Below are 115908 nucleotides of genomic sequence, written 5' to 3'. Positions count from 1 at the left end.
CAAAATGGGACTACATCAAACTATAAAGTATGTGCACAGCAAAGTGAACCATTAACGAAATGAAAAGACAACATTGGGAGAACATATTCACCAATGATACTTCCAGTAAAGGGTTAATACCCATAAAAAAGAATGAAATCCCCTCAGTTTCAGTTTGTCCCCAGCCCTGGTTGGCTGATGCTGGAGGCAACCAGTCGATGTGGCTCTATCACATCGATGTTTCTCTCTGACTTTCTCTCTCCCTCCCTCTTACTCTATCTGGTAAGTAGAAAAATATCCTCAGGTGAGGAATAAAAAAAATTTTAAGAAGAATAAAATCTTACCATTTGGAACAGCACTGATGGAGGATGTTATGCTAAGTGAAATAAGCCAGTCAGAGAAAGACAAATGCCAGGTATTTCACGTACATGTGGAATCTAAAGAACAAAATAAACTAACAAACACAATGGAAACACTCACAGACACAGAGAAAAAACTGATGGGTGCGGGGCACTGAATGAAAAAGGTGAAGGGACCAAGAAGTACAGATGGGTAGTTACAAAACAGTCCTGGGGATGTAAAGTACAGCATAAGGAATATAGTAAAGAATATTGTAATAACTGTGTAAGGTACCAGATAGGCACCGAAAATAATGGAGGGAACGCTTTGTAAAGTTTATGATCGTCTAACCACTATGCCGTACACCTGAAACGAACACAAAATAATAGTGGGTATCAACTGTAATTGAAAAATAAAAACTTTTTAAAGTCTCTGGATTGTGGGATTATAGATATGTTTATCTTGCTTTCAACTTATATTTTTAAATTTTTCTAGGGTGAGCACACTAAAAATATAGTAAAGTAAGTTGTATTTTAAAACCAAGCATACAAATGGTATTAACAAGGAGGTGGTACTGCTGTGTCGGTCTTTTTAAATTTCTGTAGTCATGTCCTAGCGTAGTTCAGGAGCCAAAGTCGCTCTGGGTTTTCTGGGGCAGCCTGGCAGTCCTTTGCAGTGCTTGTGTTTGCCACCAGAGCTGGCATAGCTGGGGTGGACACAGTCCCCACTTATCTCAAGCGGAACACTCTGAGCCAGGCTGGGAACAGCCCAGTGTGCCCACCTCTTGTAACAATGTGTATGTTACCAGGCCCTGCTACTCCTGTGAGAATTCTAACCTGGAAGCTGGAATTCTCCTTTCTGCTGCTTTTATCTATTTCCCAGGCTTCAAGTTTTACCTTCCCCTCTGTGAGTGGGGCAGGGCTGCTCAGCCATGTGACGCCTAGGCCCCTCTGAGGGGCCTTCTGCATCTCCTGGTCCCAGTCCGCTCTCCCTCTGCACTGCCCCACACCGAGTGCCGTGGCTAAACAGATGGAGGCTTGGTCCTGTCCTGGCCCCAGTCTGGTGGAAGAGCCAGTCTTCCAACCTCAAGAAGACTCCAGACTATTCCCTGATTTAGGAATATCCCAATCAGATGGAAAAGGCTATTTTTCAGGGCTCCTAGTGTGATGGGGAGACAATTGGGGGTCTGAAGCTGATTAGTACAAGAAGAAATCAGTCTCAGCCTACCCTGACTCCTGAACCTTCTGCCCCAGGACCCCCACACCTCTCCACCTACTCCTCCAGGTGGGACAGTCCCCATCATGGCCTCCCCTGGCTTCCAGGGCCCTCTGCTCCCTCCCCTCTCTCCCCTCTCCAAGCACAAGAAGGTTTCTGGTGCCCTGTGCATCCTCTGGCAAGTCACCACCTCCTCCCACCACCACACCCAACCCACTCCTCAGTTTCTTTCTGGAGAAAGTGAGGGAGCCAGGGAATCTTGAAGGTCCTCCAACCTGGGGGGACATTTTGTGGCGTGTTAGCTCCTTCCCAGCCCCTCCCCTTCCCTCTCCTTTGCCAGCATCTTCACCGATCTGCTCCCTCTCCTCCTCCTTCCAGGTACACCCTCTCCTTGCCAAGCCCTCAGAATCTCCAGGCAGAGGTCCACTTTGGCTCCTGCAGCGGCCAAGCTGCTGCAGTAAGGGATGCAGTGGGGTAGAGTAGACGTGGCTGGGGAGGGAGGAGGGAGGAGGGCCCAAGCCAAGGCAGAGGTCGAGGAGGCTGGGCAGGGCATGCAGCCAGCCCTAGCAGCTCAGGCCAAAGCTACCTCAGCAGCTTCTGCTAAACTCTAGCAAGGCATCTACACTTGGGTGGCAGCTCAAGAGTGGAGAGGCTTGAGGGGGAGGGGCTGAGGTCAGAGATCTCTCCAGAGATCACAGAGTTCCAGCCCAAACCCTGGACTCAGGAATAAGGGGACACCTGCTGGATATAGGAATCTCTTCCTTCCCCATGAGCTGTACAGCCCCTGCTCACAAGCCTTCTGGGCAGGAAGCTCACTCCTTCTATGGCAGCCCACTCCAATGACTGTTTCTTTATACGTCAATTATCAACTGTCACCAATGCCTCCACTGTGCCAGGACCTGTGCTGGGCTCTGGGGGTGCAGAGATGCATGTGGTCCCTGCCCTCAGGAGCTCACCATCTAAGGGGTGAGGCAGATACTGCCCACACACTGTGATAGGGAAGCTGTGGGAGCCCAGAGGCAGCCATGGGCCAGCCTTCAGGCAAGGTAGGAACTGCTTCACATGGGGACCCTGAACAAGCAAGCAGCTTCAGTCACCACTTAAATGCTGGTAACTCCCAACTTTGCACCTCTAGCCCTGACACCGCCTGAACTCCAGACTTAAATACCCAACTGCCCATTCCATGTCTCCACTTGGATATCTCGCATCTCCAGCTTATCAGGACCATGGCCAAGTCCACCCTCTCTGTGCACCCTGCACCTGGTTTTCCTTCTGTCAGTGAATGATCTCAGCATCCTTAAGCCAGACACCCTGCAGCCATCCTCCACCTTGCCCCGTATCCAGCCTGTCACCAGGCCCCTAGTGACAGACCGTAGTTCTTCCCACCTCCACACCACCACCCAGCCCAAGCGCCACCGTCTCACACGTGTACTCCTCCGAGCGTCTCCTCATTTGCCTTCTTGCACTCAGCCTCCTTCAATCATGCAGTGACGGTAATCTTTCCAAAGTGCAAATAAAATTGTCACCTCTCCACTTAAAAGTCTTCAGTGGCTTCTCCTTGCTGTAGGATAAAGGTTAAAATCTTGAGTACAGCCTGCACGGCCCAGCATGGCCTGCCCAGTGGTATCTCAGCAGCGCTCCTCCATCTCGCGACCTCTGTCTCCGACCTACCTGGCTTGGACCCCATCTCAGAGACCTCTGTACATGTCAATCACACAGTCTCCCCCATATCACAAAGACTTGGGCTGCTCTCCTTTCCTCTTCCAAATGACTCCTGGGACATCTGTTCTTTATGTGTTGCCTGCTTCTGAACACCTGTCTCTGGCTCTTCTCACTTGAAGGAACAGCTGCGGGACACAGCCGGTGGTTATAAAGGACCCGGCACACTCAGAGCCACGGCCCCAGAACCTCCGCAGCATTCCCAGAGGCACGTCCCTGACTCTGGCTCCCAGGGGCTTCCAGAACCCCGCCCCCCTCCTGCTCTCTTCCTCCACTTCTGAGCTGGGGGCTGGGGGTGGAGAGTTGGCAAGCCTCCCCATCCCTGCAGCCTGGGCCCTTCCTGGGCCTCATAGTGGAGCCCAGAAGTGACGTGCGCAGGCTGGTACACCCCACCTGGACCCTCAGTCCATGTGTGCTCTGGGCTCCCGCACAAGCCAGCCATTCTCAGGCCTCAGGCCAGACGCTGCCTCCTCTGTGCAGTTTGCTGGGACCCCCTGAAGTGTGAGGCCATGGTTTTCCGTGGGCTCCCAGAGCACTCAGTGTGCCCAGCACCGTCAAGTTCACTGTTGTGTCTGCTTCTCTCCTGAGACCGCTCGGCTGTCACGGGCTGTGCTTTCATCTCTGCACCCTGACCCTGCTCAAGGGTGGTCCCAGAGGGGAGGCTCAGAAAAGCCTCGGCATTAGAATTTGGGACTAACATCACATAAATACGTGTGTTTGTTTTCTTTTTACATAAACTACTGTTCAGCCATGTCTCGTTCTTCCTGAACTTTTTTGAGAAGGTGCACTTGTGAGTCTGACCAGCCTCAGTTTTTATCTCAGCTTCACCTCTTACTAGCTGTGGCCTAGAGCAAATGCGGAGCTTCTTGGGGCCTCAGTTTTTTACCCTATGAAATGAGAGTAACATTCTCCTCTAAGGGTTTTCATTATTAAATGAGCTATCTTATGCAGAGTATGGCATACAGTCTATGATCAGTGATTCCTTCTCCTCTCCTCCACCCCAACCTTTGATCCCGATAAGAACTTGACATTTACCTCCATGAACTTGAGCCTATGGTTGTCACCTATAGGTCAAATCAATCTATGTCATTTTGAAACCCAGTCACTCTCCTGCCCACAGATTTTGATACATGTGTTTTATTTGGCCAAGTACTTCAGAAATACATCAGACCATGTAAGGCAGCACAGAGGACTGAGCCCCTAGCCTGCCCTCCAGGCTGCTATTGATCCACAAAGCAATTCTCCTCCCCTGGCCGTCCACGCAGCCAGGGACTCCCCTAGTGTAGCACGATTTGATCCTGCCCCCATCTCACCATAAAAAATACTTTGGGAGATAATCCAAATGCCTTTTCTTTCTTTTTTATCCCCACCCGAGGACATTTTTGCATTTATCTTCAGATAGAGCAGGAGGGAGAGGGGAAGGAAGAGAAAGAGAGAGAGAAACATCGATGTGAGAGAGACACGTCGACTGGTTGCCACCCACACAACCCGAACCGGGGCTGGGGACAAACTGCAACCAAGATATGTGCCCTTAGTGGGAACCGAACCCGGGACTCTCTGGTCCGTGGGCTGACGCTCCAACCCCTGAGCCAAACTGGCCAGGGCTCCAAATGCCTTTTCAAAGTCAAGATTCTCAGGACTCTGATACACCTCTGATCTATTACTCAGTTCTCCCAAAGCAGGAGAGGAGGGAGGGGAGCCTGACTTCCTTTACGTAAACCTATGCTGGGTCCTGGTGCCCACCACATTTTCTTCATTTTCTTAATCATAGAAATAAATCGTTTTTCTGCTGTCTTTGTTAGTGCTGTTAAATCTGAGATTTTTTTCAGTCCTCAGTAAAAGGATCTCACTTGGAAATGATCAAATTAACCCAGGCTACTTGCCCGGTTGTTGGTTGAAAACAGTTTAAAATATTTAAGTGAGAACCTCCCTCTACCACAGGAAATGTGCTTTTTGAATGAAGGAAGGTTCTCTATAGGAAGGTATATATCTGTCCTGCTTTTCTGATTCATCATCAACGTGGAATGGTGCAATTCAAATAACTGCTGTCTTCTTGTAATCTTGAGTCAACCATGTACTTGTTAAGAATATAACAACATTGTGTCTTAATAAAAGCTTAGCTGTATATTTTAAGACCGAGAAAATAAGCTCGGCTGACTATGATTTTCAAAGTTTTGTAAGATTACTGAGAACACAAAAAGCCAGTACAAGAGGGAGCATAATGAAATCCAGCAGGACTAATTTGTAATTAGAAAACCCCACGCAATTCTTCAGCCAAGGATAATGGCGATCCATCTTAAAAACTCATGTGTCCCATGCTGGGCACTGATGAGCCTAATCAGACACACTCCACTGACATTTTTCACAACACGAGGGGCCCCTAATTGCTGGTGGGTGCAGACAGGCAAGCTTCTTGCTGTTCCTCTCAGGAGATCATGATGATTAAGAGCAGGCCTGGACAACCAGCCAGGGTTGGAATCCCAGCCATCCTCCTACTCACTCTGTGCCTCAGTTTCCTCATGTTTAAAGCAAGAGCTGAGAATCACTTCTTTTCAGGGTGGAGGTTACGAAGACTGAACCAGCTGCTATGGGAAGTCTGCCTGATTCAAAATGTGTCTCTGCTACTCTCCGGTTGCTACTGGGGGGCTCACAGGCAAGGCAAAGAAGGGTCCCTTCCCCCTCCCCATCCTGCTGCCTCTCCTTCGGGACACTTGGCCCCTGTAGAAGTTCCAGCCTGCGTAGGGGGGCACTGTGCTCTGCCCTGAGGCCTGGTGTACTTGTTCTCTCCTCCTCAATGCCCCTCACCCCACCCTGGACCACGTTTGGCCCTGGCCCAGCTGAACTGCTGGGGATCTGCCCAGCCTGAGCAGGGGTGGCTTGGCTCCAGCAAGGGCTAAAGGTTCTTCATTTTGTTTTCTCTACAGCTTAACCATCTGGGGAGGGTGGAAGGGTAGGAGTGGCAAAGAGGGGAGAAGAAAAGCACTGTTCCCACACTCCTTCCTCCCCCGTCTCCCCCATGGCCAGGCACAGGTTGCATTCATTCCACATTGTCCTCAGCCCCAGGAAAGCTCCCCCCAGGGCCCCCCCACATAGTGTCTCAGAGGATCTGCCCCTCTGTAGCACCTCCAGCATCCCTCCCTCTGCCCCCCTTTTTCATGTCCTTCCCTGGTTCAGCCTGTCCTGCCTGTGCTGTTCAACAGCTTCTCTCAGCACTTGCCACGTGCCTGTCCCTCCCCGGGACTGAGCACTGGGGGAAGAGAGATGCCACAGGCCAGGGCTCTGCCCTCCAAGCACTCATTTTATAGCAACAAGAGCACAGGCTGCAGAGCACACAGCCCGAGCTGGACTCTCCCCTCGGCCCCTTTTAAGCTGTGTGATCTTGAGTCAACTGCTTAACCTAAGTGTCCATGTCTTTATTTTAAAATGAGGACCAAAGTACTTCCATTTCAGGGCCCCTGTGAGAAATAAATACAATAACGTATGTAAAATGAGCTCAGTGCACTGTATACAGCAGGTGCTCAGTCAAGTCTGCCTGCCTTCCCTCCATCCCTCTGACCAGCTGCCCCTTTCAGAGGAGAGGGTCATGATGGGGTCCATGGGAGGTAGAGCCCTCCCCCAGCAGGGGGACCTAGGAGCCAGGGCCAGTTGGCCTGTGCGGGGCCAAGCCCCACGCTGGGTGGTGTTGGGGTGCAGACCAGCATGGCTCTCTGCCTGACAGGTGCTTTCTCTCAGAAGTAGACTCAGTCCTCTGGCCTCCTTTTCTTTCTCCCAGTGGCTAATTAGTGCTGATTGTGGGCTCCTTTTTAGCCTTTCCTTTTCTGAACTTCCAAATGGCTTCTTTTTTCCTTCCCAGGGCAGGGCTAAATTGAAACCCCAACCTCGGTCAGGCCCTGCACTACAGAGGGGGTGAGAGCTGTTTATACTGGGTGTGCCACAGGGGCTGCTGAGGCACAAGTTTGGGGTGGCCCCAAAGGAAACTGCTTCGTGACTGCTCGGATCCATCCATCCTGAGGTTCCTGTCCTAAGTCCAGGAATATGTGGGGCAGCCAATATTCAAACTTCTGGCCAGTCTTCAAGGTCTCCCTGCCCACTCAAGCCTTCCAGAGAGTGATGAGCTTAGAGATGCTCAGGGACATGATGCCTTTATTAGGGTGGGGGAAGCTACCCCAACTCTACCTGAGGCTGAATGCTTTCTTTACCATTCTGAAATACAGTTGGGAAAATCAAAAGACCTCGAACCTGACCCCCTGGGGAAAACCAGCGCGAGATCATCCTGGGAAATGACCAGCATGAAACTGGAAAGGGAGCCAGACTCTGGGGTGTCACAGAACCTCCAGTTCTTGAGGCCCAGGCTGGTGGAATAGATGGTCTGTCTGCAACGAGCAGGGCTCCAGCACTCCAGTGGTGGGAAATGAGTCAGTCATGAGTCCCAGGACCAAGGAGTAGCAGCAGAGGGGGCTGAGAGCCAGGGTAGGACCCAAACATCTCCTAAGAAAGGGCTGAAACTGCAGTCAAACCAAGCTGCTCCAGCTGGGCAGAGAGAAGGGCACAGTGGCTGGAGCCAGGCATGGCTGCCATGTACAAAAAAGCACAGATCAATGGTAAGGGTAGAGAGGTGAGAAAGATATACAGGAGCTCTGAGCAGAAGCAGAAAGAGACAAAGGCAAAGGAACAGAGGAATCATCAGGAAGTCTTCCTGGAAAAGGAGTGTCACTATGGAAGTCAGGAGAGCTGGTGTCAAAGATTCAGAAGGTGAACGGAAAGTGGGCTCACCAACCATCTTGAGCACCAGGGCCTGCATTCTAGTGGGTGCTGGGGAGTGATGCTGGAGCTACTCAGGCCAAGGTGTCCTCCATGCGCCAGCTCCAGCGGGCAGGAAGCTGCCACATGTTCTCATCACGCCTTCTCACCTGGAGCCAGAATCTGCTGGCTTCTCTGCTAATGGCTTCCAGGTGTGTCCTTGGGGGAGACATCCTGAAGGACATACTCCCTCCTACCCAAGTCCCACCCCGCTGGTCACCTTCAGCCGCAGAACCAGGGCTGGCCTGGTGCTCCCTTGCAAGACCAAGCATGTCTGTGCCTGAGAGTCTCCTTAAATGTGGGCCTGTTTCTTTCTGTGTATCTGTAACTCTTTCTGCATGTGTGTCTTTGCAACCATTTGTCTCTATTTCTGAGGCTATGTGTCCACGTGTTTCTCTGTGTACCTCACAGCAAAGCCTTTCTCGATTGTAACAACAAGTTCTATCAGTGTTTATTGTCCAATAAAAGGAAGTTCAATATCACCCTTCCTGCTTCACCTCCCTAAGGCCCTATGTTTTTATTCCAGAGTTATTTCCAGCCTAAATGGAGAGAATCTGATTTATGCTCTGCTGGGGGTGACTTGGACTCAAGACGATGAGAGGCTCATGGCTGACGAACGGCAAAGGAGCAGGGTGCCACAAATCACACCCCTTCTGGTACTCTCCTGACCCAGGCTGATGCTTGAGTAAGTCTGTGCTACTGGACCAGAGTTTATACTGACTACCAACTTCATCATAACCATCCTCACCATGACCTCCTTCTTCTTCATTATCACCATTGCCATTATCATCCCCTCTACCAACATCAACACCACCGCTATTCCCATTGCTGTCACTATGAACACCACAACTAGTATACCACAGTGACTGTCACCATCACCACCACTGACTGTCACCATCAACACCACTGCTCCACTACTAATGTCAGAGATTTCTAGTTACTTTTCAATAGATATGTGTTCTTCTTCCTCAGTAGTAAGGGCCACAACTTTTTGCTGGACACATTGACTCCCAGTTAATAGATATATTTCCCAGGCCCTTTGAAACTAGTTAGATGTGGTCATGTAAGTGAAAGTGTTGAATGAAATTATGGGAAATACCCATAAAGGGAAGGGGTCCCCTTATTTATCCTTTGCTTCCATCTGCTACCTGATGTGATGGTTGATGGTCTAGCAACCATTTTGCAACACCAGAATGAGGACTACATACTAGAGAAGGTAGAGTGGGAGGCTGGTAGGAGTATTGGTTTCTCAAGACTGTGGAAAAACTACTTAGACATCTAGATTTTTATGAGAAAAAAATGAACTTCTGTTTATATATCACTTAAGAGATTGTTGTTTTGGGTATTCTGATGCATATAGCTGAATGTAAACCTGATTAATATACATCACCGTGTATTAGTTTGCTTTTAACTGGTCCAAGCCAATTATCTCCATGAGATGGGGTGGGGGGAGATGGGATATGGAGAGAGAGAGAGAGAGAGAGAGAGAGAGAGAGAGAGAGAGAGAGAGATTGAATTCTAGGACATGAAAATGATTCTATGATTCCTACCCTCCTGGCCTCTGTCTCCCTTCTGAGGGAGACAGAGGCCAGGAGGATAAAGACGTTCAGCACCACGGACAGATCACAGAAGACAGTAGTGGGGGGGAGGGAAATGCGAAGAGTTTTGTGGTGGTGGTGGTTTTCCTCAAGATATGTTCATTAACCCCCACTCTGTGTCAGGCACTGTGCCAGGAACTGGGATAAATACCAAAACAAATTTCCACCAAGTCCACATTTAGCTCCCAGACCAGAGCAAACAGATCAACATGAGAAAGCTTCCTAAAGCAGGAGAAAGGATTGAGAAGCCAGCTGAGGGTTGGGACAAGACTGTGTGACAGAATAAACAGAACACTGAAGAATTAAGGAATCCTGGGGTGGGGCTCCAGGATGGAAGGGGGTGAGTGAGCTGACTGGTCTGTGAATTAAAGGAGTAGCAGTAGCTGGGAGTTAAAGTAAGAGTTCTCAGGCCCCTTCTATTCCTCAGACACTCCATCAAAAATTTCAGTTTCTCATCCCAGGAATCTATGATCCTGTGAATGTATGGAATCTGTAACTAAGATTCTACCATTCTAATTCCAAGGCTCTGAATCAGTTATCTACTGTGTTAACAACTTCCTCCCTCCTCCAACTTAATGGCTTAAAACAGCAACCATTTTATTTGTTCACAATTCTGAGTCAGCAATGTGGGTTTGTGTCCCCTGGGTAGCTTTCCTGGACTGCTGTGGGGCCACTCACACAGCTGGAGTCGGCTGGACGATCACCTGGGAGCTGGCTGGTCTAGAGGGCTTCAGCTGGGATGGCTCATTTCTGGTCTCTCCCTCTAAGAGGCCTGCTTGAGTTTCTACACATGGAGATCTCAGGAGAGCAAGAAGAGGGGAGTCCTAATGCACAAGCACTTTTAAATCCTCTGCTTGTTTCACATTGGCTGATGCCTCAATAGCCAAAGGAATTCACATGGCCAAACCCAGGTCAGTGTGGAAAGGGACAGCACGAGAGTGTGGAAACAGGCAGCATTCACTGGGGAACATTCTTACAACAACTTGCTGCAGCCTCTAAGTATTTCATTCACCACCATTCGTCTTGTCAGCACCATAAGAGTCTATGTTCTGATTCAAATAGACCATGGTTCTACAGCTCTGAGTCGGTGGTTCTTTGAATTCAATGTTTTGATTCCAAAATTCTGTAATTCTAGAAGTAGAAGGCTTGGTACAGCCGAGGAGGATCGTGAGGACCGAAGAGGATGCAAAGAAAGCCAAGCACACTAAGGTCACTCCCAGATCGAAGCGAGAACCCACCTGCCCCTCCCATTTCCATCCCTCAGCCCCCGACTCCCTGCCTGGAGAAGAGCAGCGGCATGAGCACCAAGTTGGGAATCAGAAAATGTACAGAATTAATCTGGAGTGACCCCAAGCATAGCTCTTAACCTCCAAGTGTTCTCATATAACCAACAGAGACAGCAACCCTGTCTTCCGAATGACGCAAAACAGTGGTGAAGCCAGGGACCTGGGCCCACTAACTCCCATTATCAGGAGCCTGACCCTGCTGCAGAGTAAGAAGAGGGTTTTGCCCCCACTTTCTCCAACTGCATCTACAGCTTCTGAGACTCTGAGTTTTAAGGAAATTAAGATTTAAATAGGTTATTGCCCTTGGTCTGTCCTGATCTCTACCTGAAAGAGAAAGGTAGGAGGGGAAGAGAGAGCAGAAGAGGTAAGAAAGAGTCCAACTCTGCTCCCCCCCCCCAGTCCTGCTCCTGACTCAGCTGAATTTACACCGGAATCCTGGGGCCAGCCCCTGCCCAACCTTGAGCTTCAGGCTTTTCTGCCCTTTAGCTTCCCCAAGAAGAGGAGTGTGGAGGCGAACAGTAGCTCCATGGGAAGAGATCTAGACCAGGGCAGCAATTCATGACATGTTACAGCTAGAGGGACCAGTGGCTACCCACCAGCTGAACCACCTTGAGACACCGATGAGGAAACAGAAGCCCAGAGTGGGACAGGGACCTGCTCACAGTTGCACAGCCAGCCAGCAACAGACCAAAAACAAAAGCCAGATGGGGTCAGTTCCCTTTTCCAAATTGCAGTTTCCAATTCTAAACCAGGGATAACAAATCCAGCCTGGGGCACCACTTAGAAACTGCAAAGCACTGTGAAGCGGTAGGAAGGAACACGGTTTTCCCCTGGCCGGGGCCTGGGGGCGGCGGTAAGGGTGGGTTGAGCCGGCGGCAGGAGCACCTATGCCTTTCAGAGGACTCACCAGCTCATTTACTCTAGCCTTTCTCCAGAGGCCCAGGCCACAGAGCAGAGGAGGAGGGTATAAAATATCAGAGTTATTTAATAGCCAGTTGTCCACTCCTCAGAAGCAGTGTGGCCTCTGCTGACTCAATGGAGAACATGAATCCTGAGCCTATGGATTTTCCCATGTCTCACATGGGGGAAGGAGTGAGAAATGGAACAGCAGAGCCAGCAGTGGAGTCTTCCCCTCCCACCAGTGCAGAAGCTACACAGAGGAGAGAGCCTGGGGCCTCCCCCACTGTGACCTAATGGCTGAGCTCCATCACGGCAGCCCTGCCGGCTGCTCCTCCACTTGCCTCGGTGGAAAGGGGGGCGGAGGGGGAGGGAGGCCACCAGGATAAAGGGACCCTGCAGGCTGCTACAGCATCAGAACCCCCAAACCATCCCACCACCACTTTCTAGTTGGGGTGGAAAGTTCAAGGTCACACACTGAGAAGGTGGGGGCACCAACTAGGGAAAATCATAGCATTACCTCCCCCTCCATGACCCCAATCTCTAAAAAGCCAAGGGGCACAGGACTCAAAAGCCTTCCAAGACCATCACACACACACACACACACACACACACACACCACACACACACACCTTCTTTGCAGACTGGGAAACTCAGATCTGGGAAGGTAAACTTGCCACAGACCCTCGAATTGACAAAACTGAGTGGGAGGTGGATGGGGAAGGGGCTACCTGTTGGGTGACCTCGGAAAGTTGCCAGATCTCCCTAGGCTTCCTACCAAGGACGTGGAGCTTACAGAGGACAGGGCCTTTGTGGGGCAAAAAAAGGACCCTAGTGGAGGAGCTGGACTAGGGGAGGGAGGGAAGCGTATCTTCAAAGGCTCAGAGAGGGGCCCTGAAACTTAATGAGATAATAAATTCAAGAATTGGGGTCCAGAGTGGCTGACAAGGGGGATTCTCAACCTAGCACAGGGCAGACTATCACTATGCTTGGGTGGGCCTGGGGTGACTATTGTTGAGTCCTAAGGAAACCCTCAGGGCCTGAACTCTTTGCCCACAGGCTCCCCTGGGATCTGACCCAGTCACACTCCCCAGGGGGAGAGAGCCTCGGATGAGAGAGCTGCAGCAAAGGAGAGGGGCAGGTAACCTGAGCTCCTGTCAGGCTCCCATCCGGTCAGCTGTGCAACCTTGGGGGAAAGCACTTAACCTTTCTGGGCAGGTGTCTCCTGGTGTGAAGTGTAGAGGGAGGATCCTCAGCTAGCCTGCCTCACAGGGATGGGATGATCAAGCCAGAGATTTTAAAATCATTATTTCATTCAATAATGTTCCCTAGTGCCCTTCTCCATGCTGAGCTCCAAGCTGTATGCTGACAAGACAGGAAATCAGACCAGTCCTGAGCCCCAGTTGCTGACAATCGGGGGGCGGGGGGTGCAGGGGAGCTCTAGCCCTCTGACCACTGAGTGAAATTCAAAGGAGAGATGGAAGCCATGAAGGCTTCCAGTGGGCTGGACTGGAGAAACAGAGTGAAGGGGAGAGGGCACCCAGGTGGGACAGTCTGAGCAAAGACTGCCACTGGATGCCTCAGGATAAACACACAGCCTCAAATGCAACTGGACACACTTTTGTTGAATAGCTACCACATGCTGAACACCGACAGCCCTAAGATGGCCTGGGCCATTCCTCCAGAGATCAGGCTTGGCTCCAAATGGCTCACAGACTGAGCTCCTGGGGGAACCTGGACAGAGAAGGGGACACCTGCACAAAGAAGGGAGGGCAGGGAGGAGGCCAGAGAGACAGCAAGTGGCAACTCACTCCTTTTACTGTCTACTATGAACCTGCTGTGTTGGGGAGGGAGGAAGATGGAACAAGGCAAAATGACGTGGGAGCTAATTAGTCACATAAAGGGGCAAGGCCTGGTCCAGAGCCACACGGTGCAAGCATGGCAGAGGGTGCTAGGCCCCCAGACCCTAGGGAATATGGCTTTTCTTGTTTCAAAGCACTTTCCATTCACTTTATCACAGCAGTTTTGAGAGGACAAGGAAGAAGAGGAATTCAGAAGCCCACCTACTTTCCAGAAGTAGAAGCTAACAGCCCAGAGGTAGAGAAAGGTCCAGGGTCACACCAGACCCACCCCAGCATCTGTTCCTGGCCTCAGCTCACTGGGGTCAGGAGGAGATGAGATTTCCCTGTGGCACTGGACCCTCTCAGATGCAGCCACTACCTTGGACAAAGCCCTGGACAAGGACCCTAGGGCCAGGTTTCCAGGCAAAGCCCTGACAACCACTGGCCTTGGGACAAGTCCCTGGCCCTCTGACCTGTTTCTCCATTTATAAAACACAATCATTGCCTTATGCTGTGGTACCTAATGGTTCTTGGTTCTCTTTGGGTCTCCTTTCCCCAACTGAGATGTTTAGCACCCCTAATCAAGGCTGCCTACTGCCCTGCAGCCCTTTCACAGGGGCCATCAGCCAACCAGGAACCAATCACCATGGGGACCTGGGGAGGGGGCTTTACCTCGGTAGTTCGACTGTGATTCCTCAGAGGCTGGAAGCAAAAGGGGCTCTATGCAGTGGGACAGGGAAGCAGAGACCTTTTCATTCAGTCATTCATTCACCTACAAACATTCACTTTACACTGTCTTGTGCTAGACCCTGGAGTAGAAACACGATAGTGAAGAAGAGCCAGTGCCTCCTCTGCGGGGATGACACAGTTGGGGCTTGGAGCTGATGTGGACCAGGGCTGGAGGGAGTACAAGAGCTGAGGGTCCAGCCCCAATGGCATCTGTCTGAGCATTTGTGTTTATATGAGAAAAGACACCACAGATGGTTACCACCACAAACCAATGGCATTGGTGGAGGGCAGGGGTGGGCTCAGAGTGTGTTGGCTAATCTCGGGATGCACATGCTTGCATGCATGGGTCTGTAAGCCTGCAGAACACACCCAGGAACCTGCATGGGCCCAGAATTATGAATGTTCGTGCACATGTATGGATGAGCCCGCATGTACTTGCATGAGATGAGGTACATCTGAGCCTGCCTGGAACTCTGCACAAGTTCATGCAAGCCTTTCTATGCATGTGCTTGCACACCCAAATGAGCATGAGTCTGTGTGTATTCACATGTGGACAATCTCACATGTACGTATGTACAGACATGTCCAATCATGCATGTGCAAATTGCAGTTCTCATCTGCCAATACCTGGAAGAGAGGGAAGGGGGAAGGAAGGGCCAGCTCCCCCTCTCCCCAGCATCAATGGCTCTAGTCCTTAACAGTGGTCCTTGCCGGAGACCCAAGCCACCGCAGGGTCTGCTTCTTCTCCTTGAGTGGTATTGATCTGTTAAATATAACCTTGGGGGAGGAGTCAACCCAACAACCATCCTTAATTCAGGAGAAAGAGACTGACTGATCTTAGGTGGGGGGAGCCTCTATCCCAACCAGCTCTGCTGATACCAGAATGGCCTGCAGGATCAAGTGTCAGCCTCTCCAGCCTGAATAATTCATACCAAGACCAGGAGTGCTCCCTTCTCAGGAGCCTGTTTCTTCAAATCAGGTCTGGAGCCTCCCAGTTCTAAAAAAAAAAAAGTCCAAAACAAACCCATAACCAGCTCAACCCCGGCCCCCTCTGAGACCATCCCTTAATTCCATGCTGCAAAATCTGCTCCTATTCTCCCAACCACTGGAACCCCAAACCTCCCACCCACTTATCATTTACAGGTGGGGTATCCTGGTGGGAAGGAGGGGCAGTTGACAACATCCAACAAGCCCAGAGTCCTGACACCCAATAGAGCAGTCTAGTGGGGTTCCTGCCTGGATGCTGGAGCAGGGAGGGGACTGCAAAGAGCTGAATCACCACACCCACTGATCCCAAGGCCTGGGAGAATCCTCGGAGGAGGAGTCCAGCCTGGTGGAGGAAACCAGATGAAAGAACTCCAGGCATAGCAGCCAGTGAGTTGAGGGGCTGACTCTAGGAAGTAGAGTGGAATGGGGGTCGAGAAAACACTAGTCCCATGGGACTTGCTGTGGTAGTAACCCAGCCAGGCCTAGAGTAACCAGGGTCGCTGGGGAGGGGGCCGGAGGCTGGGGATTTTCCAGTCTCTCCTGACACAGCCCTCTCCTAGATCACAGAGATTAGGAAGTGGCTGAAAAATCACTAATTTTCTCAGCCCACCCCTCATCCCTTCCTGCTCTTGTAGGGGAGACGTAGTAAAGACCTGCCCCAAATTCTCACTCGGTGATGCTGACCCACCTGCCTGCTCTCCTTGGTCCGGCCCAGACCCACAGTGCCAGAGAGGGTAGGGGAAGAAACCAGCTTAAACACGGGAAGTAGGGGAGATGAGGCTGCAAGTGAGAACCTGGGAGAGCCAAACTTCTCAGCAGACCCGGAGCTGGAGAGGGGGAAGAGAAGGCACAGCAACCAAAAGCTCAGATTCTCAGGAGCCTCCTACCCCGCCTCTCTGCGAGGAGGGCGCGGAGACTCCGCTAGGGGCGGAGGAGGTGGCCAGGAGGCGGGGAGGGGGGAGGCAAACCCTGCCCACTCGGCTCGGAGCCCGGAACGGCCGCGGAAGCCGGAGGCCAGCGCGCAGGGCGAATAGGGCACAGGGGGCGGGGGGCTCTGCTCCCTGCCTGACCCCTCTTGCCCCAGCCAGGAAAGTGAAGGCTCCTCGGATTTTAGAGCCGACGGACGGACCGACTGCGACTGCCAGCCTCTCCAGGTCAAGGACTTGCCCCACCCGCCCCCTCCCCGCCCCCAAGGCGCTCCGAACTCACTGGTGAGCGCGGCGGCCCAGGCGCTGGATGCGGGCGCAGCCACGATGGCCCCGCGCGCGGGACAGCCGGAGCCAAGGGGGCCTCTGCTACAGGGGCTGCTGCTCGTGGCGGCGGCGCTGAGCCAGCCCGCCGCGCCCTGTCCCTTCCAGTGCTACTGCTTTGGCGGCCCCAAGCTGCTGTTGCGCTGCGCGTCGGGCGCAGAGCTCCGGCAGCCGCCGCGGGACGTGCCACCCGACGCGCGTAACCTCACCATCGTGGGCGCCAACCTGACGGTGCTGCGCGCGGCCGCCTTCGCCGGCGGGGACGCGGATGGGGAGGAGGAGGCGGCGGCGGAGGGCGGCGTGCGCCTGCCGTTACTGACCGCGCTGCGCCTCACGCACAACAACATCGAGGTGGTGGAGGACGGTGCCTTCGACGGGCTGCCCAGCCTGGCGGCGCTCGACCTGAGCCACAACCCGCTGCGCGCCCTGGGCGTCGGCGCTTTCCGCGGGCTGCCGACGCTGCGCTCGCTGCAGCTCAACCACGCGCTGGCGCGGGGCGGCCCCGCGCTGCTGGCCGCGCTAAACGCCGCGCTTGTCCCGCTAGAGGAGCTGCGCCTCCTGGGCCTGGCGGGTAACGCGCTGAGCCACCTGCCGCCCAACGCGCTGCTCCGGCCGCGCCTCGAGCAGCTGGACGCGCGCCTCAACGCGCTGGCCGGTCTGGGCCCCGACGACCTGCGCGCGCTTGAACGCGATGGCGGACTGCCCGCGCCGCGCCTGCTGCTTGCCGACAACCCCTTGCGCTGCGGCTGCGCCGCGCGCCCCCTGCTGGCCTGGCTGCGCAACGCCACGGAGCGCGTCCCCGACGCGCGGCGACTGCGATGCGCCCACCCCCCGCAACTGCACAACCGGCCTTTCCTGGACCTGGACGAGGCGTGGCTGCACTGCGCTGACAGCAACGCCAAAGGTCCCGGGGATGTAGAACTCACCGGCCCGGAGCTGGAAGCCTCCTATGTGTTCTTCGGGCTGGTGCTGGCGCTCATCGGCCTCATCTTCTTAATGGTGCTCTACCTAAACCGCCGCGGTATCCAGCGCTGGATGCGCAACTTGCGCGAGGCTTGCCGGGACCAGATGGAGGGCTACCACTACCGCTACGAACAGGACGCCGACCCGCGCCGCGCGCCCGCTCCGGCCGCCCCTGCCAGCTCCCGCGCCACTTCCCCAAGCTCGGGCCTCTGAGCTTCGCCTGTTGGAGGTTGGGGATGCCCCTGCCAGCTGGTGACTTTATTAGGGCTACCCGGCCTGAAAAAGTGGATATGAGACACTCTCGAACTTGAGGCTTTTGAGACTTGCCCCTGATCCGCCTGAGACCTTTGGATTGTGGCATCACCACCCCCCTACACACACACACACACACACACACACACACACAGGGTCCCCAAGCTGTACCCCCTTCTTCCCAGCCTCTGAGAGCTCTCACCATCAAAGTCCCAGAGACACCCCTTCTGATTTCAGAAGCCCTACTCACCCATTCCAGGCTAGGGACCCATCAGCCACCCCTCTCCTCTTTTAAGACACCTTGTCCTAAAACCCTAAAGCCCAGAGATTGCCTCCCTTACCCTGTTCTTTGAGCCCTGGCTTCTCAGTGGGGAACATCACCCTAGATTTCATGGACAGCCATCTCCAGCTTGGAGCCCTCAGTTCCCTTCCCAGAGCTTGGGTCCTCACATCCCATTCTGGTCTCAGAAACAGAGCACTCCCATGAAAAGGTTTTGTGGACTTTGAGCCTTTTTTCTCATACCTGATCTCTGAGCCCTTCATCCTGCATAGAGACTCACATCCTGGGGCTCTAAAGGTTGGGCACCCTCCCCCATCAGAGGATGTATTTCATACCACTCACCACCCCAGCTCTGGCTCAGGCCCCTCCCTTCCTTGGCCCAGGTTTGGGGCTCAGCTCCCTTGGTCTCTCCCATTCTAGGGACAGGCACACCCTGTTATAGCCTTAGTGTGGAGCTGGTCCTCAGCCTTTCCCACCAAGGCTCTGATCCCCCAGAATTCAGTGGTTACCCCAATCTCAGACTCTCAGCTCTTTGCCCCAATCTGAGTTTCATCCCCCTGCCCAAGTCTTAGGCTCTTGATTCCACCTACATCCATAGCTTTCACTCAGTACTGACCTCTGCCACTCATTAGACCGGGATACAGTGAGGAATCCATCCCTGGGATGTGCCCACCCCCTTTACCTGCTAAAATGAGCTCTCCAGCACTGCGAGACAGGTGCAAGTGCCACACCCCCAACCATACTGGCATATCCTCACAGAGAAAGGAGAGTCCTGGAGGTGTGAAGTCCGGCCTCAGAACCAGGGTCGCCCACCCATCATGGCCTCAGAGGGGGGTAAGAAGGGGACTCTGAAGGGCTGGAAACTGCTGCCCACATGCTCTTTTCCACCCATGTGACTCCTCCCCTAAGGATTTCTTGCAGGGGGTCTTACCTCCTGTCTTAGGTACAGGCCCTTCTGTTCAGGGTCAGAGCCTCAGCGCCCTGCCTTCTGCATGATCCCAAAGCACAATTGGTGAGTGGGGAGGGGGCTGCCTCTCCCTGACTCCCACCCTCTTGGTCAGGCAGAATGGCTGGCCTGTGCTGCTTCCGCACACAGGAAGTCACCCTCCTTCAACATACTGGCTTGAGGCCTGCCTTCCCACCCCTACCCAAGAAATCTGGATGTCCCTTGGGCAGTTTTCTATAAAGTCTGCAATAATCTCTGATACTCTGCTCTTGTAAGTGGTGCCATGTCATTTCTGCTGACCGTGGGGCGTTGAGGGGAGTTGGAGGGGGCACTTGGGAGGGCATTTTAGACCTGCCCAAGGTGCAGTGTTCCTTGGTGTCTTCTCCTGGACTATGGGAAAAGAAATGGGCTGTGGCTGCACATAGCAGGATTGAGACTAGGCACATAGACTTCCCATGGAATGGCATTGCTCTCCAAACCAGTCTGCTTTTTATCCTCAGATGGGGTTATACACAGCCAGAGTGGGAGCCTACATCCTCTTACCCCTCCATCCTCATCACAGCAGTGGGGGTGGGGGTTGTGGGGGAGATGTGGTTGGACTGACTAATGCTAGCCTCAGATGAGGCTACCAGGGAGAAAATCCAGCCACAGAGAACTGAGGCCGTTATTTCAGACAAGAGGATAGATCATTATATCCTGCTTTGGCATCATCACCTCTTGACGAATCACCTGATACTCTCTTGTATGCTTTGTCATGTCCCAGTGTCCTGGCTAGAGGGGTAAGAATTGCCCCTTGGGTATGTGAGAGGCTGAAAGGAGGAGCAGCCCAGAGGTGGGGATGGATAAAGTGACCCCTTAAGATATGTGGAGCAAGGAGGCAGGTGGGTTCTGGGTCAGTAGGGCTAGGCTAAGAGGTTTATCTCCTGCCTCAAGTCTCCAGGCTGGGTTATTTCACATTTAGGATCTCAAAGCCCTAGAACCACATGGTGGAAGTCCAGAACTCTAGCATGTCAAAATTTTAGGTCTGCATCATCCTATAAATGGTGCCTTATAAACATTGAAAAGTACCTCAGGGGTAATGTGGGAACCATCTCCTAAGCTATCTCAACAAAGAACACCCTCTCTCCATAAAGTGCTCACTCCCTTTCTTCCTAGGAGCATCCCTTCTATCGCCAGAGAATCTGACTTCCTGACCAGTCAGTCCCAGCTTTGCCTTGGGGCCAGGAGCACAGCTCACCTCAGGATAGCTCTTTACATTCTTTACACTCAGAGCTGGAGACAGTGCATGAGTCCTTATCTTCTCCCAGCAAAATCCTCATGAGAAGGGTTTAAATTCTCTTGAAGCATTCCCATCTGTCAATGACCTTCAAAGGATGCGCTGCCAATTCTCTAGAACAAAGTAGTGTTAGTGTCTCTAACATGGTTAGAGAACTGTCTTTAACAAGTCACCCCTCCAGTTCCAAAGGCATGTCCTCTGAGAATGTAGCCAGAGAGTCCTGGCAAATAAAACATGCTATTAGCTGTGGGTTCATTGTCAGCAAAAATCTTTGAGAGTTTTATATGAGAGCTGCTGCTAAGCTAAGTATCAAATCAATAGTTGTCAAAAATCAATTGATTGAGTGCCTAATGTATGCCAGTTGATATTTAACCTTGGTGCTCATTAAATGTTGTCTCTGGGCTGCTATCCTCTTGCAGCCTGTTAGTGGCCTTTGGTCTTATGGGGCTATCAACAGGTCCCCAGGGGCCACAGCTTTGCCTCCTCTGCAGATCCAGCCATTCACTCAGCCTTTACTTACTAAATACAACTTTGCCATCCCAGAGAAGCTCATGATCCTGGGGAGGAGTCATATTTAATCAAGGTTTAGAGAAAAGAAGTCCCAGGAAACTGAAAGCTCAGGGTAAGGACCCCTGACCCAACCTAAGGAGATTTTTCAGAGGAAGTCACATCTGAGTGGGGTGTTAAAGGATGAGTAGGAGTTTGCAGAACAGAGAAATACCAGAAGTTGTCTGCTTGTGCAGAGGCCTGCAGGCAGAAAGATCTTGTTAGTCTGAGAATTGGAGAAGACCATTCATGGCGGAAAGGGTGTATGTGGGTAAGATGGATCTGCGTGCCCACGTTCTCCACTGGGCGGCAGTAGAGGGACCTCCGTCTTCGGAGAAGTCAGGGAAGTGGAGGGGTGTGATATGTGGGACAGGGGAGCTGCATGGTGCCTCTCACTTGTTCCTTCCTTCTGCCCATCCTTTCTGTGTCAGGTCTCACGCTGGGGACTGGAAACAGAGAGGAATCAGAACTAAGCCGTGCCTACCGGAGGCCAGGTGGGCAAGGGGATAAGGGAAGTGGCCTCCAGAGAAGCCCGAAGATATAGTATAGGAAAAGGTGAGATGGAGGGATCTGGCTGGCCCTGCCCTGACACCCTGATGCCACCCACCCGCCCCAGACCCCTCAGCAGTGGCAGGGCCCCACCGAATGGCCAGCCTCCCCTCTAAGCATGTGCTGGGAATGCTGCTGGAAGTCTGTGGTGGGCATGAGACCGCAGGGCACTGCAGGGGCCAAGTGCCAGGGGGGAAATTCTGTCCAGGATGTCCCCTTGGAGAACAGTATGATAGAGAGCAGGAGAGGGAGAGAACAGGGGTGTAACTGTCGGAGACGCGATAGACATGACACCAGCTATTCACTAAGAGAAACATGTCAGACTCCTCAGAGTTCTGTGACCCTGTAAGGATTGTGAAACTTCCTCTCAAAAGCACAGGGAGCCATCTCCTTGAGAAGGTGATTTCTGTGACCCCTTTCCTCCCCATGCCCCTTGGTCTGGGGTGGGAACCAGTGAGGGCCCAGCTGGAGTCCAGGTTTCCGTCTGAAAGCTGTCATTTGGTCCTTAGAAGTACCGGTTGGGATCTTACCCTGCTGGGTGCTGGGGATTCAGCAGTGAACAAAGCAGAGCTGGCTTCTGCCATCCTGGCCCAGTCCGACCCTGACCTTGGACACCCCTGCCTGTCTCTGGCTCCAGGTTCCTTCTGTCCAGGCCGGGGCTGGACTTGCGGCCTCCAAAGGCATTGCCTGCTCTCACTGGAGTCCATCTCCTTCTGCATTAAGACTCTGCCTGGCAGACTCACAGCCCTAATTTATGGGCATTGCCTTTCCCGAACTGAGAGAAGTGATGGGGGCAGTTTATATCCCTGGGGAAATGAACGTGGCTCCTCACAGTCCCCCCCTCCCCCCATCCCCCCTCCCTCACTGCCCCCTCTCTTCCCTCAATGCTGCCTCGAGGCAATTTACCCAGGGCTGGCCAGTCCCATGCAGGTCACCTTAACTAACCCGTCACTGTACTGGTGGGGAAATGGAGGCCCAGAAAGCCCAGCAGCCCTCTTCCAAGTCATAAATGGCATCAGGTACAGAGCAAATCCAGAGCCCGGGATGCTCCCTGGGGCCATCCCTGCCCTGCTCTGGGTCTGACTGTCTGACCCAGGGCTGCCTCATCTCCTACGTCGGTATCTCCACCCCTGTGGTCATTGCCTCCTGCAGCCAGACCCAAGCCTGTGGTGGCCTCTCAGAGAACAGCAAACAAGGAACGGGTGGGGAGGACTCGTCAGCCTCCATTGGCAGCTACCAGCAGGCCTCAGAAACCCAGCCTCCTGCAGGCAGACACCCTGCTGGGGGATCCTTCTGGATGGAAAGGGCATCTCTACCTCTCCCCGAGAGGAAAAAGAGTTTTGTTCTGGACCCCCAATCTCTGAGGTCCCAAGCATATAACTCATTCTTTCTGAGCCTCTTGTCTCTGCTGAGCAGCTGCTGAGATGGACCGGAGCCTGCTCCTGCCCTCAGTAAAGATGGGGTCACTGTGATAATGGAAGTACATCGAGGGCCCCTAAGTAATGTGACCATCCATACTAGGAAATTTTGGAGACTGAAAGAGGCCACTATTAATAATTACATGGGGACAAGAATAAGCAAGGATTATACCAGGCTGGTGGGCCCTGGACTCCAGTGACTTTTGAAAAGACCTGGAGGGGAAAAGAAAAAGTGCTAGACTGCTGGACTTTGCCAGCACTAGAGAAACTAATTCACTCCCTGCCCTTGACCCTGTCTTCCAGCCACACTAAACAGCGTCCTGAACACTGCTCTCCAACCACATCAAACTGCTCAGATTTCAGTAACTGAGCCAGGGTATTCCATCCCCATACTTTCATTCACACAGTGCACTCTGCCTGGGATGCCTCCCCCACATCGAGAGCATCAGGACAGCCCAAGAGTCCCCTATGCGCTCCTTACCTCGCCCTCTTGCTTCTGTCACTGTACACCCCCCCACACCCCAGACCTTTATTTGTACTGATTGGTTTTCTGGCCCACTCTTGGCACCAGACCAGAATCTTCTCTCGAGGGCCCAGTTCCCTTTCATGTCACCAGTCCTAGTGCACAGACAAGATTTGTGAGTGCTGTCCCTGCCCCCACAAAAGTCCACAGCACAGGGAGAGAAGCATCAAGCAGAGCTGGTGGCTTCTGCTGCGTGTCAGATGCCCACTCCCTTGGACTCCCATAATCTCCCACCTCACTGAACTGAGGTTTCTGTTACTTGAGATGCCTGCACGGCCAGCTCCTTGTTGCTGCTGCTGAATCAAGGCAGAAAAGAGCAAGAAAATGCAGCTTTAGAATATGTAATCATACAAAGCATAATTTATCCTTAGTTTCTTGACTTTGACTTTTTAATACAATTATAGCTTTCTGGCTCCTCCACTTGGAATACTCATCCAGAGTCCTGTCTGATCAACTTGAGTCACTGGCTCAGCCTAGGTTCCTTGCCGCCAGGGCGCTGCAGCGACATCTGTTGGCTGAGTTGTGTAGAAGTGGAAGCAGTTTTAACTTTTCTTTGCATACATGCGTCATCTGCTGGTGAAGGTGGAGAAGTTCTTTCTTTACTTTAGTCACAATTCATTCAACAAGTATTTTAAGTGCCTATGTACTAAGTAAGCACTGTGCTAGGAAGAAGCTGAGGATACAGTACTGAAGAAAAATGGCAAGGTATATGCCCTTGTAAGATAATAATAGTAATAAATAACACATATATGCTAAATTTGTGCTAGGATTGTTCTAGGCATTTAATACATATGAATCTATTTTAGCCTGATGACAATTCTATGAAGTAGGTATTATTATTCCTACTGTACAAATGAAAAAACTAAGGTACATGAAGATGAATAATTTGTCAAGGTCCATTAATAAGGGGGCAAGTCAGGCTTAGAACCGAGAGTCAGGTGTTTAGACTGTAAACAAGTAAATAAACAAGCAATATACTTCTTTTTTTTTTATCCTCACCCGAGTACATTTTTTGCATTTATCTTCAGATAGAGCAGGAGGGAGAGAGGGGTAAAGAAAGAGAGAGAGCCCTGGCCGGTTTGGCTCAGCGGTTAGAGCGTCGGCCGGCGGTCCGGAGAGACCCGGGTTCGGTTCCCGCTAAGGGCACGTACCTCGGTTGCAGTTTGTCCCCGGCTCTGGTTGGTCGTGCAGGTGGCAGCCACTCGATGTGTCCCTTCACGTCGATGTTTCTCTCTCTCTCTCCCTTCCTCTCTCCCTCCCTCCCACTGTATATGTACAAAAAGTGGAAAAATATCCTCGGGTGAGGATAAAAAAAAAAAAAGAAAGAGAGAGAAACATCGATGTGAGAGAGCATTGACCGGTTCCCACCCACACCAACCGGGGCTGGGGACAAACTGTAACCGAGGTACGTGCCTTTAGAGGGAACCAAACCCGGGACTTTCTGGTCCATGGGCCAACACTCTAACCGCTGAGCCAAACCGGCTAGGGCACAATATACTTCTTAAAAGGGAAATAAACAGAGTGAAGAGTGATGGGAAGGGTGTCCTTTAAATGGGGTAGTTAGGCAGAACACCCCTCCCCCTGCAAGGTGGCTTACTTTAAAGAATGGGAATGAATGCGCTTTGTGAAGAGCCCAGGAGAGATCAATCCAGGCAGAAGAAACAGCAAGTGCAGTTTCTTTGAGAACGAATGTTCAAATATGGAATGGGAGGCAAGTCCTGGCCATTCTGCCCCTAAATACCTCTCCAGCCATCCTTCTGCTTCCCCCTGATCCCATGTTCTACATCTCTCAGCTGGATCCCTGCCCCAGTTCCTCTCTGGTCCCCCTGCCTCTAGCCTCCCGCTCTGGTCCATCCTCCACAATGCAGCAGAGTGACCCTAAAAATGCATGAACCCGATCCCTTTTACTGCTCTGCTTAAAACCTGGCCCACTGTCTTCTGGATAAAAACCAAGCTCTTTGGATTGGTTATCTGTAACACCCTCTCCATAGCCATGGTCTGGTCCTATCTCCTGCTGGCTCCTCTGGTCCCCTTTATCCTAGCTACACCAAAGTCCTAACAATTCCCTGAGGGCCCAGGTTGTCTCACCCCCTGAGGCTTCCCATGTGCTTTCCCTTCTACCTGGAATGTTCGTAGCCTCTCCTCTACCTAACTCCTTTTCATCCTTCAAAACTCCGTTGAAGCAATTCCTCCTTTAGGAAGCCTGTCTTCTTACCCATCCCACCCACCCCAGCTGAACGTGATGGCCCCTCCTCACTGCTCTCAGGCAAGCCCCGTCTCCAATATCCAACAGCAACTCTAAACCTTTGTTGTCCTGCCTTATCCTCCTATGAATCTGTGAGCGCCTTGAAGGAAGGGATTGTCCTATTTATCTGTGTCTTCAAGACCCAGCATAAGCCCCACCAAATGGTACATCCAAGTAAATACTGTTTGCAGTTCATGAGCTATAAATTGTTTAGTTTCTTTCTGCACCCTGACCCCTTTGGTGTTTTATTTATGTAGAGTAAAATCTACTCTTTGGGGCATACAGTTGATTTAGACAATCAAGATATCGCACAGTTCCTGCCAAACAGCCAGGTGGCTCAGTTGTTTGGAGCGTTATCCTGTACACCAAAAGGTTATGGGTTCGATTCCCAGTCAGGGCATATACCTAGGTTGCAAGTTCAATCACTGGTTGGGGCGCGTACAGGAGGCAATCAATCAGTGTTTCTCTCTCACATCGATGTTTCTCTCTCTCTTTCTCTCTAAAAGAATCAATTAAAAAAACAACAACAACATATCCTCAGGTAAGGATTTAAAAAAAAGATGTGGAACAGTTCCATTACCCACCCCCAAATCCCTACTTGCCCCTTTGTGACCACCTTCCTTCATCCCCAGCCAATGGCAACTAGTGTTCTGTTTTCTGTCCCCATAGTTTTGCCTTTTCCAGAATGTCATATAAATAGAATCATAAAATGTGTCCTTTTAAGTCTGGCTTCTTTTACTTAGTAGAATCTTCATATGACATTCACCCATATTTGTTCATTGTTACTGCTGAGCAGTATCCCACTGTATGGTGTACAATAGTTTATGCATTCACACTAGTTGAAGAACATTTGGGTTGCTTCTAGTTATTGACACTTATGAACATAGACATTATAAACATTCATGTGCTGGCTTTTGCACAGATGGCTTTTTTAAAATCCTCACCTGAGGACATGATTATTGATTTGAAAGAGAGAGAAACATCAATCTGTTGAATCCCCATATGCGCCCTGACCAGGGATCTAATCTGCAACCTAGGTTTGTGCCCTGACCAGAAATTGAACCCACCACCTTTCGGTGTACGGGACAACAGTCCAACCAACTGAGCCACACTGGCCAGGGTTGTACTGGCTCTTGTAGGAAAGTAACTTTTCATTTCTTTTGGGAATAGAACCACTAAATCTTACAGTATCTTTTTTTTTTTTTAATTTAAAAAAATTTTATCAAATTCATTGGGGTGACATTGGTTAACAAAATTATATAGGTTTCAGGTGTACTATCTTGTAATACAAATTTATAAGAAACTGCCAAACTGTTTTCCAAAGTGTCTGTACCACAGGATAGAGAATATAGTCAATAATATTGTGATAACTATGCATGGTGTCCGATGGGTGCTAGACTTATTGGGGTGATCACTTCATAAGGTATATAAATGTCTAATCACTGTGTTGTATACCTGAAGCTAATATAATCTTATACGTCAACTGTATTGAAAAATAAAATTTCTAAAAAGTGTCTTACCATTTTGCATTACCACCACTAGCATTCTAGTTCCTCCACATCCTCACCAGCACTACTCACCGAACAGACGACGATTGAATTGCCTTTGTACCTTTTTGGAAAATCAATTGACAGTATTTATGCAGGTCTACTTCTGGATTTTAGATTTAGTTTCATCAATGTATATGTCTATTCTTTCACAACCAACAGACTTTATTGATTACTGTAGCTTCATAGTAAGTCTTGAGATCAGGTAGTAGAGAACTCAAACTTTGTTCTTCTTTGCAAAAATTGCTTGGCTATTCTAATTTCTTAACTTTTTCTTATAAGATTTATATCTACAAAAAATGTCCTGCAAAGATCTTGATTTGAAGTGGTATGTTAACAATATTGAATCTTCCAATCCATGAACATAATACATGTCTCAATTTGTTTAGGCCATCTTTGATTTCCTCAACATTTCGTGTTTAGAGATGTGCAGAGAGATTATGCACATATTTTTATATTTATACCTAAATACTTCTATTTTGTTCATTTCCAGTTGTTTGATGTTACTATACAGAGAAGTACAGCTGATTTTTGCATATTGATCATGTATCCTGCAACCTATATAAACTCACTTATTAGTTCTAGTAGTTCTATGTAAATAATCACATTGTCTGTGAATAGAGACCATTTTATTTCTTCCTTTATAATCCGTAGGCCTTTTATATCTTTTTCTTGCCTCTTTGCACTGGCTAGGACCATCAGGAGGATGTCGAAAGGAGTGTACCATTAAGTACGGTGTTAGCTGTGCCCATTATCAAATTAAGAAAGTTTTGTTTTTTTAATGAATGGATATTAAATTTTGTCAAATGTCATTTCTGCATTTATTAAAATAATTTAGCTGCATCCCATACCTTTAGATATTTGTGGTTTTATTTTTATTTAATTCACAATATTTTCTAATTTTCCTTGTGATTTTCTCTTTGACCCATTTAGAAATATTTTGCTTAATTTCCCAGTATATGTGAATTTTCCAGGTACCTTTTTGTTATTTTGTTTCTAGTTTAATTGTTATTGTCAGAAAATATATTTTTTATGATTTAAATTTGTTAAGGTTTTTGTTTTGTTTTTTACCCAGAAAATGGTCTCTCTTGGTGAATGTTCCATGTGTACTTGAAAAGAAGGCACATTTTATTGTTTTGAGGTGAAACGCTCTATTAATGTCAACTAGGTCAATTTAATTGATAGTGTAGTTCATTCAGGTCTTCTACATCCTTACTAATTTTCTGTCTTCTTGCTCTGGAAGTGTTGTGGATTTGTATATTTCTCCTTTCAGTTCTGTCAGGTTTCACTTTAGGTATGCATATACATTTAGAATTGTTACATCTTCTTGGTAAGTTGACACTTTTGTTTTTTATATTATGTCCCACTTTATCCGTGGTAACATTCTTTGTTCTGAACTCTACTTTGAATGATATTAATATAACCACTTCAGCTTTCTTTTTTATTATTGTTTGTATGTTTATCTTTTCCATCTTTTTACTTTTAACTTATCTTTGTCTTTATATATAAAGAGGGTTTCTTGTAGACAGAATGTAGTTGGATCTTGTTTTTTATTTTATTTAGTCTGACAATCTCTGTCTTTTAATTATATTTAGACCATTTACTTTTTTAAAAAAATGTTTTTCTTTATTGATTTTCTTTATTGAGAGAGATAGAAACATCGATGAGCGAGAACGTCGATTAGCCGCCTCCTGAAGGCCCCCCACTGGGTATCGCGCCCACAACCTGGGCATGTGTCCTGACCGGGAATTGAACCAGAGACCTCTTGGTGCATGGGTCAATGCTCAACCCCTGAGCTACACCAGCTGGGCAAGACCATTTACTTTTAATATAGTTATTGATATGGTTCGATTTAGTTTATTACTTTTATTTTTTGTTTGTCCTCCCTGTTTTTTATTCTGATGCTCCAATTTTCCTGCCTTCTTTTGGAATATTTGAATATTTTTTAGTATGTCATTTTAATTTATCTATATTTTGGCTCTGTTTTAGTTGTTGCTCTAGGAATCACAATATACATAAATAACCTTTCACAGTATACTTAGGATTAATATTGGGTCACTTCAAGTTAATGCAAACAGTTCAGTTCTCTTTACAAACAAACAGTTCTCTTTATCTTCCCCCACTAACCTTTACATTATAGCTATCATATGTGTTCCATTTATAGACATTGATAACCCTATCAGACAATTTATATTTTCTTTCAACAATCATACATATTTTAAAGAACTTAAGATGACCAATGTAGCCTTTTATATTTACCCAAATAACCATTTCTGTTCCTCTTAATTCCTGAAGATATGGACATTTTCTTTCAACCCAAATAATTTATTTTAGCTTTTTTTTTTTTTTTTTAGTGCAGGTCTGCTAGTGATGAATTCTCTTCCATTCTCTTCATCTGAGAATCTCTTTATTTTACATCGTTCTTGAAGGATATTTTCCTTGGATACAGAATTCTGGGTTGACAATTCTTTTTACTTTAGCACTTTAAGGATGTTGTTCTGCTCTCTTCTGGCCCCCATGTTTTCTGTTGAGAGAGCTGCATCAAATCACCATTCTTTGTATGGAAGAACATACAAGAATGTGCCATTTTTCTTTCACTGCTTTCAAGATTTTAGAATTTATCTTTGAATTTCAGCAGTTTGTTTCTGTGTATCATGTGGTTTTCTTTGTGTTTATCCTGTTTGAATTTGTAAATTTATGCCTTTCAAGCAATTTTTTGTTTTCTACAGCAGTGTGTCTCCTCTCCTCTGGGAGTTCAGTGACATGAATTTTAGACTCTATGATATTATTCCCTAGGTCTCTGGTCATCTTTTTCAATCTTTTCCCCTCTGTTTCTTTCTTTCTTTTCTTTTTTTTATCCTCACTGAAGGACATTTTTTTTTTTTTTTTTTACATTTATCTTCAGATAGAGTGGGGATGGGGGCGGCAAGAGACAGCGAGAGACACACATCAACCGGTTGCCACCCACATGACCCCAACCAGGGCCAGGGACAAACTGCAACTGAGGTATGTGCCCTTAGGGGGAACTGAACCCGGATCTCTCTGGTCCATGGGCCGACGCTCTAACCGCTAAGCCAAACAGGCCAGGGCTCCCCTCTGTTTCTTAGTTTGAATAATTTATTCCCATCTATCTTCAAGTTTATTGACTCTTTCCTCTGTCACCTTCATTCTGCTATCAAGACTATCCAGTGAATTTTTAATTTCAGATATTTTATTTTTAGTCCTAAAAATTCCATTTGACTCATTTTCTAGTTTCTACATCTCTATTGAGAATAACTATCTTTCCATCACTTTCAAGTTATAATAGCTACTTCAAAATCTTTTCTAATAATTCCAGCATCTAAGTCATCTTAGAGTTGACATATGTTGATTGTGTTTCCACTTGAGAACTGGTCATATTTTTCTGGTTCTCTGTATGCCAAATAATTTAAGATTATATCCTAGACATTAGAAATGTTATATTGTGTAGACTCTGTCCAATTATAGTCCTTTATAGAATGTTGCTTTTGTTGTTGTTTTTAGAGGCAATCAACTAATTTAGGTTCAGATCCTAAGTTCTGTCTCACCTTCTATTGTTGGTGGTTCTAATTTCAGCACAAATCCACAAAAGAGGAAAGAAATTGAAATTTGCCCCACGCAAATTACTTCTCCAAATTTTGACTCCTCTGCACCATCTTCCTGCCTTTGTCTAATTTTCAGAGTCATAAGGTAGTTGTTTTGTATTTTTGTCCAGAGTTCTTATGCAATCAGTAGGAGAGATAAACTATAGTGGACTTACTCTGCTTAGTCTTGGCCAGAATTTGAATCTCTTACCCAGTTTATTTTGATTTGCTATGGTTTTTAAAGCTAGATAAATGAAGCCCCAAAGCACCATGAAGACAGTGACAGCAGGAAAAAAACTCCAAGCTAAGAGGCAATAGCAACTCTCTCTCCCGTATTTAGAGTCCTGGTTAGGTGTCAGGGCACTCCTTCTAAACTGTGATATAGGACCAATGCAATTGTTTCTGTTCTCTGGACGAGAAGACTAAGGAAGAGCTGGTGATTTTCTCATTTGGTCTCTGATTTAGTCCCCCGACCTTCTTCTGCTCTGTACTACAGGGCACCAACCATTACAAACTACATTTCCAAAGATTCTTTGAAAATTAGCTTTAATTAGATTCCACCAATAGGAGGCACACACATGAAATTGAAATTGGAGGGTGGGAGGAGAGGAGAAATCGGAGGGTGGGAGGAGAGGAGAAACCCGAGTTCTCTCTGCTTTGGGCAGCACCCCCAGCAATAGCTGTGTTCTTCTGTGGTCTAGATTCCTCAGATCCCTTCTCCCTCAGTGGCCCCTGCTGGGCCGCCCTGGCTCCTCAGCTCCCTTACACCACCTCCTTTCCCTCTTGTCCACCCTGCAGGCTGTTGTGGTTTCCTGTGGTACCTGATCTCTGGGTTGCCTCACATCTCATTTACCCTTTCAACTCTTGCAATATATATTTTTTAAATCCTCATCCAAGTATATTTTTTCATTGATTTTCAGATAGAGTGGGAGGGAGGGTGGGGGGAAGAGAGAGAAACATCAATGTGAGAGAGACACATCGATTGGTTGCCTCCTGCATGACCCCAACCAGGGCCGGGGATCGAACTGCAACTGAGACACGTGCCCTTGACCAGAATCAAACCCAACACTCTTTGGTCCGCCGGCTGACGCTCTAACTGCTGAGCCAAACCAGCCAGGGCAATTCTTGCAACATTTTAATAACCAGTTTCTTCAACTAAATTCTTGCTACTGAAATACTGACATAGGCTTTGTTTATCTGGACTCAGACTGATACAATCCATGTGGGAGGGCACAATGAAACTCTGGCTCAGGTCTCCTGATTCAGATGTCAGTATGTCCTGCTGCCCTTCTCTGGCGGAAAGGAAGCATTAGGAAACAGACCACCTTCTGGCCAACCAGGAGGGCACTGCTTTGATCTAAGTTGCACATGATTTTACAGGAATGTAAAACTGTTTTTCCATATATTAGCCATTCCCTAGGAAAGTCATCTTATATTCATCAGCATCTTCCTTTTGTGTTAATACAGTATGTTATCATTTAGAATTTTGAATCTTTCGCACCTATATCCTTACTCCTCCCATGTGGTTCTTTTGGAACCGGCAGAGGGTAAGTTGTAGAGAACTGAAGTGACTTCAGGAAGACCCGGCAGAGCAGGAGAGGACTGAGCAAGAATCAGGGCTGGGACTGGGGCAGGACTCCAGCTGAAGTGGTCGGTGGTGCCAAAGAGAAGTTGGGATGGCTTCACCCCAGAAGCAAACCAGGGGTCACGCGATCCAGTGCTGTCTGGTAGGGATCAGGGTTTTGGCAACTTCCCCAAGGCCTTAGGCTGGTAAACGGCGAAGGGGGAGGAGAAAGCTTCCTGGCAGTCTCCAAAAGGGGGTATAGGAACCAGGTTGGAGTTGGGACCACAGCCAGGGAAAGAAAACACCTGGCCCGGCCACAGGTCCTTTCCACCAGTCCCGGGCATCAGGGACAGCATTTGCTGGTCTATGTCCTGCCGGGGACTTATGAGACAAATAAAAGCACAGCCAGCACCTGTCACAAAAGACCTTTAATGGTCTCCTACTTATGGTTCTTTTGTTCACTGTCCTGTTAGAGTTGAATAAACTGTAATAACTTATCTGAGCTCATAAGGAATGCCACAGGTAACAACAAATAAACCTGGAATGAAGGTGTCACAAAATAATCACTTCACAGAAGGGTCACAGACCTGGAGACCTGTCCCAGTCACCTGTCACTCCCCACACCCAGGACCCACACATAGTCACTGCACCAGGCTGAGCACTGGCTCCCCTTGAGTAGGAAGAGCCCCTGCACCCCCAGTGCCTGTGGCTGGCCCTTAACACTGAGCAGAGAGCTTCCAGCAACCGTGCACCCTGCACTTGTTCTGATCGGCAGCGCAGGCCGTGACTGCAGCCCGAGCTTGTGACCCCCACTTCGCACGTGACTCCCACTTCGCACGTGACTCCACCTCTCGTGCCCACACCTCCAATGATCCTTGCAGCAATTCCTGTGAGGTGGGCAGAGCCTAGCCCTAGCCCCGCGTTACACGTGGAGAAATCGAGGTCAGTGGGTTCCAAGCGCACACTCGAACTGAACGTGGAGCAGTCAACACTTTTTCTCCCAGGTCACATGCTTGCAGTGCCCTCAGCCTCACATTTTCACCTAGAATGGCCTGGGCTGGGCAGAGGCGGGATTCTGGGCCAAGGGCTGTTCCAGGTCTCACCAAAGTGCCCACCCTCAGCCTGGGCAGAGGGGTAGGCTGGCAGGGAGAGAATTCGGAGACTGCAGGTGGGGACCAGCCTCTCTTCAGGCCCCCTCCTGTGGCCCACACACTTGATTGTCCTCAAATCTGGGAGTGGAATCTTATTAGAATTTCTCAAGGAAACTTGCTACCTAAAAAGTCTCTGGACAGCCCAGACAGTGTGGCTCAGCGGTTAAGCATCGACCCATGCACCAAGAGGTCACTAGTTTGATTCCCGGTCAGGGCACATGCCCAGGTTGTGGGCCAAACCCCCAGTGAGGGGTATGTGGAAGGCAGCCAATCTATGTTCTCTCTCACCACAGTTTCTCTCGCGCGCCCTCTCCCTTCCTCTCTAAAATCAATAAAAAAATTTGTTTTGAAGTTCTGGACAGATCCTGCACTCACAGGAGAGACTTTTGCTATCAAGTCCTGCCTCGGTGTTTCCTTTATGAGACCTGGACTTCCATCTGTCTGGCTCTATGTGCAGAGGGACCTGACTCATTTCTCCACCCATCACACTGTTCTTCTGTCATCCCATGTGCCTGGGCCAGGAGAGTGGGGTATCATACCGGGGCACAGACTAAGTCCTAGGGTGAGGGCTGGGCCTGCTTCTTTGCTGCACAGTCCTCTATGCTGCATGGGCCCATCTCAGGGTCAAGACCCATCCTCACTGAGCACCGGGCCCCGCCCAAATGAAACCTAGGGCCCAGCTTCAGGGTGGGGTCTACAAAACTGTCTAATGTGTGCGTGTGTGTGTGTGTGTGTATGTATGTGTGTGTATAAGCCAATGCTTAGGCCTGGGTCTGTGACCCAAGTTCCAATACAAAGTATCCATTCCAACATGAAAAGCAAGAATAGAACCTGTGCTTGCTGGTCTAAGATCAAACCTCAGAATGATGGTTTGAAGAATTTTTTCTTCAAAAGAAAGTTTGAAGGTGAAACCTCAATAGGCAAGACAGATAAAAGCAGAGTTGTTCTGGTGGAAGTGAGAATGGGGGAGGGCTGGAGACCTGTGCTATGTCTCCACCCCTCTTCCCACTTTAGCAGCCCCTGACAAAGCTCTGTGGAACACCAGGGGTTCCACAGCACCTGGTTTGAAAACCACTGTGTCAGCGTGTCTACAGATCATGGGTCCTGAGGACCTGTGCTTTGACCTCCCTTTCAAAGTGAAGAGTTGGGAGTGATGGGGGAGGGTGTTCCCCTTTCAATGGGCCTCTCTTTGAAGCCACTGGGCAGTGACCCAGCAGGGGAGCCTCAGAGGTGGAAATCCTGCCCCAACAGGTAGGCCACTTCAGTCCTGGAGGACGGACAAAGTGATGGAGCTGCCTGGGCCAAGATGCGGGCCCAGTGCAGGCTTATGCGTGAGGGTGGAGGGAGTCTGTTTTGGTCCTTGTTGACGTTAAAAATAAAAACATCAGAACAGGTATAGGCCTATGTCCATGAGACCCTATAAGAGTTCAAGATGGGGGCCTAATGCCTTCCTCTGGGATGGGTAGAGAGTGACCAGTCCTCAGTTGCTGGCAGGAGAGAAGCTGCCTTTGTGGGCTGCTGAAACCGCTGGGGGTCAGGGCAGCTGGAGTCAGCGCTCTGTGTAAGAAGCCTGGCTTTTCCTCGAGCCCAGATACCTCCCAAGCATCATCAAGAAGCATTGGCAGCTCCGGTTGACCCTGGAGGGGACCCTGTACTTTAAAGGGGGCGGGCCAGGTCATTGCTATTCCACCTCGCCCTTGGGTTCCTTGATGAAGTGCCAATTCAGGGTCTGCGGGCTGGGGGTTGTCAGTAACCTGGGACCAGAGCCAAGGCTCTCTGGCTCTGTGGGGTCTGAGAGATGGAAGATGTGGGTGGGACCAAGCCTGGGAGGGCCTAAGATGCTTCCAGCCCCAATCACTGACAATATCCAGGTCTTGCCTCTGTCCTGATTGCTGGGACCATTATCTGTAGGGATGGCATTCCTAAATAGTGCCTCAGTTCCCCGCTCAGCTGGGTCCCAAAGCCGACCTCACTACATGTCACTCTGGCTGACATCTGCCTAAGTGAGAAGGGGGCAAAAGGTGACCAGTGGAAGGAGGGCTCAGCCCACAGCAAACTTCCTGTGTGACCCTGGGCCACTCTCCTGCGGTGGCAGGACCATGGCCCATGCAGCTGTTTACAACGTACAAGGCTGACTTTCATCTCCACTCACTTCCATCCATCTGGGCCTCACAGTTCCTTGAGTCGAGCGGGGAAGGGGCTGCTATACCACCAGTGAAACCGAGCCCAAGAGGTAGAGTGACTTGCTCAAGCCTACTCAACTGGCTGATGGTGGCAGGAACCGAGGCCATGTGGACCGCCAGGCCAGCGTGCTTCTCGCTGCACCGTGGGAACCAGCTTGTCAGCGGCTCCCCCAGCTGACACCCCAAGGGAGCCCACTCTCGCCTGCCTGGGCCCTGAGGCTGAGGAGGCCCAGGAGTCCAGCCAAATAGCCCAGTCCTTAGTTTCACTGGGACTGACTCTTCTTACAGTGGGAATGCCCAGGAGTCCGGGGGGCCCTCTGCCTGGGGATGTGCACGCAGGGCCACGGTCTCCTTCCGGCCTAGACCTACATGCCGCCCTCGTGGCCCGCTGGAAAGTCCCAGTGTGACATGACATGGCCAGCACAGGCCCCAGATGTGTGCATGGAAAGAACTGACACTGTGGGCTGGGGCCTGGGGCCTAGTGGGGCCCCCCAAACCCCAGTTTCACTCCAAGATCTCACATGATTTAGATGGAGAGGGGCCTTGCAGAGAAGGATTCAGTCATGTTTGGAGGCTGCCGGGGGAGTAGAGCCGACCGAAGCCTGGAGAGATGACCTGGGCCTTTCTCTCCGGAAGAGGCCGGAGGAAACACTAGTCTGAGTGTCCTCTGAGCTGCAGCACATGGTACGCAGGAGGCTGCCAGCCCCGGGCAAGTAGGGCTCAACTCCAGCCTGTGCGCCATTCACAAAACCGTACATTCTACCGTGGGCGGAGTCCACCTGGAAGGGGCAGTTCCTAATTCACATCAAGGCACTATATGAACTAACAGCAGCCATGGAGCTCTGAATAAAATAACCCCGTTCCTCCCCCATTACTTTCCCTGGACCATGAGCTTCCTGAGGACAGGGGCTGGGACGGACCCATCTCTGGGTCTCCAGTGCTCAGCACTGAGCAGTAAGTTATCAGGCAAAGATGATTAAGCCAAATTCAAATGAGCTTGACCACTGCCCTTCTGCACTCCTGCACCCAAAAAGTAAAAGGCTGGATGGGGTTATGATGCTTCCTGTGCCTGGAGAAACTTCGGATAAACACTGGGATAAACCCAAAAGGGTGAGTGAGATGTTGGGGTGGAAGCTCAAGAAACCAGGGGCAAGTCTTTTGTGTGCACAGGGAGGGCTGGAGGAGGTGTGTGGGGGAGTGACTATCTCAAATCCTAGAGGGTCTCATGCCAGCCCAAAGGTTCCAGAGGAAGACGCTGGAGACCATATGCTTGTGGTGCGTTGGTCCAGCCCCTCATCAACTCTACAGCTCCGGTGCCCACTGCCCAGCCAGCTCTGGGAGGAGCTGGATGCCTGTAGCTGGGACCCCGGTCTGGCCATGTGACTGTCCTGAGCTGACTTGATTCTCATCTGGGCGGGGTCCCTGGGGTTGAGTCTTCATGAGATTCCAAAGGGAAGGGCTAGAGTGCAGTGCCAAGCCCAGGAACCGGGTAATCTCACCACGGAAAATGGTTGCCCAGCCCACCCCAGGAGGGACTGGACTGAAAAGGGTTGAGATTCAACTTGTATAATAAAATGTTGTTGTCTCCCCTCAGGCAAGTATGGGCTAGAGACAGAAGGAAGCAGAAAATGGGGAGAGAGCCTCTTGCTCCATAATCAATACACTTGTTTGGGTATAAGGTGAACCTCAGGTGTCTGTACCCACAGGGGGCTGGGTTACTGGAGGCCCTATCACTAGCACCCCTCCACCCCCTGAAACTCCTCTACCCCCCGGAGGCTCCGCAAATACATGCTCTGTCCTTTTGTAATACTCGGGACCGGGGGCAAGCAGCTCGTGCTAGGTATGGCTACACCTTGTTATCAGGCAACCCTCCAGAGGCCTAAGAAGGGTCCTTCCCAGGCCCCAGGTGGGGAAGTAGGAGCTCTCCATGGTCCTGCCACCTCCAGGGTCTAATGGGTCCCCTTTGCAGTCAGCCAGACCAGAGTCAGTGACTCGGCCTCCACCCACGAAACCAGAAACTTCAATGTTCACAGATTCTTGGAGACCAGAGCTGGAAGGGCCCTTTAGTTTTCCAGGTGATGAACTGAGGCCCAGAAAGGGAAAGGAACTTGCCCAAGGTCACACAGTAAGTGAGCAGCAAAGGCCAGACAACAGAGACCTTTGAACACTTTCTACCTCATCATCTGCCTGCCCTGTTCCCCTGGCAACACCCCAGGTCTCAATCACACAAACACCCGCCAAAGGGTACTGGGTCCCCATAACACTGGGAGCTACTGGTGAGGGGGTCATTAGCTCTCCAAGGTAACAGAAGTTCCTTGCTACTCAGCAGTCCCCTCCCTTTTAGTGAGGGCCTCCCGTTGGACCCTGCCACCTTCCGGGGAAGGACCCCTTTGCCTGTGGGCGTGGTGGCCTCAGGTGCTGCCTCTCAGCCTGCAGGGCCAGCCCAACCCAGCCTTGGAGAACAGCAAGGGGAGGCAGGAGGACTCCGATGTCCCCGGCTCCCTCTGGACTTCCAGCCCTGCTTCCCATGGGATCACCAATCACAAGTCCACAAAGAAAGGGAGCAGGGCGGATTCTCCCCTCCCAGCCCCCGCACCCATCTCTCAGAGCCACCCTGCAGGCCACCTGCTCCGGAGCTTCGGCTCACGCTGCCTGGAAGAGGGGGCAGGGGGGACTTCCTAAAGACCCTTTCTCTCTGTGTGTGCATGTTTATAGATAGACACACACATAAGACACAAGGTAGCTAGGAGGTTACATCCTGACAATACTGGGATAGACCTGGGCTAGTTCACACAGCTTGCCTTAGACTAGGTAACTGCTGGTAAGAAAGTCAGTCTAGTAGCTTTTCTCCACTCCTGGGGTCTACACCAATGTCACTGTCAGATGCAGAGGGACATGGGGCAGGGACAGGGGTAGAAAGGGAGAAGTGTTTAGCGGGTCAGGACTGCAAAAAGGCATTGAGAATCTATCCACAGTCCGCCATTCCAGCCAGAAGACAGTGGCCTTCAACGTGGTCATCTTTTAGCTGCCAGACTGTATTAGCCACCTGGGACTGTGGACATTCTCTCACATGTCTTGACCCCTCATCCCCACCCTCCCACGCCCTGTGCCCTACCCTGCCCCCTGCTCCCCATCTCGAGTCAAATCCCAAGGCCAGAGCCATGGCGGCCTTTCCGGGGGTCAGCAGGAAGAGGGAGGATGGAAAGGTGACTGCAATGACAGGGTTATGGTGGTGCATGTGGCCCCGTTGGCATGGTGATGTGGGGCCCAACCTGCGGCCAGAGGGTCACCACCACAACCTGGAAGACCACTGGGCCCCGGTAGAAACTGGAAGAACAAAGGGGACGGGGCACCAGAACAAGAAGACAAATGAGCAGCCTCGCGCAGGTGGGCGGACCTGGAGCTGCCCGGGAGGAGGGCTGGCCCGTCTATCTGTTGTTGAGCTGCGGAGAGCCAGTACCATCCTCCTCCTCCTCCTTGTCGTCCTTCATGCCTTTCAGTCTCTGACGGGCAAAGTCCTCAAACACGATGTCGTCATCGCTGGTGGGAAAGACAAGGAAGACAGGGAGGTGTTTGCAGGGCGGGGAGAGCAGGTACTCAGAGGGGCAGGGGGACGGCCTGCTGATGGGACTCAGACACAGGCCTCTGGGGCTGACCTTGGGCAGAATGGCCTGCCAGGCTGGCACCTCCGGACACCCACCAGTGACAGTGGGACTTGTCACATCTGGCCTCGTCAGTTGTGGAAATACCAGAGGAAGGCATACGCTTCTCTTTCATGCCCACTGACCCAGTTCTTGAGAGGCTGGGTGGGGCGGGTAGTGTATCTGGGCTGGGACCACAGGAAGACCGTATCCCCACTGAGAGGCCAGGCCAGCCGCGGTTTACAGCATATTCTGGATCCCCGGCACAGGAGTGCCTGAGTTTCGGGACTAAGGACTGCTTCCAAGAACAATGAGTTCCTGTCTACCATGACACATGTCACTAGGCCCACCCGAGTCCCCTGTGCCCAGAATTCAGTCAGCTGTGTGGAGTGTCCTCATGGGTTGACTTGGGACCCACATCCCAGATAGCTCCTGGGAGACCAGGGAAGAGTAGATTTGGAACTGGGGTGAGAAAGCGGCTTTGCCCTGGAGGTGGTTCGTGATGTCGGCCCAGGTCCTCCCCTTCGGGCCACTGTCCAGGGAGCTGATGACCTTTGGCCGCAGGGAAATCCATATCAGTCCTCTGGTTCAGAAACAACAAGATCCCCAGAACTTCCCCCACCCCACAGCCTGAACCCACTGGTTGGGTGCAGGCGGGCGGAGAGCCCCAGCCCAGTGCCACAAGCCAGCCCTGTGTGAGCGGAGCAGGTGCTGTGGATGGACTGACGGACATGCAAAGGATGAGGGAGGAAGACAGACGCCACCAAAGCTGGAGGAAGAGGACCTGGCACGGAGGGTCCTTCAAGCCACATGCAGGCAAGCACATTGCTGAAGAGGTGAGCAGAGGTGGCTCTCAGCAGGCAGGGTTAGCCCAGCTGCTCCTCAGGGGTTAATCAGCACATATGCAAATGATACTGTTCCCCACCCACTGCCCAAGCCCCACCCTTCACCCCCACCCCCAGAAGTCTGCAGGCAGGGTTTGGCTTACTTTGTGTCAAGTTCTATGAGATTGGTATCTACTGGCGCCTCGTTCTCTGGAACTAAACACAGGGTGGGCGGGCACCCATGGGTTAGTGGTGAGTGGGTATGGGGGCACAGGTCCCTGCCCCGAAACAACCGAGCTAAGATGAAGAAGGCAAAGGAAGAAGGGAGTGGGAAGGAAGCTGGTCCCTTGTCTTAGAAATACCCCAAATCATCCTAAAGGCAGGTTGGAGGGCGCGGGGAGGGTCCCCAGCCCACGGTAGCCCTAGGAGAACAGAAAGCCTCTGGACCCTGTTCCTTTTGGCATATTTCCAATGTGACTTAGATTCTTGCATGCGTAACTTTCACTGACTCTAAAACAACCATTTTTTCACCTTTTCAGATCTCTGAACTTGGGTGTTCTACAATCAACAGCATTGCATAGTTTAATTGTGGGAACATTTTCTTTCTTTGTGGTACATATTATAATGTCTCTTTTGACTGAAATAGTCTTAGACTTAATGAAGTATGATCCATCTGTTATCATTTGGAATAATTATGGAGATGGCGTGTCCAGGGGTCACCTTATCCATGTAGCCCTCTCTCCTATACCCGGATGCAAGATGAGGGTTCCAAGCATGGCCAGTGGGCCCCCCTCCACTCCCAGGCCCCCACCCTCACGCCCATAGAGAATAGAGCCAGACCTTTCTGTCTCCTGGGGAGTTAGATGTAAAGAGGAGTGTGGGCCTCACAAAAGATCTTGGGGAGCTGGGGAACAGGGGTGTCCTTGGGCTGAAGGCTGACCCAGAGCAGGGTGGGGTGATGTGAAAACACAGCAGCTGGTGGAGAAGGGGGCTGGCTATCTGGAAACCCCCACCCCAGTGACCCACGGATCCGGCTCACCTTCCCGATGTGGGGGTTCCTCTTTGGGCTTGGGGTGCATTAGGGTGAAGGGCAGTTCCACGGCGACGTCACTGAAACAGAGACCAGACCCAGTGAGCCCTGAGCCCGGTCTCTGGCTGTGTGAGGACTGGGGAGGGTTTATGGTAGAAGAGGTAGGGGTAGGAAATCTGGCCTCAGACCCTGGTTCTCTGAGCCTCAGTCTCTCCTGGAGTTGAACTAAGAGACCTGTTCTCCTGGCTCCAAAAAGAATGGAAGCCTCCCCTTTCCTGAGAAGGGTACCTGGACTCCCATCAGCTGGGAGAAGGAAGGCATAGGGGTGGGGAAGGGACTGCCCAGGACAGCGTGCGCATCTTGGTCACTGGTGGTTCCAGAGGCATCAAGGGGCCCTGCCAACCTCAAATCGCCACAGCCAGCCCAGCCTTCCCTGACACTGCCCCCTCGACTTCCTGGCTGGAACCCACCCTCACTCTGTCCGTCTCCCAACATCTCCAGGAGGCTCCTGTGAAAGGGTTCAGATGGCCCTGGTCCCCTACCACCTGGACAATGAACTGCTAAGGTCAGATTAATCCAATTCAAGTTGATGGGACCCAGGTCCTGGGGCGTCTACATTATGCATAGAGGCTTAGAGCTGCGTGGGGACGGAGGGTGGGGCAGGGGGAAACGGGAGGGGCTGCCACCAGCCAGTGCTTCTGACAAAAAGACAAGACCAGATAGCTACATGGTGCCAACTCCGTCGCAACATGTAGCCTAGAGCAACTCTAATCTTCACAGCCATGCCTTTATTGCACCCAATGTACAGATCGGGAAACTGAGGCACAAGGACTAAAAGTACCTCCCCCAAGGGCACACGGTTATTAACGGGAAGTGACAGACAGGATTCTGACTCCCTAATTCACACCCTTCACCACTGAGTGAACACAGCTCAGAACTGAAGTGATTCCCACCTACTGTCGGCTCTCCTCTTACAAAAGGAGCCCCGAAGGCTCCTCCTCCCAGCTTGAGGTGGTGTCAGCCTAGGAGGCCCTACCAACTGTGGGTGCTGCCAGGCACATCCTCACCTTACTGACCTCGCTGCCCGAGGCCCCGCTGGGTGAAAGGAAGGGACAGGAGAACGGAGGGGACAGGCAAACAGAAGGGTCTGTTCTGCCAGCCCCACCACTCACTTGGGGGCAGTTTACAGCTCAAGCCCCATGAGCTCATCTGGAGAATGAGGACAACACCTCCATTCCAGAGCCACTCGGCTTCCAGGAGCTGGTGCAGGTAAAAGGCTTGGCTGCATCATCACCTCCCCTCAGGAAGAACATGGAGATTGCATAAGTCTTTTTTTTCTTTTTGCTTCCCAGGGGGATTGCTTTTCCAGATTCACATGGAAAAGCGAGCTTTCTGAATGGAAACTGGTAGGAGATAGAGTGGTTAACCTTCACCAAAGCCATTCAGGATACAGATGGTAGAATCTGGACTTTCACTTTCCACCAGGCCTGATCGATCAAGGATGGGGTGTGCCTGACCCCTGTCTAGAACCTCAGCACCCAGAACAAGGCTGGGCACAAGGCTGGGTTCGCGAATTCTTTACTGAAATTCACTGAATTGAACTGAACTGAGTTGAATTTCACCTCTCCGAATGGTCTGATTTCTTCGGGTGAGTAGTACTGCCACCTTGTGGCAGAAGGAGGCAAAACCACTGCATTTGGGGCCAGTGCCGTTTTGGAATGTATGTGGATCCAGCTGGTAAAACGGGAATCCTGTCTACAAAAGCAGATCTCCACAGGACCTCGCCTTAGCAACACTCGGCCAGCAGTTCATTCTCATTCGTGTAGAAGTTTGAAAGCCATGAAGCTGGCATTTCTCCAAAACATTCTATAATTCAGACTAATTGGGGGCTACTCCCTAGATCAGTAAAGCCAGCTTTGTTGTCTGCAAAGGTCCTTGTCACTTGAGTGTAATTCAAGAGCAGGGTGAGATTTTCAAAGGAAACACACATCCCCCTCGTCCCTCGGGGGAGGGCTGAGCCTGGCAATCGAAAGTGACCCATAAGATTTCTTCCAGCCAGTGCCCTGCAGTTCTGGAAGGCAAGTCAATCAGGTTGAAGGGAGGGACTTTACCTGGACGCAAGATCTCCCAACAGGCTGGGTAGGTCAGAGGAGGCGGGAGAAGTGGTCAGGAGAGAGTTCAGAGGGGAAGAAAACAGAAAACATGTTCATTCACTACCTCTGCTGCCCTTTGGGTAGAGAAGACCCTGGGACACACTCCCACCCCCCTCATTCAGGGACACACACGTGGCATTCGCCTTTCCCCGGGGAATTAGATCCAGCTCTAGCTCAGCCAAACCCCCTCTAAGGCCTCTCTGAGCCCCAGGATTCACATCTGCAAAGGAGACACGAAAACTATACCCCCCCCCCGCCTCTTCCGGGAGGCCTTCCTAGTGCAGGAAGCACGTTAGGGTTCACGGAGGATTTCTCCAGAAGGCAGCCTGAGGCAGACTGGGTCCTGCAAGAGTCACAGGGTATGGGACTTGGGATCTGCCATTCTGAGATGTCCTATAATCTGCAGCCAGTGTTACATGCTGCCGCCTGCATGAGGCGTTGTTCTTGTAATAAAGGAGACTGAACAGCTAATGCTATTAGCTTTCCAATCTTTTTGTAGAAATGTATGAATTAGGAAAAAAAAATCCCTGTGACCAATTATAAATCCTAATCTAGGTTTATAACGGTATGTAGGTCCAATACAGGGGGAAAGCAGTTCTTTCTGAGCCTCCCTCCACCAGACTGTGCTCCAGGGCAGGGACGATGTCTGGTCCACGGCCGTGACCCCAGCGCCCAGCCTGGGACCTGAGATTAGGGGAGGAGACCGCAGGAAATGTTTGGGGAACTGTTGGGCCTGTTTCTCCACCTGTAAAATGGGAGAGTCAGAACACCCCCAATCCAGCTGTGGGATTCTCGGCCCCTCTAGCCATTTCCCCAGCAGATCAGCATGGGCATGAGTTGGGGTGGGTGCTGTACCCCGACGTGTGATGAGGGGCACAGAACCCCCTGGACACCCCAGAGCATAGACTCCGGGAAGCCTCCCTCTGCCCATGTGCCCAGAGTGGGACAGAGGAGAGGAGGGTGGAGGAGGAGGAGGGAAAGACAGAAGGGACAAGCGAGGGGAAGCAAGACAGGGTAAAGGGGCAGAGGAGGAGGGGAAGCAGGAAGGAAGAAGAGACAGAACAGGAAGCCCCGGAGCTTGGTTCACCCTCGAGGTGGGTGGCAGAACAGGGCAGCAGGCCGCAGGTGGTAGGGGCGCTGCGCTCTGCGCTGAGGGGTGCCGGGCTGGACTGCAGCACTCACCCGCCCCGAGACACCACCAGCTTCACTTTCACTTTGTAGGAAACGATAATGCCCAGGATCTCTCTGTTGGCTCCTTCCCTCAACCTGCAAGGCGACAGAGGGAAGCTGGTTCCTGGGAGCCCCCTCGGTGGGCGAGACATGGTAGCAGTGGTGTGCAGTGGGGGCAGAGGCCATCTGAGCCTCTCCTGGACCGCTCAGCCGCCATGAGCAAGCAGAGCAGTGTGTGAGCAAGGTAAGCTCTGCCTTGAGGGGGTGGAAGCTTGGAAAGGAACGACCACGTGGCCTTGGAATCCCTGCCTTTGAGGGGCACCCCCACATCTGCCCTCATCTCTCCAGCCTTCCCAACCCCCTCCTGATTCATCCTTTTTTCTGGGACTGATCCAGGAGCTACTCCCTACCTTCCAGCCTCACTATGCCTCAAGGACAAATCCCATCTGACTGAAAACATTAGGTTAGGATTTGCTGCCTCTTACAGGAAGCCTCTCCAGATTGCTCCCCCCAAAGCAAGCCAGCAGAGCCCAGCACTAACTAAGGGATCTGGATCTAGAAGTCCATCGTGCTCTCTGGGCTATTCCTGGATAGTGGTAGGAGCAAAGGGACAGCTTCCCTGGCAGCTTAGGCTCCTGAGGATGGGCCCTGGACAGTGCTTGGGAAGAGGTTAACCCATGCCTTGGGCTGGCACTGGTGGGACCAAGGCGGTGTGGACCCACTGGGGCAGGGTGAACACTCCATAGCTCGGGACTACAGAGGGTAAGTCCTCACAGGGTGCTGGAGGCCAGGTTCGTGTCTTCATGCTTGAGCTTCCCATCCAGGGCGAGGCCCCGCTTCTCTCGATTGTTGGCCAGGAAGGGGGTCAGCGTGTACACCTTGCAGAAGGTTGAGCTGGGTGCCACTGTGTCGCTGGGAAGAATAGAGGCAGGTATACAAATGTCCCCCCAGAGCCAACCCCAGCATGGCCAGGACATCTCAAAGACCACAAAGTAATATTTTTTAAATGTTTTAAGTTACAAAAATACTGATTGCTATTACATGTAAATAAACACACACATGCAGGAAATGTTAAATAAAATGCAACTGCTCAAAAAATTCTATGCAGAGTCTGGAGAAAAAACAAGTGTGTCTTCTAATAGCAGCATCTCCTTCCTTTAGGTGAGAAAAAAAAATGTTTCACTTAAGATGTCTCCTCTTTCCTTAGCTGCTAATAAGCTTGGAACAAAGTCCCATGCTCAGTCGTGGTAGCTCTTCTTAAACCTAGATTTTTTAAAAATAATTATTCTCTACCCTCCCACACAACTCCTTTTACCCAGTGAGCTGGATTATCCTTTATCAGACTAGAAAAGCTGCATACCAAGTGCCTTACCCTCTTTGCTTTGGCTGCCAGGAAGCTCAGAGCAAAGTATTGCCCTTCGATATAGGTTTCTGGCACAGTATAATTATGACCCCAGTTCCCTTGAATTCATTAGCTAGTATCTTGTCGTGCTAGTTTCAGTGGGTGTTTTCTTGGCTGTAGCATTTTCTTGGAGCTAAATCAAGAGCACATGTTTGAAAAGGCTGTTCAGGATCATCTACCATGAGCGGCAAGAATGTCTGAGGCCCAGCTTTCTGCCATGTGCGGAAGAGGCATCTGGGCCTGTAAATGGACCCAGGGTTTCTCTTTTCCCCACCCAATCCCACGCATCCAAGACTGGGCTTATGCCCACTTACTCGGCCTCTTCCATGGCCACAGGGCACTTGTACTGGGCTGTATTGAAAAGACAGATGTCTGCATACTGGCGCACTGCGGACAAAGAGGGAAAAGAGATGGTATGAGTCAGGGATGCAGCTCCCAGGCATTCGAGGCTCCCCTGAGTTGGGGATGTTTAGCCCCAGGCAATGGTCAGAGTCCACTGGGGGCTTCCACAGGAGACCATCCCCATGCTCCACCCAAAGGGCAGCCCAAACATACCCATTCAGGAAAGCTTTGCCCTGAACCCAGGGAACCTAAGAGGAGGCGGCTTAAACAGTAAACTCATTACCTGGCCAATAAGCAGCCTCAAAAGCCTTACCCTTTGGCTTAGAGCAGGCCCTGGGCTTCCCTGCAGCCAACAGTTATTTACAAGGCTGTTAGCAAGGGAGGAGACTTCAGCTACCCCCTATCATTGGGAGGATTCCCTCTTGCCCGTCCGCTGGGCTGGCCCTCTGCCTGGGGTACCCGAGATCTTGATCTTCTTCACTGTCTTGTTGGTGTTGTTGGTGACGTGAACATTGACGCTGATGGGTTCTCCGTGGTAATAGATCTGGGAGGTGTAAGAAGGGAGAAGGGTTGGATCGGAGGACACCAAAGCTCGAGAGAGGGGGAGGCAGAAGAGGCCTCACACATATCTCCTGGGGTCCCCCAGATCTTGGCCACTCTGACATTGGCCCTTAGTTCATCAGACACTTCCCGCTGATGCTAAGCCACCAGGCGTGTTAGACTTCAGTTCTTCTATGGGACCTTGAAAAATAATTGGGTCAGAAGGTGATATTCCTGGGCTCCAGTCTTGGCTTAGTAGCAGAATAATGATAACCATAATACGAACAGTGAGATGAGAGGGGTGGGGCCTTGGACAGGCTGCCTGAGCCTCAGCTCTCCCCTCTGTGCAGGAGGGGGGGTTGACTAGGTGATGCTGTATCAAGTCTCTGCCAGCTCTGGCTGCCTGGAATTTTAGACACAGGAGGGTCTAGAAGATACAGGAGAAAGGTGGGGGAAGGGTTGGGAACACTGAGGGAACCAGCTCTGAATCATCACTGAAGGACCTCAACTTGAATCTTGCCCAAGCACTTGCTGTTGTTCCCAGGAGGGAGAAGGGACGCTCACAGCTCGAGGGCGGATGGGGGTTCGGGGAGATGGCCAGGACCCAGGACCCTTCGAGAGGCACACTGATTTCTGAAGTCAGTTGCATCCTTCGAAGTCATGCCCCCTCCTGCCCCCACTTTAGGTCCTAAGAGGCTTCCGTGAATCTCCCAAGGGAAATCTTAGGTCCCCTGAGCCCTGTGGTCCTAGAGCTGAGGGGTGAAGCTCCTACTGAGGAGTCCCGAGGCCATGAAGGAGCTGGGATCCAAGGTCCCAGCCCTGGTAGAGCAGCTCCCACCCCCGCCAAGTCTGAGCCTCCTACCTCCTTATCCAGAGAGGCCTCGAGATGCAAGGGCTTGTCTGACATGAGGAACTGCCTGGTGGTCTCGGCTGTGGGCTGGGGACCAGGCCTCTCCGGGGCATACTGAACCTTCCTGATTACCAGGCGCACAGAATTCCTAATGGAGACAGACAGAGCGAAAGAGGACCAGTCACCCGCCCCCGTGCCTTTCCCTGCAATCCTCACATCCCTCTCCTGCTCAGGAGACTGCCATCACTTCCCATGGCCGCAGACTCCGGTCCAGACTGCAGAGACTAGCACAGGAGCCTTGTCACCATCTGGCCCTACTCCAGCCCCGCACCCCATTCTGTCCCCAGCCACCCCCACCGCCTCACTATCATCCTAGATGGTCTATCTAGTCCTTTCTCTGAAGCTTCACTTGCACTGGGTCCCTGCCTATAATTCCCTCTTCCCACCACTGCTGCCCCTTCCCGGAAAGCTTCCTGGATCTACCCCTTGGATCTCCTGGTCTGACCTCCCACGCACCAGAGCCGGACCACCCCACGGCAGCCCTTCTGTGGGTCTGGGTCTTGGTAGCCAGCAGGATGGTAAGAAAGAGGCTACATCTTCACTTCCTGTATCCCCTACATCATCTGATAGTGAAGGCTCTTTAAAGACAGAGATTTTGTCTACATTGTTCACTGCTGTGTCCTCAGCACCAGTGACAGTGTCTGCCATCTAACAAACACCTGCTATTAAATATAAATATGCAGGGGGGACATGGGCCCCATGAAGAAATGGGGCCTTAGAGAGGTGATGGGTTCAGGGACAGGGCACGGATTCAGTCAGGGAGGCAGCCAGGGAAGAGGGTAAAGATCAGTGAGAAGGTGGAGGCCCAGAGATTGGATGGGACTCAGTGAAGGTGACAGGGGCTCGGAGAGGAACAAGGACATGTAGGGGACGGGGACCCAGTGAGGCTGTCTCCATGATATGCTAGATATGCTGGTATCCTCAGATAACCACCTCCATTCCCTGGAACCAGACAGCCAGCATTAGAGTCCTAGCTCTCCCCTTGCTAACTATGACCTTGAGTAAACTAACGTCTGTAAAATAGTAACAGTAGCAGGACCAACCTCTTACAGCAGCCATGAGGATTACATTAGTTCATACATGCCCATCACTTTGAATACTATCCAGCACTTAATAAATCTCTGATAAATGATAGTTGCTATATCATTATTAGTAGTAACTCTGGTGAGGACTTAAAATGTCCCATTGGTGGTGAGGTGAGGGCAGTGGTTCTCAGTGGTGCTCCTCTTTCCTGCTCTGATCAGGTTCCACCTCCAAAATCCACAACCCCCCTCCTTTCCTGTGGTCTCAGACCTTAAGAAGCAACAGGTGAAAGAGAATCAAGGAATAAGGGCCCCATTCCCCACCCTCTCCAACACACACACACACTGCCCAGGCAGATGGAAATGCCTGCAATATGCCTATAGCCACCAGGTGGCACACTCAGCCCACTCCCTAAGAAACTGCAGTGTCCTCAGCCAGCCTCCTGCAAAAACTGCCCCAGGCAGGGTGCATCTGGCCTTTGGGGCTGAGGCAGCCCACCCCAGAAGTCAGGGCCAGTTGTTTCCAGCTGCCAGCCTGTCTTCCCAGAGCTGTACCTCTCCAGAACACTTCCCCCCTCTGAGATATGAGCGGACCTCCCCCTCTTTTCCCCCTAGGTGGGTTCACTTTCTCCACTTCCCTTGCTTAGAAGCCCCATGGACACCCTCCACCACCACCACCACCTGCTGCTGGCCTCCCAGGGGAACTGGGAAATGGGTTCTAGGACGGCCTGGGAAGAACTAGCTCACTGTTTAAAACCATCTGAATTTCGAGTTTTTACAAAATGAAATAAAAAGACATGCAGTCTGAAAGGGAGAACTAGAGGCAGGGAGATGGAGGAAGCAGGTACAATGGTGTAAAGGGAAAAAAGCTGAGGCCTGAGCCATGGCAACTGAGCCCCCTCCCCCAGGAAGCCCTCCAGGGCCTGCCAGCCTGCCAGAGTGTCCTCCTCAGTGTCCCAATGCTGGAATGTGTGGCCCCTCCTTGAACACTTCCAGGTATTGTTGCTTATCTCTTCTTCGGCCCTGGCCTGTCTCCCCCTCTCTGCCAGCAGGCAGCCCACACCCACGCCGGAAGCTGTGCGCGTCTCACCGCTTGTGGATCTTCTCCTCCAGGTTCTCAGCACAGAAGGCTTTGACTTCATAGTCCACACCACAGGCCTGTGGGGAAGGGGTCACTGACCACGGGGCCTTGGAGCGGGCAGCGGCCCCAGAGCCCGGCCAACCACCCTCTCATTTTACAAATGAGGATGTGGAATGGAACCCAAGCTCCCGCAGTCTGACTCAGGAGCCTCGCGCTCAGCTCCAGGGCTGTGCTGCTTCCCCCTGTGGCTGCCTCCCCTCCTGACCTTCCCACAGGGCTGCTCCCAGCTCCCACAACACAGGGCACCCCGAACTGGCTCTACTCTATGGACTCCTACCCCGTCGGGGTGGCCATCCTCACCACGGCGGCCACCCAGACATAACGGGAGCCCCGGCAGCGCTTTGGGAGCACCTCGTGGGCAGACGGGCGCCGGGTACGTTGCTTCGGTGTCTCACTCCACCCTCTCAACTACACGACAAGGCGCATCCTATCATCCCCATCTGGCAGATGAGGACACTGGGGCCTGAGACCCTAGTGCTCACTTCCCTCTGAGCCTGTTTCCCCACCTATGAAATGACTGCACCTCCATATGAGGTGAGGCCACGTGGTAGTCCCGTTCTAGCCAACACCAAGGTCAGTGAGAGTGACTCAGAAGAGCCTTTGGCCACATAACGGAATGTGGGGTAAGGACAATGCGGTGTCTGCCGCCCTCTCTGTAAAGAGTCAGAGTAGATTGGCCTGGACACAAGGAGGCTTCTACAGGGAGGGTTCTGGCACCTCCTGGAGAGAAAGCCAAGGACCTGGGGACACAAGTATCTTGTACTCAGAGAGGTGCTCCCTTTGGGGTGACCCACCTTCCCTGTGTCTTCAGGCCCTGGCTGCAACGTCACCGAGCACGGAAGGTTCGGGGGGATCTGTTAAGAGGACAGACAGAATGAGCCTCCTGTCACGTTCCCCATGTCCCCCACCCTCAAACACATTCAGCAAACCAGGGGCCCCTCAGGACAGGCATGTCTCTTCCATCAGACTAGGGGCTCCAGAGACAGACCTTGTCTCCCCCCATCAGACACCTTCAAGCCATACCCCACAGGCCCCTCCAGTAAAGCCAAGGACGTCAGTGTTTTGATTTTATGTTTGGGTTTTTTTTTTTATTCTCACCCAAGGACATTTTTGCATTTATCTTCAGGTAGAACAGGAGGGAGAAGGGGAGGAAGAGAGAGGGAAACATCGATGTGAGAGAGAAACATCAACTGGTTGCCACGCACACAACCCCAACTGGGGCCGGGGACAAACTGCAACCGAGGTACATGCCCCTAGCGGGAACCTAACCCTGGACTCTCTGGTCCACAGGCTGAGGCTCTAACTGCTGAGCCAAACTGGCCAGGGCTAGTGTTTTGTTTTTTAACCTAAAGGGTTTAGCCTAGCCCAGTCTTCACAAATAGTGGTTAAAACAAATCCTTCCATGATGTCTCCAGTAGTAGGCAGAATAATGGCCCCAAAGATGACCTCATCCTAATCCCCCAAATCTGTGACTATGTTACCTTAATGGCAAAAGGGACTTTACAGATGTGATTAAGTTAAGGATCTTGGGAATAAAGAGATTATCCTGGGTGATCCAGGAGGGCCAGATGCAATCACAAGGGCCTTCAACAGTGAAAGCAGGAAGCAGAAGAGTCAGTCAGCATCAGTGATGGGAGGAGAAAGACTGGGTGGGAGGGCGGGGGAGGCTACAAGCCAAGGAATGTGAGTGGCCTCTAGAAGCTGGAAAAGACAAGGAAACATTCTGCCTCAGAACCTCCAGAAAGAATGCAGCCCTGCCTTGGCCGGGCTCAGCAGTTAGAGCATCGGCCTGCGGACCAATGAGTCGCAGGTTCGATTCCGGTCGAGGGCACGTACTTTAGTTGCAGTTTGGCCCTGACCCAACCGTGTGGGAGGCAACCAGTCAATGTGGCTCTATCACATCTATGTTTCTCTCTGTCTGTCTCTCTCTCTCTCCCTCTGTTTGATGATAAATGGAAACATATCCTCAGGTGAGAAATAAAAAATAATAATAATAGAAGAATGCAGCCCTGCTGACACCTAGATTTTAGCCTGGGGAGGCCCATTTTTCACTTCTGACCTCCAGAACTTTAAGGCAGTAATTGGTGAGTTTAATTGCACCCGGTCTGCAGTGGTTTATTCCTGCAGCCGCAGGAAACCAATACCTCCACGAAGGAGAGGACGATCCATACCCTCTCCCCTCTCTAACCCTCCACAGAACAAGGAGATTTCACTTCGTCACAGAATCAGAGTCTGGGAAACAGGACATTAAAAACCCAGACTCTTGGAGTCTTGGAATGGGAAGATGGCAGACAGGGAAATCCACTACGTGCCATCCCTCATTGGTGAGCTGGGCTGAAGCTGGGCGAGTGGGCAGCCAGTCCGAGGGAGGAGACGGCCTTGTAGTGACCCAGGGCCAAGAAAGGGCTCCTTCTTTCTCTCCAGCCCCTACACCCACTTCCTCCCACCAGGGACCTGCAACCAGGAGGGTCTGAGGAGTGGCTCAGAGGTAGGGTGACACCCCTGGCAGAGGCCAGACAAGAGACACCAGGCAGTGAGACAGTGCCCCAGGTCCCAGTGTATACTGGGAAACTAGGTTACGTGGAGCTGCTGCCCCCACTGTCCCGCGGTGCCCGCCCAGGGGCTCCCTCTAGGTGGTGTTTCTGGATGGGGCCAGGGCTGGCAGTCCCTGACCTCAAAGGTGAACGGGTAGGCGTGCTCGCCCAGCTTCTTGATGAGACGCTCCTGCAGCCGCGTCAGGGGCTTCTTGTCCTCGGGGGCCGGGGGGAAGGACTGCACGTTGGCCACAAACAGGTCCTTGCGGAAGGTCAGGCCCAGGACATCCAGGTCCTCCCGGCCATAGCGGAAGGCGCAGGTCAGGGTCACATAGACTGTGGGAGCAGGGGGAACTGAAGAGGGGCCTGGGAGGGCAGCAAACAAGCCCCCCACAGCAGCAGCTGTAGCCCTGAGAATGACCCAACTGATAGTCACAGGTCTGTCCCAAAGTTCCCATGGGGAGGGCTGTCCCATTGGGACAGGGGATTGGGTACCTGGAAGAGCCACCCAGGGGCTGGCTCCTGGGAGATGGGGGGCTGACTGGGGATCGGCTGTGTCCTCCACCCCACCCTACCCCAGCCGGGCATGTGTGAAGGGACACGGTTGGGGAGAGCAGAGGGAGGGGAAAACAAGGCTGGGTGGGATCCAGAGGCATCAGGTCTTATCCCAATATGACCTCTGCCTCCTGTCTTCCTGCTAACCTTGGGCAAGCCCTTCACCTCCCCAACAATCAATTTTCTCTTTTGTAAAGTGACCCTAACATCTGCCCTGTTCGCAGCCCAGCCTCGGATCATCACGATATATTGATGCAAAAGTGCACAGGGCATTAGAATGGTTCTCCCAGCTGGGCATGGGCAGGGCTGCCCCGGGCCGGAGGAGGCCAGGGCACCTGCTCTGACGTGCTGTGGGTGCAGTGCGTGTTGGGGCTGTTGGGGGAAGGACAGTGGGAGTGGGAGGGAGAGGCAACAGAAATGGCTGCTGTCCTGTCTGGGAGTTAGGGAGGCCCTAGGTTGCAGGTGGGAAGGGGTGGGGGCCTCACCTCTCCTCTCCTTGAGGTACTCGGGATCCACCAGGACCACGCCATCTGGGGGAAGGACGGAGAGTTGAGCAGACCCTCCCAGCTTGACCTCTCAAACTCCTAAGCCCCAAACACCAAGCCAAACCCAAACCCACCATCTGTCTGTCAAAAGCACCATGAGAGAATGGGGAGGCGGGCACGATAGGATGGCACCACCACGCCCACCTCCCACCCCCAGGCTGGCCGTACAGACCCAGCTGGTGAATTTTGGCAGGTTACTGAACTTCTCTACTTCATCTGTGGCAACAATAATATGGGTCCAAAACCCCTTTGATTGGGTACAATTTGGAATTTAGAAGTTTTGAATTGTAGGAAGGCCAAAGGGCGTATCTTCCATGTATTCTGTAACACCCTCTGCAGGGTCTGGGCAGCACCCCATGATCAAACCCACTGCCACCCCCACTGGGAAGCGCGACTATTCTCACTGAGGCCAAATACCCGTCCAGGTCAGGTTTTGCTGTGAAATGACAGCAGCTGCTGAGTTCTGCTCCCATCTGGGCTCTGTTACCACGTGCTCCGCTGGCTCCTGCCCTCCTGCCCCAGGACAGCCCCCAGGGATGTGACAACGAGGCCTCGGTCTGAGTTTCCCCCCCAGGGAACGCATCCCCATTTCTTCACAGGGACTTGGTCTCAGGCAGCTGCCAGAGCCCACCCTCCCAACTTGCTACCTCCACTGGCCTCCCTTTGGTTTGTTCATCTCTCACTTTAAAAGTCACTTAACCTCTCTGGGCCCCACTGTCCCCATATGTACAACAGGGTGATTCTCCCTCCCTCCCTCCAACAGTTATGGGAAGAGGCAATGAGATTAAGCTCTTCTAACGACAGCTGCGGTCCTAGAATCCTAACCAGGGGTTAGGGGGACATTTAGCAATATCTAAAAACAAGTTTTGTCACACAGGGATGGAATACACCTGGGGTCTAATGGGTAGAGGCCAGGGATACTGCTAAATGTCCTACAATGAACAGGACAGTCCCAGCAACAAAGTATTGTCCAATCTGTGCCAAGAGTGCTGAAGTTGAGAGACCCCGAGCTGGAATAGGACTTTGGAAGGTGCCTCAGGCTCTGGGAGGACCCTCCTGTCAGCGAGAACCCCCCTTGCCATCAGGAGGCAGCAGAACAAAGGTTCTGTGGATCCAGGCTGCCTGGGTTTGAATCGGGATTCTTGACCTCGCTGGGCCTTGTTTCCACATCTGTAAAGCAGAATGATAACAGTAGCTACCCCCTAAAGCCTTACAATGGGGGTGGCTGCTGTCCCCTCATCCTCATCCTTTATTATCATCAGGAGGTGCCTTCCTTCCCTGCTTCTCACCTCAGTCCTTCTCACTTGACCCTCAGCTACGAGGAAAATAGCTGCTCAATAAACGGGAAGCAGGAAGCCTCTCATGCTCCATTCTCAGCACCAGAGGCCTGAGGACTACCCCTGGGCTGCTTCAGTGCACACTCCTCTGGAAGGGGACTCACCCACGGGGTCCACGAGGTCGATGTGGTCCACAAAGTCCCGCTTTCCCAGATAGACGGTGAGCTGGGAAGAGAGGCACAGGGTTACATTAGCAGCTGTGCGCCCAGAGAACACAGTCCTGAAAAGCCACTAGCCCATGCCCTGGAGAACCCTGGGAGCTGCCCTTGAAACTCCAAGACCCATCCCTGACCCTCAATAAAATCCTAACTGGCCTTGGACCTAAGCCCCAATACTAAGAATAACAAATCCTTGCACAAATTTGAAAACACATGTCCATCCTACATCCCTGTGAAGAGTTGCTATTGTTTCCGTTTTATAAAGGAGACCCTGAGCCCTGGAGAGATCTCGCCAAGCCCCGCTGAGGGCGGAGCCGCCGCAGCGGCAGAGGGGTCTGCTGAGCCGGAGTGCGGGCGCGTGGCCAAGAGGCCAGGGGAACCGCGAGCAGAGACACACGTGTGAAGCCGTGAACACTGAGTTCTGCACAGTCCGGCGGAAACCCACTCATGTGAGGGTTCCGAGCAGTGAGGAATCCAGCGCTGGTGCCCCCCTTGGTGGTCAGCCTTCAGGGAAGACCTGCAGCTAGAATCCAGGGGGTCATCCTAGACACGTCCTGCTCCTCCACAACCCCTAAATCCTGATGAGTCCTTCCATCATAGTTCTCGATCTACCCCCTGCTCTACGTCCCCACGGCCACTCCTGCCTGGACTGTGCACCAGCCCCTCCGTGGTCTGCTGCCTGCAGCCTCACACCCCCGTTGGCCAGCCTGGCCCTCCTAAAATGCTAATCTAATGATGCTATTTCAGTCTGAAAACCCTTTAATGGTTCCTCAGTGCCGAGAGGTAAGATGACAAATGGCTTTCATTCCAAAAGCCAACTCTGATCGATTGGTAGGAGTGCCTGGGGCCCCGAGCTGAGAAGGAATCTGGGATGGAATCCTGGCTCAGCAGGAAAGGTGGCTGGTTATGTCTACTGTGGGAGCACACGAGGTACCAGGACCCAGCCCTGCAGCCTCCCCACCTCAGCTCCTGCTCCCTCGGCCTCCCTTTGGGCGCTCAGATGCAACTGCTGTGATCCTCCCACAGTCCCCGTGATTTCTCTGCAAGCCCAGAATGCCCTTTTCACCCGGCCTTGCCTGGAAACACACACTGCCTAGGGGCAGCTGTCCCTGACAACCAGGCTGGGTCCTGCAGCCCCTGGGCAGCCCTTTATCTCACACCTGCCACTTTAAATTGAATGATCACTTTCCACGTCTGCCTACTCCATCTGGCTGTGGGTGGCACGGGCTGTACCTTCTGTGTCTTGGTACACCCCACCCCAGTCCCCATCCACGCGCTGGGACCTGACACGATTATGTCAGTAATATCTATTTGCTGAACGGAGAGGACAGCAGGGTGGAGCCTGGGGCCTGTGGGAAGAAAGGACGCAGGCCAGGCACTGGGAGCTGCCCGGGAGAAGGAGATGACACCAGGGTTCGGCAGAGAGGCTCCCGGGCCTCTCACAGCAAGGGAAGCAGTGCCCCCGAGGCCTTGGCACTCAAGTCTCTCTCTGTTAGGTCAGGTCTCCCCACACCAGAGCAGGGGCTCCCTAAAGTCCAGGAGAGCCGTACCACCCCACCCCCAGACACATAGCTTCCTGAGGAGGCCACTCCCACTGTGGCCGAGGGCTCCTAACAGCCTCAGGTGGGGGTGTGCGGGGTCCTGCAAGGTCAGTAGACATGCCCGAGAGAGGACAAGAGGTTGGGGTCAGGGAGGGGCTGAGGTGCAGCTGTTGCAGACTCACCTTCCCATTTGGGCTTGCCTTCTTGAACACCCTGTGCAGAGAAAGAGGGAAGGCCAGAGTTAGCATATTCCACACAGCAGGGGGCTCCTGCAGGACATCTGTCAGCCAGACGGAGGACACGAGGCCTGGAGAGATTTCCAGGCACTGTCTAAGCCTTGAGAGCCCAAACGGTGCTCAGCATAATCAGATCTCACCATCTCAGCCACTACCCCGCCCAAGCACCATTACTGCCATCATAGCTCTCCTGGGCTCTGGCCACAGCCCTCTCAGCCTCTTCTTCGACCAGCAGGTGGAGGGAGTCTTTCAAGATGTAAGTCAGACCATGCTGCTCACTTGCTCAAACTGGAGTTCATGCAGAGGACAAGCCTTGTCTGTGTGTCTGCCCTGACTCCCTTACCTCCCAGCATCACCTCCCAGTTTTCTCCCTCATCCCTCCGGCCACATGGCCGCCCTGCAGTTCCTCCAGCATGCCAGGGCGGTACCTGCCTCAGGGCCTTTGCTCTAGCAGTCCCTTCCCCTGGGACACTCTCCCCCCACAGATCTGCCTGCCCAGCCTTATGGATCTTCACTCAGTGCCTTGCCCCACACACCTGTTCCTTCCCTCCCTCTACTTTTCCTTTTTCCACAGCATTCACCACTTTCTAACCTGCTGCATAACTGCTGATTACACTTATGCCTGTCTACTCTGCTAATGTGTCAGCTCCATGAGGGCTGGCGTCTTTGTCTCTCTTCTTCACTGATGTGTCCCAAGTCCCTAGACCGGTGCACCTAGCTGGTGTTCAATAAATGGGTCAATGAATGGCAGGTAGCAAGGACTCAGTAAATATGAGTTGAGTGGGGAATGAATGAACTAGTGAAGAAATTAGCTAAGAAACTGAGACCCAAGAAAGGAAGGGATGTGCCCATGGCCTCACAGCAGGGCACTGGATGTAGAGTGGATGAGAGGCCGGGTCTCCGACTCCTGCCAAGTGCTCACTCTGCCTTCCGGAGCACACTGCAGTCGGCAGCAGCTCCCCTGCCCTCCCCCGCAGCTGGGTGGGAGTCTGAGACCCCTCACCTGTCTCCCATCACTGAGCCCCAGAAATACTCAGAGTCATGTTGGGAGGGAGAGAAGAAAAATGAAAGAGACAGAGACCCAGGGGTAAGAGAAGGTGCTGGAGGAGGGAGAGGGACGTGACCCAGGAGGTGTGAAACTAAAAGATGAAATTAGAGATGAAAAACAAACAAACAAAAAAACAAAAGGAGAGAAACAGTCACAAGCAGAGAGAGACAGAACAGACACAGGGCAATGGAGCAGGCCCACACGCAGCCGAGAGGGATCGCACAACCCAAACCCTTCCCAGGAGCAGGGGGTCCAGCAGCCATCCAAGGCAAGGCATGGTCAACAGGGTCACAGCAACAGTCGTTCCTCCAAGAAGGGGAGTGGGGGGTGGCTCTATGTTACCTCCATAGCCCCCTATTGTGGGGCCCAAGGGACCACTGATGAGTCTGAGCTTGGCTTGCAAGGAAGGACCTGGCACATTCCTCCCCCACCTCCCCTAGGAGTTCTGAGCTTTTCTCCTCCTCATAAATATTTATGTTTGGAGTGTGAAGATGCCACAGTCAGCTGGAGTGTAATAATTGCTAAAGTGAGAAAAAAAATACAGATCACATGGTTTGAATTAGCAGCTCCCGAGTTGGGCTGGCCAGAGAGCCCTGAGAGGAGGCCAGAGAGGCCTGAGAGGGACAGGCGGTCACCTGGGCACAGAAGGGGCTGGAGGCCAGGCTCAAAGGAATGAGAATCAAGAAGGGAGGAAGAGAGCTAGGAAGGAACTAGCATTTGTTAAGTGCCTAATTAATTATTTCTGCTAACAGCACTATAAAATGGGCATTATAACCCCTATTTTACAGATAATAAACTAGGGGTTCAGAGAGTTGTGTAACCTGCCCAGGAACACACAGCAAGCAAGGGGCTAAGTCAGGATTCAGACCCAATTCTGCCTGTCTGCCTGAGAAGCTGGGTGCTTTATATCCAACCCTGCTGCTTTCTAAAGCAGGTGTTTTTATCAAGATCAGGAACAGAAGAGAGAGGAAATGAGGGCAAGAGAGGGGAGGGGAAGAGGAAGAAATGAAAGGGCCAGTAAGGGGTGAGGAGATTAAGGGTGGGGAGAGGCAGGAAGCGTGGCCACTGGTAGGGAATGTTCTGTCACTAATTCAGTCAGGCCCTGGGGCCACCTCCTCAGGAAGGGGGGACACTCATGGCTTCCTCAAACAACAGCAGCTGCCCATGACTTGAGAGCACGTTATGCCTTAGTCATGTCTCGAAGTATTTTCCCCAAAACACTGCTGATCCTTCAACAATCCCATCTCAGAGATGAGAAAACCAAGGGTCAGACTGGCAAACTGTGGCTACCTTTCCACTCTGTCATACAGCGAAGCCCCTCCCTGAAGCAACTCCACCGGCTTCCAGACTCCAGGGCTGTGAGCAAAAAGGCCCCTGTGGGGGTGCTCCCAGGTCACCGGGACTCCCCACGGGTGCAGCACCACAGAGATGGCTTCTGCCCGTCCACTTTGAAGAGCAAGCACACACGCACAAGACTGTGGCCAAAGCCAAACTTCCAGACTGTGGGACAGGTTTACCCCCAGTTCCGTCTATGCCCCACGAGCCTGATTCTGAGTCAAAGCCAGGTCCCATAGGAAATACCAGTGGTGTTCTAGCTGATTAAGGCTCACTGGAGACAAGGACCAGAAACCCACCGAGGGTAGCTCAAGAAAAGGAGGACGGGGTATGATAAGGAGAGAGAAATCTCACGGGAAGAATTCGCAGGCAGGATGCACTGGAGCTGGAGCCAGGGACAGGGAAGCCATCAGCCTCTCAGATGGTTGCTCTGTCTCTCCACCTCTCCCTCTGGGGCTGCATGTTCTCCCGGAAGCACTGCTCTCTGCGCGGCTGCTCCATTGTCTCTGTGGACCACTGCTCTCTGCTTACTCAGGGCCTTTCTGCTCCTCCATCATTACGGCTTGCATCTGGCTCTCACTCTGACCCTCTTTCTACTCTGCCTCTCACTCAGCTTCCCTCTGTTAACTGCTGAATGGCCCAATTCCAATTCCCAGGAGGGGAATTTCATTGGTCAACTTTGGTCAGGTGTCCCACGTCTGGGCCAATCAGCTCTGCCTAGGATATGTCATGTGGTCCATGAGACATGGGCAGAAGAGAGTCCAGAGAGCAATGCTTTCAAACCAGGGACCACAACCCATTAGTTGATCATGAAATCAACTTAAAGAACTGCCACCAGCCCTGGCCGGTTTGGCCCAGTGGTTAGAGTGTCAGCCGCAGACCAGAGAGTTCCGGGTTCGGTTCCCAGTAAGGGCACGTACCTTGGTTGCAGTTCATCCCCAGCCCCAGTTGGGGTCGTATGGGTGGCAACCACTCTATGTGTCCCTCTCACATTGATGTTTCTCTCTCTCTCTTCCTCCCTGTCTCCTCCTGCTCTATCTGAAGATAAATGCAAAAAAAAAAGAACTGCTACCAGCATTTGTTGTTGTTGTGTTAATGGAATAGAAGATATAAGCATGAAGTGCAGATAACAAGGGTATAGTAGACATTACTGTATTTACCAGCACTCCATTCCCCACTAAGTCTGGGCAAATTTCTCCAGTCCTATGAAGTTAGGCATGCCATGTGGCTTGCTCTAACCAATGAAATAGGAGAAGTGTCACGTGGCATTTCTAGGCAGAGCATTTAAGGGCTGGTGCATGCCCATTGTATTAGTTCTCATTGGAGCCTTTAACAAACGACCACAAACTTAATGGCTTAAAACAACACAAACTTCTCTTACAGTTTTATAGTTCAGAAGTTCGAAATGTACCTCACAGCCCTGGCCGGGTGGCTCAGTTGGTTGGAGCATCGCCTTGTATGCCAAAAGGTTGTGGGTTCGATTCCTGGTCAGGGTACATACCTAGGTTGTGGGTTCAGTCCTTGGTCCGGGACTCTCACATTGGTGTTTCTCTCTCCCTCTCCCTTCCTCTCTCTCTCTCTCTAAAAATCAATTTAAAAATCTTAAAAAAAAAAAAAAAAAAAGATGTTGGCAGGGCAATGTTCCTTTCCAGAGGCTCTAGGGACAAATCTGTTTCCTCGCCCTTTCCAGCTTCTAGGCCACCCACAATCCTTATTCCATGGCCTCTTCAAAGCCAGCAGGTTGAGTTATCCCAGTGCAGTTGTACCCTGACCTCTTCTGCTTCCCTCTTCTACTTTTAAAGATCCTTATGAATATATTCAGTGCCCTACTACTGTAAGGTCAACTGATTAGCAACCTTGACTCCATCTGCAACTGGAATTCCCCATGGCCATGTAATATAACATATTCAAAGGTTCCAAGGATTAGGATGTAGACATCTTTGGGGGGTCCTTTCTTCCTCTGCCACAGAAAGCAGCAAAGGTCTGGATGAGGAAGCTTCCAGCAACCTAAATTCCAGGGCACTCCTGCTACATGATAGACTTGTGGATTGAGAGAAAAAGAAAGTTCTAGCACCACTAAGATTTAAGGGTTGTTTGTTACTGTAGCAGACTAGCTTCTCCTGGCTGATACAAAAAGTAAGTACGACTCAATGAAATGTTCATTTCAGGTGAATTGAGTGAGATACAACATTAAATGAATTTCATGCTGCAAAGTTTGCGGTGGTAGTGGGACCAAGTCTTTTTTCAATTAATTAATTTTTATTGTTGAGAGTATGTCCCCCGTGTTTCTTCCTTGGCCCCCGGCACCTGGCGCCTGCCCCACCGCAGGCCTTCACCTCACTGTTGTCTGTATTCATGGGCTATGGATACCTGCATAAAAGTTCTTTAGTTAATCTCTTCCCACCCCCTTAAAATCCACCATTCTGGAGAAACATGCCTAAAACAAACATGCTCTATCAGTGTCTACGAACCTATCGAATCCTGTCTTCTGATTCCACTTCATCAGGATGGTGCTGCCAGGAAGGCCGGCAGGTCAGCTCTCCATGAACCAGAATCTTGGCCTCTCCAGGGAGCCCCACACCCCACCTGCAGCATGGGGTACCTGTCGATAACTTAACACTAATATTCCACTGCTGTTCTGTGAACCCCAGTCTTCCCAGTGTCCATTTGTGCCTAAAGGAAGAGGCCGGCCCCACAAGGGACCCAGAACAAGTTCCTTCCATGATAGCTCACCCAAACTAAGAGTTTATAATCCTATGTGGTACTGCCAAGCAATGGAATATTACATAGCAGTGAAATTATGCTTGCACCTTTCAGAACATGGGAAAATGCCTGTGATAGAATACTAAGCAGAATATATCAGGATTCAAAATAATATATTTGGCATGAGCTCAAGTTGTAGTCAATAAATACCAAAAGAAAAATTATAAGATGGCAATATTCCTCAAATTGATCTACAGAGTCAATGCAATCCCTATCAAAATCCCAACTGGCTTGTCTGCAGAAGTTGAGAGACTGATCCTAAAATTCATGTGGAAATACAAAGAACCCAGACTAGCCAAAAAAATTTTTGAAAAAAAAAACAATAGAAAAAGTTGGAGGACTCACACTCCTGAATTCACAACTTACTACAGAGCTAAAATAATCAAGACTATGTGATACTTACATAAAGATAGACATATAGATCAATGGAACAGAATGGAGAGACCAGAAATAAACCCATATATTTAGGAGCAATTGATTTTTGACTAGGGAGCCAAGACAAGTCAATGGGGAACAAATGGTCTCTTCACCAAATGATGCTGGGACACTGTATATCCACAGGCAGAAGAATGAAATTAGACTCCCTACCTCATACTGTGTACAAAAATTAACTCAAAATAGACCAAAGACCCAATGTAAGAGCTATAACTATAAAACTCTTACAAGAAAACATGACCTTGAATTAGGAAAATGGTTTCTTCATATGACACCAAATTCACAGGTAACCAAAGAAATATATTTATATTAAATTGACTTCATCAAAATTAAAAACTTTTGAATTCCAAAGGTCACTATCATGAAAGTGAAAAGACAACACACAGAATGGAGAAAATGTTTTCAAATCATGTATCTGATAAAAGTCTACTATCTAGGATATACAAAGAGCTTATTTCAATTCAATAACCCAATTAGAAATGGACAATGGATTTGAATGAACAGCTCTCCAAAGAAGATATATAAGTAGCCAATAAGCACATGAAATGATGTTTAACATCATTCGTTATTGAGGAAAAGCAAATCAAAGCCACAGTGAGATACTTCATACCCACTAGAATAGCTCTATTGGAAAAAAAAAAAAAAAAAAAGGATGATAACAAGTGTTGTCAAGGATGTGGAGAAACTGGAGCCCTCATATACTGCTGGTGGGAAGGTAATGTCACTTTGGAAAACAGTTTGGCAGTTCCTCTCAAAGTTAAACATAGAGTTAACATATGACCCAGCAGTGCCATTCTTAAGTATATATGCAAGAGAACGGAAAACAGATGTTCACACAAAAATGTGTACATAAATATTCATAGCAGCATTATCCATAATAGTCATAAAAGACAAAACAAATACCAATTGATGAATGTATTTTTTTTTTGTTTTTTTTTGTTTTTTTATCCTCACCCGAGGATATTTTTCCATTTTTTGTACAGATAGAGTGGGAGGGAGAGAGGAAGGGAGAGAGAGAGAGAAACATCGACATGAAGGGACACATCGAGTGGCTGCCACCCGCACGACCAACCAGGGCCGGGGACAAACTGCAACCGAAGTACGTGCCCTTAGCGGGAACCGAACCCGGGTCTCTCCGGACCGCAGGCCTACGCTCTAACCGCTGAGCCAAACTGGCCAGGGCTGAATGTATTTTTAAATGTGATATATACATACAGTGGAATATTATTCAGCCACCATAAGAGATGAAGTACTGATTCGTGCTACAACATGGAAGAACCCTGAAAACATTAAGTGAAAGAAGCCAGCCACAAAAGACCATATGTTGTTTGACTCCATTTATATGATGTTCAGAATAGGAACATACATAAAGACAAAAGGTAGTGGTTGCCAGGGGCTGGTGTGAGGGGGAACCGAGGAGTGGTTGCTGATGGACAGGAGCTTCTATTTTGGGTGATAACTATGTTCTGGAATTAGATAGTGGTTATGGTTATACAACCTTGTGAACAAACTAAAACTGTGACTACTATGGTATGTAAATTATATCTCAATTTAAAAAACTAAAACAAACTCTTAAAAAATGAATGAAAGGAAAGGGGACGTGCCTCAATACTAACAGGGGTTGAAAGAGACTCCCCCCACCCCCCCACCCACTTCTTCATATCTCCTGTTTTTCCATTTTGTACAACATGCATAAATTACTTTATAAAGTTTCCAGGACTTCCCTAACAAAACATGTCTCAAGTCTTGGAGAAAGGAGAGTCTGGAAAAAATGTTGTAAGTAAAGTAGAGAAATACGGATTCTATGACGGAACTCTTCGAAGTTAAAATCTCCGGTTCTGCAATTTTACAATCTGGACTCCACACCTCTGATTCCTGATCCCTCCGCAGGCCTGCAGTGCCAGTTGCTAGAACTCCTGTGCTGTGTCTTCTGCTCAGCTATCTCTTTTTCCAGGCAGCCTTCCCTGGCTCCCCCAAGACTGGGTTAGATGCCTCCCAACTCCCCTACCCAGTGTATCCCCAGTCACAGCATTTCCCACACTCTCTAATGGTCTGTCTACTCACCCTCTGCTTCCTTACATCACTTCAATGAGAATAGAGGTTTTTTTGTTTTAGGTTTTTTTTTAATCCTCACCTGAGGACATCCTTCCACCTTTCTTCAAGTGGGGGAGAGAGAGAGAGAAACATCCAGGTGAAAGAGACATAATGATCAGCTGCCTCCCACATGACCCCAACCAGTGCTGGGGACCGAACCACAACTGAGGTACATGCCCTTGACCAGAATCGAACCCAAGACTCTTTGTTCCAGGGGCCAATGCTCTAACTGCTGAGCCAAATGGACCACAGTGAAAATAGAGGTTTTATTTGTGTTATTGACACTAGACCCCTGGGGCATAGCATGGTGACTGGGGCATAGTAGGTACTCAATAAATAAATGCAGGTAGAGCCTGGCCGGTGTGGCTCAGTGGTTTGAGCGTCACCCCATGGACTGAGAGGTCCCGGTTCAATTCCTGGTCAGGGCACATGCCCTGGTTGCAGGCTCAATCCCCAGTAGGGGGCGTGCAGGAGGCAACCAATGTTTCTCTCTCACATCGATGTTTCTATCTCTCTTTCCCTTCCTCTCTCTCTGAAAAAATCAATAAAAACATATTGAAAAATAATAAATAAATACAGGTTGAATGTTGTTGAGTGAATGTTCTAAGAGAGAATTAGTCAAAAGTGAGTATGGATGAAGTTTAAATAGATAGTGGTTGGTAATGATCCTTTTCTCTAGGTGAGTGGACTCCAGAGATCTCTTCTTCTGTCTAAAGTTCTCCTTGGCTGTCAGGATCAATGGTCATTGGGCTTAGAAAATGCTTCATAGGGCCCTGGCCGATTTGGCTCAGCGGTTAGAGCATCCACCTGCGGTCCGGAGAGACCCGGGTTCGGTTCCCGCTAAGGGCACATACCTCGGTTGCAGTTTGTCCCCGGCCCTGGTTGGTCGTGCGGATGGCAGCCACTCGATGTGTCCCTTTCACATTGATGTTTCCCTCTCTATCTCTTCCTCTCTCTCCCTCCCACTCTGTCTGTACAAAAAAATGGAAAAATGTCCTCGGGTGAGGATAAAAAAAAAAAAAAGAAAATGCTTCATAGGGGCAGGGTCCCAGTCACCAGCAGGCTGAGTCAGGAATATAACTGATACGCCCCAAACAGGTGTCTGCTCAGCTTTGACCAAAGGCTCTCCCAGTTATTATTTACTTGCCCACATTCACACAGCCCTTACCACTGCCAGGTTCTGGGGGCATTAAGATAAACAAGTCACGGTCTGCTGACAAAAGGCCAAGTTAGAGACACCCACCAAGTGCGATGTCCTCTGTGCATTAAGTTCTCCCTATGAGCGAGGTGCTGTGCTCACGGACGCCTTTCACATACGTTACAATATTGTTTATTCCACCTAAATATTCCCATTTTTTTCAGAGGAGAAACCTGAGACTAAATAACTTATCCAAAGTCATAAGGCCAGTATCAGGAGAGCAACCCCATGAATGGGTCACCTATGAGAAATCATGTAGACAAAACACGTCTTAACATCAGAAACCATCCTGGGGAGACCACCCATGAACGCGGGTTCACCATCACCAGCCGCTTGAGAGAGTGCTGGCAACAATCCATTCCTCTGTGAGCACCGGAAAATTCACGCTGGAGAAAAATGTTATATTTTTCAACAGTGAATGTGGGAAGACCTTCAAATATTAGCCAGTCTTCAGTCAACATCAGAAAACTTACCCAGGAGAGAAACCAAGTGCCGGTTCCTGTTCTAAGTGTGTCATAAATATGAACTTGTTTGTTCCTCCGACAACCTTATAAGTAGGTATTACTATCATCCTCATTTCACAGAGGAGGAAACTGAGGCAAGGAGCATCTAAGTAATATGCCCTAGGTCACACAGCTAGTGATGGGGAGAGCTGGATATCAGAGCCCAGGCAGCCTGGCTCCACAGATCACACCTTTTTGGTGGAATCTGTCTGGGGAGTCACGAAGGGCTAAAAGGGAGGATGTAGCCAAGAGGGAGGTCCTGAACCACACTCAGCGGTGAAGTGACAGCACCTCAGGCGGAGGCCTGAAGACAGCAACCGAGTCCCCTGGGTGCTTGGGAGACAGTGGGCAGACTGATGTGGCTAAAATGTGTCCTGAGTGCCTGAGAGGGGCACCAGGGAGGAGGATGGGCCAGAGAAGGGTCCACTCACTGCCAAATAGTCCTGGAGCACCTCCATGTACCCGGCCCTGGGCGAGGTGTGAAGGGTCTTGAATGCCAAGCTAAGGAACCTGGACCATATACAAGGCAATGAGAAGTCATGGGCATTTGGGGGAAGGACAAATGACTGGCCAGGACTGTGTTTTGGGCACAGAGATGCACCAGACCCCATAACTCACCCTCACTCACCGCCTCTGACAGCCATCATGGCTTCGCTGGGTAGTGTGGGGAGCACGCAGGGGGCATTAACTGTCAGGTGCAGCCGCCCTACATTCTGACCCACTTTCCTGGGTGTGGGAACAGCCACCAGGGAGCAGGAAGGCGTGAGGAGCAGGTGGCTGTGGCGGCAGAAAGGCTTCTAGGGCCCTTATCACACTCTCCCTGGCATCAGAGGTATTGTGTACAGGCCTGTCTGCTCTGCCAGCATCGAACCGCCCTCCCCGTCAGAACACCGCCTGCCTGTTTACCCGCCACCAGAGCACCTGCTTCTCAGGACAGCCCAGGAGGGGGAAGGAGGCAGGAGGACAGAAGTGCCACTCCATCTCACAGATGTGCCTAAGGGATCACAGTGCAGCCGGCTTCATTTCCCAGACCGAAAAATCAAAACCCGAGGGAGGGAAGAGTCTTATGCTGGGGCCAGGAAACAGGCTCTGAGACACACTGGTGACAAAGAGGAGAGCCCCAGACTTCTGCTGCTCCGGTCGTACCCTGGCTCAAAATCCCCCATGACCCTCTTGGGCCTCTGCAGGCTGGCAGGGCACATGGTGGTGTGTGGCAGGTCCGAGGGGCAGGGGTGGTGGATGCGGGGTCTGACCCAGTCAAGCTCCCAGCCTCTGGCTTCTAAGCAGACAGCACTTCCCCCAGCACCCTGCTGCCTTCACGGGTTCACGGTTCTGGCCATGATCCGTATTTGTGGAGATCTTCAGGGGGTGCAGAGTGAAGAAGAGGAGCCACCAGGTGGCCATGACAAAGGGCAGAGTTTCTTAAAGGAGCACAACCTGTTTTCTGGTAACCCAAGAAACTGGAGATCTGCAAGTCAAAGCCTAATGAAAATGTCACCCAGTGGGCTGGCGGCTGGATCCCAAAGAGCACACAGATGGCACCTGAACGCTCTCCAGCCTTCTCTAGGGTTGGAGGCAGGAAGGGAAGGCTGCTGGCAGGAAAAACAGCGTGGACACTGAAGTAAGCAGACCCTGCCTGAGTCCTGTGTGACCTCAGGTGAGTAGAGCATCCTCTCTGAGGAATACGTCCCCTCGTCTGAAAAGGGGGTGATATCTACCCCATAGTTGAAGGTATTTATAAAGACTTAGTACAAAAAAAAAAAAAATTCCCTAGTGGGGAATTGGTAAAGGGCAGCCGACATCAGTGGACTATAATTATTACTGTTATCGCCGACACTCTGTCCTCCCCTCCAGTGCCCAGGGAGAGCTCTTGCCAAACGTCCCTCTGGGATTAGAGGAGGTGGTGATGTTGCCCCTGCTGAAGACAGGGAAGTTTTTTTAGTTGTCTGTCTCCCGCGCATTCTCTCTTTCTGTACTAGCCTTTTCAACAGTTCTCCCTACTGCAATCCTCTCCATCCTTTTTTCCCAAGGTCACCTCCTCCAAGAAGCCCTCCCTGCCTGCTTCAGTGCCCTTGCCCTGACTCCTCTCATCTGGGGGACGAGGGGCTTTGCATGCTCCTCCCCCCTACCTCCTTCCCTTCTTTCCTATTTCCATTCATCTTTCCTACTTCCCTCCTTTCTTGTCTTCCCTTTATTTTTCCAATCTCTGGCCCTGGCACTGTTCTTACCAGCAGGAGACACAGCCCCGGTGCCCTGGGCTCTGAGGAGACACAGCCCCGGTGCCCTGCACTCTGAAGCAGGGAGAGATGCTCCGCAGATAAGCGAACCCTCCCTCAAAAGCAGAGTGGGAGGGTGAAATGAGATGATGTATAATGTGCTCAGCTCAGCCCTGGCCAGTTTGGCTCAGCGGTTAGAGCATCGGCCTGTGGTCCGGAGAGACCCGGGTTCGGTTCCTGCTAAGGGCACGTACCTCGGTTGCAGTTTGTCCCCGGCCTTGGTTGGTCGTGCGGGTGGCAGCCACTCGATGTGTCCCTTTCACGTCGATGTTTCTCTCTCTCTTTCCCTCCCACTCTATCTGTGCAAAAAATGGAAAAAAATGTCCTCGGGTGAGGATAAAAAATAAATAAATAAATAAATAAATAAATAAATAGATAAATAAATAAATAAATAAAAACAAAGGGAATACCTACTCAAAACCGATCACTAATTATTTTACTGAATTTTGCTATGATGATCTGGATCTGATATAATTCATGTCTACGAATCTATACGGTGGGAATGCTATATGACGGTGTCCTATTGTGTACCTCTTCCCAACTCCATGTTCAGTGACATGTGAGTACTGTGAAATCCATGGGGTGAGAATTCACACCACAGAAATTGGCAAATTTCTGCCCCTTTTTTTCTAGAAGGCCAATTGTTACCAGTACACCATTGGGCATAACCCTAAGTAGAGAAGAGAAATTCACAAACCTGGTGGATGCTTCTAAGGTCCAGCCCAGGCAGACAGCTCAGCACCAGCTGTTGTGTGCAGAGTGAACAAGGATCTGAACATGGCCACATGTACAAACTCTATACGTCTCATCCACATCCACACCATGCACACCATATCCACCCCACACCTACACCCACAGACACATGCACCCCACATATACCTACAGACACCATACCCACCACACATCTACACAACACACCACATACCGCACACATGACACCCAAACACATTGTACACACTTGCCAGTACACCTACACCACACACATACCATATATACCTCACACCTCACACTACATGTACACCATACACAGACTTTCACACATACCACATACACACCAGACAGATACAGACACCACACACACAAATTCTAAATACATCCCATATACATACCTGCACAACACACCCCACACACATCTCCCCTACAACCCCACATTCCTACACCATACACATACTACAAAAATACATGTGTGCTCCCACAGTAGCCCTCTAGCCAGCAGAGGACTAACTCAAATAATGAGAAAATAAAAGAATGCCAGTCTGGCTGACCACCTTCTTGGATGTCTGAGCAACTTGACCTTTACTACCTCCTCATCTATGCCCACCACTCCCCACACACCCCACACCCAGCCTGCTGAAGTGAAGGTCTCAGCATCCCCCAGGAGCACCACCCAGTGACCCCATCTCAGCACCCAGTCCTCTGGGCCCCTGGAGCCTTAGCTGAGGGGTCCCCTATCCTGCTCTGTACCCAGCTCTCCACAGGCTGCGGAGCTGAGCCCACTGGCTGTGGCCTCCAGGGCCTGGCCTCCACCCCTTCCATGACAAGCAAGTCCCTGAATGACTCCACCCACTCAGCCACGTTAGCTGCCACCAGATGCTGATCAGTCCACACCTCCATCTCCAGCCAGACCCTCTCTGACCCCACACCCACCAGCCTTGGGACATCTCAACTCAGATGTCCCCCGACTTCTCAGACAAGCCCCAAACAGACTTCCTTTGTGCCCACACCTGTTCCTACCCTCCGCTCTCTGCCCCCGCCCCTCCCAGAGGTCAGCACACAGGAAGTGCTCAGTGCACATCTCAGTCATGTAGATCTGACAAAGAGGAGAAAAACAAGCTTCCTCACGAGGCAGATAGGAAGTCTTACCCCATGTTACAGACGCCAGCCCTGTGTCTTCGCGAAGTGAAGGACCAACCCAGGAGTAGCAGCCCAGGCGGGAGGCTGCGAGGGATGGAGGGGGCCCTGCAAGAGCCAGAGCCAGGGCAGGCCCTGCAGGATCAGCTCTCCCCAGCCTCAAGTGAGGGGGTTGGTTACAAAGAAAAGGAAAAGGCGTTCCTGATACGCGTCCTGTTTCCTCTCCTCCTCTGGGCTTCTCAGGCCTTAGAGGGCGGATGTCTTTGGGCTGGCAGCACTCGGCCTGCATGTGCACCCTCCAGGGTGAGGGTCTCTGGGTTCTTTCCTCCCCAGCAGTCTGGCCTGCAGGGAGACAGGGGCTCCCTGGAGTAAACACGCATGTCTCCCTGCGCAGCCTAGGGCAGCCTCCACCCTTTAACCCCAGCGGATACCTGGTACAATTAGGCTACTCCTGCCCATCAGAGTATCCCATAAAGGCACTTCCACTGGGAATTTTCCATGACGACCTACTTGCTATAGGGGCTCCTCCACCGTCCCTCTTTTTCCCTTCTTCCCTGCCCCACAGCCGCCAAGCACATTACTCCACCCAGCTTTCTGTGGCTATTACCTACGGAGCTGGGCTCCCCAGGAGCAAAGTGGGGGGAGGGAGAGGTGGCAGGGAGGAGGAAGGCAAAGGTGGAAGCCATCAAATGGGGCTTCTTGAGTGAGAGCTGGTCAGATGAGTCTCCCCCATCAGAGGGGCCTTCGCAAGGACAGAGGTCAGATCTCTTCTATCAGATAAGGATTTCCCTGAGGGAGGTGGCCATGACTCCCCCATCAGATGGGAGGCCTCCGAGGATAGACATCACACCTCCTTCCTCAAATGAGGAGCTCCTAGAGGAAAAGAGGACTCTGTCCTGTCCTTATATAGGAAATCCCAGGGAACAGGAGCCATGTTCCCCCCATCAGACAGGAGTCTCTCTCCTGGAGGACAAAGCCATGCCTCCTCCATCAGATTAGGACCTCTCAGAGGGACAGTCCCCATCTGTTACCCCCACAACAGTTCCCGGAACAGAATGCTCAGTCTGAGACACAGAGAAGGGCTTCCCCCTGGGGCAGAACTGGAGGGAACCTTGCCCACCTCATCCCATGCCAACCTCCCATTCATGCCCTCAGCGAAACTGAAGCTTCCTTGCCATCCTTAAGACAGCCATGTGTCTGAGCACAGGCCAGCGGCTGTCTGCCCTGGCCAGGGCCATCAACTTCTTGAGAGACCATGAAGTGGGTCACTGGAAGATCCCCGACAACAGGATGCTCAGGACGGGCTGTGTATCTAGTTCTAGCCTGGATATGTCCAAATATGTGGGCTGAATGGGTCTCTGCTCCTGGCTCTGCCACTAATCGGGAAAAACTCTTCGCCTATGGCCACTAATCCCCCACTCCCCAATCTCCCAACTCTGTCAACACACACTCCTGGCTGACGTGGGGGAGGGAAAGCAAGGGCCTACCCAGGTCCCACCTTAAGGACACTCCTGGTCTTCCCCTTGGGGGCCGTCCCAGAGCCTGGTCTCAGTCGCCTCCACAATTGTCTTCCCATACAGACACGCCAGCTCCAGGGAGCTGCTATTAGTTAGCATCGATCCACAAAGTGCTTTGCCTACACATTTTATGAGCTCAATCTTGGAGGCTGGGAGCAAGAAGTGGAAATGAGTGAACCCAGGTCACTGGGCAGAGCAAGAGAGCAGCTGAGCCCCAAGTCTAAGGCCCAGACAAGCCCAGGGCCAGCACTCAGTAAATATTAGCTGAATGCACATTTGTTGAAAAGCAACCTGACTGGATTTGGTAACTTAATCTGGGTATATTTCTGATTAAGAAATAGTAATATTTATTATTATTATAACTGATGTTTATGAAGTGTTTAGTACACGCAGGGCACTATTTTAAACATTATATTAACTCATTTCTCACAAGAACCCTATTAGGTAGATACTCTTTTTACCTCTACCTTACATATGAGTAAACTTAGACACAGAGAGGTTCAGTAGCTTGCCCAAAGTCACAGAGCAGAAAATAAGAAATGTACCATCTGCTTGATAAATTAAAAAGGAAAAATAGAATAATGCTTCTGAATTTTAAAAGAATTAGATACTTTTGAAAGATACAATTTATCCTAAGTGTGTTCCAAACTAAATACATTCATTACTGGACGTGCTGTGGTATAGTTTAGGATGCAAGAGGTCCTCTAAAACAGTAACATTACAGTGTAAAACATGCTCATTAGGCATCTCAAAATCATAGTTATCCTTCTTTCGAAAGTTTTAACTGAGCAGCTTTATTAAAATTTAGGAAAACAGCCCTGGCCAGTTTGGCTCAGCGATAAGAGTGTTGGCCCGTGGTTCGGGGAGACCCGGGTTCGGTTCCCGCCAAGGGCATGTACCTCAATTGCAGTTTGTCCCTGGCCCTGGTTGGTCGTGCTGATGGCAGCCACTCGATGTGTCCCTTTCACGTCAATGTTTCTCTCTCTCTTTCTCTTCCTCTCTCTCCCTCCCACTCTATGGAAAAATGTCCTCAAGCGAGGATAAAAAATAATAATAATTTAGGAAAACAAAAACCAATTATTTTAAGATTTATCATTTATCTATCTATCATAGGCTTGGAACTTTATCTCCTGTTTAATGTGGAGGAACAGCACAAGGAGAAGAGGCGTTATTCCCTCCAGGGAGGCTTTATTGTGCCGCCAGGCTGAGGGTGCCTATCTCATGGACACCTCCTCGGGGTTTGCACTGCACCCCCAGGATGGAGCTGCTCCATCCTAGGCAGGGACTGTGCTTGGCACAGAGAAGGACCATCACAAAGGAGTTATGGGCTTGGGGCTGGGCAGGCCTATCACCATCAGCCTGCACTTCAGCTGTCCGGAGTGTTCCATGAGGCGTTGGCACACAGAGCTTGTAAGTGGTGAGATACTAACCACCACCACAATAAACAGACTGACTGGGTGGCCTTGGGCAGGTCCCTGCCAACCTGGCCCTAGCCGGCTCATGGGTTCTCAGTGGGGGTCATGTAACCTCACAGGGGCCTGGGCAGCTGAGAGGAGATAATGGATATGAGAAGTTCCTGGGAGGCCAGAGTGCTGGGCAGACAAAGGTCTGTTATTAGGACAAGGCTGAATTATCGAGCATTTTTAAGAAATGCATTTCCATTACTTCCAAGAACACACAGGCCTGCAGATGAGGTGGTCACAGTGAAGTCAGCCAAGAGCAGCTGAACGTGAGGCAGCGGGCAGGGAGGAACATTCTGGGGCACATCCAAACCTCTCCCCAAACCACATCTGGGACTTAGTAATAAACACCCCATACCCACTCCAAACCCTCCACCTGCCCCCCCCCCCCCACGGGTTCCCTTTCGTTTTCCTAGGAGATTGTAAAAAGCCTGCCAGGGGAAGTAGTGCTAGCTTCGTCCTTCTCCCCAACCTGTCTAGAGTGACAACTTCGGAGCCTGCTCCACCTGCCCCACCCTAGAGGCTCATGTTCCGCTGAGCCCCAGGGAGGCCACATAACTGGGGCAGACATGGAACAGCAGTTGGGAAGAGGGTCTGGATCACTACACTGGCACTTCATGGTTCCTTTTTTTTTTTCTTTCTTTATTGATATTAGAGAGAGAGAGGAAAGGAGAGGGAGAGAGAGAAACATCGACGAGCGAGAACATCAATTGGCCGCCTCCTGCATGCCCCCCACTGGGGATCAGGCCCACAACCTGGGCATGTGCCCTGACTGGGAATCGAACTGGCAACCTCTTGGTGCATGGGTCGATGCTCAACCACTGAGCCACACCAGCCAGGCCACTTAATTTTTTTTGTGTGGTTTTTTTTTTGTTTTTTTATCCTCACCCGAGGACATTTTTCGATATTTTGTTCAGATAGAGTGGGAGGGAGAGAGAGAGAGAAACATCAACGTGAAAGGGACACATCCAGTGGTTGCCACCCACATGACCCAACCAGGGCCAGGGACAAACTGCAACTGAGGTACGTGCCCTTAGTGGGAACTGAGCCCGGGTCTGTCTGGACCGCAGGCCGACGCTCTAACCACTGAGTCAAACCAGCCAGGGCCCACTTAATGGTTCTTTACCTCACCTGTCCTCACCTGGATAATGGGGTAACATCTACCTCCCATGTGTTGAGCGGAATGAACAAGTTGATATCTGCCTGTTCCTGGCACACAGTCCGAGTCTGATATCTGGGAGGATCAGTGCACTGAGAGGAAGCAACAGTGCCAGGGTGAACAAGGCTATCCAGGGCCCCGCCTTCATGTGGCTTAGGGTTTAGTGGGGGGAAAGACTTAAGGGATCACATGCCAGAACATACAGCCAGGGAGTGGAGGAGCCTTTGACTACCATGCCGCATCTCCAACACTGTTTGGCACTCTGTGTATTTAGTGGGCCGGAGGCGCTGGGGCGTGGGCCTCCTGGGAGAGCTTAGAGTGTGATGGGTGAAATTATGAAATGTGCTCCTTAAGGCCTGGACAACCCCTCCCTCAACACTCCCCTCGTCTCTTGGGCTCTTGGTTCAGGTTTCACCTCATCAGGAAACCTTATGATCAACATGCCCCCCTTGATGTCTTCTTGATCATCAGCAGGAGGCCCCTGGCACCGGCATGAGCACTCACCTCACAGAAAGGGAAGGGCCCTCGAACCTGGATGACTTGTCATCAGCTTGGAGAAGGGTCTCTTGTGAGTCTGACTGAGTCAATCATGGGGTATGCTCAATTCTAAGGGCTAAACTGCCATGTGGGGGCCTTGCCCAGGCCAGACCCCGGGAGGCCAGCTCCCCCATGGCTTCGCCATCCTGCCTCTGTCCTGCCACAACTACAGTCACCTTGAGAAACAGAGGGTCTGTGGTGAATGCCCTGCCCACATATGATGGGTGACGGATGTACACACCAACTGTCTTGCACAAGGTGCCACAAGGGGATGTAAAGAGGGTGACAGTAACTCCGGGGCGGGCCAGAGGCTCAGTGCCTTCCAGATGAACAGAGGCTGGCTGCTGAGGAAGTTGCAGAGAGCAGGGGACATCTGCGCTGGGACTTGAAGGAGGATTAGGAGTTGGCCAGGCCGTCAAGGTGCGGAAGAGAGGACATTAAGTCCCATGCATATACACGGAATTACGCATCCTCATACAGCAGAGTGTACGTTTCAAAATCGCTATCTCATTCGATTCTCTCAGATCCATAATGGTGTTATTACCACCTCTGCGCCCTTCACACACACACAAATAAGAAAAGTGAGGTGCAGTAAAGGCAGATGATGAGCCCAAGGGCAAATGGGGATTGACTTCTAAGCAGAGGGAAGGGGTGCGGATGGACACTGGCAGAGATGGCCCTCATCTCACAAAGGGCAGTGAGTATTTCTTTTTCTTTTGTTAATCCTCACCCAAGGATAGTTTTCCCAATGAATTTTAGAGAGAGTAGAAGGGAGAGTGGGGGGGGAGAGAGAGAAATATTGATGTGCCCTTAACCAGGAATCGAACCCCGTGCCTTCGGTGCATGGGCCGATGCTCTAATCACTGAGCAACACCAGCCAGGGCGGGCAGTGGGTATTTCTGACAGGCAGCAATCCCTCACTTCCAGTCCCTGCTGGCCCATCACACCCTTCTCCTATCCCCAACATGCATACACACTCCTCCGGGTCCCAGGGCCTCTTAGAAGGGGTGGCTGGCAGAGGGACAGGGCGGTGTGGCCAGGGCCAGGCCCAGGAAGGAGAGGAAAGGCTGGCCATTCTTAATGCCCAGCTTGCAGGCCTTGCCCCACCCTCTCCCACTCATCCTGAGCACTGATAACCTCAACCTCTCCCCCTATAAATCTCTTCTCCTGGCCTCTCCTCTTCCCTTCTCTCACTGAGGCTACTGCCAGCCTCTCCCTCTCCTCCCTCCACCCCTTGCCCTCCCCAGGGATCAGTGAGCTCAGCCTTTTCCCATCAGTCATCCCTGGGAATGATGGGAAGTGCTCGGCAGGCCAGGAACAGAGGAGGCCTGCCCCAGTGAGAGAGGGGGAGAGGGGGGCGCTATTTGAGGGCCTCTGGGGGTGTCCTAGGGGAAGGGCTCAGTGCTGCTGCTTCCTAGGAATGCCTGCTGGGCCAAGGGGGTCAGCCTGTCCACACTGCACACTGTCAATAAGGTAGATCCCACTGCTGAAGACGGATGAGGCCTCATTTAATGGATGGGGAGACGGGCCCAGAGAAAGGAGGGAAAGAAAGTGTCGTGAGGGACTGCGTGCCATGTCCCAGGCACTATTTGAGCCTTTCACACTTCTTGCCTCATTTAATCCTCACAACTACCTTGCAAGGCTGAATAATGGCCCCCAAAATACCTACGTCCTAATCCCCGGAACTGTGAATGCTACCTTACACAGTAAAAGGAACCGTGCAGATGTGCTTTTTTTTTTTTTTCCTTATTGACTTTAGAGAGGAAAGGAGAGGGAGAGAGAGATAGAAACATGAAGGAGAGAACATTCACTGGCTGCCTCCTGCATGCCCCCCACTGAGGATCAGGCCCACAACCTAGGCAGGTGTCCTGACCAGAAATCGAACTGGCGACCTCTTGGATGGACACTCAACCACTGAGCCACACCAGCAGGGCTGCAGACTGCTTAGTTGAGGATCTGGAACTGGGAAGATTCCTGCGATATCTGGGAGGGCCCGGGGTGATCACAATGGTCCTTATAAGAGGGAGGCAGGAGGGGCAGAGAGAAAAGGCAACTTGATGGCAGGACAGACGCACTGACAGAGAGACTACACTGCTGCTTTCAGATGGGGGATGGAGCCAGGAGCCAAGGAGTGCAGGCAGCTTCTGGAAGCTACGAAAGGCAAAGAAATGAGTCTCCCCTAGAGCCTGTGGAAGGAACACCGCCCTGCCGACCCGCTTTAGGAGCTCTGATCCACGTTGTTTTAGGCCACTAAGTTGGTGGTCATTTGTCATAGGACTGTAGGAGACTAATATGGTAGGTAGTCCCATTCTCATTTTGCAGATGAAAAAAGAAGGCACGTGACTACCTCAGGTCCTGCATGCTCCACTACACACCACACTGGCTTACTGGGAATCTCTGTGGGCTCTTTTTTTTTTTTATCCTCACCCGAGGACATTTTTCCATTTTTTTGTTCATATAGAGCGGGAGGGAGAGAGAGGAAGAGAGAGAGAGAGAAACATCAATGTGAAGGGACACATCGATTGGCTGCCACCCGCACAACCAACCAGGGCCGGGGACAAACTGCAACCGAGGTACGTGCCCCCAGCGGGAACCGAACCCGGGTCTCTCTGTACCGCAGGCCGACGCGCCAACCGCTGAGCCAAACCGGCCAGGGCTCTGTGGGCTCTTAAGGCCAGAGCCCCATCAGCCAGGGCTTCAGGCCTGAGGAGTCTGAGGAGGAGGCAGGGGTCAGCCAGTGCAGGGCTGAGGCTGAGGACAGGAAGGAGTCTGGGAAAGTAAAGGTCCGCCTGCAAGGGGTTATACTATGGCTGGGCCCTCTGGAACCAGTGACTGAGTTCCTGCCCTGCCCCAAAGGTGAAGCAGGGAGGCAGGTGGGAAGGGCCCAGGCTACACACGGGGGGCTGGGTAGGTCAGTGTTAGAAGGATTACTGGGGATTAGATGAAATCCCCTCACAATCTCTCTTTAATCCTGATATAATCACTAGGAAGAACCTTCTTCCCACATTACTAGTAAAAAAAATAACGTTTGGAGGTTAGTGACTGGCCCACAGTCTCACAGCTAGTAAGAAATGGAATCTGGGTATTCACAAATGACTGACTTAATGAAAAGCATGACAACCATAACTAATGGCTATAAATGCTGTGTGCCTGCCACTGTGTTAACTCATGCTGGCATTGTCAGTCATTCTAGATGCAGACCTGATCAAGTCCCTCCTCTGCCTAAAAACCCTTAACTGCTCCCCACAAACCCTTTGCAATCTGGCCCCTGGCCTCCCTCCCAACCTCCTCTTCCAGGGTTCCCTGCCCCTCCCCCATACCCTCCAGCCACACTGACCTCGGTCAGTTCTCCGGCAAACTCTTTCTATCTTTGGACTCTCCCACAGGGCTGCAGCCCCACCAGCCCTGGGCCACATGCACTTGTGGTGGAGAAACCATGGGTTCTGGCCATGCCTGCTCCTCCTTGTGGGTAAGGGAGAGGGAGCAGGGCCCGGGGTCAGCCCCAGATGGCAGGGGGCCTGGGAGGCTGGAGCTGAGAGGCCCCAAGTAGGCTGGTCATTTCCTACACAGTAAAGGCAACAGCAGCCTGGATGCAGGACAGGGTGTGTGGTGTCACCACCTTGAGAGGCAGCCCCCCCCCTGAAATGCAGGCCCCAGGACACTGGAGCTGAGGGGGCCTCAGAGACACAGCAAGTCCCTCCCTGCTGGGCACATGAGGCAACTCTGAGGCCCAGAGAAATGCAGGGCTTGTCCCCGCCCCTCAGTGTGTCACTATGGGAGTCAGTCCTGGCATAGTGGTTAAAGCGTTGGGGTCTGCCACTCACGCTGGGTGACCTTAGGCAAAGAGCAAATCACCTTGATTCACCTCTAAAATGAGAGTAATGATAGTGTCTTTCTTTTCTTTTCTTTTATTGTTGAAAGTATTACAGATGTCCCCCTTCTTCCCTATTGAGATAGTGCCTCTCTTGATGAATGCATGGGAAGCACCTGGTGCGGTGAAGCCTGTGATAAATTAAAGCTGCTGTCACCTTGAGAGAGCTGAGCCTGGACTGGGACTCCAGAGGGGGGAGCTCAGCCCTCTCTGTTCTACAGCTGGTGGTTTAATTTAACCCAGGCTGCACCCCCAAGGGGAAAACGGGCACTTAGCTATCTCCAAAGCCACTACTCTGGCCTCCAAAGCTGGTTAGTCTTCAATCTCATCTCGGCATCTCTAGGAAAGCGATTATCAGCCTAATTTTCCTTACAGTTAAAGAAAAGACACCCACCACCACCACTAAGGGAGCAAGCCTGGGCTAGAGGGGTTCCTGAGCCAAACCCGGGCTCCCCACTTCCACATGGATGGAGGGGAAGAGAAATGGACTGTGGCCTGAGCACTTCTGCAGGTGATGCTGTGCTGGGGCTGCTGTGTGATCATCTTACTTCGACCTCACCACAGCCCACTGAGATGGGGTTATGAGGCCCATTCTGCTAAAGAGGAAGCCGAGGTTTCCGGAGGATTAATAACTTGCCTGCCCGCGGCACCAGCTGGCAACGCCGCATTCCTACCCTGCTGCAGGAGGCCCCTGGGCAAGGGCCTGTTCCTATTCTCCAGCACTGTGGTCTAGGGCCTTTCTGAAGGAAAGACACCCAGACCGGCGGTGAGGCCCCGAGGCCACCTCCTGACCCATCTTCAGTCCCTGTGGCCCACCTCCTCCCTCTAGGACTTCTCATTCCACCTCAGCCTGCCCCAAAGATCTGTTATTAATAACTAGGAAGAGAACATAACCATGATGCTGTTGCCTCCACTTGGACAGTGCCATCCACCCTGGCACCGAGTTCGCGTCCACTTCGTCTCACTTGATCGCAGACTTTACTCATTATTAGGCACTTCTTCAAAAAGCCTTCAGTGACCCCCAGCTAGGTCAGATCCCCCCATTAGGCTCTCTGAGAGCACTTCTCACAGTGTGCATCTCTGGCTGGCTGTCTCCCTGCTCCAGGCCATAAACCCCATTAAGCCATGGTGTCCCCAGAGGTGTGCCCAGGGCTGGCACACAGCCTCAGGAAGCCACTCTCCACTCGCCTAGGCCAAGAACCATGCCAACTGCTGAACGTAGGCATCATGTTTAATCCTAAGGATAACTCTAGAACATGGGGACTATCACCCCCTAAACAGATGAGGGCAGTGAGACTCAGAGAGAGAAAGTGACTTTCCCGAGGACATCCAGCTGACCTGCACCCAGGACCAGTGACATAATTTGTGAGCCCAGTGCAAAATGAAAATGCCAGGCCCTTTGCTCAGGCTTTGAGATGGAGACAGAGAGCATTAAACCAATCATGAGCCCTTCCGAGCTCAGTGCCCGGTGTGACTGCACAGGTCACAGGCCTATGAAGCCGGCCGCCTGGGCATCCATGTCTTCTGACTCCAGGCCCAAAGCCAGGCTCCCCACACTGAGATGCCCTCAGCCACCTGTCCATAAGGCAGTGGTTCTCACACTTAGTCTGGGTCAGAATCACCTGGGAGGCTTGTGCACACCCAGCCTTCAGGGCCCACCCCCAGAGTTCCCATTCAGGAGGTATGAGGTGGGCCTGGGAATTTGCATTTCTAACTGTTGCATTTCTAAAGGTGATGCTGATGCTGGAGCCCTGAGACACCGAGACCCACTGCCCTGGGAAAGCATATTGAACAGGGGCATTCCTAATCCGGAGCCTTTTGGGAGGAGAGGTTTAGGGATAAGCTATCAGGACAGAGGATGCCCAGAGTCCTTAAAATATACTCAGGCCTCCGTCTAAAGGGCCAGCCCTACTGCGGAGAGGAATGTGAGGGAGGAAGGGGAGAAAGGGAGAAGAAAAGTGGAAACGTTACACAAGTTACCTTGTTCAATTTCTGTAACATTCTTGAGAGATACTTTCTATTATCTTTATTGCAGGGGAAACTACAGTATAAAGAAGTCAATAATTTGCCCAGGGGCACAGCCAGGAAATTATGGAGACCACAGTTGAACCTGGTTCTATTTCACATGTTGTCAAAAAGCCTGCTTTAACCAGCTGGCCCTGACAGATTCTAATCCCACAACCCGCTTGGCCCAGGGGAGCAGACCCAGTAACCTTGGGATGGATTCTCACCGTCCCAAGCCCTGGCCAGCCCCCAGGGCCCATCCCCCACTGCCTGCCTACCCTCCAAGCCCAGGCCTGTGGCACAGAGACCTGGGACCCAGCTGAGGGGGCTATTGCTGGTATCATTTCAACAGGCCAGAGTGCCCCCCCACCATCAGAGAGAGCCCTTCACCCTCTCTCCAGCCTCCCCTCTAGCCCCGCCCCCAACATACCCTAAGCCCCAGATCACACACCTCTGTTTCAGAGTTTGCACCAGCTATTCCTTCTGCCTGAAATGCCCTTCCCACCCTTGGGACATGAAAAAGTCGGGGCAGGAGGTAGGGGGGGAAGTATTGTAAACTCTGCGTCCCAAGCCACTGCCAAGTTGTCGGGGGCAGCTCCCCAATGCCCCCATGCCGGAAGTGAAGATCCTCGGCAAAGCAGCACAAAACTACCACCAAATGAACACAAGGCGCGCTATGTGCCTCTGTGCCAAGGGGCCGCATTGGCCATGGGCTCCCCCAGGAAACTGAGGCCCGGAACAGGGAAAGGGATGAGCCCAAGGCCCCAGCAGAGCAGGAGGCAGCGTGGAGTGGGCCTGTGGCCTCCTTTCCCAGGAGATGTGGGTTTTAAACAATGGAGGAAGGTGGAGGCGGTGTGACCCCATCCCGAGGGCCGTGCCCTGCAGACCCCTCCTCTGGGGCAGAAGGCATTAATGGACACCCTCTGGAAAGCCGCAGCCCACAGAAGCCCCGTGTGGGAGAGGATGGCTGCTGCCCGCCCGAGGAGGGGAGAGGCTGGAGTGGAGCCAGGCTGACAGAGGAAACATCCTGAGAGGCAAGCCGGAGGAAGGGAGGAGGAATGAGAAAGGAGGAAAGAGCCAGACACGCAAACACCTCCGCCTCTTCTTTCCAACCAAAACAGAATCCCCAGCAGACTGAACCTGTGAGGAACGAGACAGGGATAGAAGCTGAGGCCTCAGAGGTCAGGTGGCTGGGAAGGCGCTGGGGACTGGAGCCTCTGGAAGCGTTAGGGGCGGGTAGCCCTGGGGGGAGGGGATGGTGGTGGAGAGGCCCCATCAGTCACCAGGGCCTGCCCAGCTCTGTGCCCACATGGGCAAAGGTTCAGAAGAATGGGGAGGTGGACTCCACCTGGTCACTGCTACTGCTCCTTCAAGACCCACTCAGGTACCAACTCTTCCAAAAGCCCCCAGACCCAGCCTCTGGGCTGGGCTGGGCTCCACACCGGGGTCAGCACAAACTCAGGAAATACTGTGGAGCAAAACTGATCGGCTGGGGGAGTGCAGGCCTAGCCCTTAGTCCGCCCACGGTCCAGTGGGAAACCCTGCAACTCGAAGCTGGGAGTGTGGGCCCTGACGCTGCTTTGGGCTCCCCGGTGACCAGGGGCTGACAGTCACTTCAGGCCAGTCACGGCGCCTCAGCAGAGGCCTTTTCCCAGGTGGAACGCACTGCTGGGATCAGGAGTCTGGAAGCTGTGGGGCTGAGGAGCAGGGAGGCATCTTCTTTGTCCACTCCCCCACCACACACACACACACACACACACACACACACATGCACGCACACACACACGCACGCACGCACGCACACACACACACACGCACGCACACGCACACACACACGCACGCACACACTCACGCTCCATGCTGGGAGCTGTGGGGCTTCCAGGGACCTGGCTTCTGGTCCTGGTTCCAGGGCTGGGACAAATCCCACGACCTCTGCAGCTCTCTCCATTCCCTCACCTGTACGATGGGGCTCTCCTGCCCCCCTTCCTCTCCGGGCAGGCGACAGGTGAAGGACAGGCCTCCAAGTAGGTAAGAACTGAGGCCTTCAGCACATGGGAGAAAATCCCACCCTCACCCCAACTTTCACCTCTTCCCTACCGTGGCTGGGACCCTCTTTCCTCGGCCTCCATATGGTACAGCTAGGCCAGGGACAGGCTGTGGTCAGGAGAGTAGACAGCCAGGCCTGGCATCTAAGGGGGAGAGTGTCCCCAAAGCAAACCCGCTTCCGGGCCAGGGGCCTCTTCTCTCCTTCCTCTCTCCCTCCCCACACATACGTCCTTACCACTGTTTGAGAGGCTTTAGTGTGATGACTCGTTTGAGAGGCTTTTTAGTGTGATGACTCGTGTCTGGGCTTTCCCTCACAACCCTCATCTGCCTGGCTCCACGCTGCCAGGACTTCGGGGTGCTTCTTTCACTCCCTTTCTCCCAGTGAAGCAGCCTGCTTGGCTGAAACCTGCACCCCCTGGGGCAGTGGTTCTCAACCTTCCTAACGCCCTGACCCTTCAACACAGTTCCTCATGTTGTGATGACCCCCAACCATAAAATTATTTTCGTTGCTACTTCATAGCTGTAATTTTGCTACTGTTACGAATCGCCATTGGAAACATGTGTTTTCCGATGGTCTTAGGTGACCCCTGTGAAAGGGTCGTTCGACACCCCCAAAGGGGTCGCGACCCACAGGTTGAGAACCGCTGCACTAAAGGCTAGCGGTCAAGTGACTCCTCCGCCCTCAGCCTGTTTCTGCATCTGTGAAGAAGGGGTGACAATAGGGCCTACCCCAAGAGTTGTTCTGAGGATTAAATGAGCACAGTGCTTGGCACCTAGTACTAATATTCGCTCTATTATTATTAATACTATTCAACAAATATTTATGGAGCACCTGTGGTGTAGCAGACACTGTTGGCCACCAGAGATATGGTGACTAGGGCAGGTTCATGGACTGGAACCTGTCTACATGAAGTTTCCCTTCTGTCCCGGAAGATAATAGGATCTTGCACAACTCCAGGGGGAGCCATGGTGCAGATCACAATGCCAATAGTATCCCCTGCAAGTGTGCAGTACGACAGCCCTGCAAGACAGGCATCGAACAAATAAACAGGATAGAGTGATTTGATTAGTGCTGTCAAATGCCGTGCTCTGAGAGGCCAGGAAGATGACCTGACCAGACTCAAAAGTCGAGAAGGCTTCCTGTAGAAGTGAAATCTGAACTACGAGCTAAAGAAGCAGCAGTAGAACTCTGAAAGGGGAAAAAGGTGGGGCCCCGGCTGGTGTGCTCAATGGTTAGAGCATTGGCCTGCACACCGAAGGGTCGCAGGTTCAGTTCCCAGTTAAAGGCACGTACCTGGGTTGCAGGTTCCATCTCCAGCCCTGGTCAGGGCGAATGTGGGAGGCAACCAAGTGATGTGTCTTTCTCACATCCATGTCTCTCTCTCTCTCTCTCTCTCTCATCTCTTCCGTCCCTCCCTCCCATTCTTTCTAAAAATCAATGGGAAAAAAAATATTCTCAGGTGAGGATTAACAGCAACAATAAAAAGGTGGGGATGTTGCATTAAAGCAAAATGGAACAAAACCTGCAATGGGAAGGCTCTGGGGGATGGAGCAAGACTCCCTGGAGGTACGAAGGGAGGTGGGTAGGCGAAGCCAGGAGGGGCAGGGCAGCGGGGCCTGGTCACCAGACAGCCTCGGTCAGGAGTCAGGATTTACTGTCATTTGTGTGAAGATGTTCACGGGGCTTCCGCAGGAAAGAAACATGATGTAGTTACACTTTAACATGCTCACTTTGGCCGCTGGGTGGAAAATGGAAGGGCCGAGAGGCTAGAGTGGACACAGGGAGACCAGTTACAGAGCAGGGTCAATAACAAGAGGACTCCGGGTTCAAATACCCGATCTGCCATTTATTAGCTGGAATCGAGTTCACAACGGCACCGGCCTCCTTCGGTTGTTATGAGGATTAAATAAGCAACTTCATGTGTGTAAAGAACTGGGAACACTACCTGGCCCACAGCACAGTGTTTAGCTGCTATTATTCATCCAGGTGAGAAATGAAGGTGGTCCTGATTAGAGAGGTAGCAGAGAGAGAGAGAGAGAGAGAGAGAGACTTGGCCAGGTTCCAGGGGTAACATCAGCAGGTCCTGTTGTAAGCACCGAGCTGCTCCAGCCCCTGAGCCAGCTGTAACCACAAGAGACGCTGAGCCAGAACTGCCCAGCTGAGCTCTGCCCATATTCCTGACCCATAGAAACCGGGAGACGAGACGATGAATGTTGTTGTTTTGAGCTACCAAGCTATTGGGTGACTGATTATGTAGCAAAAGACAATGAAACAACTCATATTGAGAGTTCCCTGGAGGGCACCTCCTCTCCCCACAAGCCAGCCCACCTTAGGAGCAAGAAAGGTGTGCAGAGGGGAGGGGGGAGGGCGTCAGCCAAGCCAGGAATCTCAGCCATCTCCAGGATTCTGCCCTCAGGAAGTGATCAGATAGCTTCAGAGCTAATCATTTCAGCTCTACTTACAAGACCCAAACACTGGAAATCATGTAAATGTCAAATAAGGGGAGGGTTCCATAAACTGTGGAGCATTCGCATGAGGAACTCATGAATGCGGAACTCATGAATGCCGTTAACAAATACAGAAATTAGGATAAGCTAATAGCATGGGAAATGCTGGAGGAAAAGAAGCAGTAATCAAATGTCAGTGTGGATTGAGCACAACTGTGTATGAATACACCAGTGGGGTGGCTACCCCCAAAAGGGGGCAGAAGCCCAGTCCCTGAAGGCCGAGGCTCAGGCAGGATGCCCCAAATCCCACCCCAACCCGTACCCTGGCTGGCCAGCCGAAAAAGATTGTCCACTTTTTATAACTGAAATCTTAGCAGGCCCCTTAGGCTTATCCCCCACAGAGGCCAGTGAACCATGGGGCTCAGACCTGGAGGTCGGAAACGCTGAGAAGAACCCCAGAGCTCAGCCAGCCTGACCTCTCCAGTGACACAGGAAAACGAAGGCCCGGGGACTTGCTAAGGTCCCCACAAGCCCAAGGCACCAGCCCTCAAGCCCAGGGCATTTTCAAATGTCATGACGGAGGCCTGCCTGATCCTGGGGGAGATGGTGTCTGTTCAGGCAGCTCCGGCGAAGCGGAAGGTGATGAACAACCTTCATTAACAGCTGAAGCTGCAGGCGCAGCAAGGGGAGGCGGGTGCCAGGGGTGTGACTCCTGTACCAGGATGTGAGGGAGCTCCTGAGAGCCAGCCCTGAGTCATGCTCACAGCTGTGTCCCCAGGATGCAGCCCAGGGCCTGCCTCAGCAGGGGTGTGCAGTAAATGGACACATAAATAAGAATGGGAATGAGTGTTAATAACAGTAGCTAACGCTTACGTAGTATTTACTTTGTGCCAACTACTATTCTAAGCACTTTACAGATATTAACTCATTTCATCCTCAGAAAAACTTTCAGGTTTCCATAATAAAAGATAAAGATTCCCATAATAAACTTTATGACTTTTTATAGGTGGGGAAACGGAAACAAAGAGGGTTAAATAACCTGTCCAAGTCACACAGCTTTGAACGCGGGCAGTCTTGTTCTATAACCCGTGGGGTTAACCAGCCTGCAGAACTCCTGCCGCCCACTCAACACCTTGACCCTGTCACAGCCGCTCACTCCCACACCCTCCTTCCCCAGTAGCCTCATGACAACACCCAGGTCTCATCTCCAACATCCCTTTCTAACAGATGTTGCCTTTTTTTAATTAGCAATTTTAAAAATAATTTATTGGGGTGAAACCCACATGACATAAAATTTACCATTTTAAAGTGAATAATTAGTGGCACTTAGTACATTCCCAGTGCTGTGCAAAACCACCACCTCTATCTAGTTCCAAAATATTTCTACCATCCACAGTAAAATCCCTCACCCAGCACAGCTTCTTCCTGTATCCTCCCCTTCCCCCAGCTCCTGGCAACCACCAATGTTGGTTTTCTATGTCAATGGATGTGTCTATCCTGGACATTCCATATAAGTGGGATCACACAATATGTGGCCTTTGTGACTGGCTTCTTTCACTGAGCACAATGTTTTCAAGGTTCATTGGTGGTGTGGCATGCGTCAATATTTCATTGCTTTTTATTGTTATTGTAAATCCTCACCCAAGGATGTTTTTCCATTAATTTCTAGCAAGTGAAGGGAGAAGGGGGCGGGGGGCAGAGAGAGAGAGAGAGAGAGAAACATCAATGTGAGAGACATCGTTTGGTTGCTTCCTGCACGAGCCCCAACCAGGGCCGGGGATGGAACCTGCAACCCAGGTACATGCCCTTGACTGGGAATCGAGCCTGTAACCCTCAGTCCACAGGCCGATGCTCTAACCATTGAGCAAACTAGCCAGGGCAGTATTTCATTCCTTTTGGTGACTGAACATTATTCCATCATATGGATATGTGGTAGGCGGTCAGACAGATGTGAGCAGAGCAAGGATGCTGGGCCAGGTACAGAAGGTCACCAAGGTGGAAAGCCCTGGGGGCCTAGCAAAGGACAACTATAGTGTGGGACCTCATCCCACGTGTGACCTTTCCCCCCAACCCCCAGCATATCGCTGGTCATGCAGTTTGAACCCCCTGACATTTCCTCCCTAGAGAGAACATCCAGGCCTCAGTTGTACTTCAGCTCCAGGCCCAGAAAAGCAGCAAAACCAGACAAGCAACACCATGGCCAAGGCTGACCTCAGGACCAGCTGCATTGGATAACAGCCCCCTGCCATGGTGCCCACCAATCAATCAGGGGAGACCTAGACCCTGAAAGGACACACCTGGAAAACTGCTAAATAGTCTATTAAAATCTTCCCCTGGGACCTCCCCTAAAATCTCCACCCTTAAAACCTTAGGACAGAGGACCCAGCTTGATCTCCCTACGGGGAGCAAAACCGTGCCTTTCCCTTCCCCCTCACCTCCTCCGTCCCCAGGCACATCCCATGTACCTTCCTGCTCCCAAACTCCAAGGGCCCTTTCTTTACCTCTATAATTTGCTTCCTCGGCCAATTTCTTCTACAAATTACTTCTTCTACCGCTGTGATTTTCCAAATAAATCTTTCCTAGACAGAACTCAAGTACCAAGGTTACTAAACCCAGGTTCGGTCTGACCCCACGGGTCTAATACCTGGTGCCGTTCCTGCAGCCCCAAGCAGACACACCACAATTTGTTTATCTAGTCAACCACTGATGGCCATTTGGGCCGTTTCCACTTTTTGGCAACTGTGAATAGTGACTGCTACCTTTTGATCATACACACCATGACCCTGTAAGAGAGGATTGTTGGTCTATCTTTTTCCCCAGAAGGCAACACTGAGATTCGTTCGTGGTAGAGATGGTGACTTGGACTGAAGCCCACTGCCTCTTGGACTAGAGAGTCCTTCCCTATGTCCTCGTCTCCCACCAGCCAGCCACTCGTCCCCCGAGTCACACCTTTCCTGGGCATCAGTTACATGCCAGGCTCTGGGCCAGGTGCTGGTGACCCAGAGCGAATGGCTCAGGCGGAGCCACAATCTCCACCACGGCCTGGAGCCACAGGGATGGGCTCCGGCTCAGCCCGAGGGTTCCAGGATCCAAGCACAACTTGTCCAAAAAGAGTAGAGAGGCAGGAGTGCCTGCTCCTTTTCCGCCCTGGACCTCAGCTTTCCTCGCTGCAGAGACGAAAGGCTCCAGAGATCTGCACAAGACTCTGGTAGAGCAGGGATGGCCAGACTGGAAGAGCCTTCAGGAAACACTGAACTCACAACCCCGGTGTGGGGAGGGCGTGTGGGATGAGGACAGCCAGCGAGGGTTTCCCCGGCCCGTCAGTCATTTCCCCTCAGACAGAAATGCACTAGAAAAAGCCAGGAGTCCCCATACTTTCCCGCTGTGTAACCTGGAGCCAAACCTTCCCTGAACCTTCTCTGCCCAAAGGTAGGGACTCAAGGATTGAGAATTCCAGATTCTAGGTTGGGAGGAGTGGATCAGCATTAGAAGGCCCTTCTTGTGGAGGACTACTCCCTAAGCCATCTCTGTGTAAGATGGTGTGGCTATGACCACTAGAGACCCATAGAGGCCGCCCCTTCCTGGGCCTCCAAGAAACTGCCTTCTGCCACACATTAGCCTGTTATTGGGACTATCCTAAGGGAGTATCTCACAGAGTCTCAGCCCAGTCACTAACAATCACCACTGCCTCCTCAGGCCCCCTTCCCACATGACGGGGCCCAACAAATATGTGATGAATAAATCAATGCATAGACAAACGAGTACATGAACGAACAATCCCTTGGTGATTTCCAATTTCCAGCTTTCTTCTTTGGTCTATTTTTCTACTCAGCTGCAAGTGAACCTTCAGATCCTGCCTCCCCTGCAAACTGTGTGGCCTTGAGCAAATTGCTTCATTTAGCTGATCCCCGGTTTCCTCGTCTGCAAACAGGGACACTGCTTGTGTGGTCATTAGGAAGATTAAAAGAGAAAGCATATACCAGCACCCCAAGGGCTAAGGAGGAGTCCAGGAAAAACTGTTGAAGGAAAAGCCGTTCTCTTGAGCCTCTACCCCATCCAACCCCTCCCAGCTCTAATCCTCGAATCCCAGTCTGTTCCAAAGGCTAGAGGGAAAAGCCTCGCCCCTAGGCTGGCTCCTGGCTGGATACCACTGTTTATGCCAAGCCCAGCCTCCCAGAGACAAGTTATTTGCTCTGCTTGTAATTAATTGCAGAAGGCCCGGCTGGGTAATAAACTCTGCCGGGGGAAACATAAACAGTTTGCACAGAGCTCCAAATCCATTGTGAGGCCAGTAGAGAGGGTCTGAGGAAAGAAATGTTCTCCCCGGTCTCCTCCTAGCCAGAGGCAGTGAGGTCACTGAAGGTCAGAACTAGAAGGACACCTGGGAAATCACTGGAAAAGTAGCAGCTGATGCGGCTGGGCGCTTACCTTGTTCCAGGTACAGCTGAGCACTTGATGATCTGGGACCATTATTTTCCTCATTTTAAAGAAGAAACTGAAGCTGAAAGAGGCAGGATGACTTGCCCCGGCTAGAAAGTGGCTGGGCTGGAAGGGCCACCAGGCCTAACTTCAGAGAAGGGGAAGGAAAGGACAGCCGTTCATTCAACAAAAATGTATCCACGCCCCCATACCAGGGACCTGAAGACACAGCTCTGGGGGCCCCTGCATTCCTGTGGGGACGGGCAGATCTTAAATGCTGACCAAATAATGATTCAATTACAGGGGTGTTAAGAAAAAAGAAAACAAAGTCCCTTGTGCAGCAAGTCACAAGAGGCCATTTGAGCCCTGCAGGGCAGAGACCACACAGTAGGCCTCAGCAGGAGCTCACAGTAGGTACACAGTGAGTGAGTTTCTGCTTTTTCTTTGGGCCAATGCAGCTTTTCACCAACCAATTCAAAGGGTTTCCAAGGTGCTGTACCAGAGCTGAGAGTGTAATGATGGAAGAACAAGACATACCCAAGGGAGCCCACAGTTCAACGGTGGGTAAAGGGGTGAAGTGCAAGGCAGGTTGATGAGGGTCATGGGACAGAAAAGGGAGACCATCAACATTCATTGAGAACCTCATTGTGCCAGGCACAGTGCTAACCCCTACATTATCTCATTTAAGCCTTATCACAACCGTGGGGTGGGGGGGGGAGAATGCTATCACCCCCATTCTAAAGATGAGAAAACTGAGGTTCAGAAAGATGAACTGCTTCAAGGTCACAGACATAACAGGTAATGCAAGTTGTATTTGAAACCTGGCCTGACACCAAAGTCCATGTTCTTTCCTCATAGCCCCCCACCCGTCTCCTCCCTCCTTCCCTCCCCTGAGGGGGGGCACCAGGAGGCAACCACTACTCAGCAACCCTTCTCCACTGCAGGGGGAAGCAGCGCACCCTGCTGGCTTCGCTTCCCTTCTGAGCAAGAAAGGTCAGCTCAGCGGGGTGGAGAGAACTTGACTCAGGCACAAAATCAGGTCAGGCTCCTCACTCACGCCCCCCCCCCCCCCCACACACACACACACAAACTCCAACCCAGGAACAGGAAAGGTCAGTCCAGACTTCCACCCTGCCCTTCTCCCACAACAGCCCCTTCCCAGGGAGCTGAACTTCACAGCTTAAAAACATTGTTTTCCCTCTTAGCTCATCTTACTACCACCACCCTGGCCCAGCAGCTGTATGCCCAGGGGCTAGCACCAGGCTCAGCACAGGTGAACTCCATGGCAGAACTGGCTCCATCCCAGTGGAAGGGGGGGGTTCCCCTGGGCCAACTCCATCCAGGCTTCCACCAGCATTTACTGCGCTCCCATGACAAGCCTGGGGTTTGTTTTATCTATTGTATGTTATCTCAAATTTCCCATAGGCTTTTTGGGTAGGAATTATGCCCACTTTGCAGATGAGAAAGTTTGAGGGGTGAGAGGCCTTTTCCAGTCTCTTATTCACACAGCAAGCAGGAGCTGTGAGCTGGGCCTGGCCCAGAACCGGCTCTGTGAGATGCCTTTCAGATCCTGTCTCAGCAGGGAGGGATCCAACTGATAACCAAGTGGGATGCGACCTCTCTGAGGACATGCAGCAATGTGTGGCACCAGCGTGTGGGCACAAAGCACCACCCAGCCAGAGCAGGGACAGATCCAGGCTTGAATGGGCCTGAAATTCACAGAGTTTGGAAGCCCTCTGAAAAAGAAAAAGGCACCAAAAACTCTTCCTTTTGCACATTTCACAAAACCCCTGGGCAGGCAGACACATTGCTAGGCCTTGGAAAGAGCCCTGGATCATGCAGGCCCGAAGCTGCAGCCGCACCAGCCTCATGGTGAATCCACCTCTGGGCTGGAGGAAGGGCCCAGAGGCGATCTGAGCACAACCCGCCTTCACAAAGGCCCTGCCTCCAGCCCAACAGACAGACGAGGCTCCTTCTTCTTGTCACGCTTCCTGCCGCTACTAAACCCTCCACGTCGGTCCAGGTCTGACTGTTTGCCTCTCCTGCCATGGTTTCAGGAGCAGAACCCGTCTGAGTGCAGAGCATGTGTGCGCACGCGGACAGCACCGCTGGATTTCTGTGTGATTCTGGAGCACAACCCAGAAGACCTTGTTATGCCTCAGTGGGTAGGCCAGCCCCGACCTGTGCCTAGAACCCTGGACCAGGAGGAGCAGCTCTACGAGACCCTACCCCCCAATACTTGAAGGGTATGACACGGTTTACCAGTATTCCTATGTACCACATCCCATTTGGCCCACACAACAGCCCTGGGACGTGTACAGAACAAGTTGTATTGCCCCCATTTACAGAAGAGAACAAATGACACTTGTGCACCTACTATGTGCAAGACGTGGCAAGGCAGCTTCTACAAGTGACATCTCACAGACACCCTGGCAAAAAGAGCTCTATCCCCATGGAACACGTGGGGAAACTGAGGCCTCAGTCTCTGGTCCTGGGCCTGATGATGGGGCTGCAGCCCTGCTCTGCCACCTCCCAGCCCTGGCTCAGAAGACAATGGGCAGACACGCCAGAACACAGTGGGTCAGGGAGCAAGAGGTCTCCAGCTTCTGAGGCGGAGAGCAGCTGGGGGCTCATTATAGGCCTTCCCAGAAAAAGTAGAAGTCAACGACTGACTTCTCTCTGGATGAGTCAGAGGAAGAGCACACGGGCCTCAGAAGCCTAAAACCTACTTGAAAGCAATAGCCTTATAGACTCCAGGCCCTGTGTTTTCCCACACACCCTGCTAAGAAGCAGAGGGTGCCATGCCCACCTGCCGCCTCCCACCTTCCACCTGCTGGGCCTTCCAGACCCTTCACAAGACCACCTCTCACCCCACAAACCAGCCATCCAGCACTTGCTCTCGCTCATCCAAGTGCCCCCTCTGTCTTTCCCTCGTGAGTCATAAATCCATTCTACAAACCCTTATGGAGACTGTAGCATAGGGTGACCAACTGTCTCCATTCACCCAATACTTGGGGGCTTCCCAAGATGCACGACTGATACAGTCCCACAAGAACAGAGATGACTGATCACTCTCACATACTATGTGTCAGGCCCTGTCCTGGGCACGGAGGACACAATGGACATGGTCACTGCCCTCAGGAAGCTTCCCGTTCGAGAGTGGCTCTCACTCAATGAGGAACCGCTGTCCAAGGCACTTGCTCAGCACCTCACACATATTATCAACGGCAACTTTATGAAGAGGGCGTTATCACTGCTGTGGTGTACACAAGGAAACTAAGGCTCAGAAAAGCGACGCGGCCTGCCCACACTCACAGAGCTCTCAGTGACGTGCCAAGACGGGAACTCAGATCCAGCGAGACAGATAAGGAAAAGGCAGGTTCTAGCATGAACATTAAGAAGAAAGAAAAATATAAGGATGTTTTATTTAATCAATTTTTGTAGCCCCAGTGTCTGGTACGTCCTAGAGGTTCAGAAAATGTGTGTGGAAGGGAAAAAAAGGGAGGGAGAAAGGGAAGAGGCATACACCTTATTTTTTTTAAGAATAGTTTATTGACGTTTAGAGAGAGAGGAGGGGGGGAGAGAGAGAGAAACATCCATGTAAAGGCACAACACCTAAGAGAGAAGCATTTGCCTCCTGCGTGCCCCCTACTGGGGTGAGCCCAAAACCTAGGCATGTGCCCTTGACCAGGAATCCAACGGGCAACCTCCTATGCACTGGACGACACCCAACCAACTTAGTCACTCCATCCAGGGCCCTATCTCCAGGCTGGGAAATCCCAACCCCTAATTCAAAATATATACATTTCCCTTTTCACAGTCTCAGCTGTTTCCTTCCAGCACCAAGACCAGGAAGGAAGTGAGAAGAGGGAAAGAGTGCTTCTCCTTTGGGTCAGCAGCTCGGGGCTCACTTCCCCCAGGGACTCTTCCCGGACTCACTCCCCCACTTATTTGAGGCCCCTATCAGGTGCTGGGGTCCAAGAGGTACCAAACACACATCTGCCCTTTTACAGGAAACTGACATGTCAACAGCCAACTCCAATACAACACGCCAACGTGGAAGCCTGCAAGGCGGCGGACGAGTGTGGAGGAGGGCACCTCTCTGCCTGGGCAGGGAGCAAGGGAAGGTGGCATGCCCAAGCACGCAGAGGTGCCCGGTGCTACATGTTCAATTGAACTGCACTGACGTCAAGTTCAACCTTAAAATATATGGGAGATTTCATTGATCAGAGGAGGAATGCTATCCAGACAGAATGGTTTGAACAACGGCACAGAAGTGTGGAAAGTACAAAGAGTGTGGAGGAACATCCCCAAAGTCAGTGTCGCCAGAGCGCTGGCTTGTGGTTTGAAGAGTTGGGAAAGGAGTGTGGGAAGCAGTTTGGCACAGATCATGAAGGGCCCCCAGGGCCACCTGAAGGATGTGGACTGTCCTAGAGGAAATGGGGAGCAACTCATTGGTTTTTAAGCTGGGGAAGAACAGGGTCAGAGCAAGAGGAGGGATCTGGAGGGTTTAGACTGAACAGAGGGACAACAGCCAGAATACTACTGCAACAGTCCAGGCCGGAAGTGGGGCTTGGACGGAGCTGGCAACAGTGGAATGGGGAGAAGAAACACGCTGGTGATGGGGACACATATCCATCACATCAGGTTGGGCTCCCCCTGGATTTCTTCTCTCCATGGAGTTCTCTGCACACACCCCCTCCCCCAGCTCTACACTCCAAAGGAAGCTGAGGCTGGAGGGAGTCAGGTCAGTTTGTGGTCTAGGTCAGGGCCTAGTCTGGGACGGGATCATGGTTCTATGTGTGAAAGTTCTTCCTATGAAAAACTTTTACTTTTTATTTTTCTTTTGCAAAGCTGACCCTGCACAGAAATGGCTGGATTGTTTCAACTATGCATACTGAGTCGCTGCTGCTGAAGTAAGCACTCCAAATAATATGAGGAATGAGTACGTGCCTATCAGCCACTCGGTTATGCCTGCCGTGTGATCATCTTTGTCATTTTTAAGATATTTTTTAAAAATCTATTGAAAAGAAAAAAGTTCTTACTGAGTTTAAAAATGCTTCCAGGTTTCTTCCACTGCCCTGGGGCTACACAGACCCATAATAAAATCAAACTACTAATGTGCTGGGTGCTTTCATTAGCGCAGACAGAACAGAGCAAGCTTGGAAACTTTATGCCCAGAGGCTGAAAAACTCACCACAGACACGAGGCTATGGATAGGGGGGAGGGGGAAGGGCTGGCCCAGCCCCCGCCTCTCCCCAGCACACCCCGGGGCCCCTCAGAGGTGCAGAGACAGCACCTATTCAGTCCCACTACCACCCCACAGCACCAAAGCCTAGAGGTGTTTCTCATAAGACATGCTTTCCTTTCCTATTTCGTATTCATTGTTCATCTGGGAACAGTCATCAGACCTTCCCAGGGTCTCCTCAGTCAGAGAGAAGCCTTTGCTCCCCCTGCCCTCCACCAGAGAAGACCTGGGCAAGCCCTGGTTCCCAATGGTGAGTTTGCTGAGCCTGGTGTCTCCTCATATACCTGGCCCAGTTCCACTGTCCAGGTCCAAACCCTCGCTGGATGCCATGTGGCAGAACTTCCACTTTCGCCCTAGATTTTCTGTCCTCAAGAAGTCTGCAGTCCCGGGACACCCCTTCCAAACAGCAGATGAAGCGAGTGCCCGACACTGCCTGGCACACAGTGAGTTCTCAAGTGTCTGATGAAGCAGGTCAGTCCTGGCTGACATCTGTCACAAACACCACCAAGACAAGCATCCGCTCTGGCTCACCTCAAACTCGCCTCCAAACTGGCTCCAGTGTTTCCCCTTCTGAGGGGCTGCCTCTGACCCTTACCCACTGGGTTTGCTTTGTTTGAGTATAAACTGATTCTCACTACCCCCCTTCTTAGAGTGTGCTGTGATGATCTCTCTCTTCTCCCCCAAAAGCTATGAGCAGCCCGAGGGCCAAGACTTGTTTGTTTTCTTTTCATACCTTAGGTGCCCAACCCAGGACCTGCAATGTGGCAGATACTCACAGTAGTATTTGTTAATGAGCACCTCCCTGGAAGGGCAGGGGTAGCTGAATAGAAAGGGTATAAGCCAACCCTGAAACCCCTAGCTTGGAAGGTGGGGTGAGGGGGTGTTCCTTGTCATAATGTTCCCTGCCATCCCAGAACCCAGGTGGGCCAAGCCCCACCTTATGAGAAAGGGCATGGTCTTGGGTGGGAGACAGGAGCAGAGCTGCTTCTTGAATCAGCTTCCCACTAAAAGAGAGACTGCCACTGGGGGGGTTGGGCGCAAGCGGCTTCTGGGACAGGCCTGGCACCCAGCAAACATTGAGAAATGTTTGTGAAATTGAATGGAACAAACTGGAAAATGCTGGCTATTTGTTCCTCTGGTTTCAGAGAAGCTCCCCTCTGGGGGCACTATGCAGGCAAATTATCTCAGGACACGACACGGCCTGTTTCCTCTGATGAGGCTTCGCCCCTTTGCAGCTCTGCTCCCCGGCGTGTGGGAAGGCGGGCGGTGCACACAGCCAGCCAAGTGGCCTGCACCCAGGCAGTGCCCACAGCTTTCCTCCCACAATGGCATGGGCAGCACCTACCACCACCCCAATCAAGGGATGGTCACGGGGACCTTTCAGACCCAGGAACTCTGAGCAGAGCTGCCGCACTCCTCCGTGGCCCCTCTGGGGAGGAATGAAAGAAGGAAGCAGGGAGTCGTGCTGAGTTATGTAACCAGCTTCCTCGGAGTCAGAGGCCCCAGCTGTCACAGCCCAGAGCTGGGGGGAGAGGTCGGGGGAGGGGAAGGCGGCTTTCTTCACCGCCTTTGCTGCCTTTCCTCCAGACCTCAGCCGGCACCGCTTTCCAAGCACCCCAGCTCCAAGGGAGCACCTCCCACTAGGGGTTGTTGTCTGAGTGTGTGAAACGCGGGCCTGCTGGCTTCCCTGGCAGAACACCAGGCTCTGCTCCTCCCTGACACCTGGGGGCAGCGGCTAAGGGAGAGAGGCCTCGGTCCCTCCACAAGGCCCACCCACGCCCCTGCACCTCAAGTTCTCCTCACTTCCTCCTAGAGAATCACCCGTGGGAGGGGTCACAAGGGAGGGGAACCCCGGCCACCCCAGCATCACTCTGCTCCGCCCGCCCGCCCTGGGCAATCTCACTTCCCTTTCCTGCCATCGTATGCGCTGCTCCTCCTCCGGCCCAGCTCAGCCACCCCACCCAAGCCCTGCAGCCCAGCTGTGTGCACAGTCCAGGACGGGCTGGGAAGAGGGGCAGACACAGAAAAGCTGAGATCCACTTCTCTAGGTCTTGAACACTAATGGTGACTTTTGATCAAGTCCTCACCCTCTCTGCCCCCAGCCACCACCTGCAGTGGTGTGACTGTGACACCTGTTTCACAAGTATGAATACTGACACCCGGACACTCTAATACCTTTGTCCAGATCATGGAGAGAGTGAGCAGTGTTGCTGGACAGCAAAGCCGAGTCTGTCGGACTCGAATCCATACTCCAAACCTCGTGGCTCTACCTTCGGGGAGCCCCATCCCCACACATCTCGGGGTGCTGCTTGGGAAATTACTAGACTGATGGAAAAGACACTGTGCAGCCTTAAATGGTCGCTCGCTGAGGACACTAATTTGCAAGGACAGTCATGAGGACAGGGCAGGGATAAGGTCGTGACAGAGGCCGAGGGCTTGCCTTCTGCCCCCACAGTCCCGCCTTCTACTGAAACTACAGCCACGTAGTTTGAGGCCACATCAGACCTGTACACAGCCTGCTCCTTCCAGAGGACAGGGATGCTGCAGGCCACGCTGGAACACGGCCTCCTGTTGATGCCTTCCTCCCTTCTAGCTCTGGAATCAAGAAGGAAAGGACCTAGAGACCTTCAGGGCCAACGCGTCCTCTACTTCCGGTGTGACACGTGGAGAAACTGAGGCCCAAAGGAGAAAAGCAGCTCTTCCACGGTATCACAGGGACGGTGAAGAGGTGAGATCCTGTCTCCCAGGTCAGAACTGGAGGCATGTCTCTTGGGTGCTGTCCCCATACAGCACCTTATCTTATCTGTCCCTTCACCACTCTCCCTGCTCCCCTACCTACTTCCTGCTTCCCTTTTCCAGCTGTGCTCAGCAGGCCCAGTGTCTGAACCCTCCCTTGCACAGCCTCCCTCTCATTCTCACATCTGTTCTGAGCCTCACCACCTCTCACCCCCTTTCCCTCCACTCCTCTGGGCCAAGGAGCAATTCTTGGGTGGTTTAATTAGCTGATTATGACCTCAGCCCTGCTGGATGCTGTGCCCAGAACTCTGTCCCCAGTAATTAGGTGGGTTCTGGGTACTTGCCCAGTGGAAGCCGATGGGGAGTTCTGTGCCCTCCAGCTGCATAAAGAGCTCCTTGATCACTAGTGGGTCATGGGAAGCCATGGTCCCCTCCTCATGCCAGGTCAAACCACATTGGGTGTACTGTAGCCAGATCCAGATGTCCATCCTAACGAGGAACTGCCCATTCTCCCGTACCACTGCCCAGACCCAGAAGAGGCTCAGGGATGTCTGAGGCTGGGGATGGGGAAGTTAGCCCACTCTCTGGGGCCAGGAAAGGATGGCTCCATGGCTAGGGAACTTATTTAGGAAGTAGGATTTGGATAAACAGAGACAAGTGAGGATGGCATTCTAGATGGGGGGTGGGGGGGGCGGCAGGAGCAAAGGTATGGTGGCTGCAGTGAGTCACCAATCCCCTCGCCTGGTAGCTCTGGCTGTCGGGAAACATTCTCCTAGCAAGGTAAAGCCCATCATCTAGTGACCTCCGCCCTTTGGGTCACAAAGAATAATCTAATGCCTGTGACTCTGGACCACCTTTACACATTCCAAATCATCAGTGATGTCCCATTGTTTACACCAACCAACTCCAGGTATATCTTTTTCCAGTGAAATACCTATATTAAGCCTCCTTCACTAAACAAATATTTATGGAGCTCAGTGCCATGCCAAGTCTGCGCAGGTGCTAGGGACAACAGACCCAGCCTAGGTGCCCTTGGCCTCACAGAGAGGACATCGCAAGTGTGCAAAAAATGAACTCACACAGAGAGGGTGGGACCAGTGCCAGAGAGAGAGAATGGCACAGAAGGCCACAAGGCACTTGGAGATCAGTGAGGGCTTCCCAGAAGAGGTGGCCACCTATGATCCAGACCTCAAAGGACAGAAGGGCATTGGGCATTTTGTGGGGTCAGGGCATCACCCTTGTACTGAGGGCCAATGGTAAAACAGCTTGTGCTGAGCCTTTTGGAGCCTCAAAAGTGAAGCAAAGAGGGTCCCTCACTGGGGAGGGAGGCAGACCCAGTAAGAGGTCATCCAGGAGCCTCAATAACACAGCCCTTGTGCCCGGGACGGTCTCTGCACTTTACCTATTTTAACTCATTTCATCCTTTCAGCAATCTGCAGCACAGGCACTATTACTACCCCATTTTACAGATGAGGGAGCTGCAGCAGAGAAAGGGTTAAATCACTGGGGCAGGTCACCCAGCTGGTAAGTGGCAGAACTGGCATTTAAAACCAGGAAATCTGGTTTTTGCTAGAGCCTACCCCATATTCTAATCAGCCTCTAATCTATGCTAATCAGATCACAGAGGAGGCTGTGGACGTCCAGAGGAGGGTGTCCGTGAGGAGGAAACAGCCTGGGCGGAGAGAGTGAACCGGTCCAGGACCTGCGGGTTACTAAGGTGCTTTGAGAGGTGCTGAGGCAAGAACTTGTGGGAGAAAGCACAACCCAAAACCCAGGCCCAGCTCCCTGGCAATCCCAGCTTCCTGATCTGTGACAGAGGCTTGAGCTGCGCACCCCAACTTCTCGTCCTCCAGAAGAAAGGTCACCCCAAACATGCTAACAGAACACAGGAAAGGGGTGACTCAGCCAGGATGGCCTTACACATGCTGGCTGATTTGATTTCCATAGGAACAGCAAGACCCAGAGAGGATAAATGTCATGCCCAATGTCACACAGCAGAGTAAGCATTAGAGCTCACCTCTGGGACCCTCCTGAGATGGTACATCCCAGCTGTCCACTCCCTACTCTTTCCCCTTGTCCTCTGCCAAAACACCGATGCCCATTGGTTGCACAGGCTGGGAGAAGGGGATGAAGCTGCAAAAGGACACAGCATGCCCCTTCTCTCTCTGAGCACCAGTAGAGGCCCAGGGCCAGAATGGGAGGGACCTCCTCCCTCATCCAGTTCCTGGGCCGCTGGGTCCACCCAGAGAGAGAAGCTACACCCTGCATGGCCACTGAACAGCTCAGCGTGCAGAGTCCTGCCTCCCTCGGCCTGCCACAGCCATAGCACCCCACCTTGCTCCACGCTCTTCAGACCAACACATAGATCCCTCTCCATGTACGCGGACCCCACGGACCCCACGAGTGGCTGTGGTCTCAGCCAGGCCCAGCCCAGACTTAGGCAGAGGGAGAGCTGCTCAACCGCTGTGATGACTTCAGTCGTATAGAACTCCAGGGACCTGTCTGGTCCAGTCCCTGGGCCTTGGCCTCCTGGGGGCCTTGCCTGGCATCAAGTCTCCTGGGAAGGAACAAGCAGTTCCTCTAAAGTGGGACTAAAGATGGGCCAGTCACAGGAAGGAGGAGGCCCGTTTCCAGAGAGATGACCCTGCCAGAGCCCCTTGGGGGATTGGGAGGGGGTTGGGACAACAGAGTCCTTTGTTCCCCTCTCGAGGCAGCCATCCTGTCCTGCCCCACCCCCTCTGTTCTACATACCCTACTAGGACACAAGCCACCCCTGGGGCAAGATCTCTCTGGCACAGGGAGGGAGGGTGCTGGGAACCATGAGAGATAATACCAGTTCTAATCCCGGGGATTGTGCTGGAGACACATCCCACCCTCAGGACCCCCTGTTCTGGTGTAAGGTGCATGGTTCCCACCTTCAGAAATCTGCCTCATGGGGGAGAAACAGGCTTCACTCATAAGAACCCCATTCTAATAGAGGTGATACATCCCCTCCCTGCGGACTCTCCGATCTGATGGAGAAGATCCCCCAGCACCCCGTCTAGCGTGGAAAGCATGGCTTCCATGCTTAGGATTCCCCAGAGGGGAAGACCTAATTTCAGCACTGAGGGAGTTCCTAGGCTGAGAGCAGAGGCAAGAAGGGAGGAAGAAGTGCAGCCCAGTCAATAAATCCCTGCCAGACAGCTCCCGTAGACCAGACCAGCCAACAGGAAACAGAAATAACGTGGAACCTCACCAATAACATGGAGCTCACCAGGTGGGGAACAGAGACACCTGGGGTATAAATAAATGAATGAGAAAGTGTCTTAAAACCTATCGACCCAGCACCCAAGGCCCTCTCACCAGAGCTACCGGCTCCATCGGCAGCCTCACCCCTCAAACGCTTGCACCTGCACCCACTATCTGCACCTTGGCACAGTCTCTTCCTTCTTTTTTATTTTATCTTTTTTTAATCCTCACCCGAGGTTATTTTTCCATTTATTTTCAGACAGAGTGAGAGGGAGAGATAGAGAGAGAGAGAGAAACACCAATGTGAGAGAGACATAGACTGGTTGATTGGTTGGTTGCCTCCCGCATGACTCCGACCAGGAACAGGGCCTGAGCCGCAACCAAGGTAGGTGCCCTTGACTGGAATCGAACCCATGACTCTTTGGTCCATGGGCTGACACTCTAACTACTGAGCCAAACTGGCCAGGGCTAGGTTCTTCCTTCTGTCTAGACTACCTAAGCCTTCCTTATGCCCAGGACCCAGCTCAGAGGGCACCTCCTCCAGGAAGCCTTCCCCAAGACCCCTAGATGCCCTTCTTTTAGGAGTCAGCACAGACATGCCTCCCCTGGGACCAGCTCACACACCAGAAATGTCCCTCCTGGCCCTCAGCTGAGTCTTACACCCCAGGTCCCCACAGCCCTCTGGGCTCACCCCACTGCCCAGGGCCTCACACTCTTCCTCCAAGAGGCTCACCCCAGCTCCAGGCACAAAGAACAACAGGGTCTCCCCCCTTCTCCTCTGCACCTGGACCTGGCTTTGTCCTCACCACTCCAACAAAACCCCCTCACCAGTCAACAGCAAGTGCTTTCTGGCTAAATCCCAGGGGTCTTTTCCCCAGCTCATCTTCTGTTGGTCCTTCCCTGCTGCTTCGGCACCCAGGACACACCCTCCCCTGGGTCCTCCTTCCTCTCTCCACCTTCAGCCATGGCCATCGGTGCTCTCCAAGGCCCCAGCTGTCCCTCACTATCCTCTCTTCATAGGCCACACCTTCTCTCTGCACCATGCTACCCACCCTCCCCATGTCAACTACCATCTCTAAACCCAAGACTTTCAAATCCCCACCTCCCACCTATATCCCTGCAACCCCAGGTCCCGATCCCTCTGTGCAGAAGTATCCCTACATCTTCCTCAACTTCCAGGCTGGCTCCTTGTCAAGCTGCTCCCTCTTGCAGGCCTCATTATATGGTCAATATGGTCCTGCTGGCAGCAGTTCCAGAAGCCACTCAGGGCATGCTGACCCCAAGCCTGGTCTTCTGTTGCCACAGCTCTGAGGTGTGGTCAGCCCATGACTCAGGAACCCTGAACCCATGCTTCAGTGTCATGCAAGAAGGCCCAAACTTGGAGGGAAGACAGCCATGGAGAATTCTGAAGCCCAGAGGCTGGCCTAGAATTGGGGATCATGGACGGTAGGTCAGGCTCAACACTTCTGTTTTCAGTAGCCCCACAAGTGACCCTGACCAAAGCCACAGGATTTCCCCATGTTCTAGCCAAGATGAGTTGCACAGAACTTAACCACCAAGAGAGAAAACAGCCAAGCTCACAGACAGCTGGTGATTACACACCCTCATCATACCCGCCCTTCCCCCGACCAAAAAAGAAGATTTCATAAACATCTGAAGGAAAAGAAAATTCATTCCATCCCACTGCTTCTCAGGAAGTCCCTCCTATTGTCTAACTCTGATCCTTCATGTTGCCAGTTGAATTAGTAGAAACAGCAAAGAACCAGAAGGGAGGCACAATTTGAGGGTTACCAGGGAGGTGGGGGAGTCTAACTAGGAGCCAGACAAGCCCCCTCCCTCTGAGGGAAAGTACAGAACAGCAGCAGGACTTTGTGGGCAGACAGGCCTGGATTCAGAAGTTCACTGGCTAAGTGGCAGTGGACAAATTATTTAATCTTTCCTAGCGTGTTGCCCCATCTGTGAAATGGGAAGAGCAGTCCCTACATTCATAGGATCACTGGGAGAACCAAATGAGATCGTGCGCGTAACTCCTGACGCGTACCAGATACACAACCAGTCGGCAAAATGGCTCCGCCTTCTTATTCCTGTGTCTCAGTTCCATCCTCTCCACAGCCTTCACTCAGAGCTCCCCTTCTCTCAGGCTCCTCCTCAGCCTCCTCACTGGTCTTGCTTCCAGGCCTGCTCTTCCCAGCCACCCTTCCTGCCACTGCCAAAGGCCCCCCTCTGAAATGAAAGTCTGCTCCCATCCCTCCCCTCCTCACACTCTTCCCCGAATCACCTTCCACTCAGAGAAAAGCCTCTCTCCTTGGCTTGACATTCCAGGCTGTTGATGACTGGCCTGTTGAGCGCTTAAGGCTCAGCCAGCATCCCCGGTCCACAGGCTGCACGTGTGGCTTCACGCTTCCAAGCCTTTGCACACTCTGCACCCTGGGCCAGGAATGACATCCCAATCCCACCCCTCGGCCTCCTGATCCTTCCAGGTGAAACCCAGTAGCCCCAATGCCACCTCCTTCCCAGGAGAGCGACCCTCACCATGCCCCCTGCCAGGACTGGGTTGGGGACTCCTTAGCCTCCCACAGCACATGTCACCCTGCATTATAATCACCTGCACTGCTCTAAATCCTTTGGGGACTTGGATTTAGAGTGGAGCCATTCATCTTGAACCCCCAGCCCTGGCATTCAGTCAACATTTGTCAAAAGGATGTCGGATTGCTCCCAGAGCACCCTGTTAGAGCAGCTGCCTACCTGCCTGTAAGGAGTCCTATCCAGGTATTTGTCTTTCCCCTTGACCCCGAAGTTCCTAGAGGGGAGTGACCGTTTCTGACTAATTCCCATTGTCATTTTCATATGGGGGATGCAAATCCAGGCTCAGGGATGGATGTGGTGACTACTGATCCTTAGACTACTGGATATTTGCTGTCTCCTCTTCTAAGGCCAAGATAAAGCAGAGTCCCACTGCTTATGGAACAAGGCAAGGTATTGGCCTTGCCCTTCTCTTCCAAATTACTCAGGAAACCTGCCTGGAAGGGAGGGGGCAGCCAACTGGGGCTGCAGGAAAGACGGAGAGGGGAGCAGGGCTATCGTTGGGTGGAGTGTAGCTAGGCCTGGGCTCCAGGCTTCAGGAAGCACCTCCTACCCTGTCCTGTGAATTCAGTAAACACAACAAGAACCCTCCAAATTTTAAAGAATTCATAGCTCCAATTTACAAGTGGGAAAACCAAGGTTAAGAAAGGTGAAGACAATTGCCCAAGGTCTCCAAGGTCCCCCAGTGAGTTAGAGGCAGAGCAGAAGGAGTCACGGAAAAGGTCCTGCCTCCAAGGATAGGGTCTCCAAGAGATGCCTGGCTGCTCATGGTGTCCTCATCCTGATGACAACCCCGGGCAGCAGGAGACCAATGACACTCCTCCCCAAGTCACAGAGAAGCAAGCCAAGGCTCAAGAGGGGCTGAGTCACCCTGATGGCAAAGCAGCAGAAGAAGAATGAAGGAGAAGAACAAAGGCTCCTGACTTTCTCAAGGAGAAAAGTCTGACCTCAATGGTCAGAAGGATCTTGGCTTTAGGGGACATGGATATGGAAGAGAGAGTCACACATCCTCCTGCTGAGGACAGAGACCTGGGTCACAGTGCTGGCCAGGCTGTAATGGGGACTAGCCATCGGAGTACGTGCAGACATCTCATAATCTTTTGAAACCTCCCCCACCAGCCTGGGCCTCCACACACAGAGCAGGGCACCCCCCCCTGGCCTCCCACCCAGGATCCTCCAGGGCATGGCAGTGCCCAATAGCAAGTCACAGAGAAATGGGACCTGGTGGGCTCCAGTCCGGGCCCTGCCTCTGACCTCTCCTTAAGCAAGCCAGGTAACCTCTCTGAGCGCTGACTTCTCTTCCAGAAAACGGGAAGAGGAAAGTTAGCCTCTCTGGAGAGCTGTCAGGAGGATGGCTGGGAAGCAGTTTCTGAATCTTAGGCGCACCAGTTAGTTACCTCTGAGCCTCAATTTTTTTTTTTTTTCTGGAATATGTTGATAATCTCTGGAGTACCTCTTTCATGCTGTTGAGAGAGTGTGTCAGACGAAAGTGGGTGTACAACAGCCCTGTCAGTGGTCCCGGAGCACGATGGCCACTGAGGTCATCTCTCCCTAGTCTAGTAGCTCCTGCAGCACACATCTTTGATCCCCACACTATGCCTAGCCCTCAGCAGGTGCTCGATAAATAACTACTGAAAGCAAGGAGAGAGGGGGGGGTGGAGAGAGGGAAGAGAGGAGGAAGGAGTGGAGCACAAGGACAAGAGAGAGCAAAGAGAAAAAAATGCAAGAGGGGTTGCAGAAGGAGTAAGAGGAGGAGATAAGGGAGAAGCTTTTATCAGAACTTAAGGAAGTGGTCAGACTGCAGGGGCAGACTAGGATGACAAAGCCGAGCACCTGGCCAGGGCTGTCCACTGGGGCCACCCTTCCCCAGCTCCAGCCCCCTCCCCTGTTTTGTCCCAGTTTTCCACTTCAGAGGCACATCCCCTCTCTTTCTGAGTCAGGGCAGGCTCCTCAGAGAGAGAAGTCTCTTCCCACCCCCCAGCTCAAAACAGATCCTGGCCAGCCACCCAGGCCTCAGGGAGGTCAGAGGGAGAGGAAATAGAGTGGATACGATTCTATTTTCTCAGGCTGCAGGCTGGCCTCCCACTGTGTGATATGTGTCTCCACTTCTCTCCAAGTGGCAACTAGAGTCAGTGTGTCAGCAGCCCCAGGGTCTGTCAACTTGTGACCATGGAGTGCCAGCCTGCGCGGGCATTAGTCTGCTTTGTGTCTGGTGGGTCAGTGTTGGTTTGGTCTTGCGAACACCATGTTAGTGAGATATGTGCCAGCACAAGCGGTCATGTTAGGAGGGGGGACAACATGTGTTTGCCAGTAAGAGTGTTTGTTACAGTGAGCAAAAGTGACTGTGTGTGTGTGTGTACATTGTAGCCAACATGTGTGTGCCAGCATTAAGATGTGTTAGAGTTGATGTGTTTGGTGTGTGACCTGTGTATGCCAACATGACTGTCAGCAAGAATGTGTTGACAAGTGTGTACCATTGTGTGTGACAGTGTCACTGTATGTGATCAGTGTGTGGCAGTGAATGTCAGCGAGTGTGTGCCAGCATGAGCGTGCCCATGGATGAGTGTGCCTGTGTCCACATGAGGGTGTGTGTCACTGTGTGTCAGCCTGCCCCCGTGGGTCTCTGTGTCTGCTAGCCAGTGCTGGGTGTCAGGGAGTGAGTGTGTTTGCGTGTGTCTCTCTACCGAGGAGCCATGAAGCAGACGGGGCAGCTGGGTCCTCGTCTTTGCGTACCCCCGCCCACAGCCCTGCCACTGACTACACGGGAAACCTCGGGGACAGAGGGGAACTCAGTGCCGCTGAGCCGGGCGTTGGCGGTCCTGGGATGACCGTGAACGCAGAGCCTGGGAGCGGACTAGAACCCCTGCCTGTGCACTCGCCCAGGTCAGCCCCATGCGCACTGGGCCCGACCGCCTCCCGCACTCACCGTGTCCCTTTGTCGCCCATGGTCCGCGGCGGCCGCAGGGAAGTCCGCGGGGTAAGCGCCCAGGCTGGAAAATCCCCGGCCGGCAGGAGGAGCGCGGGCCAGCCGGCTCCCGGTTCCCTGCTCCGCCTCCTCCGCTCTCGGGCCTCCGCCGCCGCCGCCCCCGCCTCCGTTCGGATCACCGCCCGCCGAACCGCCGGCCGCGCTGCACAGCACCCAGGCCGCAGCCAGGGGCGTGGAGCAGTGCGGGGAGTGTGCGTGTGTCTGTGCCTGTGTCTGTGTGTGCGCGCGTGTCTGGGTGTGCGCGCGCCTCCCAGCCGCCGCCAGGCCAGGGCGGGTGGAGGCGTCAGGGCCCGCAGGGCATTTGGGGGTCCACACGGGTGCGTGTCCAGATGTGTGTGTTATGTACGTGAGGGCGCACGCCGGGGTGGCTATACGTGCGCGTGTGTGCAGGCGAGAGTGCTGCACGCCGTGTGCGCGGGCCGAGAAGGAATGTATGTGTGCAGATTGAGCGGTGTGCGCGTCTTTCTGCAGCTGTGCGTGTGTAGGCGCGCTCCCCGCGCACCCGGAGGGCAGCCTTTGTGTCTTCGGAAGGTGAAAGCCGAGGGTCTGCCCACCCCAAGGCCGAGTTCCGGTTGGCGCCACTGTGGGGTAGGGATGGAGGTCGGTGGGAGACTGGGTAACTGGCAAGGCCGGCACCCTCAGTTCCACCCTCCCCCCAACCCAACTCCCCACCCTCTGGAGAGATAACACTCAACAACCCAACAGAGACAGGAAACAGGGTGGAGGGGGCCGGAGAAGACAGCGACGCTGGGGAACTGATGAAAGTGGGAGGGGAACCGGAGGGAGCGGGGGCAGCGGTAGTGGCTGCCCGAAAAGAGGAAACAGTGAGAGAGGAGATAAGGAAGAGGGCAAAGAGCTGGCCCGCTGCGCCTGGGAGTATGGCCTGGTGATGGCCCAGCTCCACAGGCTGCTGTGGGTGCCCCAGGGTATCAGCCCTCTCAGAACCAGTCTCCAGACATGTAAAGTGGGAGACTAATACCAGCTTGCAGAACTGGTCATAGGTGTTTGCTGGTCTCCCCTGAGTGCCTGACACACAGTAAGTGCCTAGTAGATATTAACCCATCCGCCTGCAGGCCCCATGGTGTCTGAAATCCTGGTTGGAACCTGGCTTTGTCTGAGGTTACTCCTGCTTTGCAGGTAGAAGGAGAGTGTAAGGTCTTTGCTGGGCTTGGCTCACTGGCCCTGATAGGTGTCTAATATCGGAGTATTAGTGGGAGGAAAGGAAGCTATCATCTACTCTGATGTGATTGTGGGTCTGTAAACATCTCCTGTAATTATACTCAGAAACAGATACCTATGCTGGCTGTATATATGTAGTCAGGTAAGTATATCTCAGTAGAATTACTATCATTATATCCAGAGGGCAGGTGCTTGGGGGGTTGGCGGACCAATAGGCAGGCAGAGTGGCCCAGGGTCTGGACAGCGTTCAGAGCTAAGGCTTAGAAACTCTCCACCTGGCCTTGGTCTCTGGGCTTCACCCTCACTCCAGCAGGGAAAGGAGAGGAAGCCACCTGCTGTTTCCACGAAGGTCAGGGATCTTGAGAGGAACACACCTGAGTTGTGAGTGATGAGAGGAGGCTCACTGTGTGAGCCAGAGAGGACCCTGACCAGGATGGAGAGGCCAGGCCCTGCCACTCTCTGCACCAGCTTCCCCACCTAGAAGACAGGAGTGCAACCAAGCGATGTGATCTCCATTCAGGGAACCTCTGCCAGCACAGAGCTCTTCCCAGACCAGTTTGGAAAGCATGGCTCTAACTTTCTTGGGACACTGAACAGATTGGTAGCCCGTGGAGTCAACATGCAGGATTTCAAGTGCATTCCTGCTAGCCTATAAACTTTATGAGGGGGCGTTTGGTGTGCCTGGCACTGCTTGATGCTCACAGTTCTATGAGATAAATCTTCTTTCCCCTTTTTATACATGAGCAAACTGACACCCGGAGAAGCTAAGTAGTTTGCTGAAAGCCATAAGTTCCTGGGGACCTTGGCCTCTGACCTCCCCTCCAAGGCCCTCCCCAAAGGAAGCTAATATATATTAGAGCCAGAACTTGGCCCTTGATTTACTCCTCATTCAATAACTGTTTGCTGAATGTGCCATACATGGTTCTAGAAACTTACAGTGATCAATAGGACAAGCGGAGCTGTCATTCCAGTGAGGGGTCTAGCACGTGGTAAGAGCAGTGAAGGTGGTACGTTTGCCACACCTGTCAGGAATACAACGTTGTCATGTACTCCTCGAGTAATTACAATCAATAAAAATGTAAAAGTAATAATCTTGAGGAGACCTCTATAAATATAAACAATCTAATTTCTGGCAGTAATAAGTGTTATGAAGGAAATAAAACGACGGTCAAGGCATAATGGGGGCAAGTGTACTTAGAAAAAAGCTCTTCAAGAAAATGACCTGTGGCTGAGACCTGCAGGTAAGGAGCCAGTGCTGTGCGGTGTGTGGGGTGAGCCGGGGGAGAGCTACCCAGGCCGAGGGAGCAGCAAGTACAGAAGCCGGGCCTTTCAGAAGCCCAGGAACAGGGTGCCTGGGTTTGGGTGACGGGGAAGGAGTGGTGGAGATCATGCAGTGCTTGTGATTGGGGCTGAGGAGTTTGGGGAGCCAGTGGAGGACCTAGGAGATGAGTAACAGTGACTGCTTTACGTTTTCAAAGGTCACGCTAGCTGTTGGAAGGAGATGTCTTGGAGCAAGACAAGAGCAGAAGCAGGACATTCCATTATTGCAGTAGGCAAGGGAGAGCAGATAATGGTTTAGACTAGGGTGGTAGTGGCAGAAATGAAAAAATAAAGGGCTTAATATGTATTTGGAGATAGAGCCAACAGTACCTGCTGAGGGACCGACTGTGGACAGTGGAGGATCCAGGCTTACTCTGAGGCGCGGGGCAGGTCTGTTTGTTCCACCCTCCATGCAGCCACCGCCCCACGCATTTCTCCAGGGCACTGATGGTTGAGAGGCCCAGAGTCTCCGTCTTCTGTGTCTCAACCCATTTGTAATACATCCTCCTCCTGAAAAGCAGAGTGACTTTTCCAAAGAGGCAAATAGATTCGACTACTGAGGCTCACAGGAGATGGTCATCTCCAAATAGGGCCCAGCTTGGGCCAGTCACATGTTTGAATATTTACCACTCACAATAATAATTCTTTACCAAAAGATAGAGAGAAAGGAAGTATTATTCCTGCTGTATAGATGAGAAAAGAAAGGCTCTTTAAGGGAAAGTGCCGAAGCCAAGGACATAGCAAATAAAAGGTAGAGCTGCAGCTCAAACCTAAAGCCTCTGCTTGGTTGGTCAGGTAGTTGAATGTCAGATTGAAGTGTGAGTGGGTGGGTGGGTGGGTGAATGAGTTTTCAGCTCCCTGTTCAACACAGGATGAGAGGCTGACTGGTGCATGCCTTGGTGATGTCAAAAGTTAGTATCCCTACCTCTATCCAAACCAGAAATCTGGGTGTGATCCTTGATTCCTCCTTTGATCCCCTCAGTCCTTGTCAAGCCATCCTGGACATCTGCCTCTTAGATGTCTCCCTATCTGGGGCATCATGTTAAGGAATTTGATCTTTATCCAAAGGTCAGTAAAGAAGTTTTAACAGATTATAAGTAGAGCGGTGACATGTTCAGACCTGCGGGATTTGTTTGGGAGAGAGAGAGAGAAAAATGTCTATTGGCTGCCTCCTGCATGCCACCTACTGGGGAATGAGCCTGCAACCTGGGTATATGCCCTGACCAGGAATCCAACCAGCAACTTCTCATTGCACAGGATCATGCTCTACCAACTGAGTCACACTGGCCAGGGCGACATGTGTTTTAAAAAGATGGCTCTGGCCCAGTCAGTGTGGCTCAGTGGTTGAGCATTGACCCATACACCAGGAGGTTGCTGGTTCAATTCCCAGTCAGGGCACATGCCCAGGTTGTGGGCCCAATCCCCAGTGGGAGGCATGCAGGAGGCGTCCAATTAATGTTCTCTCTCATCGATGTTTCTATCTATTTCTCCCTCTCCCTTCCTTTCTCTCTAAAAATCAATGAAGAAAAAACAAACAAAAAAAGATGGCTCGGCTTTTATGTGAAGAATGAATTGGACATGGGCCAGAGGGGATGCAGAGAGCGAGACCAGTTAGGAGGCAGTGTCTGCAGTTTAGGGGAGGAATGGCAACTGCATTCCAGCGACAGGACATTCAACAGCTGCAAAGCCAGGGAGGAAGGAAAGGACAAGATATTTTCGAGGGATTTAGATGGATCTGTGGCCAGAGCACAGAGAGGGGAGAGGAGGGACTGAAAAGGAAGAGCGGCCATATCCTGAGGAAGCAGCTCACAGATGAGTCAGCTCCCAATATGTTTTATATCTGTCTATCAAGATTTCTTTGTGATGAGATTACTAGTATTTAACTATCACTAAGTGGACAATTGAAGGTTCTCGTTTGTAATCAGCAAAACCAATTCTGGCTGACTTAAATAGACAAAGAACTTACTGACAGGATATTCAGATAGCTGCTACTGATGAATAAAGAACACCGCAAATCACACCCTCACTATCCTCAGCCCTAAGCCTAGCCCCAGAAGCTCGATATGGCCACTGCCACCTCTAACCAGAAAGGATTCTTTGCTGGTCCTACATCTTTGAGCCAAAGTCCCCCATGCACCTGATTGGCTGTGCCTGGTCGTGTACCCTTGTCCCGAGGTCATGTGACTGTGCCCTTGCTGCCAGAACCCAGAAATTGTGTTGTTGGTATTTGTGATTTCCATACTGGGAAACAGGCTTTAACTTATTCCAAGAACCTTAGAGTGAAGAATTCCCCAGACATAAGAAGAGAGTTTAGAGGCTGAGTAGCCAAAAAATATAAATATCCACTTCACTGTGAAATGCAGTAAAGTGAGCCACAGTAAGAACTCACAGCCAGGAGATGACAGGAAAGGACAGATACCTTTCAGAAAGGCTTTGCCAGGTTGTCTTAGTATTGCTCGCTTTCTAAAAAAGGAGAGACAACGGTGCTGATTCTAGTAATGGTAAAGTGTCTGCTATCAGAAACCCCCCTGTAAATAACAATACAAACTTCGGACAAAATATAACAACAAGGATTTGAAAGCCCTGGAGAGCAAGCAAAAACAGTCAAAACTGGAGGGAATTTCATTCTTGAAAGAAGGGAATCACACTGGGTAAAATCTAATTTTATATGCATTTCCCCTGAGGGACCTCCCCATTCTGGGCAATGTAAGGAAGTTAGAATTCAAGCAGAAACCCTGAGGGAGCAGAAGACTGCTTAAAGTATAAGAGGAAGGAATTTGGGGTCGCTAAAATGGCTAGAAATCAAAGAGGGAAATTCTGAAAATGGGGCAGCCAAAGCAGGGTTAAAACTCCAAATCTGCATACAGACTGGTCTCAAGTCTTGGGTGGACTCCTTTGCTACATACGTGGGGATGACGCTCAGTGGAAAGTAGTCACTAGAAGGCTGGAAGAACTAAGCAGAGATTTTAGACATTTCCCACCACAAGGGAGATAAGCTTGAGTCTCCCCAAGTTATTGCAATTTAGTAAACACCTTGGGCTTTCCGCTGAAACCTCAGAAGTACTATACCTTAACAATAAAGACAGCATTGCAAGACTAGGGTTTTGGCCTAAGATTAAAGGCAAAATAAAATAGACCCAGTAGCCAAAAATTGGAAATAATCTAAATGTCCATCAACATAGACAAAATGGGTAGACCAAATGCAGTATATCCGTACAAAGGAATACTATTCAGCAATTAAAAGAAATAAAATATGAATATATATGTATAAAAAAGATACACACAAAAGACCATATGTTGTGCACTTTTATTTATATGAAATGCCCAGAAAAGGCAAATACAGGGTGGGGCAAAAGTAGGTTTACAGTAGTGAGTACACGAAAGTGTTTATACTTTTTTCTTTATCCTCACCCAAGGACATTTTTCCATTTTTTGTTCAGATAGAGTGGGAAGGGGAGAGAGGGAGGGAGGGAGGGAGGAGGAGGAGGAGGAGGAGGAGGAGGAGGAGGAGGAGGAGGAGGAGGGGAGAGGGAGAGAGAGAGAGAGAGAGAGAGAAACATCGACATGAAAGGGACACATCACGTGGCTGCCTCCTGCACGACCCAACCAGGGCCGGGGACAAACTGCAACCGAGGTACATGCCCTTAGCGGGAACTGAACCCAGGTCTCTCTGAACCACAGGCCAATGCTCTAATGCTGAGCCAAACTGGCCAGGGCTATACTCTTGTTTTTCTTTATTGATTTTTTAGAGAGAGAGGTGAACGGAGAGGGAGAGAGAGATAGAAACGTCGATGAGAGAGAACATCAGTTGTCCACCTCCAGCATGCGCCCCGACTGGCGATTGGGCCCACAACCTGGGCATATGCCCTGACCGGGAATTGAACCGGCAACCTCTTGGTGCATTGGTCGATGCTCAACCACTGAGCCACACCGGCTGGGCCAGAGTTTATTCTTGAATTACTATTTATTAATTATTATATTATTTTCCATATAAACAACTGTAAGCCTACTTTTGCCCCACCCTATATATAGAGATAGAAAGTAGATTAATAGCTGCTTGGGCATTGGTAAGATGGAGGGTAATGGGGATTGACAGTAAATGGCATAAGGAATCTTACTGTGGTGAAGGAAATCTTATAAAACTTGATAAATTTACTAAAAATAATCATTGAATTATACACTTGAAATTATCAATTATATGATGTATCTATATATAAAAGATGCTTCAATAAGATCATAGTTTTTACTTATTTTTTTTCTTTGTTGATTTTTAGAGAGAGAGAGAAATATCAATGAGAGAGAACATTGATTGGCTGCCTCCTGCATGCCCCCCACTGGGGATTGGGTCCTGGGCATGTTTCCTGACCAAGAATTGAACCTGCGACCCCTTGGTGCATGGGTCAATACTCAACCACTGAGCCACACTGGTTGGACGAGATTATATTTTTTAAAACTAAGTGATAAAATGACCAGAAACTATTTAAACATTAAGCCATGAACTGTAACAGTTTTTTCTCAGATCATTCCTAAAGGGGCAGTTAATTAAGAGGAAGAGATAAATTCCAAACAGAAGTTCTCTTAGATTGCTTGACAATTTAATTAATGAATAAGTGTTAGTCAATTCCTCCTAATCATTAGGAAAAATTCAATTAATGAATAGTTTTAATAATCAAACTAACACATTGAAAAAATATTTTTCATGTTTTCCAGATTTGACATAAAATGTTGGCATTGAAAAAGAAAACATAAAAATAAAGATGGGGCATTACAGGGAGGTCCTCAATGACAAACTAATTAAAGAGTAAGAACACATCTATGATTAGTTACTGTATGCAAAAATAATAAATAAAAGGCCTTAAAGCTCATACATGAAAAAAAAATTAAATTTTGTACCAAATTTTACAACAACCTTAAAATGTTATGACATTATCAATAACAGTTAAGCTGAAAGAAACTTTTGTACACCACAAAAAAATAAATAAATGAAATGGATCTGCTCTAACAAAGCATATAACTGAGCTTCCACAGTTCAGGATGATCAACCAGTAATTTAACTGCCTACTAGGACAAAAGTTAACACTCTCCATAGGAAGACAACAAAACCCAGAGTCTCCACAGCATATCATCTTAAATGTTCAGTATGAAAATAAAAATACTAGGCAAGTAAAAAACAAACAAACAAAAAAACAGGAAAATGTAACCCATGGTCAAGCAGAAAAGCAGTCAATAGAAACAGACTGTTAGAATGATCAGACAAGAATTTTAAGTCAGCTATTATAAATATGTTCAAGAATTTAAATAAAAATAGGTTCTTAATGAGTAAATGGATAAGTTTCAGCATGGAAATGGAAAAAATAAGAAAAAAATGGAAATTTTAGAGCTCAAAATACAGTATTTGAAATGAGAAATTCACTGGTTGGGCTTTCTGTCAATTGGCAGCAGCAGAAGAAAAAGTGAGTGACCTTGAAGATAGATCTAAATTATCTAATTTGAATAATAAAGAGAAAAAAAGAAGCCTCACTGACTTGTGGACAAATCATGTAATTTCAGTCCCAGAAAAAGAAGTGACACCTCACCAAAGAAGATATACAGATGGCAAATAAGCTTACAAAGATGCTTTGCATCACATGTCATCAGGGAAATGCAACTTAAAACATCAAGATGTTACTACACACCTCTTAGAATGGATAAAATCCCAAACACTGACTACTCTAAGTGCTGACAAGGATGTGGAGAAAAAGGAACTCTCATTCAAGGCTTGTAGGAATGCAAAATGGTACAGCCACTTTGGAAGACATTTTATGGTTTCTTACAAAACTAAACATACTCTTACTGTGTAATCTAGCAATCATGCTTCTTGGTATTTACCAGATAAATTGAAAACTTATGTTCACACAAGAATTGACATACAGATGTTTATAGCAGCTTTATTCATAATTGACAAAACTTGGAAGCAACCGAGATGTATTTCAGTAGGTGAATGAATAAATAAACTGAGATGCATCAAACAATGGAATGTTATTCAGTGCTAAAAACACACGACCTATCAAGTCATGAAAGGATATGGAAGAATGGATGTGGTGTGGCTCAGAGGTTAGTGTTGGCCTGAGCACCCAAGGATCATGGGTTCAATTCCTGGTCAAAGACATGTACCTGGGTTGCAAGTTTGATCCTCAACCCAATTAATGTGTCTCTCTCACATTGATGTTTCTCTCTGTCTCTCTTATTCTCTCTCCCTTTCTCCCTTCCTTCCACTCTAAAAAAAAGAAGAAAAAAAGCCCGGTGTGGCTCAGTTGGTTGAGCGTCGTCCCATGAACCAATTGTGTCTTTTTAAAAAAATATTTTTATTGATTTTTTTTAGAGGAAGATAGAAACATCCATGTGAGAGAGAAACATCAGTCAGCTGCCTCCTGCATGCCCACAACGAGGGATCAAATGCAAAAGCCGGGCATGGGCCCTGACCAGGAATCAAACCTGGACCTTTCAGTCCATGGGACACTCAGTCCACTGAGCCACACCAGCTGGGCCCAACTGTGTTTCTATATACCAGCAGGAAGGAATTGAAAATGAAATTTAAAATTCTGTTTACAAGAGCATAAAAAACAAAATACTTAGGCATGCAAGACCTTTACCCTTACACTGAAAACTATAAGACAGTGTTGAGAGAAATCAAAGGAAACCTAAGTAAATAAAAAAGTATACCAAATTCATGGCTTGAAAGACAATATTAGGCTGTTATTTTCCCAAAATTGATCTATAAATCCAATACAATCCAAATCAAAATTCCAATAAGCATTTTTTTAGTAGATATTTATATGGAAATAGCTAAATCAATGTTGGGGAGGAAGGACAGGACAAAGTTGGAAGATCCATACATTTTAAAACTTAAAATGTTTTA

General features: G+C 51.3%; 2 protein-coding genes across 7 annotated transcripts; one reads left to right on the top strand and one right to left on the bottom strand.

The window, feature by feature from the left end:
- The first annotated feature begins 16643 nt into the window (after positions 1-16643).
- Positions 16644-17873, top strand: TPBGL (trophoblast glycoprotein like). The gene has a single exon (XM_036257683.1). The coding sequence runs from the start codon at positions 16644-16646 to the stop codon at positions 17814-17816; it is 1173 nt and encodes a 390-aa protein (XP_036113576.1). The 3' UTR covers positions 17817-17873.
- Positions 17874-38538: 20665 nt separating this feature from the next.
- Positions 38539-106579, bottom strand: ARRB1 (arrestin beta 1). 6 transcript variants are annotated; one of them, XM_036258517.1, is made up of 16 exons: positions 106452-106579; positions 56713-56743; positions 54936-54996; positions 53435-53479; positions 52534-52730; positions 50655-50714; positions 49810-49877; positions 47650-47785; positions 46707-46791; positions 46220-46292; positions 45278-45415; positions 44516-44599; positions 43292-43315; positions 41190-41260; positions 40315-40366; positions 38539-39225 (listed from the first exon to the last, which is right to left on the bottom strand). In XM_036258517.1, exons 1-16 carry the CDS (start codon positions 106469-106471, stop codon positions 39114-39116), a joined length of 1257 nt encoding a protein of 418 aa, XP_036114410.1. In that variant the 5' UTR covers positions 106472-106579; the 3' UTR covers positions 38539-39113. The 6 variants fall into 6 exon arrangements, with proteins under 6 accessions (XP_036114410.1, XP_036114412.1, XP_036114407.1 ...); XM_036258519.1 differs by lacking the exon at positions 106452-106579 and adding an exon at positions 102104-106409 and having other exon boundaries at positions 38796-39225; XM_036258514.1 differs by lacking the exon at positions 106452-106579 and adding an exon at positions 101771-102061 and having other exon boundaries at positions 38796-39225.
- Positions 106580-115908: the final 9329 nt, after the last annotated feature.

Source organism: Molossus molossus, unplaced genomic scaffold (genome assembly GCF_014108415.1).
Source record: "Molossus molossus isolate mMolMol1 unplaced genomic scaffold, mMolMol1.p scaffold_m16_p_13, whole genome shotgun sequence".
Lineage (NCBI taxonomy): Eukaryota > Metazoa > Chordata > Mammalia > Chiroptera > Molossidae > Molossus > Molossus molossus.
Note: the sequence above shows the minus strand (reverse complement) of the source record. Positions and strands in the feature narration are given on the sequence as shown.

Coding starts and splice junctions, on each gene's coding strand:
- TPBGL (XM_036257683.1), top strand. CDS start 16,644: ATGGCCCCGCGCGCGGGACAGCCGGAGCCAAGGGGGCCTCTGCTACAG.
- ARRB1 (XM_036258514.1), bottom strand. CDS start 102,015: ATGGTAGTTGACATGGGGAGGGTGGGTAGCATGGTGCAGAGAGAAGGT. Junction 46,293..46,706: donor GAAGAAGATCAAGATCTCGG/GTACCCCAGGCA, acceptor CTTTGTCCGCAG/TGCGCCAGTATGCAGACATC. Junction 40,367..41,189: donor GGAACCCCCACATCGGGAAG/GTGAGCCGGATC, acceptor CCCTGTGTTTAG/TTCCAGAGAACGAGGCGCCA.